Raw genomic sequence first — 144,179 nt, 5'->3', positions numbered from 1 at the left:
GACAACTTGACGCCTTAGTCCAGAAGGAGGAGCAGTACTGGAGACAGAGGAGCAGAGTGTCCTGGATGCGGTGCGGGGATAATAACACGAAGCTTTTTCACCGCAAGGCTTCTGCTAGGAGGAAGAGGAACGCTATCAGAGGATTGGAGGACGACCACGGGGATTGGCACAGTGGAGACACTGAGATAGAGAGGATCGTCTCCGGTTACTTCGGTGACATTTTCTCTTCAGCGAGGCCTTCTTCGCAGAGAATCGAGTTAGTTTCTGCGGGCGTACAGCCTAGGATCTCAGAGGCTTTGAACACCGAGTTGGAGCACCCTTTTGAGCCAGGGGAGGTGAAAAATGCGCTTTTCTCGATGGATGCGATCAAGGCCCCGGGAAGTGACGGCTTTCCCGCGATTTTTTACCAGAGATATTGGGACGTAGTAGGCAAATCGGTCTTGAAGACCTGCCTTGGGATCCTTAACGACGGGGACGAGGTGGCCACCATTAATGATACTGTGGTCACCCTTATCCCCAAAGTTGAGGACCAGAAACGGGTCAGCGATTTCAGACCAATTAGCCTGTGCAATGTGATCTATAAGATAGTGGCCAAGTGCTTGGTCAACCGTCTTAAGACTACTATGCACGACGCTATTTCTGAGTCCCAGAGCGCTTTCGTTGGTGGTAGACTGATCTTCGACAATGTCATGGTTGGTTTCGAGGCTCTCCACACGATGAAGCGGAAACGCTTCGGTAATGGTAAGTGTGCGTCTCTCAAGCTTGACATGGCGAAGGCTTTCGACAGAGTTGAGTGGGCCTACCTGGAGTCGATGATGCTGAGACTGGGATACAGCACGCGGTGGGTGCACCTTATCATGAGATGCGTTACCTCAGTCAGATTTGCTTTCAACATCAACGGCTCAATCCGAGGCAGTGTGACTCCTTTCAGAGGCCTCCGCCAGGGGGACCCTCTCTCTTCTTTCCTTTTCCTCTTATGCTCTGAGGGTCTCTCGAGCCTCTTTCGAGCGAGTGAGGAATCTGGAGCGATCTCATCAGGAGTCCGGTTCCGGGACCTTCATGTGTCACACCTTCTCTTTGCGGATGATAGCTTGGTTTTTTGCCGAGCGACACCTGACGAGTGCGAGAGGGTTACTGACATTTTACGGACTTATTCTGAGGCCTCGGGCCAGATGGTGAACTTTCTAAAGTCCGATGTCTGTTTCGGTACGGAGGTTAGCGATGAGGAGGGGGAGGTTCTGGCTCAGATCCTAGGTGTCAGGAAGACGGACTGCCATAAGCGATACCTGGGTCTTCCCGCTTTCACTGGTCGGAGGAAGGCGGAGCTTTTTGGATTTGTGAGAGACCGCGTTTGGGCTAAGATTAAGAGTTGGAATGGCCTCTCCCTCTCGCAGGCTGGCAGAGAAGTCCTCATTAAATCTGTCCTTCAGGCGATCCCCAGTTACGTGGCCTCGTGCCACAAGATCCCGCTGCGTTTGATCAGAGACATCCACTCGGCGATCGCCAGATTCTGGTGGGGGGGTGGAACGGCGACGAAGAAGATCCACTGGTGCAAGTGGGAGGACCTCACGCGACACAAGTCAGTGGGCGGGATGGGCTTCAGAGATCTGGAAAAGTCCAACCAGGCCCTTTTGGCTAAGAGTGTCTGGAGGCTTATCAGGAGACCGGATAGTCTGGTAGGACGAGTCTATAGACAGAGCTACTTCCCCGACGGTGATATTATGACGGCTCTCCCTGGCTCGTGTAGCTCTTCCATATGGCGCAGTCTTCTTTGGGGACGTGAGATCATTCAGTCCGGTTCGAGATGGCGGATCGGGGACGGGGAGTCTATGTTGGTCATGGGCGACAGTTGGGTTCCGAGGGACAGACCGGCCACCTGGATTGACCCCCCTTGGATTCCCTCCGATATGCGGGTAGCTGAGCTTATGAGACCCGACGGTAGCTGGGACGTTGATCTTATCACAGCGATGTTCGGTGAGGAGGATGCTGCGGCGATCCTGAGCATTCCGTGTGGGGGTGAGGATACTCCTGATGTGCGTCGCTGGCATTTCACTGAGAACGGAGAGTACTCCGTCAAGAGTGGCTACCGCGTCGCGATGGAGAGTGCCAGTACTCCGGTCGCCAGCTCTTCAGATCCGACGGTGATGGAGAAGTGGTGGACGAAGTTCTGGCAGCTGAGAGTTCCTCCTAAGGTGAAACTCTTCTGTTGGCGAGTCTGTTTAGGCCAAATCCCGGCCAGAGCAGTCCTAGCCAAGAAGATGATCACCTCTGATGATAGCTGCCCTGTCTGTCAGGAGGCGAGATAGACTGTTTTCCACGCGTTTTGGGGTTGCAGGTGGAGCAGGAGAGTCTGGAAAGAGGTGGGCTTCGGCCACATTCTTCCGCCTTTCAGAGACGGCGATGCTTTCGACGCTATCCTCAGAGCGACGGAGACCCTTGAGGTTCGTTTCCATGCGCTTTTCATTACCATTATTTGGGAACTTTGGAACCACAGGAACAATGTCTTGGCCGGGAGATCAGCTTGGAGCCAGCCACAGCTAGTCCAGTGGACGGTGAGCTTCCTCGAGGAGTACAGAGCGGCTACGGTTGGGGAGACTCCATCGAGCACTAGGATGACTACGACCCCCAGATGGACCCCCCCAGGGACGGGACCCTCTCGATTAACGTCGACGCGGCACTCGCTCGCGACCGTGGAGGCTTCGGTGTCGATTGTATAGTTCGAGACCACACCGGAGAGGTGATCGCCTCGCAGACGCTATTCCTGGCTAGGGGGTTCTCCCCCCAGCTTGCGGAAGCGTATGCTGTCCTCCAGGGCATAGAACTAGTTCGCATCGTCGGTGGCAGGAGAGCGGAGATCCAGTCTGACTGCTTGGGGGTGGTGAGGATGATCGATGAGGGCGTGACGCTTGTGACAGAGCTTGGGACGATCTTGCACCGCATCTTCAGAGAGGTGAGGGAGCTTGAGGTTTTTCGCATTATGCATATTTCTCGTCTTTGTAATGTTGCTGCGCATAATCTAGCGCGATATGCGGTTAACCATCACTCGTCCTCGACCTGGCTGGGTTTAGTCCCGCCTTGTTCGGAAGAGGCCATTCGGGCCGATGATCGCGAGTTGAGGTCCCGCACGGCCTCCTAGGGCCCTGTTTGTTCGAGTTTATTTTGTTTCTTTACCGTTGGTTTCGGTTTCATTCTTATCCTTGTAACCACGGTTTTCCTCCGCCATACGTGAGGGTTTTTATGATATTTCGTGGCACCGATCATGTTTCCTCAAAAAAAAAAAAAAAAAAAAAATTAAACGACTCCCAATGATAGAATTTTGTTTTTTTGTGTGTTTAAGTTAAGACGTGTCATATTTATTTATTTATTTTTAAAAGACTCCCTTTTCTTGATACATGGCTACTTTTGCTGTCGGCAAACTTTAGCTGAAGATTACATTCTCTCACACCACGTCTTAGAAAAGATAAATAATATTTATTAAATATTGCTCCATTTGATTTTAATTGTTGCATGGATTTCAATTTTTAATTGTTGCATGTAAAAGTGTATGGAAAATTTGACTTTCTATACGTTTTTTTGGTTATACTACCAAATTACAAAAGAGAAATTTTATGTCAACCTAAAAAGTCTAGAAATATTTTGATTAGACCTCGTATATTCAAAATATATCAAATTAGATTTTTGACTATTTTTTTTACAGTTTGAAATGATTCAAGAAAGTGTAAGACGGTTTAAGATGAAATTTAACAAAATATTGCGATGAAATTCAATTACTTTTTAAGATGGGTTTAGGATGCTTTAAGACAGTTTAAAATGGTTAAAAGTACAACACTAAAAGTACTATCCTTCATTACTATATTATTAAAATCAATAAAATAGTAAAATAAAGTTGATTTGGTAGTGAAATTGATAATCAACTAAAGCTAAAGTAATATAAAATTCTTTATTTTTTCCGTGTAACATAATAACACACCAAATTTGGCCAGATATGTACACACACTAAAATATAGTGTTGTATTTGCAGTGTGATTGTAGAAGATTTTGCACTATATTTGATGATATACCGTTTGGTAGGAGTTCGCTTGAATCAATTCCGTGTCAACATATGACTAAAATATAGTGCTCCATTAAAATCTTTAAGTTTAAACATACTTAATTAGTTACAAATCTCTCTTTGTCTTTCATGTTTAGGCATCGCCGCATATTTTACATTCTTCAACGACAATGTTGCTGAAGAGATATTCATTAAATTGTTCTAGAGGCGACGTTTTCGTCAAAGATAGTTAAATAATCAAAATAAATGACACAAATATTTGACTTATTTATTCGTAAATATCTGTGACAACACTGTCATCGAGATTCAATTAATTTAAAAAAATATTTCGGCTAAATTTTAAGCTGTTAATTTTTCTTTCTCTTACCATTTCGGAAAAATGAATCTCAGCCAAATAAGAGATACCCGTTCATATTTTAAAGGTAAAGCATGTCCATTTTTTGTAGTTGTTGCAACCGACTATACATATTAAGCAAGCAAAGAATGGAGTCTAAAAACTAGAAAGTGAAGTTACATGTCAACTGATCAATCTTTGACCAAGTTTTGAACACAGCTAGTAAAGCAAACCAAAATAATAAGAAATTAAAAAATTTTCAATTACATATATGGTGTTGGGTCATATTTTCTCCAGCCCACAAAAACAAATGGGCCTCATGGGCCATAAAAAAGACTATAAAACAAAAACAAAAACCCTAACTGAAGGAGAGGCAGACGGCCGCCACAAAAAAGAAAAGAGAGAAGAGGAAGAGATGGAGAGAGGGGCTTCTCTCCTCCACTCCCAGATCTTACGACGAGGACGGCTGAACCACCGCCGGACAACGTCGTCGAGCACCGCGAACCTCCGGTGAGCCCCACGAAGCCCTCGTGCCCACGAGCCACGGCGAAACCTCGGACCAGCGAGCACCGTGAAGCCTCGGATCGACAAGCCATGCGAAGTCTTGCGCCGGCGAACCACCATAAAGCCCCGTGCCGGTGAGCCGCCATGAAGACCAACGCCACCTCTCAGGCCCCATGACCACTCCTCAGGTCTCAAGACCAACCTTTAGGTCCCGTGACTCTTGGGTGCGTTTCATGACCATCCTCCAGGTCCCATGGCCAACCGTTGGATCCTGTGACTCCCGTCAAACAAGTCACAAGGCCAAGGGGGTTGAAGGGCGTGCTATCGCCGCGTCATTAGGTCCCATGACCCTCCATCAGGTCCCGTGACCCATGGGTACTTCTCAATAATATCTGGAAAATCATCCCCAGACGAGGTCGACCCCCTAGGCGAGCTCGACCTCCAAGCAATCTCGGCCTCCAGGCAGGCTTGGCCTCCAGACGAGCTCGACCCCCCAGGCGAGCTCGACCTCCAAGCGATCTCGGCCTCCAGGCAGGCTTGGCCTCTAGACGAGCTCGACCCCAGGCGAGCTCGACCCCCAAGGCGAGCTCGACCACCAAGCGATCTCGGCCTCCAGGCAGGCTTGGCCTCCAGGCGAGGTCGACCCCCCAGGCGAGCTCGACCACCATGTGAAACCCCAAAACCTCGCCACCAAAGAATTAGAATTTTGAATTAGTATTTATTTATTTTTCTGGTGTTATGTATGTGTATATATGTATGTATGTATATATATATATATATATGTATATATATAGGTGACGAAATGTTCAGCTAATATACTGCCTTATATCCTTTGATTATGTCAGTACTAAAATTGGTGTGTGTTGATTTAGGAAGTAAATATATAGATAGGATAGGAAGCTGGCAAACACGTATGTATATACATATATAAGGTAGCTATGAAAAAATAGCTATTGTAATTATACAGTATAATTATATATGTATATATTAAGTAAATGTACCAAATATAGCTATTAACTTTAATTTGAATTTTTCAATCTGTAGTAGTCTCGTGCAAGGCTTTTTTTTTGTTTTATTATACATTTGGAGTCAATCACAATCTTTTTCTTACTCAACAAAGAAAACAAATCTAACAACCCAATAATGCACCATTAATGAAATTAAAGTGCATTTTTTCCTCTTTTTGCCTGTTACGGAATGAAGTGTTGAAGCTAAAACAATTCTTACTTTTCAGCCTTTCTTTACCCACTTCCCTTTTCTCTTATGCTCTCTAAATCATTTTCTTTTTCCTCTCCATTTCTTATTCCTTAAGAAAATTTTTACACAAAAAAATATAATAGTTGAACCTTTTGTTCGCGGACCTCTAAGGAGCCCTCAAGGTATTTTCGATGTTTTCTTTTTGTTCATCTTTCTTATGGTGTTCATATTGTTGTTAGGTAAGATATATTTATGAAGAAAAAATATATATATAGTCTTAAACATGTTGTATTTGTCATATTTTAGGCAGTAAGAAAACGTGTGAATCATTATTAGCTACGCATATTATTTTAGTCTGATTTTTTTATACCGAAATAATCAAGATGTTTATAATATGTATATTAAATTTCATAATTTTTGGACAAACCGTTTTGTTTCTAAAATTCAATTATGATCAGCGCGCATAATTTTGTTTTCTGTTTCAAACAGCAAGGTTTTGATTCAAAATAAAATAGCTAACAAAGGAATGGTGATTTGATATTTTGATACCTGAATAGTATAGATGTCTTCGGTATGTATTTAAAATTTTATGATTTTTAGTTGAATGGTTTATTTTATAAAAAAACATTTACCATCGGTGCGCATATAGTTTTACATTGATTCAATCAGCAAGGTCTTGTTTTTTTTTTAAAATACCTAGAAGATGTATTTTTGAATGAAATTTTTATACAAGATACTTTTATATTTTTATAATATATGATAAAATTTTGATGAGTTTTTAATTAGCAGAACTATTTCTAAACTGAAATTTTGGACCAGTGCGCAGATAGGTTCCAGAAGTTTTTTTAAAGCGTCTTATGCTTTTAATTTAGTTCTGTTATTTGGGATCCGATTTTGGTAACACCTCTGAAGATGAAAACGTTCAGTTATTTATTCTCTAGCTTCTGTAAAATTTTCAGAATTTTTTTTCCAGAAAACGTTTTTCCCCGATACTTTAGGATTAAGGGTATTTTGGTCTTTTCATGTCCAATTTTCATTTCTGGAATTCTTTTTCCAGCAGCCTTGTATTTTTTTAAGAGTACCAGAGATAGTTAGTGATAAGCTTTATTTATTCTTTCTTTCGTTTAGGTCCCGAGCCAAATACGTTTTCCGATCGTTCGATAGTTTAAAGTCGCACGTTCCCAAAACAAGGTGAGAATAATCTCACTACAATACGGATTAGTTTAAAATTAATTTACGATGAGTGTGTGATCTGAATTGGTTAATATGTGTTATATGATTGATTGTGTGATATCTCTTATGTGCATGTATATGTTATTGAGTGATTTGTGATTATTATGTTGTGACTCGTTATGATGAGTTTATGTATGAGTTTAGTACAATTTTGGCATAACATGTCCTATTTATTAGCATGTGATTATTATGTTGTGACTCGTTATGATGAGTTCATAAAGGGAGTTTTCTCATATGATATGTTATTAGATGGTGCGAACTATGGGAGGTCGCAGCCCCGTAGTTCGTTTCCAAAGTGTACACTGAAATTGGTAAGACTACTCTAGGGACACCCCGAATAAAATATGATAAGACTTATGATACGAAAGACCATGACACTATTAGAATTTAAAACACTAATAACCGGATCATGCATTGCATTACTCATCTCTTTTTGTGAGTCATAGTTATTCTCGCTGAGCGTTAGCTCATATTATGTGTATTCGTCCGTATTGTAGGTAAGCAACAAATGAACAAGTGAGAAGGTGGATCAGCGGCGTTCGATGGCTAAGGGGTTGGGTTGTGGTTCCGCTCACTCATTTAAAAGACTTCCGCTACGAAATTTTCTAAATACTCGGTTTGAGATTTTTATGCTTAAGATACTTTCCAAGTTTAATTATTTTTGCAAAACTGAAGTTGAATTCTTATGGTTTTATTTCCGTTGAATATCCCAACCATCTACTTTAGTTTGGAATTCCGAATTAATTATTTCTCTTATATTCATCAAATATTTTTGTAAGATTTCAAATGTTGGTTATTGTCAAAGATTGTTTTATTTTAAAGTCCAAACTTTATAAATATATGAAACGATGTTTAAAAAAAAAAAATTATCCACTATTTTTTTTTCTAAGTAAAAGAATTAAGATAAGTATGACGGTCCGAAAAGTCGGGTCGTCACAGTTGGTATCAGAGCAATGAACCGACGACCACCCTCGCTATTCGATCGCACGGCTGCATCCCCTACTCCAGTAAGTTAGTTTGTTTTATTTTGTTCATTTCTTAGTCTTTTTTTTTTCTTTTCACTTAGATGCCTATGTCGAAGAATTTGAGGACAACCACCCGAGAGGTTCAAGCCGACCGTAAGGCCTTTGAGGCTTTCATGAACTCGAATCCCCCAACACTTTTCGGAGACGGAAGAGCAGATGATTGTGCACTTGCTTGGTGTACAAACATGGAGGAACGTGTCCACCTGTTGAAGATACGTGGTCCTCTGCAGCTCAGTATGGCAGCATGTCAACTTAAGGTGCCAGCACTCTCCTATTGGAAGGAGAAGCTCAGGAAACACCCAGATGCGGAGTGGAACATAATGAAGGAAGGTATCCTGCGCAACTTCACCCCAAAAGGATTTGAGGAAAAGATCACGAGACAGATCTATCGTCGAAACTCTGAGACATGGAGGATGATGCCCGAAGAAACGTTCGAGGATTACTACCACCGGTTTAATAACACTTTTAGCCGCCGACCAGAATCAATTACCGACGAAGAGCTGATTCAGCTATTTTGGGATAAGCTATCCGATTTCGAGAAAACTGAGGGGAAGGCTAAATTTTAGAAACCCCATTCGAAACCTTCTGGATCTACGCTTGAAGAATTCCTTTCAGACATGGAATTCCTCATATACCCCGCGGCATGGCTTAGAAGAAATTTTCCTTCTGGGAGTGACGAAGAAGATGAAGATGGAGACTCACTGGATGATTGGAGGATGGGATCACCCGGAGAAGAATCGGAGGAAGACCCTTCTGAAGATGATCCAGACGAGGATTAAATTCCTCTTGCTATTCTAGACTTATGGTTTATTTGTCTTTCCTTAAAGTTTGAGATACCTTTTATACTTTTGTTATGGTTTTGGTTTTGCTTTAGTTTGAGTGATATGCTCGAATTGGATTGCGTATTTTAGTTATATTTATTTTATGGGAAATGCACTCTTCTTTAAAGAGTTTTATAAAGTTTTATGTATGGAGTATGTATGTGTTTTTCTTTCTTTTCATAATCGATCCCTTCTAGTAGCCAAAAGTAAAACCCTAATCACGGCTATGTCTTCGAGTTTTTAGATGGAAAACGTCCCTGCTGCTCGTGGACGGGGTAGAGGAAGGGCACGAGGCCGAGGAAGAGGAAGGGGCAGAGTTGCCACTGAGGTTCCTAATCAAGATGCCCATCAGGCTGCCTATTTTCCCGAACAACAAGAAGCTGAACATCCTCAAGGCCCTGCCCCTGCTGCTCAGCCAGCTGGCCAACCTGATCTGGCAGTTCTAGTTACTACCTTACTACATCGCGTCGAAGCTCAAGAAGCTGAGATACACGATTTAAGGAACCAGCTTCATCAGGAAAATGAAGAGGTCGAAGAAGGGGAACAACCGCCACCGCCACCGCCACCCTATGTTCCCATGCATGCGGCAGCTCAAGCCATTCCTCAGGGTGTACCGCAAATGGGTCAAGTCAATGTTGCTGTTGACCTATTCGAGAGGTTCAGGAGGATGAGGGCTCCGGAATTCGAAGGATCGACCGATCCATTAGTAGCTGACGAATGGATATCGGAGATCAAGACGATCTTCAACTTCATGAACATAACCGAGCAGGAGAAGGTCATATGTGCCTCATTTGTCATGAAGAAAGATGCGCGTTACTGGTGGGAAACAGTGGCAACAAGGAGGGATGTGCGAACCATGACTTGGGATGACTTTTTGGAAGAGTTCACCAAGAAGTATTTCAACATGAGGGCAATGAATGTGCAACAGAAGGAGTTTGCGGAGCTGAAACAAGGCTCGATGACCGTGACTGAAGCGGTTAGTAAGTTCAACCAATTGGCGAGACTGTGCCCACACTTGGTTCCGACAGAGGCCGAAAGGGTCAAGACGTATGATGAGCATGTTTCGACCAGAGTTGGCTTTAGCCATTGATAGTGGAAGTTAGCCACCTACCACGGTTGCCGATTGTCTTGAACGTGCCATGCGAGCTGAGTATCACTTGATCCAAGTGAATGAGGAACGGGCCCAATTTTATAAGGCTCGGAAAGAAGATAGGGCTCAAAACAAGGGTCCCGACACCAATAAGAAGCCAAACCAACCAAGTAACCATCACCTCAACCGTAACAATCAAGGCTTCAGGGCGCAATCCCATGGAAATGGGAATGGGAAAAAAAGGACTCATCCCGGTAATGGAGGTAATGCCAATAACAAGGTCAAGGTAGAGGGGACAAATTTTCCAATATGCAAGACTTGTGGAAAGATGCATCCTGGAGAATGCCGGAGAGGGACCGTGACCTGCTACAAGTGTGGTCAGCCGGGTCACTTCCTCAAGGACTGCCCGAAGCCGAATTTTGTTCAGAGTGGACAGTACCAGCCTCAGAATCAGAACGGCCGACTCAACTACATGCCGACCGCACTAGAAGGGCCACCAATCTCTTTGGGTCGTTTGGAAGCACCTGCATCCACCCAAATGCCACCACCAGCTCAAGCTCGTATCTACGCCTACACCAACGCCGATGCCTTAGCCAGCTCTTCGAATGTAGTAGCAGGTCAGCTTCCTATAGCTCATCTTGATGCCTTAGTATTGTTTGACTCTGGTGCTACGCATTGCTTTATTTTGTTAGAACTGGCTAGGAGATTAGGCGACAGTGTAGTGAAAACTAAGAAGGTTTTCAGGACGGCATTACCGTCTGGCGATATGTTATTATCGGAATATTGTCTGAAAGAGGTTTCGATAATTATAAGTGGACAAGAGCTAAAGAGTGACTTCATTGTCTTAGAAATGAAAGACTTTGATGCCATCTTGGGTATGGACTTCTTGGTGGAGAATAATGCAGTGATCGATTGTCGGCGAAAAAGAGTAACCTTCAAACCGGTGACGGGGAAGAGGTTTACCTTTGTAGGAAGACCACTCAAGAAACCAAAGATGATGGTGTCAGCATTGCAAGCTAAGAGATTGATGAGTAAAGGGTGTCATGGATACCTAGCGTCTGTGGTGGACAAGACGAAGGAGGTCGAAACAAAACCACAAGATGTGCTAGTGGTGAGGGAATATGTTGACGTTTTTCCTGAAGATCTACCTGGTTTAGCGCCCGAACGCGAGATTTCTTTCGCAATCGAGTTGCTACCTGGAACAGGTCCAATTTCCAAAGCACCCTATCGTATGGCCCCTGCCGAGCTCAAAGAATTACAATCTCAACTTCAAGAATTGTTAGATAAGGGATTTATTCGCCCTAGTCATTCGCCTTGGGGAGCACCCGTTCTATTTGTCAAAAAGAAGGATGGGTCTTTTCGTATGTGTATTGACTACCGAGAGCTAAATAAAGTGACGGTCAAGAACAAGTATCCTCTTCCAAGGATTGATGACTTGTTTGACCAACTCAAGGGAGCGAAGGTATTCTCGAAGATAGACTTGCGATCCGGCTATCATCAATTACGGGTCAAGGATGATGATATCCCGAAGACAGCTTTTCGCACCCGCAGGGACTAACGTTCCAGCAGCATTCATGGACATGATGAATAGGATCTTTAGCGACGTCTTGGATAAGTTTGTTATCGTCTTCATCGATGACATACTGATTTACTCTAAGAGCGCCGAAGACCACGAGGGACACTTACGAGTTGCACTCCAGACACTGAGACAACATCAACTGTATGCCAAATTCTCGAAGTGTGAATTTTGGTTGGATAAAGTGCATTTTCTTGGACACGTGGTTTCTAAAGACGGAATCTCCGTCGATCCTTCCAAGATAGAATCCGTGAATGATTGGAAGCGACCTCGAAGTGTGACAGAGATAAGGAGTTTTCTCGGTCTAGCAGGTTACTATAGAAGATTTGTGGAAGGATTTTCTACATTAGCCGCTCCGCTCACCGCCCTCACAAAGAAAGATAAGAAGTATGAGTGGACCGAGAAGTGTGAACAGAGTTTTCGCGAGTTGAAGAGAAGACTCACCACCGCTCCAATCCTTATAGTCCCTGAAAGTGGAGAACCTTTGTCTATCTACAGCGATGCATCAAAGACAGGTCTCGGTGCTGTGTTAATGCAAAGCGGCAAAGTCGTGGCTTATGCGTCACGACAACTCAAAAACCACGAGAGGAATTATCCTACTCATGATTTGGAGTTAGCCGCAGTGGTGTTTGCCCTCAAGATTTGGAGACACTACTTGTATGGTGTTCGGTGTGAGATATTTACTGATCATAAGAGCTTAAAGTACATTTTCACTCAGAAAGAGTTGAACATGAGACAAAGAAGGTGGCTAGAATTGGTTAAGGATTACGATTGTGGTATCCATTACCATCCCGGAAAGGCGAACGTGGTAGCTGATGCGTTAAGTAGGAAAGATGAGGCTCGACTATCAATGATGCATGCATTATCTCCTCAACTTGTTGGCGAAATCAATAACATGGAAGTTGAAATTGTCACCTGGGGATTAGCCAACATGACCTTAAAATCGGATTTGTTCGAGAGAATCAAAGAAGCGCAAGGACGTGATCCTGAGATGTCAAGGCTGAAGGACAGTGCACTGGATGGTCAGGAGTCAAAATTTTCTCTTGCGGAGAATGATGTACTCTTTTTCAATGGAAGAATCTGTGTACCCAACGAAAATGAGTTACGAAGACAGATTTTGACCGAAGCACATGAGACTCCCTATTCAGTCCACCCAGGGTCCACGAAGATGTATCAAGGCCTTCGAGAACACTTCTGGTGGAATGGAATGAAGGGCGACGTTGCAAAGTTTGTCAGTAAATGCCTTACATGCCAGAAAGTGAAGGCCGAACATCAACGACCAGCTGGAGAATTACAACCAATCGAAGTTCCAAAATGGAAGTGGGAACAAATCACAATGGACTTTGTGGTTGGGTTACCTAAGATAAATGAGGGTTATGATGCTATATGGGTAGTGGTGGACCGTTTGACCAAATCTGCTAGATTCATACCGATGAAAGTCACGTACTCCGTGGAGAAGTTGGCTGAACTATACGTTAATAACGTAGTGAGATTGCATGGCGTTCCTTTATCCATCATCTCAGATCGTGACGGTCGTTTCACTTCTAACTTCTGGAGGTGTGTGCAAAAGTCTATGGGATCACAATTGAAGTTCAGTACTGCCTTTCACCCCCAAACGGATGGCCAATCCGAAAGGACTATTCAGACCTTAGAGGATATGCTACGAGCATGTGTCATGGATTTTGGTGGGAGTTGGAATAAAAGGCTACCACTTATTGAATTTTCATACAACAATAGCTACCAAGCTTCAATCGGCGTCGCCCCATATGAAGCTCTTTATGGTAGAAAGTGTCGATCTCCGATTCACTGGTTCGAATCCGGAGAAAATAGCCTCGAGAAGACAGATTTTATTCGTGACACCACTGAAGCCATCAAGAAGATACGAGATCGAATGGGAACTGCTCAAAGCCGACAGAAGAGCTACGCTGACAAAAGAAGACGACCACTGGAATTTCAAGTAGGAGACTTCGTATTCTTGAAGGTAGCACCTCTCAAGGGTGTGATGAGATTCGGCAAGAAGAGAAAATTGAGCCCGAGGTACATTGGTCCTTTTGAGATCACAGACAGAATCGGAAAAGTAGCCTACCACCTAGTTCTGAATCCCGAGTTAGCATCGGTGCACAATGTGTTTCACGTCTCAATGCTCAAAAAGTACCTGCCCGATCCAAATCATGAGCTAATACAAGAGCCTATCGAAGTACATGAAGACTTGACGTATGAAGAAAAGCCAGTAGAAATTCTTGATCATCAAGAAAAGATCCTAAGAAACAAGGTGATTCCGTTAGTCAAGGTACTTTGGCGGAATCGTAAAATCGAAGAAGCAACTTGGGAACGCGAGGATGATATGAGATCACGATATCCCGACCTTTTCCTACAAGTTTAGTGTTGACAAGTAAGAATTCTTATGTTCTGTCTCAACCTTTATTTTAATTTTCGGGACGAAAATTCCAATGAGTAGGGGAGACTGTGAAACCCCAAAACCTCGCCACCAAAGAATTAGAATTTTGAATTAGTATTTATTTATTTTTCTTGTGTTATGTATGTGTATATATATTTATGTATGTGGGTATATATATGTATGTATATATATATATATATATGTATGTATATATATAGGTGACGAAATGTTCAGCTAATATATTGCCTTATATCCTTTGATTATGTCAGTACTAAAATTGGTGTGTGTTGATTTAGGAAGTAAATATATAGATAGGATAGGAAGCTGGCAAACACGTATGTATATACATATATAAGGTAGCTATGAAAAAATAGCTATTGTAATTATACAGTATAATTATATATGTATATATTAAGTAAATGTACCAAATATAGCTATTAACTTTAACTTGAATTTTTCAATCTGTAGTAGTCTCGTGCAAGGCTTTTTTTTTGTTTTATTATACATTTGGAGTCAATCACAATCTTTTTCTTACTCAACAAAGAAAACAAATCTAACAACCCAATAATGCACCATTAATGAAATTAAAGTGCATTTTTTCCTCTTTTTGCCTGTTACGGAATGAAGTGTTGAAGCTAAAACAATTCTTACTTTTCAGCCTTTCTTTACCCACTTCCCTTTTCTCTTATGCTCTCTAAATCATTTTCTTTTTCCTCTCCATTTCTTATTCCTTAAGAAAATTTTTACACAAAAAAATATAATAGTTGAACCTTTTGTTCGCGGACCTCTAAGGAGTATTAGAGTTAAGCTTTTCATCACCCTCAAGGTATTTTCGATGTTTTCTTTTTGTTCATCTCTCTTATGGTGTTCATATTGTTGTTAGGTAAGATATATTTATGAAGAAAAAATATATATATAGTCTTAAACATGTTGTATTTGTCATATTTTAGGCAGTAAGAAAACGTGTGAATCATTATTAGCTACGCATATTATTTTAGTCTGATTTTTTTATACCGAAATAATCAAGATGTTTATAATATGTATATTAAATTTCATAATTTTTGGACAAACCGTTTTGTTTCTAAAATTCAATTATGATCAGCGCGCATAATTTTGTTTTCTGTTTCAAACAGCAAGGTTTTGATTCAAAATCAAATAGCTAACAAAGGAATGGTGATTTTATATTTTGATACCTGAATAGTATAGATGTCTTCGGTATGTATTTAAAATTTTATGATTTTTAGTTGAATGGTTTATTTTATAAAAAAACATTTACCATCGGTGCGCATATAGTTTTACATTGATTCAATCAGCAAGGTCTTGTTTTTTTTTAAAATACCTAGAAGATGTATTTTTGAATGAAATTTTTATACAAGATACTTTATATGTTTATAATATATGATAAAATTTTGATGAGTTTTTAATTTGCAGAACTATTTCTAAACTGAAATTTTGGACCAGTGCGCAGATAGGTTCCAGAAGTTTTTTTAAAGCGTCTTATGCTTTTAATTTAGTTCTGTTATTTGGGATCCGATTTTGGTAACACCTCTGAAGATGAAAACGTTCAGTTATTTATTCTCTAGCTTCTGTAAATTTTTCAGAATTTTTTTTCCATAAAACGTTTTTCCCCGATACTTTAGGATTAAGGGTATTTTGGTCTTTTCATGTCCAATTTTCATTTCTGGAATTCTTTTTCCAGCAGCCTTGTATTTTTTTTAAGATTACCAGAGATAGTTAGTGATAAGCTTTATTTATTCTTTCTTTCGTTTAGGTCCCGAGCCAAATACGTTTTCCGATCGTTCGATAGTTTAAAGTCGCACGTTCCCGAAACAAGGTGAGAATAATCTCACTACAATACGGATTAGTTTAAAATTAATTTACGATGAGTGTGTGATCTGAATTGGTTAATATGTGTTATATGATTGATTGTGTGATATCTCTTATGTGCATGTATATGTTATTGAGTGATTTGTGATTATTATGTTGTGACTCGTTATGATGAGTTTATGTATGAGTTTAGTACAATTTTGGCATAACATGTCCTATTTATTAGCATGTTTCATTTATGTTTATGTTATATGTCATCTTTGTATGTAACGCAAATAATCAAGTGATAAGATAAGTAAGAGAGTCGTACCGCCTCGAGCTACGGAGGTATTAAGAGAATTCTCTCGAGCCGACCTACGGGCTCATAAAGGGAGTTTTCTCATATGATATGTTATTAGATTGTGCGAACTATGGGAGGTCGCAGCCCCGTAGTTCGTTTCCAAAGTGTACACTGAAATTGGTACGACTACTCTAGGGGCACCCCGAATAAAATATGATAAGACTTATGATACGAAAGACCATGACACTATTAGAATTTAAAACACTAATAACCGGATCATGCATTGCATTACTCATCTCTTTTTGTGAGTCATAGTTATTCTCGCTGAGCGTTAGCTCATATTATGTGTATTCGTCCGTATTGTAGGTAAGCAACAAATGAACAAGTGAGAAGGTGGATCAGCGGCGTTCTAAATACTGTGGTTCCGCTCACTCATTTAAAAGACTTCCGCTACGAAATTTTCTAAATACTCGGTTTGAGATTTTTATGCTTAAGATACTTTCCAAGTTTAATTATTTTTGCAAAACTGAAGTTGAATTCTTATGGTTTTATTTCCGTTGAATATCCCAACCATCTACTTTAGTTTGGAATTCCGAATTAATTATTTCTCTTATATTCATCAAATATTTTTGTAAGATTTCAAATGTTGGTTATTGTCAAAGATTGTTTTATTTTAAAGTCCAAACTTTATAAATATATGAAACGATGTTTAAAAAAAAAAAATTATCCACTATTTTTTTTTCTAAGTAAAAGAATTAAGATAAGTATGACGGTCCGAAAAGTCGGGTCGTCACACACCAAGCGAGCTCGACCCCCCAGGCGAGCTCGACCTCCAGACGAGCTCGACCCCAGGCGAGCTCGACCTCCGAACGATCTCGGCCTCCAGGCGAGCTCGACCCCCATGCGAGCTCGATCTCAAAGACGAGCTCGACCCCCCAGGCGAGCTCGACCTCCAGATGAGCTCGACCCCCCAGGCGAGCTCGACCCCCCCAAGCGAGCTCGACCCCCCAGGCGAGCTCGACCACCAACCGATCTCGGCCTCCAGGCAGGCTTGGCCTCCAAGCGAGCTCGACCCCCAAGCGAGGTCGACCCCCTGGCGAGCTCGACCACCAAGCGAGCTCGACCCCCCAGGCGAGCTCGACCTCCAGACGAGCTCGACCCCAGGCGAGCTTGGCCTCCAGACGAGCTCGACCCCAGGCGAGCTCGACCTCCAAACGATCTCGGCCTCCAGGCGAGCTCGACCCCAGGCAGGCTTGGCCTCCAGACGAGCTCGACCCCCGCAGGCGAGCTCGACCTCCAGACGACCTCGACCCCAGGCGAGCTTGGCCTCCAGACGAGCTCGATCCCAGGCGAGCTTGGCCTCCAGACGAGCTCGACCCCAGGCGAGCTCGACCCCGGACGAGCTCGACCTCCAAACAATCTCGGCCTCCAGGCGAGCTCGACCCCCAGGCGAGCTCGACCTCCAGACGAGCTCGACCCCCCAGGCGAGCTCGACCTCCAAGCGATCTCGGCCTCTAGGCAGGCTTGGCCTCCAGATGAGCTCGACCCCAGGCGAGCTCGACCCCCCAGGCGAGCTCGACCACCAAGCGATCTCGGCCTCCAGGCAGGCTTGGCCTCCAGGTGAGCTCGACCCCAGGCGAGCTCGACCACCAAGCGAGCTCGACCCCCCAGGCGAGCTCGACCTCCAGACGAGCTCGACCCCAGGCGAGCTCGACCTCCAAACGATCTCGGCCTCCAGGCGAGCTCGACCCCAGGCGAGCTCGATCTCAAAGACGAGCTCGACCCCCCCAGGCGAGCTCGACCTCCAGACGAGCTCGACCCCAGGCGAGCTCGACCCCCAAGCGAGCTCGACCTCCAGGCGAGCTCGACCCCCCAATCGAGCTCGACCCCCCAGGCGAGCTCGACCACCAATCGATCTCGGCCTCCAGGCAGGCTTGGCCTCCAGGCGAGCTCGACCCCAGGCGAGGTCGACCCCCAGGCGAGCTCGACCACCAAGCGAGCTCGACCCCCCCAGGCGAGCTCGACCTCCAGACGCTCTCGACCCCAAGGCGAGCTTGGCCTCTAGACGAGCTCGACCCCAGGCGAGCTCGACCTCCAAACGATCTCGGCCTCCAGGCTAGCTCGACCTCCAGGCTAGCTCGACCTCCAGACAAGCTCGACCCCCCAGGCGAGCTCGACCTCCAGACAGGCTCGACCCCAGGCGAGCTCGGCCTCCAGACGAGCTCGACCCCAGGCGAGCTCGACCTCCAAGCGATCTCGGCCTCCAGGCAGGTTTGGCCTCCAGACGAGCTCGACCTCCCAGGCGAGCTCGACCTCCAGGCTAGCTCGACCCCCCCAAGCGAGCTCGACCCCCCAAGCGAGCTCGACCTCCAGACGAGCTCGACCCCAGGCGAGCCTGGCCTCCAGACGAGCTCGACCCCAGGCGAGCTCGACCTCCAAATGATCTCGGCCTCCAGGCGAGCTCGACCCCCAGGCGAGCTCGACCTCCAGACGAGCTCGACCCCCCAGGCGAGCTCGACCCCCCAGGCGAGCTCGGCCTCCAGACGAGCTCGACCCCAGGCGAGCTCGACCCCCCAGGCGAGCTCGACCCTCCAAGCGATCTCGGCCTCCAGGCAGGCTTGGCCTCCAGACGAGCTCGACCCCAGGCGAGCTCGACCCCCCCAAGCGAGCTCGACCCCCCAGGCGAGCTCGACCCTCCAAGCGATCTCGACCTCCAGCCAGGCTCAACCTCCAGGCGAGCTAAACCTCCGGGCAGGACCGACTTCCAGGCGAGCTCAACCCCCAGGCGAGCTGGACCTCCAAGAATCCACTCACATAGCGAACACACTCGCCCTGAACTACGTCATGACCTGATCCCGACTAAAGGGTACGTAGGCAGCCAACCTTTGGCGCGGTCACACCCCCCATTCACCCTACTCGCTCATTTTCCGGCACGGCGGAGGTACGGGTGTTGGGACAACTTCTCCGTTCGACCACCGCGCGGTCATAGGGTCCGGCCCTAGACCGAACCGCGGACCGGTTTTGGTGTTGATCCATTTTCAGGCATTAACATTTTGGCGCTAGAAGGAGGGGATCCCGAGAACAACCACGGGCTCTCCACCGGCAACTCTTTTCCTCCGCGGAAAACCTTCAATACGACGAAGATTGACTCCAAAGCTTTCTCTACGGAAGCTTTCCACCACGACCCCGACCGAGCGCCCGACTCGTCAGAGGGAATGAAAAGTCTCAAGGGGCCGATGGTTAGGCCGGAGGTCCTAAAGAGAGACTCTTCACGTAACTCCTCGAGATGAGTTCATTCCTCGAGTCGAGTTCGAGTCCACGAGTCGACCGATACTCCTCGTGCCGACTCTTCACGTAACTCCTCGAGATGAGCTCATTCCTCGAGTCGAGTCCGGGTCCACGAGTCGACCGATACTCCTCGTGTCGACCCTTCACGTAACTCCTCGTGCAGGCTCTACATGAGTCCTCGAGTTGAGTCCGAGTCCACGAGTCGACTGATACTCCTCGTGCCGACTCTTCACGCAACTCCTCGAGATGAGTTCATTCCTCGAGTCGAGTCGAGCTCGCCACCTCGTCACTTCGTTTCATCGAGCTCGCAGGTCTCAATGGGCCGATGGTTAGGCCGGAGGTCCCAAAGAGAGACTCTTCACGTAACTCCTCGAGATGAGTTCATTCCTCGAGTCGAGTTCGAGTCCGCGAGTCGACCGTAACTCCTCGTGCGGGCTCTACATGAGTCCTCGAGTTGAGTCCGAGTCCACGAGTCGACTGATACTCCTCGTGCCGACTCTTCACGCAACTCCTCGAGATGAGTTCATTCCTCGAGTCGAGTCGAGCTCGCCACCTCGTCACCTCGTCTAGTCGAGCTCGCCACCGTCTAGTCAAGCTCGTCACCAGCTCGGTCACTTCGTCTAGTCGAGCTCGTCACGTCGTCTGGTCGACCTCGTCACTTTGTTTCGTCGAGCTCGCAAGTCTCAATGGGCCGATGGTTAGGCCGGAGGTCCCAAAGAGAGACTCTTCACGTAACTCCTCGAGATGAGTTCATTCCTCGAGTCGAGTTCGAGTCCGCGAGTCGACCGTAACTCATCGTGCGGGCTCTACATGAGTCCTCGAGTTGAGTCCGAGTCCACGAGTCGACTGATACTCCTCGTGCCGACTCTTCACGCAACTCCTCGAGATGAGTTCATTCCTCGAGTCGAGTCGAGCTCGCCACCTCGTCACCTCATCTAGTCGAGCTCGCCACCGTCTAGTCGAGCTCGTCACCAGTTCGGTCACCTCGTCTAGTCGAGCTCGCCACCGTCTAGTCAAGCTCGTCACCAGCTCGTCACCTCGTCTAGTCGAGCTCGTCACTTCGTCTAGTCGAGCTCGTCACGTCGTCTGGTCGACCTCGTCACTACGACTAGTCGAGCTCGCCACTTCATCTAGTCGAGCTCGTCACCTCGTCTAGTCGAGCTCATCGCCTGCTAGTCGAGCTCATCGCCTGCTAGTCGAGCTCGTCATGTCGTCTAGTCAAGCTCGTCGCCAGCTAGTCGAGCTCGTCACGTCGTTTAGTCGAGCTCGTCACGTCGACTAGTCGACCTCTCTACATGTCTCCTCGAGTCGAGTCAACTCCTCGAGTCGAATACCAAGTCCACGAGTCGACTGATACTCCTCGTGCCGACTCTTCACGAAACTCCTCGTGCAAGCTCTACGTAAGTCCTCGAGTTGAGTCCCGAGTCCACGAGTCGACAAGCTACTCCTCGTGACGACTCCACATGTCTCCTCGTGCAGACTCAACATGAGTCCTCGAGTCGAGTCTCGAATGTGGCACCGCGCTCGCCGCCCAGCTCGTGAGCCGGCATGCAGCGAGTTACAAATGGGTTTCAAAGGCTTGCGCCCGCGGAAAACCCAATCACACAAATATGACACCAAGGCCCCCCGGGGCCCAAGTCGTGCAAACCGATCGCGTCTTCACAGGTAGGTCGGGAAAATAAGCCGTCCCTCGCGACGCAATAAAGTCGTCTCAACGACGCACAAAAGCCGTCCCTCGCGACGCAATAAAGCCGTCTCTACGACGCACCAAAGCCGTCCATCGCGACGCAATAAAGCATTACGAGGCCACGTCCCACGGGACTCAATCCTACGGGATCAAGCCTCACGAGGCCATGTCTCACGAGACACTGCCCCAAGGGGTTAGCCTTACGAGGCCACGTCCCACGGGACTCAATCCTACGGGATCAAGCCTCACGAGGCACTACTACAAATGTTGGATTACACAACGGAACACAGTACCGTTGTGGAATCTATATGCTTCCACAACGGTACAGTCGTACCGTTGTGGAATGTCCAAGATTCAACAATGGGACACCGTACCGTTGTGGAATATCCAGGATTCCACAACGGTACCACAGTACCGTTGTGGAATCTTTATGATTCCACAACGGTACTGTAGTACCGTTGTGGAATTCTGGACATTCCACAACGGTACAGTGACCCGTTGTTGGATCTCGCCGCGGCCAAGGCTCAAACTCGCCGCGGCCAAACTTTTCCACAACGGTACACTGTACCGTTGTGGGAAAGGTATGAAGTCAGACATCTCGCCGCGGCGAAACTTATGAGTCGCCGCGGCGAATCGATTCCACAACGGGACAATAACCCGTTGTGGAAATTTTTTACGACATTTCGCCGCGGCGAAGGCTGAAACTCGCCGCGGCGAAATGTCGTAAAAAATTTTAGGGCTTCACTATAAAAGCCTCATTTCGATTTCTTTTTTCATTTTTTACACTTTCTCTCGCCTCAGACCTTCATTTCGGCCGATTCTGTGCCATTTCTCCTCCCAAACCAACCTTGAAACTTCGCCGCCATTTCGCCGCCGCCAAATCTCGCCGCCCTCCTCGCCGAAGCAAAATCTCGCCGTGCTCTTCTTTCTTTCTCTCGGTGTCGCCTCCCTTGCTCTCTCTCCCACCAAATTCTTTTATCAAGGAATGTTTTTATCTCAATTTCATATCAAAATCCTAATTTTTATGAATACTTTGTGTGATTTATAAACTAATTTATGATTTTGGTTGATTTTGGTTGTAATTTATGATATTGGGGGTGTAGATTTGGCCGAAATTAGGGTTTTTTCTTTTAGGTTTTTTGTTCTAATTTATGATTTTGGGTATAATGTTATTTTAGATTTAAAATTAGTTGTATTTTGATATTGTAGTTAAATTGAGGTCGGATTTGAGTTTGAATTTGTGTTTGTGATGAGTTTTATGTTTTATTTATTTGAATATAATGTGTTTTTATATGTATTTAGTGTTGAATTGAGTTTAATTTTGTGTTGAAGATGATTTATTGTTTGAAAATGTTGTTGAATTTGAGTTTGAAATGATTTGTTCAATTAGGTGAAAATGGGCCGTTCAAAGACAACCGCCGGTCACAAAGAAGCCGCCCCTAGCTCTTCTAGGCCCCCCACAAAAAAAATAAGAGGTCTCGTCAAGCCGAACCCGAACCCGTAGTGGATTGTAATAGTCGGGTATTCACTAGCAAGGCCGCAGAAGAACGCTACGACATCCTCGTTCAACGAACTCCGATCTTTGAACGAGGGTTGAAGGTGAGCTCAACCACGCCTATAGGGTCTCAAATCAACAATACCATCGAAGGTTTCTCTTGGAGAAAATTTTGTGCCACACCCGAGCACAAAGCAAACGTTACGCTCATGTACGAATTCTACGCGAACTTACCAGATCACGAGGATGATGTGGTGACGGTTCGTGGTGTAGACGTTGATTGTAGTGTCGGAGCCATCAACGCATTGCTAGGAACCCCGGACATCGAATTCGAGAATGAGGGTTATCGACAATGGTTGAGAAATCCTAATCTCGATGAAATGTTGAGTTTGTTGACTACTCCAGGAGAGAATTGGGTCATGGACAAAGGAGTTAGAAAGCTTTTCCGTAAATCACTGACGAGGTTAGACTTTTCTTCTTTTTTGCGTGTATTATTTTATCTATTGTATGTTTTAAATCGAACGGTGTTTATTTTTTCTATTAATTGCATGTTTTAAATATAACGGTGTTTAATTTACAGGCTCGCAAAAACGTGGATTTATTTCATTTGCTCCCGTCTCTTTCCGATAAAGCACTTCACCCGTCTCGACGAGAAACATGTCCATCTTTTGTTTTGTATCATTCGTGGTAACACCATAAACGTCGGTCGATTCATCTACAATTGGATGAAGAGAATCGACTACAAGAATATCAAAAATGGGTTGCCGTATCCGTCAATCATCTACGGCTTGTGTCTGAATGCCGGTGTTGGAGGCGCAAAACACGACACAACCAAGAAGTGTGGGGCGCCTATTAATGACAAGACGATCGATAGATACATTGTCAAAGAGCCGGAAGAGGAGGAAGAGGATGAAGAAGATGAGGATGAACCGTCACTCAACGAGCCACTGTTGTGTTTACAACCACCTCCGGGGTATGATCCCGCCACCCAAGAGTACATTGCTCGGTGTAGCCACTATCTCGTTGGCGGGTATCAACACACCCAAGATTACATGTACCAACAAGGACAATATGGCGCCGCGGCTTTCGAAGGATTGAACGAGCTGATTGGTCGATGGGACATCAATCAGGAGAATCAATACCGGTTTCCTCCATATCCTCAATACACATACTATCAGGCGCAAGCACCGCAATGGCCACCGCATATGGCACCTCCTCAGTACCCGGGGCCACCACCACCACCACCACAACCACCTACGAATGACAACGACGACAACGAGTAAATTTTTTTATGTGTTTTTTGAAACCTTCTAAGTTTAATAATTGTTTTCATCTTTTTTTTATGTGTGTGAGACTTAAATATTTATGTCTTTATGTGTGTTTGATACTTGTTTCAGATTTTAATTTGTGTTTGAGACTCGTTATGGTATTGTATGAATTTATGTTTGAGACTTGTTATGGTATTGTTATGGTATTGAATGGATGATTTGAGTATTTAAAATTTATGTATTGATTGTGTTTGATATTACTTCAGATTAAAAAGTAATAACTATAGATTCTCCCCGATGAAGAAGACATTAGCCGCGGCCACATGTTGTTTTGGCTGCGGCGAGTCATCTTCGCCGCGGCGTGTTTATAAATGGCCGCGGCGAATTGGGTTCCTAAAAAAACATAGACTCTGGAACTTATTTCGCCGCGGCCAGGTGTTCTATTGGCCGCGGCGAGACATCTTGGCCGCGGCGTGTTTTGTACATGGCCGCGGCTAAGTGGGTTCCTAAAAAAACATAGACTCTGGAACTTATTTCGCCGCGGCCAGGTGTTCTATTGGCCGCGGCGAGACATCATCATGGTCGCGGCGTGTTTTATACATGGCCGCAGCGTGTTTTCATCATGGCCGCGGCGGAATATTAAGCCTTGACGTTTTATAGTCTTGGAAGCGGCCATATTAGTATTTATCAACAGGATATTAACAATAATTATATAAAGTATATATCATAAAATAAACTAAAATACATATTTTTTTTGTTTTCACACTAAAATATGATTGATATCCGAACGATGTAAATGAGAAACATCATCATCATCAAAATCTTCGATCTCTTCATCAACAAGTGGCAAGCCGGATGTGAATGGGGGGATATTAGACATGTTGTCGTCTTCATCTTCTTCAATATTTCTCGCTTTCATGTGAACCACTAATGACAAATCTGGATTGACGGGTTCTGGTACGTAAAACACTTGAGTTGCTTGTGAGGCCAAAATAAATGAATCATTCTCGTAACTTGTACATCGAAAGTCGACAATCGTAACTCCGTCTTTATCAACTTTAACATGATTGTTGTCTGCCCATTTGCACTTAAACAAAGCTATTCGTAGCCCACAATAATCAAGTTCCCAAATGTCTTCAATGTACCCATAATAGTTCATAAAAGCTTTTTTTGGATTTTTATCCTTTGCCGAAGAAACGTGTAATGCTTCAGCAAGTAATGTAACACCACTATTTTGAACGGGATGCTTGTTGTCTCTTTCTTTGGTGTAAAAAGTAAAACCATTAACAGACCAAGCAGTGTACCTTGTAACCATTGACGAAGGACCGCCAGATATTTTTCTCAACATTTCTGAATGTCCTGATTCTTGAAATAATCGTTTTCCAAGCCACTTCTGAAACAAACGATTGTGCTCTTCTTGTAACCAGTTTTCATTTTTAGCTCTTTTTGGATCATTTGCCCTCAATTCTTTCAAATGAATATCCATAAACGGCGTGACCTCGGAAACGTTATGCAAGACATGGAGACTGGCTTGCTCCCACTCTTTCCGGTTGACGATAGAATAAGTACCTATACATAACCACTCATATAAGTAGTGGTCCTCTCATGAATAAGTTAAATACACAAAAGAAAGTGTCAGAAAACATACCTGTAGATAAAGCTTTTGATTCATGACTTGTGTTCTTTGGCAACCCAATCGCGTCTGCATTAGTTAAATACTCCGAACAAAATTCAACGGACTCCTCAGCTATATAGTTTTCTACTATGCTCCCTTCCGGTCTATTGTAGTTCTTCACATAACTCTTCAACACTTTCATGTAACGTTCGATTGGATACATCCAACGTAAAAATACGGGCCCACATAATTTCACTTCACGTACCAAGTGAACAGTTAAGTGAATCATGATGTCAAAAAACGAAGGTGGGAAAAACTTCTCTAGCATGCATAGAGTTTTTACCAACTCCGATTGCATGGAATCCAACCGAGTAGGATCAATAACCTTCGAGCAAATCGAGTTGAAGAATACACATATCTTGGATATTGCAAATCTCACATCGGGTGACAAAATTCCACGCAAGGCGAGAGGTAACATTTGTTGTAGAAGCACATGACAATCGTGAGTCTTCATTCCAATAAGTCTCAAATCTTTCATAGATACAAATCTCGTATAGTTTGAAGAATGACCATCGGGAACTTTGATAGACGCAAACCATTTACACAACTTCTTCTTCTCCTTCCGATCTAGAGTATACTTAGCCGCTAGAAATTTTGTTTTTTGTCCGACCTCCTCATCGGCGTGCAAAATACTTCTTATATTCAGCTCCTTGAGATCCCTTCTAGATTTTATTCCGTCTTTCGATTTATGTGGATCATCAAGAAGAGTACCGATAACGGATTCGCAAACATTTTTCTCGATATGCATAACATCCAGACAATTCCGAACGTAGTGCGTCTTCCAATACGGAAGGTCATAAAATATCGATTTCTTCTTCCAAGGATTCTCTTGAAACGACTCTTTAGTACTAGCACGACGCTTTCTTTTTCCAAGGACTTCATTGACGTTTTTTACCATCTCGTAGACATCTTCACCAGACAAAATTCGAGGAGGGAGCCGTTCTTCTGTGTTGCCATCAAATGCTTGTTTTAACCTTCTAAATGGGTGGTCTCTTGGTAAAAATCTTCTATGCCCGAGAAAAACAGTCTTCTTACTATGCTTCAACCGAATGGAAGATGTGTCTTTCATACAAATAGGACAACCAATCGAGCATTTCACAGAATATCCTGACAAATTTCCATAGGCCGGAAAGTCGTTAATAGTCCACAATAACATTGCCCGTAAGTTGAAAGAATCTCGACGATAAGCGTCTTTAACCTCATAGCCCTTATCCCATAACATCTTCAAATCATCAACAAGCGGTGCCAAATAAACATCGATATCATTACCTGGTTGACTCGGTCCTGATATCAGAAGCGTTAACATCAAGAACTTTCTCTTCATACAGAGTTTTGGAGGGAGATTGTAGTTCACCAATATAACCGCCAAACACTGCATTTACTGCTCATCATGCTAAACGGGTTCATACCATCAGTTGCTAAACAAAGATGAAGATTTCGGGGATCAGCACTGAAATCCTTATACTCAAAATCAAAGGATTTCCATTGGGCAGCATCGGCAGGATGTCTGAGAACACCATCATTGACACGTTTTTCGGAGTGCCAAACCATGTTCTTCGCGTGTTTGGCACTATTAAACATTCGTCGGAAGCGTGGCATTGGAGGAATGTACCATAACGACTGTAATCATAAAAAAACAATAAGAAGCATACCATTATAGGCTATACATGTACACCTTCTTGATATATCTCAGTTAATCTATTCTCCCACATCCATTTTTTTCATCTTCAATGATAGAAAATCCTAGATTTTACAACAAATACCCATTCTAATTACCAAGTTATAAAAAACAAGTATATTCAAAGCAAGTAGGAGAATAACTTACAAGATTTGGACGTATAGTTGAGAGTGATAACCAAGAATGGCGCAGAACAGGTCGGAATTAGGTTTGGAGTGGGTTTCCGAATGAGGTTTTGAGATTAGAAAGTGAAAATGACGAGAAATTTTAATTTATAGATCCAGTGCGCGATGTTTCGCCGCGGCTAACACTATACCTAGCCGCGGCGAATAGATTCCACAACGGGACAATCGTCCCGTTGTGGAATACACTCGCCGCGGCGAAAGAAATACATTGCCGCGGCGAAATGAGTTCCAGTAAATCTGAGAACTGTTTCGCCGCGGCTATACTATACTTTGGCTGCGGCCAGGTATATCACGCCGCGGCGAACTGCATACGTGGCCGCGGCGAAATGAGTTCCAGTAAAACTGAGAACTGTTTCGCCGCGGCTATACTATACTTTGGCTGCGGCCAGGTATATCACGCCGCGGCGAACTGCATACGTGGCCGCGGCGAAATGAGTTCCAGGGGCTATGTAAATCTGTGAACTATTTCGCCGCGGCCACGTATGAAGATCGCCGCGGCCAGAATGTTTCGCCGCGGCTAAGTATCTACATGGCCGCGGCGAAATGAGTTCCAGGGGCTATGTAAATCTGTGAACTATTTCGCCGCGGCCACGTATGAAGATCGCCGCGGCCAGAATGTTTCGCCGCGGCCAATCAGATACGTGGCCGCGGCGAAATATTCCACAACGGGACGGTCATACCGTTGTGGAATGAACTCGCCGCGGCGACGTTGGACTTTGGCCGTGGCGAAATATCGCGGTCAGACCCTAAAACAGTTTTCCCACTCGATTTTTTTCAAAATTTTCAGAAATTTCATTTTTCTTCTTCTTCTCTCTTTCTCTCCGACCTACCCTATTCTTCTCTCTTTCTCTCCTACCCACACCCACTCCGTCGCCGTCGTCTCTCTCTCTCCTCTTCTTTCTCGGCCGCCGTCCCTCTCTCTCCTCTCTTCTTCCTCGGCCGCCGTCCCTCTCTCTCCTCTCTTCTTCCTCGGCCGCCGTCCCTCTCTCTCCTCTCTTCTTCCTCGGCCGCCGTCCCTCTCTCTCCTCTCTTCTTCCTCGGCCGCCGTCCTTCTCTCTCCTCTCTTCTTCCTCCGCCCCTCATCTCCTTCCCCGCGGCCTTTTTTTCTTCCTCCGCCCCTCATCTCCTTCTTCCCCGCTTCTTCTTCTTCTTCTTCACAAACCCCTCTCCACAAGCTCACCAAACTCACTCTCCACAAATTTCTAAGTCCACAAAACCTTGCCTCCGACCACAACCCTCCGACCACAAGTCCCGACAACGTCATTGACGTTTTATCTCTCCACCACGCCTCCGTGCTCGTCATCTTCACTCCGGGTAAGTGTTTTTTCTATGTAATTTGTATTTTTATGTTGAAATTAGGTTATGGGTAAGTGTTTTTTTTTATGTAATTTGTATTTTTATGTTGAAATTAGGTTAGAATTGTGTATTTGTGTTTAAGTTATATAGAAATTGAATATGGAATTTGATATTTATGTAGAAAATTAGTGTGGAATCGAATTTCGATTTGAGTTTATATTGAAATTGGTTTGAATTGAAATTGAATTTAAGTTTGAGTTTGTGTTGGAATTGGTTTGAATTGAGTTTATGTTGAATTTTGTTTTTTCATAGTTTATGTCTAATACTTCCACTAGTACCGTTAGCGGTAAATGGAGATCCACCAATATCGATGGTCCCGGGAAAAGAAGAAATACTCTTATGCCCAAGATTAATAAGGTTAAAACTCTTGGTAAAAAGATAAACGTCAAATTTAATGATAGAGATGAACCATTGGATAAGGAGGGTGATGAGTTATCGAGTTATTTTGGCGTGTTAGCTAGAGAACACGTTCCAATTTCGATGATCGATTGGAGACTAAAAGAGCATAAACAGCTAAAAGAAAGGATTTGGAACGAAATATGTGAAGCATTTACGGTCCCTATCGAACTTAAGAATAATTGTCTTATGAGAGTTGGAGAAGCGGCGAGGTTATTCCGTCACGAGCTATACAACGATCTAGTCAAAGACAACCTCAATGATCCAAGCGTCTTGAAGAGGCCGGAATACGTTTTAAAACGCTATGGAAATATCACCGAAGAAGATTGGATAAAATTTGTTGAGTATAGACGTTCCGATATGTTCAAAAAATCATCGGACAATGGGAAAGAAATAGCGAGGAAGAACGTGTACAAATCTAGAACCGGCCGCAATGGATATCGAAAACTTGATCAACAAAAGGTTAGATTTACATGTTTTATTTTGTTGTCCATGTTTCATAATATTTATTAATTAATTTGTGGTATTGCTTGATAATAGTACGAGGAAACGGGTGAATGGCCTACAAAAGAGGTATTATGGGTTGAGTCGAGAATGAAGGGAAAATCATCTCAAGAAGTTACGGATGAGTCTATGGAAAGTGTCTTGCAATCTAAGGAACATCCCGGTCGTGTTCGTGGGCAATCTAAATACTCGTCAAGTTGCAATTCCGTATCTCGTCGGTCAAACTCGAGTGACGAGGTAACTAAGTTACGTCGAGAAATGTGTGAGTTAAAATCTTTCATTATGAAAGCCTTAACTCAAAATGGTTTGAGTCTCAAAGATGCTAATGACGAGTTGCCTAGTGTCCTACGTCCCACAAATGAAGAGGAAAATATTGGTGTTGATGAAGAGATGCCTAAGGGTGATGATGTAGAGATGGCTAAGGGCGGTGATGAAGACATGGCTAAAGATGGTGATGAAGACAAGGCTAATGAAGTAACGTCTTTAGGTAATTTTTAATTTTTTAATACAAGTAAAAAAGTCAAATATTTTTATATATATTTTTTAATAACATTAGTGAATTTATTAGATAAACAATCTCAACATGAAGTTGCCGACAAACCCAATAGTGTTCGAGCAAGTTGCTCAATGAATCCAACCACGCCGGTGACACCGTGTTCGGATGAAAGCATAGAATGCATTCTCCTCCTTGATGATTTCATGAATGGAGGCACGATTCATGTAGCAAACGGGCGAGCGTACATGAATGCCGAACACGTTCATTTTTCATCTTTGGAGGATGTAAACGTCCGAGTGAGCATTGCGACGGCTTTGATTAAGAAAGCTTTTTTGCCGATTCCCACCGATGAAGCCAAGACTATTGAAGAAGCCGTAGGGGGCTTCGTTAAGTGGCCAAAGAGATTAATAGAAACTGAAATTGCAAAAGAGAGTCGCGGCCCGGTGGTCACACAAGTGTTGAAGGTAGGTGGTGGTAGTGAACCTAGCGCCGATGACGATAAGAAGATTTCATATACGTTGATTAATCCAAAGTTTCGATTGCTCGCCCAACATGCCAACCGAGTAATGTTACCGAAAGGGGATGCAATCAATGTCAAAGTTTGTGCAAGTATCGCCGTAGAGCGTATTCCGGTGATGTTTGACGATGTTAAAGAATTCCTTACATACGAGGAAATAGGCGCGTCATGCATAACGGTTTACATGGGGTAAATATTTCTTTTATATTCTTTTTCTTATATCAATATACAATATTTCATTTTATTAACTAATCCAATAATTGTTTTTCGTAGTTATCTACAATCCATATTAGACAAAAATAAGCGGAGTGAAGTAATGTGTTTTGTTGAAGCGGGTTTGAGTTGCTACCTCCAAACCAACAACGATGAGGCCCATTTATCCGAACGCGTCAAGCAAATCGGGAAAATAGTACGAAATTGCAAACCAAAACAACTAGTTTTGATGCCGTACAATTTAAATGAACATTGGATGCTTGTTGTCTTCGATCTTTGGAAAGATCAAGCGATGTTCTTCGATCCGTTGAAAAATAAAATCCCATTGGATTTAAGGATGTTGATAAAAAGGTAAATTAATTACATGTTATTTGAAATATTTCATTTCCACTAATGCTTCTTTTCTAATTTTTTTTTTTGGCGTATAAGGATTTTTTCGGATTTCAAGCTTCACAATCAAGAAGCCCGAAGTAACGGTCAATCAACCTTAATCACAAATGCTTCGGCTCCCAAACAAATCGGAAACACGGAATGCGGGTATTATGTTTTAAGTTATATGCGTGATATTGTTGGAGTTGGTATAGATAAATTACAAATGAAGAAGTCATATACATCGGATAACTTAGAGAGAGTTCAAGAAGAGTGGGTGTTTTACGTACAAACTTTTATAGAATGTGAATATTAGTTTGATTTTGGATATAGATATTTATTTTTGGATTTTTTGGATATATATTTGGTTTTGGATGTTATGTATATATTTTGGATGTTATGGATGTATTTGGATTTTTTGGATATATATTTGGTTTTGGATATATTTAATTTTCAGGTTTTTAATTGGAAAACAAAAAAATAGCTCTCAGGTACAATTTGGCCGCGACGTGTAATCATTACGCCGCGGCAAAGTTTCATGGGAATTCATCTCGCCGCAGCCAAAGGTATTCCTTGCCGCGGCGAGAATTTTTAAAAAAACATAATTCTTGTTCGCCGCGGCCATGTATGTCATTGGCCGCGGCGAACTATTCCACAACGGTATGTCTGTACCGTTGTGGAAGATCACGCCGCGGCGAGTACGTACCGTTGCCGCGACGAGAAACGGAAATCAACATAATTCTTGTTCGCCGCGGCCATGTATGTCATTGGCCGCGGCGAACTATTCCACAACGGTACGTCTGTACCGTTGTGGAAGATCACGCCGCGGCGAGTACGTAACGTTGCCGCGGCGCGTTTCGGAAATCAACATAATTCTTGTTCGCCGCGGCCATGTATGTCATTGGCCGCGGCGAACTATTGCACAACGGTACGGGGTACCGTTGTGGAAGATCACGCCGCGGCGAAGTCAATACGTGGCCGCGGCGAGTTTTAAAAAAAATTGATTCATTTTTCACAACGGGACCGTCCCGTTGTGGAAACGTGGAGGTTTCCACAACGGTACTGTACCGTTGTGGAATCCCTAAGATTCCACAACGGTACTCGTACCGTTGTGGAATCATTACACAGCGGAGGATTCCACAACGGTACAGAACCGTTGTGGAATCATTCCACAACGGTACTGTACCGTTGTGGAATCCACTGTTTGTAGTAGTGAGGCCATGTCTCACGAGACACTGCCCCACGGGGTTAGCCTTACGAGGCCACGTCCCACGGGACTCAATTCTACGGGATCAAGCCTCACGAGGCCATGTCTCACGAGACACTGCCCCACGGGGTTAGCCTTACGAGGCCACGTCCCACGGGACTCAATCCTACGGGATCAAGCCTCACGAGGCCATGTCTCACGAGACACTGCCCCACGGGGTTAGCCTTACGAGGCCACGTCCCACGGGACTCAATCCTACGGGATCAAGCCTCACGAGGCCATGTCTTACGAGACACTGCCCCACGGGGTTAGCCTTACGAGGCCACGCCCCACCGGACTCGATCCTACAGGATCAAGCCTTACGAGGCCACGTCTTACGAGACAGAGTTCCACAGGGTTACATTTTACATATCCACGGCCCACGAAGCACGCCGGTATGCGATACGTCTCCAAGTCACAAGATCAAAAGACATCGACAACAAAGCTCTCGAGGAACACAAGACAAGTTTCCTGCACGACAAATCGCACAAGAAACTGGGGGGTTAATGTTGGGTCAGATTTTCTCCAGCCCACAAAAACAAATGGGCCTCATGGGCCATAAAAAAGACTATAAAACAAAAACAAAAACCCTAGCTGAAGGAGAGGCAGACGGCCGCCACAAAAAAGAAAAGAGAGAAGAGGAAGAGATGGAGAGAGGGGCTTCTCTCCTCCACTCCCAGATCTTACGACGAGGACGGCTGAACCATCGCCGGACAACGTCGTCGCGCGGCGAACCTCCGGTGAGCCCCACGAAGCCCTCGTGCCCACGAGCCACGGCGAAACCTCGGGCAAGCGAGCACCGTGAAGCCTCGGATCGACAAGCCATGCGAAGTCTTGCGCCGGCGAACCACCATAAAGCCCCGTGCCGGTGAACCGCCATGAAGACCAATGCCACCTCTCAGGCCCCATGACCACTCCTCAGGTCCCAAGACCAACGTTTAGGTCCCGTGACTCTTGGGTGCGTTTCATGACCATCCTCCAGGTCCCATGGCCAACCGTTGGATCCTGTGACTCCCGTCAAACAAGTCACAAGGCCAAGGGGGTTGAAGGGCGTGCTATCGCCGCGTCATTGGGTCCCATGACCCTCCATCAGGTCCCGTGACCCATGGGTACTTCTCAATAATATCTGGAAAATCATCCCCAGACGAGCTCGACCCCAGGCGAGGTCGACCCCCCAGGCGAGTTTGACCTTCAAGTGATCTCGGCCTCCAGGCAGGCTTGGCCTCCAGACGAGCTCGACCCCAGGCGAGCTCGACCCCCCAGGCGAGCTCGACCTCCAAGCGATCTCGGCCTCCAGGCAGGCTTGGCCTCCAGACGAGCTCGACCCCAAGCGAGCTCGACCACCAAGCGATCTCGGCCTCCAGGCAGGCTTGGCCTCCAGACGAGCTCGACCCCAGGCGAGGTCGACCCCCCAGGCGAGCTCGACCACCAAGCAAGCTCGACCCCCCAGGCGAGCTCGACCTCCAGACGAGCTCGACCCCAGGCGAGCTTGGCCTCCAGACGAGCTCGACCCCAGGCGAGCTCGACCTCCAAACAATCTCGGCCTCCAGGCGAGCTCGACCCCCAGGCAGGCTTGGCCTCCAGACGAGCTCGACCCTCCCAGGCGAGCTCGACCCCCCCAAGCGAGCTCGACCCCCCCAAGCGAGCTCGACCCCCCATGCGAGCTCGACCTCCAGACGAGCTCGACCCCAGGCGAGCTTGGCCTCCAGACGAGCTCGACCCCAGGCGAGCTCGACCTCCAGACGAGCTCGACCCCCCAGGCGAGCTTGGCCTCAAGACGAGCTCGACCCCAGGCGAGCTTGACCTCCAAGCGATCTCGGCCTCCAGACGAGCTCGACCCCAGGCGAGCTCGACCTCCAAGCGATCTCGGCCTCCAGGCAGGTTTGGCCTCCAGACGAGCTCGACCCCAGGCGAGCTCGACCCCCCAGGCGAGCTCGACCCTCAAAGCGATCTCGGCCTCCAGGCAGGCTTGGCCTCCAGACGAGCTCGACCCCCCCAAGCGAGCTCGACCCCCCAGGCGAGCTCGACCCTCCAAGCGATCTCGACATCCAGCCAGGCTCGACCTCCAGGCGAGCTAGACCTCCGGGCAGGACCGACCTCCAGGCGAGCTCGACCCCCAAGCGAGCTCGACCTCCAAGAATCCACTCACATAGCGAACACACTCGCCCTGAACTACGTCATGACCTGATCCCGACTAAAGGGTACGTAGGCAGCCAACCTTTGGCGCGGTCACACCCCCCATTCACCCTACTCGTTCCTTTTCCGACACGGCGGAGGTACGGGTGTTGGGACAACTTCTCCGTTCGACCACCGCGCGGTCATAGGGTCCGGCCCTAGACCGAACCGCAGACTGGTTTTCGTGTTGATCCATTTTCAGGCATTAACATATGGCATAGCCAATGTTTTTTTGTCTTTACTTTCACTATCTTTTTTTAATACCATATATTCATACATTCCCTGCTTACGGCACAGTCTAATTAATTATCGTAACATTGCACTGGACATCTTCTAGACTTAAGTTTTTATTCAAGAATTAAACAGTAAGTCCTTATCAGTGTATATATTGCTTTGAAGCTAGCTATGGTAATGTAACCTCTCTAGATCGTCTGTCCCTTTTCGTGTATCCAATAAAAACAAGTCACATCACGGTTTCTTTTAATTATTATTCTAAAGTATAATAACAATAAAAAGGTGACAACGTGATAAATTTTGATTTGAGAGTCATGTAGCGAGACAGAAAAAAAAGATAGATGATTTGTATTCATTCTTACGCAAATGAAAATACGAAGTACTTTATTATCGTCTCCCAAAATTTGATTGATTTATTTAATTGTACATAACTTTCAACTATCTTATTATATGATATACAAGCAAATTGTCCGCGCGCTAAGGATTAGTTGAGAATATTAATAAATTAAGATATATCTAATACATTTTTGTCGAGGCTTTAACTTTTATATTATTATTTCTAAGAATTTTTAATAATATTATTTTATAACTTTTTATGTCATTATAATAATAAAATTTAAGGCTTTTTTTTATAACTCCCTTTTTATTTTATTATCAATATCAAATTTTATTTACATTATAATTTTGTAACTTTTAAACAGTATAAAAATTCTAAATTATAGATTTAGCTCAATTAAAAAAATATGGAATGTAATTAGACAAAATAAATTTGTTTTCCTATTGCATTTTCCAAAATATAATATTTTTAGACTTTAATTAAAATGTAAATTTTGTAAAATTTTAACATAATTCATATATTTTCAATGTTACTTGGCTATTTACATTACTGTTATATTTGATTCAAAATGAAAATTTTCAACATCAAACTTTAGCTACGTAGTATTTTGTTTTTTAATACACAGCCCCATTTTTTTAATACATTTTATTCAAACTAAAAAATTTCAACATCAAATTCTAGCTATGTTAGTATTTTTTTTTTTTTGTTAGTTTTTTGTTTTTTATACATAGCTACTTTTTTTTCAATTTTGATTTTTAATTTTAATACGAAATTTAACCCAAATTTTATTGTTGTAATAGGCCCATATCTTGAAGCCCATATCTTGTCAAACATCAGATAAGAAATGGTATTTTATCGCTTGTAAACAGCGATCCAAAAATACACTTCTCTTTTACACGGTTAACAATCTTTCTCTCCCCAAAGATATATTTGCTAGGATTTCGTTGAAATCGGGTTGCTCGATCTTTCTTTTCGATAGTTGTTCTGATTTCTTTTCGACGGTTATTCTGATTTGTTTGATCCCTTTCTCTTTTTCCTTATTTATTTACTCGCATAAATGAAATCCAGAAAAATGTACAGCAAGGCAAAGCGGAAAAGATGACTGACCCACACGTCGTCAAGGTTAGAAGCCCATCATCTTCTTAATCGAAAGACTCGAAACCCATTTTTTCCTGACTTTTATTTATTTATTTATGTACCGAATCAATGTAGCTTTCTAGTAGAGTTCTTTCTTATTCCAGGACTCTCCACACTCTTCTCTTGTTCTGTGTTATTATTACACTTCCCTAAGCTTTAGTGATTGTATCCACAACCAGATCGACACTTCTTCTGATCAAAAGCTCATAATCTTCCGGTCAGCCGATTCCCGATACCTTCTTCGGCCTATTTATTCAAGGTTTGATTAAATTTGAGCAGTTTATGTTGTTGTTGATGATAATACAATAGGAGAATGATTATTTGATTGATTTTTTATCATCATTATTACTGGACATGAGATTCAACGCTGCTAGTGCTATAGTGTGATTAGCTGAGCTTGTAAATAAGAGATTTTTAAAACAAAGTGTTTGATTGAATCATAGCTAATTTTTTTAATCAAATCAAATATACACAAAAGGTAGGTTACATAGAACTTTTCATATTCCAATATTTGAAGATTAGATATGGTTTTTTTTTTAAGAGAGAAGATTAAATATGGTTATTTATTATTTTGGTTCAAAAAAAATTCTGCTATTTATTATTTTTTCCTCTAAATAATGGACGATGGTCAACAAACTTGCTTTCAATTCGAGCATCGAGTTGGTTTTACAAGACACTAATCTTCTAACTGTGGAATCACACCCTTTCCATCTCCATGGATATAACTTTTTTGTGGTTGGAAGCGGAGTCGGTAACTTTAACTCCAGTAAAGACCCGGCTTAAGTTCAACTTAGTTGATCCTCCTGAAAGAAACACCGTTGGAGTTCCCACCGGTGGTTGGACCGCCATCAGATTTAGGGCTGACAACCCAGGTACTATTTATTTTTCATTGTCATTCATTAAACCACGATTAATCATGCAAACAAACAATTTTTTTCACTTATTGATTTCACATTCCAAATACAACTCTTATACATGCCAAATAATATTTTAAGAATAAAAAAGTCAATTATCTTTGAACTTTGCTGATTAGAATTAGATAACCTAAATTAATATATAAATTGTAAAGTATATTTTAATCTGTTTTGATGAATGATTAGCCAAAATTGACTTTAGCTAACAATAATAACAGTCGCAAAAATACTTTTCTCCTTTCACTCACTCACCTATGGAACCCTTTATTTATTTTTTTGTCAAAATGGGGAGGAGAAAAATATTTATATATCTGTGGCAATAATTGATGGTAATTATTTGCAGGAGTGTGGTTTATGCACTGTCATTGGTTGGGGTTTGAAAACAGCATTTGTAGTGGAAAATGGGAAAGGCAAAGATCAATCTGTTTTGCCTCCACCAAAAGATCTCCCACCTTGTTAAGGACATTAAATTTGGGTGAAAAAAAAAAATTAACAAATCTCCCAACCGAGCATTATATACATGTACAATTAATTCCTGCTTGTTTCATTTTGAATTCAATCCGAGATTTATACAAATTTGATTTTAAAGAAGAAAATGAAATTGTATTTTCATTCTTTGTAAAAGTGCCTAATAAACCCATGCATTTCGCGTGATGTTGTGGACCACTGTGTGAATGTAATGCGGTGGTTGAGTTTGTTGACAAGTTATATTAACATTGTTTCTTCCATAGGTCTTCCATGCAATATTCGTATACCTTTGTATTTGCTTCGTTCACGTTAGGTCTCATAAATGTTTGACTGCAAAGCAAAGTAAAATTTTAAAGGGATACGTAAATGAAAATGTAATGCAATGCACCAACCCCTATATTTATTGTTCTTCAACACGCAAGTCATCGCAATTATTGATTAATTATTTAGAAAATGAAAATTGATAAAATGAAAAATGATTCATGAGATGAGACTAATAACGATTAATTTTTTAAATGAATTATTATTTTAACTTAGTGTTTAGCATATGGTGGATGTTAACTCATAAAAATATTTTTTACAGAGATTTTTGTCCTCGGAACAGCAACTGATTTATTTATCCTATAGTGATCATTACAACAAATCATGGAATTAAGGTAGAATAAATGCGTTTGTATTTATTGATGATATCAAGGAATCAGCGACGACATAGCGAACCAAAAAAATCATATAAAAAATTGTAAAAAAAAAAATCATATTAAAAAGTTTGTTAATTCACAGTTCTTTGACATTATTTGATCGATCATGCGCGGCAATCAAATAATGTCAAAAATCTAAATAAATTATGTGATTATTTGGTGCTATATTTTATGAAATCTATGTCGGTATATAATTTTCAAAAAAATTTAGGAAGATTCATTTTATGTTTAAAAAATTTGGCAAAATCTTAAGCCGTGAATTTTTTCCCCTTTAATGTTATTATCGAATCTCGATCACTTTACCATCGATTATTTAGTATAGTGACTAGAACAAAATAGATCACTAAACATGATTATTTTGTTAACCCTTCTTTATTTTTATTTTTTTTGCTGCAGCTAAAACCAAGTGCTAATTTTCCTCGAAATATTGATCGTGCGAAAAATTCACTCGGTTCAAACACGCCATCATCGGAAGCTGGATTCTCGAGGAACGAGATTTGCCCTGAAGGAACAGTTCCGATATACCGAACAACAAAGGAGGAAAGAATTAGGGCAAGAAACATAACAAGACAATTGTTTCGCAAGATTGGTCAAAACCCTAATACTGTCGGTCCGAATGACCATGTAATCAATCGGCACTTATATATCCACCTACATAATTTCATATTTATTTTCTTTTTAATGTCCTCGTTAATGTTTTTTTTTCAGGAAGTAATGATCAAAATAAAGAAAGACGTAAAATTGAAGTATTTCGTAGCCCTTGGATCAACTTCGATATATAATCTCAGCCTTATACCACATCACATCAGGTACTTCGAATATTTGGGTTGAGGCTGGTCCTGTGGACCGGGTTAATTCTCTCATTGCTGGAACAATCGTAATATATAGATATCTATCTTCTCATTTTTTCTAATTAATTCGATTTTTTTTATCATTATATATTAATAATATGTTACATGTTTTAAAATATGATTATATGACATGCAGTTTTTTCTTTTAGGTTTCACCAACACTAAACGGTGATAGCAAACCTAGATTGTTTGGATTGGACGGTAATTCAGTATACTTTTTTTTTTTTTTTATTAATCCTAATGATCTACAATTTGTAATAAATTTATGTGAATTTATTTAGGCAGATAATAATAAAGAGAAATTGCCCTATTTGCCACTCTTTTGATAACTTTTTCCCACATTCCACTAAAACCTTAATTTGTCCCAAAATGCCACTAAGACAAGTGTAAAAAGTCAAGTTTGCCCTTCACTATCTATTTTCTTTACAAATTGGCATCTATGTTTACTCAGCCATTTTCTCCCGAAATGAAGACCGTTTAATACTCAGTCAAACCCATCTCTTCTCCCGTCCATCTCTTCAGTTTGTCTTCCTGATCTTCTCTCTCTCTCTCTCCCTCACTCTCCCGCATCTCGTCCAACCTGAGAAAACTCGTGAACACAGCTCAAAAAATTCGTCGGAGGAGCTCAGTTATCGTCGTAGGAGCATTCCGACCCAAAAAAGAGAAGTTGCAATCCACGAAATAAAACCCTAGGTTCGTTTTTTTTTTTTTTTTCATTTTTCGGGTATAAAAAAAGCTTTTCATCTTGAAATAATGAAGTTTTTGTTGTTTAAAAGCATGAGTTTGTTATGGGTATGTTATGTGATTTTTGAAAAGAGAAGTTGCAATCCACGAAATAAAACCCTAGGTTCGTTTTTTTTTTTTCATTTTTTCGGGTATAAAAAAAGCTTTTCATCTTGAAATAATGAAGTTTTTGTTGTTTAAAAGCATGAGTTTGTTATGGGTATGTTATGTGATTTTTGAAGATGACGTTCATTATTTGTTGACATATATGTCAACAATGTTGACTTTAGATGTCAACAATGTTGACATAAATGCCAACAATGTTGACATAAATGCTAGTAGACAAGTTTGTTAATCTATATGGTTAGCTCTTTTATTTCATTTTCTCTGACAAGTTCACCTCAATTTGAACTGACATGTGACTGTTATGTTAATGCATTGTGATTAATACTTGAATCAGATTTTGTTCATTTGCTTGCATTACATGATGGTGAGTTTTTGTTCTACATTGCATGTTTTTGTGACTGTGAATCAGAGTGTGGGGTTTTGCTTAATGTTGGTGTGAACTTGTGAGATGGAAAGCCGTTGGAAGTCTTGTTGACATTAGATTTCAACAATGGACGTCAACTGTTGACATCTGATGTCAACAACTAATGAACGTTGTTGACTCTAATATTGCCAAAAATATGCAGAAATGTCAGAAAAACGCTCCATTGAATCTCCGGTGACAAGCTATGACGACTTCGAGCCCCGAAAGAGAAAATGTTCTAAAAATGAGGTACATTTTGATGCCAAGCAAAGCTGATTTTTGGTTATTATTTTTTATGATTGTAGACATTCGTACCTATAATTGTAGACAGTTACTAAAATTGTAGTCAATTGATGTTAATAAGGCAAGCGGATCGGAACTCGGTGATGCACAACTCACGGAGTTTCAAATGAGCCAGGCTGAGTACATATGGTACTTGGATACTTTTTGTAGTGAAACTGAATCGGGTCCGATCATGTGTCTCGAAAGTGTTATGAAAGAAATCATCGGGGACGACTGGGAGACTCAGTTGAAGAAAAAAGGAGATTTTATGGAAGTTGTGCCCAATGGGACACGACTGTTTATGCTGAAAACCCAGAGAGAGGACTTCGTAATATTTATATTTTTGTATGGGTTTTTGTATGACTTGAATGCTTGAAACTGCTTAATATGTCTATTTACACTGTGTCTTATATATGTGTAATGTTGTGAATTGCATGTTATCATGGTTATCATGGTTTTTGCATGTTCCATCTCGCCGGTAATTTGAAGACTGCTTTTAAGGGGATTTCGAAGGATGTGAAGTGGAAATTATGGTCAACAATGAAGATAAATAGATAAGGAAATGATATGAGAATCAAGAAAAAAAAAAACAATAAATTGTTGACATCTATGTCAACAATGTAGACATCATATGTCAACATTGTAGACATATGTGTCTACAAAGTAGACATCAGATGTCAACATTGTAGACATATGTGTCTACAATATTGACACCCGATGTCAACATTGTAGACATATGTGTCTACAATGTTGACATTAGACATAGATGCCACCATGACAAGTGTAAAAAGTCAAGTTTGCCCTTTTCTCCCGAAATGAAGACCGATTAATAGGTGAGTCTCAGTCAATCTCTCTCCTTCGTCCATCTCTTCTCTCTTTCTTGTCCAGTACATCTAGGTCTCAGTCTCTCTCACTCTCCTCATTCGACCATCTCTTCTGTCTCTCTCTTCCAGTCCATCTCTTCTGACTGTCGTCCAGATCCTCTCTCTCTCTCTCTCCCCCATCTCGTCCAAGCTCTCTCGTCTAGATCTTCTCTCTCTCTCTCTACCCCACTCTCCCCCATTTCGTCCAAGCTGAGAAAACTCGTGAACACATCTCAAAAAAGTCGCCGGAGGAGCTCAATTATTGTCGGAGCAGCATTCCGAATGTCAGCCCAAAAAAAGAGAAGTTGCAATCCACGAAATAAAACCCTAGGTTTGTTTTTTTTTTTCATTTTCCGGGTATAAAAAAGCTTTTCGTCTTGAAATAATGAAGTTTTTGTTGTTTAAAAGCATGAGTTTGTTATGGGTATGTTATGTGATTTTTGAAGATGATGTTGACATATATGTCAACAATGTTGACATCAGATGTCAACAATGTTGACATCTATGTCAACATTGTTGACATATAAAGTCAACATTGTTGACATCTGATGTCAACAAATAATAACTCTGTTTACTTTTTTGTACGCAGTGATGGGGGATATTTATTTATTATTCAAGCACAGTGGTACTTGGGTTTAACCTGGTCGGTATCACGAGAAAGGATCTTTCGGAATCGTGGTGCCGTACAACGTCAACTTCGCTAGTTTGATGCAAATCATTTACACGAACTTGCCTAAATCACCATGCACTCATACTGTTGGTGTTGCATACTCGATGGCTGGTGCAGTGCAGCCTGTTGAGATAACCAACGATGACACGCTCAAAGGTTTCTTATATTTGCGGAGAAGACGAGAAGATGACATAGAGAATTTTCAATTGATATTGGAAGTAAACGAAAAACAATCGGGTCCCGATTCAGTAGGGATTGGATCCACTCCCAACAGCCGTGGTAGTGGTTGTGTTGGAAATCTACCTATAAGAGTTTCCGACATGCCATCTATAGCCGAGGAGGAGGGGTGTGGTTCGGTCCCAACTCCTAATCAAACTATGGGATTAGATGAGTTTATGTTATTTGACGATGCGCTCTCTACCACCACAAAACTATCCTCCACCACAAAACTCGCCTCCACCACCAGGAAACTTGCCTCCACCACCAGGAAACTCGTCTCCACCACGAAACTCGCCTCCACCACCAATGTCGTCTCCACTGCGAAACTCCCCTCCACCACGAAACTCGCCTCCACCACGAAACTCGCCTCCACCACGAAACTCGTCTCCACCACCACGAAACTCGCCTCCACCACCAATGTCGTCTCCACTGCGAAAGTCCCCTCCACCACGAAACTCGCCTCCACCACGAAACTCGTCTCCGCCACCAGGAAACTCGCCTGCACCAGTAAACTCGTCTCCACCACCAGGAAACTCGCCTGCACCAGTAAACTCGTCTCCACCACAAAACTCGCCTGCACCAATAAACTCGCCTCCACCACAAAACCCTAATCCGCCGGCACCACGATCTCCTCCACCACCACGCAACTCCAATCCTCCACTGTATTCGTCGCTGAATTCACATAGCGTCCCAAGTTCATCTACTAGGAGCGGTGCAGACGATGATACAATTGTTTTGGATGTCCATTCTCCTGTATATATTGAGCTTCACGCACTGTATGATAATAAAAAGGCTTTACAAAAACACTTGATGTTGTTCGCTGTAGTCAACAACTTCACATATAAGACAAAGAACTCCGACAAAAAATCTCTGCACATTGTTTGTTCGGGAGAGGGCTGTAATTGGTCTGTTCGAGCTGTGAGAAAGGAAAACACGTCCATATTTCAAATTAGAAGGTAAATTGTCTTTATGTTCCATACGTTCTCTGTCTGTTGACTTCTCTTCTTATTTCTAGTTGATTTCTACTGTTGACGTAGATGTCAACAAACAAAAAGCAGATTGTTGCAGATGTCATCATATGTCAACAATGTTGACGTCTCATGTCAACATTGTTGGAGACGTCAACATTGTTGAAATGAGACGTCAACATTGTTGACATGAGACGTCAACATTGTAGACATCATATGTCAACAGTAGAAATCATATGATGTCAACAATGTTGACGTCTGTGTTATAATTCTAAACTTTTTCCCCGGTGATACTCATGGAAGTTTCATGTTTCAGGTTTGACAAAGACCACAGCTGTGCCTTACACGTAAGGCAAGGACGTCACCCGCAAGCAACGAGTGAGCTAATTGGAGAGGTTGTAAAGCACAAGTGTATTGATCCAACGACGGGTATGTGCAGACCGAAATAGATAATGAGTTATATGCAAATGGACTACGGTGTTTCCATGACTTACAAAAAAGCTTGGCTGTCCAGAGAGAAGGCACTAAAGTCCCTCTACGGTAGTTCGGCAGATTCGTACGCGTTCTTACATAAGTTAAGGTACATGATCGAGACTAAGAATCCCGGTTCTTTTTTTGACCTAGTCACTGGTGAGGGCGGCGTATTTGTCAGTTTTTTCATGGCACTCGGCCCTTGGAGAAGTGGTTGGGAGTACCTTAGACCTGTGATTATCGTTGATGGTACCCATTTGAAGAACTATTATAAAGGAACGTTGTATACAGCATGTGGGATGGATGGAAACAAGCAAATATTTCTGTTAGCCTATTGTGTTGGTCCTTCAGAATCTAACGAGGCGTGGAGTTACTTCTTCGCCAAATTAAAGGACGCATATGGGGAACGGGAGAATCAAGTATTTGTATCTGACAGACGCGCTGGCATAATCAATGGCGTGAGGACGGTATTTCCGAATTGTTATCATGGTTTTTGCATGTTCCATCTATACGGCAATTTGAAGACTGCTTTTAAGGGGATTACGAAGGATGTGAAGTGGAAATTTTACGGTGCCGCAAAGGCATATACGATGAGTGAATGGGAAAGTTACATGGTCATGTTGGACGCTGAAAATCCGGAAATACGTCGATACTTGACAAATGATGTCGGGAACCATAGGTGGGCACGGTTTATGTTCACGGAGAAAAGGTACAGTATCATGACGAACAACAACGCGGAAGCATTGAATGCATTAAACGTAAAAGTGAGACAGTTTCCAGTTGCAAAGTTGATGGATTGGCTAAGAGAGAGGAGTATGAAATGGTTTTATGAACGTCGAGAAGCTGCGGAAAAAACACAAACGATTCTGACAAAAGAATACCACGGCAGAGCGGACAAGTACATTGGATATGCTGTTCGAATGACTGTAAGTGTTTAATAATCGTTGATATGTGTAATCTCATGTCAACATTGTTGACATCTAGAGGTCTACATTGTTGACATTAATGTCAACATTGTAGACATCAGATGTCTACATTGTTGACATCTATGTCAACGATATAGACATCTATGTCTACATTGTAGACATCAGACGTCAACATTGTTGACATATATACGTTGTTGACTTCATTGTTCATAACTATATCTAATCAACCTTTTTTGTATAATAGGTCAGCCATCTTCAGTCAACGAGTTTGAGGTAGTAGACAGAGAGGGGGTCGTATTTGCCGTTAATTTAGATGATAGAACTTGTTCCTGTCATCGATGGCAGGCGCATGATTTTATTTGTCCACACGCAATCGCGGCTTGCCGAGTTCGCAACCGTCCAGTTGAGAACTTTATTTCGAAGGTATATACGACAGAGTATTTGCGGGCAACCTACGCAGCTGTACATCATCCTCATGGCGACATTTCGAGTTGGGATATTCCCCCTGAGGTGGAGAATATCCGCGTTCTTGCGCCTCTGCACCAGGCACGTGCCGCCGGTAGGCCAAAAAAGCGAAGAATACCCTCTCAAGGAGAGGATGTTATTAGGCGCAAGTGTGCGCGTTGCGGGGAAATTGGTCACAATCGTCAAACTTGTAATAGTGCAACTCCTTTGACCTAACCTCCTTTGTCAACCTTTTTTTGTTGATTTCAAAGAATTGTCTACTTTGTTTGTGATTTCAGATATTATATTATCGTGTACTTTGTTTGTAATATCAGATATTATTGTGAGTTCATACTTGTTTGGTTTTGTGATTTCAGATGTCAACAATGTTGACATACATGACAACAATGTTGATATGTATGTAGGTCAACAATGTTGATACTCGGATGTCAACATTGTTGACATCTATGTCAACATTGTTGACATCTGAGTATCAAACATTGTTGACATATCTATGTACACAATATCATAATAAAGTACATATATAATGAAACTGAGATTAAGTTAAGGTTTTACATACCATAATCATTAAAGTACCATACTTTTTACAAAACACTAAGATTAAGTTAAAGTTTTACATACCATAATCATTAATGTACCATAATTTTAACAAAAACTGATACTAAATAAATAAGAGTTTATGAATCAATTTAGCTCATTCATCCTTGTCGTTGTTCGATTGGGCCTCTCTTGCAATTTTCACCGCCCCGTGTCGGTAGAGGTCGATGGTGTACTTTTGTCGGTACATGGCGATGTCATCTTATTTGATTGTCGACACATCAAACCCATGAGTCATAAACTCAATGGCCTTCACGATAAACATGCCACAATCGCCGCTGTTCCACAAAAATAAGGTATTAGACAATTAAATTTTTGTATTATTCGTAATATTAAACATGTAACTATGTACGTACCCATTTCCCTGTTGTGGCATGTTGGCAGCAGTTCCGACTTTGAACTTGGCTGAACTGGTGTCTTCAATACCCAATCTATCAAACGCATGAAGAAAACAAAGAGCTAATGGGATGAATTCAGCCAGTTTTTGCACGTGGGACGTCACCATTTGCCTATGGTATTTGTTTTCGGACATTGAATCGTATATTGTAATAGACCGCTCCCGAATGTTCACAAGTAGAAGGAGCCAGTGCGACCTATCAGCGTGACAAACAGGCACGTATACGACATCAACGTCCACCCACGGCGATGAGTGCTTCAAGGATTTGTTTGTGGCAGTTATGTAGTCCACGATACGGGACTGATTTGCCCAATCAAATTCATCCTTGTTCTCACACTTTACCCACGATTCATATCCATGGATACAATAGTTGTGAAAGAAGGCGTTCATTATTGTGAACGACTCTTTTAGTTGACCCAACCACCGCTTCTTCCTAAGGTAGAATGATATAACATCGACATGCGGCAATTACAATGAATAGACATGTAAGCATGATATAGATAGGATGACATCAGATAACAACGTTAGATGTCATAAGATGTCAACAATGTTGACATCAGATGTCTAGATAGTTGACATCATTGTTGACATCAGATGTCTAGATTGTTGACATCAGATGTCTACAATGTTGACATCAGATGTCTACATTGTTGACATACGATGTCTACATTGTTGACAAAATATGTCTACAATGTTGACATCAGATGTCTACAATGTTGACATCAGATGTCAACAATGTAGACATTTGATGTTAGGGATCAAAAAAATCATACAAATAAACTGATAGAGAAAGGATTTACCTGATCGGAGAGCCACTCTTCGGGCGTCCACATCGTGTAGAAAAAGGATTTTGATCGCACTTCAAGTTCCGTGAAATTCCACCGCCACGGCATTTTGTCTTCCTTTTTCGAGTACCAACGGCCTTCTTCGTCCTTACTGTTCCTCACTCCAATCTTCAGCCATGTCTCCATTATAAGAACGTCTGCAAGAGAAGTTGGATCTAAAGGAGGAGACAGCGGAATCTTTTGTACCCGATCGACACCTTTTACCAACTTCATAAATGGCCTTGGGACTTGAGTTGGAGTGTATTTTTCTGGAGGTCGAATGACTCTTGTCGGTCGCTTCGGTGAATCTTCTATGTTTATTGGCACCAGCTGCCAAGAGTCCCGATTTTCCTTGTCCCGAGCATCGTTGATCTCGACCTCCATCTCATGTACTGTTTTTCCCTCAGGATCCGAGCCAACCCATATTAGTTGACTGTCATCATACATCTCATCCTCGTACTGTTCAACATCCAACTGCAACATGCGGGCTTTAGACTGTGATTCAGTCAATTCTTCTTGACTGTCTTCTATTTGGCTGTCTTCGTGAACATGGCCTATAAAAAGGAGACCAGACATTACGTTAAACATATTTCAAAAAATACCATACATGTCAACAATTGTCAACATTGTTGACATCAGATGTCAACATTGTTGACATATCATGTCAACATTGTTGACATGTCATGTAAAGACCTATTAGAAGTCTATTACCTTCTTCGGCTTGTGTCTTCCCCTCCCCTTCCATCTGTTCTGAATCGTATATTGTAATAATATTACCTTCTTCGGCTTGTGTCTTTCCCTCCTTTTCCATCTATTATGAATCATCGTTGTTCTCTTCTCTTCATCTTGCTTCTCTTCATCTCCCTTTTCATCGTCTCCATTCTCGTCGTCATCTTTTTTCTCTTCATCTTTCTTTTCTGCTTCATCTTCTTCGTCTTCTTGCTCTTCTTCAACTTGCATGTCTTCTTGTGGCGGCACAGACTCTTCTTCAACTTCTCGAGGCAAAGCCTCAACTTGACTGTCTTCTTGTCGATCCACCGGCTCGACAATCTTGTGGGACAATTCCATAAACTTTTTATTCATACTTGTCTTGAATGATTTGAATTCATGTTTCATGTCAATCTTAAACAAGCTCCACTCTCCTTTCAAGTGGTTGACCGTGTCTTCGACACTCTTCAACCGAGCCTGTGAAAAATTAAAATGTGACAATTTGACAAGCCATATGTTATGTTATCTACATGTTAAAGATCAGTCCATATTACCTCGGAGTCGGTGCTTGGAACTGCAAAAGCAGTTTCGGATGGGAGGGATGTGTCACCTTCAGATTCAATCCGAGCCTGTAATATCAACAATAAATCTCAACAATTTATCAATAATGTCAACAATATATCTATTGTTTGTTGATATCGTCTGTATGTCAACAATGTTGACGTCTGAATGTCAACAATGTTGACATGAGATGTCAACAATGTTGACGTATTATTGAAAACATTGTTGACATCTCATGTCAACATTGTTGACATACAGATGTCAACATTGTTGACATTCAGACGTCAACATTGTTGACATGAGATGTCAACATCTCTTTCAACAAATCTCAACGAAGACAGAAAGTAATTACCTCTGCTTTGTCTTTCTGGTTTTTCTTCTTCTTCTTTTCATCTAACTTAAAAATAGTTTTGGATGGGCGGGACTTGTCTCCAGTAGATTTAATCCGAGCCTGTAATATCAGCAATAAATGTCTTTTTTATCAATAACTGTCAACAATATATCTATAAAGAAGAAAGAATTAAAATATTTACTTACATCTGCTTTGCCTTTTTGGTTTTTTTTTCTTCTTCTTCTTCTCATCTGACTTATAAAACTGATCCTCACCGATGGTGTTGAACGCTAACTCCTCCGATTGAAAATCGATGTTTTGGAAAGTGTTTTCCAACACATGAGTCGTCACCGATTTCCAGCGTCGCATCAGTGGAATAGTTGTTTCTGACACTTTGTCATACACCGCGAGTGACGTGAACACAGGCATCGTCTCGAATGCCCAAATCTGTAGCGGATACAGAAATGAGGGAAGGTTGATCTTCCCTTTTGAGTCGGACTTCCTGCCAACGTTCTTCACGTATTTGACGGCGCTTTCGTGAAAGAATTTCCAAACCACGTTACCCCACGGATATTTGTTAAACCGGTTTAAGTCCTCGACCAGCTTAACGTACGACAAATCAGGAATGTTGGTGTGGCTAGGTGCACCGAGGAGAACGTTGCACAGGAAGTGAAGGATTAAGAACTTTACCCGCCTCTCGGGATTGTCCCACCCTTTGCTCTCCTTCAGTTTAGAAGTCAACACTCCCCGTGACTTCAGCGTGCCATTCTGAAAAATGTCCGAGTACAAACCACCGTCAGCAACTTCATTGTACTCGAGAGCTTCAAAGTTGTCGACGACGCGGAGACCAGTGATTTCCGCGAAGTGCTTTATCGTGAAAGTACGTGGTTGTTTGGCAACCTCAATAAATAGTGCATCTTCGCACTCCTCCTCGCCATCATACCTACCAACCCTCATTAGCAAGTGGTTGATAATCTTCGAAGAGCGGTTGATTTTTGGTAGTTGCAGAAACTGGCCAAAGCAGCAGTTGCTAAACAATGACCTCTCTTCTTCGTTCATATCTGCAGCTTCCTCGAATTTCTCGAGGGATCCAAAGAAACTGAAATTATGGTCAACAATGTTCCCTTCGGGAACAAATCTCGACCAACCCTGAAAATAAAGATTTAACAGATCAAGAAATGATATGAGAATCAAACAATAAATTGTTGACATCTATGTCAACAATGTTGACATCAGATGTCAACATTGAAGACATCTGATGTCAACATTATAGATATCTGACGTCAACATTGTAGACATCTGATGTCAACAATGTAGACATCAGATGTCAACAATGTTGACATCAGATGTCTTCAATGTTGACATCTGATGTCAACATTGTTGACATCATTGTCCACTGTTCTTATAGATTTCAACAATGTTGACATATATGTCTACAATGTTGACATCGATGTCAACATTGTTGATATCTACTCAGAGACAAATACAACAACATTATGAGTATTCAGAGACAAATACAACAACAATACAGACCGATTCTCATGTTCAGAGACAAATATTCCAACACGTATTCAGAGACAAAATCACCAACAAATATTCAGAGATGAACCGATTCCCATGTTCAGAGACTAATATTCGGAAAAATCAAGAAAATTTCATCAACAACACTAACCTTTGAAATTCCCATTCTTGTACGGGGTTTTTTGGGAACCAGTTCTTCCTCTTCCGTGTCGGACGAACTCGCCATGATGTTCTTCCTCTTTGGGGGCTTCGTCGCCGCGATTTTCGTCCGGGGTTTGGGTTTGGGCGAAGTTGTTGTTTTCCGTTTCCGAGCCGGCATTGGACTTGCCGGCTCCTCCGGGACTTTAGTTACAATTCGAGGACTCCGACGCGGGGGTGTCGGACGCAGGGGTGATGGATTTGAGTCCGCCATTTTTCTTCTCGATGTTAGGGGTTCGGGTGAGAAGTGATGGGTTTGAGTGGGTTCAGAAAAGAGAGTTACTGTAGAGACGAAATGGGTGGCTTTGAGTCGACGGTTTCCCGGAGGTTACATGCAGTTACAGAGAGAGAGAGAGAGAGAGAGAGAGAGAGAAGTTCGACGGTTTTGACATGAGAGAGAGGGAAAATGAGAAAAGTTTGAGTTTGATATGAGAAATATGAGAACAATTCGGTCTTCATTTCGGGAGAAAATGGCTGAGTAAACATGATGCCAATTTGTAAAGAAAATAGATAGTGAAGGGCAAACTTGACTTTTTACACTTGTCTTGGTGGCATTTTGGGACAAATTAAGGTTTTAGTAGAATGTGGGAAAAAGTTATCAAAAGAGTGGCAAATAGGGCAATTTCTCAATAATAAAAGGACTGGGTGCTTCAACTTCGTGTGTAAGGGCTTCATCCAAGTTACCAAAAAATAGCTCCGAAAACCGCAGTTGAGCCAGTCTCCACAATCGGCAATCGGCGGAGAAACTTTTGAAATGAAATATAACATCTACTAAGTAATTAGTGTTATTATTAGTTTTCAGGCCATCTAACAAAATATCTATTTTTTCATAAAATAATTTTATACGTACAATGCATGGATTCTTCAAGAACAAGAACCATGCATGTCTTCACAAGTTTCTTGAAAATGTTATTAAAAAATAAAAATTCTTTAAAATGCAACTATAGTGATTTTTATTCTAATAATAAAAGGTCATTTTAAGTGTGGCTTGTTAGAATTCGAATGTCAAGACTTTTTTTTAATATAATAAATACGAGATTTTAGCTATTTTTAACAACAAAAAAGGTAGTTAGACAACTAAAATTACTTGATGATGTAGCTAAATAGGCAATTTAAAGTTATGAATTTACAAAATAGCCAAAGTTTGTCTTAATTTAGTGAAATAGCCAAAATGTGCAGTATGTTGGTTTAAAAAAAAAATTTGAACCCAAGATTAATTTTTTTGAAAGTGATAAATTGCTTATAATAATCTTCAAAAAATTTAATCTTGACTGTCAATTTTTTTTAAACGTAAATTTGGCTACTTTGCTGAAAAGTTGAAATATTGACTATGTTGCTAATCAATAAGTTTCAAATGACTATTTTGTACAATTTTTCCTTTTATTATTCTAGTTTATAGAACCCAATAACAAATATAACATACAAAAGACCAAAATTTAAGTTTTTTTTTTCTTTTCATGTTGTTCCATTATCATGCATTTCATTATCTCATATTCACCACAATAGCTCTTACAATAAAGGGAAATTGCCCTATCTACTACCAAATCACTAACTTTTTCCAATTTCCCACCAAAACCATAATTTGGCCAAAAATGCCACTAACTCAAATGTACAACTACCCTTTTACCCTCCACTTAAATTTTTCTTACAACCCACACCAACTCTCCCTCATATCCCATCTCACTCCTCATTTTCGCTCATTCCCGCTCATATCTCTCCTCTCTCTCTCTCTCTCTCTCTCTCTCTCTCTTTCTCTCTCTCTTCGCGTCAATCTTATCTCTCCTCCTTATTCTCTCGTTCCTGTCAATCTATCTCTTCCTCTCACTCTCTCTTCTCTCTTCTCTCTTCCCGATCTCTCTCTCTCTTTCTCTTTCTTTACCCCAAAGCCACCAGATCCAAGAAACCCAGGAGCCCGAGGTCCAGCTCTCTTTCTCGCACCAGCTCTCTAAAACCCGAGGACCCAAACGCCGATGAGATCTCTCTCTCTTTCTCTTTCTTTACCCCAAAGCCACCAGACCCAAGAAACCCAGGAGCCCGAGGTCCAGCTCTCTTTCTTGCACCAGCTCTCTAAAACCCGAGGACCCAAACGCCGACGAGACTCAAAACTCCAGATTTAGTCCAAGATCAGGTCGCGCACAAGGTTCGTTTCGCTTTTTAGGATATTGCTTGGGATATTTTTTCTATTTTTTGGGTATGTTAAGAATCTTCAGAGTTCATCAGTTGTTTAGGATATTGTTTGTGATATTGTTTGGATGAACTTTGTGGTTAAAATTTTAGGATATTGTTTGGGTAATTTAACTCTACAGAGTTCATCAGTTGTTGACATTAGATGTCAACAATGGACGTCAATTGTTGACATATAATGTCAACAACTTAGATGTCATCAGTTGTTGACATTAGATGTCAACAATGGACATCAATTGTTGACATCTAATGTCAATTTGTTGACATTAGATGTCAACAATGGACGTCAATTGTTGACATCTAATGTCAACAACTGATGAACTCTGTAGAGTTTAGATGTCAATTTGTTGACATTAGATGTCAACAATGGACGTCAACTGTTGACATCTGATGTCAACAACTAATGAATGTTGTTGACTCTAATATTGTCCAAATTATGCAGAAATGTCAGGAAAACACTCTATTGAATCTCCGGTGACAAGCTATGACGACTTCGAGCCCCGAAAGAGAAAATGTTCTAAAAATGAGGTACATTTTGATGCCAATCAAATTAGTTATTATTTTTTATGATTGTAGACATTCATACCTATAATTGTAGACAATTACTAAAAAGGGATTGTAGTCAATTGATGTTAATAAGGCAAGCGGATCGGAACTCGGTGATGCACAACTCGCGGAGTTTCAAATGAGCGAGGTTGAGTACATATGGTACTTGGATACATTTCGTAGTGAGACTGAATCGGGTCCGATCATGTGTCTCGAAAGTGTTATGAAAGAAATCCTCGGAGACGACTGGGAGACTCAGTTGAAGAAAAAAGGAGATTTTATGGAAGTCGTGCCCAAGGGGACACGAGTGATTATGCTGAAAATCCAGAGAGAGGAACTCCTCTACTATAGGAGGATGAGGATTAACAAGAAATGACTCTGCCGATGAATTCCCCACATCATTGGTCTAAACTTCGTGATATTTATGTATGGATTGTTGTATGACTTGAATGCCTGAAACTGCTTAATATGTCTATTTACACTATGTTTTATATATGAACAATCTAGTCATTGACAACAGATGTCTATTTACAACAGATGTTTGACATAAGAGTACATAATCTAGTACATGAACTACAAAAGATTGCTTAATCCCATCTTTTGTCGATACATGGCCATGAATGAGAGTTAAATTGGTCTAGGTCTTCTACCAACTTCACGTACGCCCAGTATGGGATGTTGGTATGCGGTGCGGAAGCGAGAAGAACGTTGATGAGAAAATGGAGAAGCAAGAGCTTCACCCGCTTTGTCGGATTTTGCCAACCCTTGCTATCTTTAAGCTGCGAGGTTAGGACGGCACGAGTCTTGTATGTCCCGTTGTTGAAGACGCTCGTGAACAATCCGTCTTCAACAACTTCGGTATAGTTGACAGCTTCGTAGTTGTCGACTATACGAAGACCCGTGATCTCTGCGAAATGGTGGATGGTAAAAGCCCGAGATTCACCCCCGAGCTCAATAAAAAGCGCATCCTGACTCGCTTGCCCTTCATACTGACCGACCCTCATCAACAAGTGGTTGATTATCTTTGACGACCTGTTGATCTTTGGAAGCTTCAGAAACTGGCCGAAGCAAGACTCTTGAAAAAGAGCCGTCTCCTCCGCTGTCATGTCAGCGGCTTCTTCAAATTTATCAAGTGAACCATAAAAACTGAAATTATGGTCCACTATTTCCGCTTCGGGGACAAACCTCTCCCATCCCTGAAAACCATTACAAAAAAGAATGAGAAAATCAAAACACAGCCTTCAAACACTAAGATGGTAGATGTCAACAACTGGATGTTTGTTGACATTGATGTCAACTATTGATGGCAATTGTTGACATCTATAGGTCAACAATTGATACCAGTTGTTGACATATAGATATCAACAATTGCCATCAACTGTTGACATCAAAGTCAACAAACATCCATTTGTTGACATTGATGTCAACTGTTGATGGCAATTGTCGACATCTATATTCAATATTCATACCATTTGTTGACGTATAGATGTCAACAATTGACATCAACAGTTGACATCAATGTCAATAATTAGTTCAAAAACAACAATATTCATTCAACATCAATATTCAATCAAACCATAACAAAACCGAGATAACCCAATGCAAACCGAGATAACCCAAAACCAGTTAACCAAAACTAAACCGAAATTAAATCAAGTCTATCCCCAAATCAATCAAGGTCCATCAATCAACAACAAATCAACCGAAAACCCCCAAACTAACCTGAATATTGGCGGACTTGGGGGGTTGCTCTTCTTCCTCGGCGTCAGACGTGACATGCATGGGCTTCCCCTTCCCACGCCGAGGTTTCTTCGCCGAACTCTTCACCGGTTTGGGTGAAGTTGTTGTTTTTCTTTTCCGGGACGGTTTGGGTGAAGACGGCGACTCCTCCGGCGCTTTCGTCTTTTTCCGGAGACTCCGTCTAACAACTTCATTTTTTTTTCCGGGGTTGTTTGGGTGATTGAAAGTCGTTATCGTCGTCCATTTCCGGGACTGTTTAGGGTTAGGATTTGGGGGTTGGGTGAGAGAGCGAAATCGCGACAGAGGGAGAACGCGAGGATGGTTAGACGCGATAGAGGAGAAGTGGGAATGACGACGGTTAGACGGGAAATGAGGAGAACTGGGCGGTTTTGGGAAGAGAAGAGGAGAGAGAGAATTTAAGGAGAAAACGAGGGAGAGATATGAGCGAGAATGGGAATGAGCGAAAAAAATGAGTGAGATGGGATATGAGGGAGAATTGGTGTAGGTTGTAAGAAAAATTTAAGTGAATGGTAAAAGGGTAGTTGTACATTTGATTTAGTGGCATTTTTGGCCAAATTATGGTTTTGGTGAGAAATTGGAAAAAGTTATTGTTTTGGTAGTAGTTGTGGCAATTTCCCTACAATAAATTCCCATGAATTAACACCACAAATCAGCATTTTTTTTTCTTCTCCTAGAAGTTAAGTACCAAAATACATAGGAATCAATTCAGGGTCTAAGGTAACCTTCAATGAGTTTTTATTTATTGCCCGAAAGGATTTTTTGGACTGATTTGCGTTCCGTTTCGACTATTAATTTTGTGGTTCGTGGCGCTGGAGCAAAACGTCATGATAGGATATTGGCCGAAGGAGATAGTGCCTGATTTGGCCCACGGAGCGGACAAAGTGTCGTGGGGCGCGATTTCTTCATGAAATGATGGATTTAGCCCTCCGACGGGGAGCGGGCGATTCCCGGACGGGTTCTATGACACCGCCGCTTATTTCAGAAACTTGCATTTTGCTTTGGATGGCCTTAAACAATTTGCGCCACTAAACAATGACCCCAATGTTCAAGAGCTTATTATGGGCACTTCTAAGTGTTTTAAATTGAAAAATGATAGGTTCACATCGTCTGACTATTGGGGCTATAGATTTCTTTACGGATGACCCGGTGGTTCTAATTGCGCTCATTAGCTTGTAAATGTATTTGGGTAATAATAATAATTATAACAATTTCCATTGATTTTCTTTTGTTTTGTTATAAAAAGCTTGAACCGATTTATTTTTTCCTGGGTGAATTTTCTAATCTTGATAATGTTTTTATTTTTTATTTTTGTTTTTTATAGTAGAATGCTTGCCTGTAGGGTCTTTGAATCTGACGAGTTTTGATGTTTGGGTAGATAACTTATTTTTTTAATTAGACCTTTTTAATGGAATTCTAAGTGGCATTTGATATTAGATTTGAATACGGTATTTCTGTTTTTTAACTTTAATTTGACCGGTTCTCTAATCATTCTTACCACGAGCGCAGCTAACTTATTCCAAACTTAATAGCACGCCTGAATTCAGTTTTTAAACAGGATAAGCTTAGATAAATATGTTATTGTAAGAAAGATGACGATAATTATAAGCGAGATTCACTAGTGTATATAATTAAGTTAGATAAATGGAATTTTATACTAAAAATATTGAAAAGATGACGATAATTATAAGGTCCCTTATGATAGATGTTTTTATTTGGACATAATTGCCTCATTCAGTTGTCGGGTTTAAAATTAGTTTACAAATTAATACTTATAAAATATAGGGTATTACTAGAAGAATAAAAAATGTAAAAAGACATAAAAGTCTACCATATTAAAAGGAACGCATTTAAGAAAAAATGGCATTAATTAACCTATAATAATTTTTTATGTCCTTTTTATATTTGTTAATGCATCATATTTTGTATATATTTTAGAGAAAATGATATTTATTGCGTCCCTATTTTGAGATCGGTAAACTTTTATGCCCTTTTTTATTTTAAAAATAACTTATATTTGCATAAAATTTTACATTAAAAAAAAGAGACACGAATTTTGTAATAAATGTGAAATGAGATACAAAAAAAAAAAAAAAAAAATCCAATTTTAAAGGATACTTATTGGAAACTTAGATCGTCATTTTTCACTCTCATGTCGTTTTATTTGTATTTACGTCGTTTTGGCACACGACTTGTTGGAGACTTATTGGAAACTTAGATCGTCAAGGTCACTACCTCTCTCTTTGTCTCTCTCTCTCTCTATATATATGTATTATTTGTATCTCTGCATTTTGGCTCTCTGGCTCACTATGTATCGCTCAGGGTTCTCTGGAGAACGAGCAGAGTCTGGTCGAGGCCGTGAAGCAAGTGGATGTCGTAATCTCCGCAGTACCGAGCAAGGAAGCTCTCTCTCAGAAGCTTCTGATCAAAGTCATCAACCAATCTGGTTCGATCAAGGTCAGTTTCGCTTTTCTCTTTCTCTTCTATCTCAGTCGTGATTAATTATGAGAATTTCAGTTCCACGGATTTTCCCTTATGTTAAAGGTGAATCGAATTGTGAATGATTGACAGATTTTGGGTCCTAGGTGAAGTGAACTCTGTTTGATTAGTCTTCATTGTTTTTGTAATTTGATAGAGGTTTATTCCGTCTGAATTCGGAGTTGATCCAGATCGGGCTCGAGTTTCCGATATTGATGGCGGTTTCTACTCGAGAAAAGCCAAGATTCGCCGCCTGATCGAATCCCTGGGAATTCCCTACACTTATATATGCTGCAACTACTTCATGAGGATGTTCCTTCCCTCGCTCGTCCAGCCCGGTCTGAGCTCTCCTCCGAGGGACTGTGTAACTATCTTTGGCGACGGAACCGCCAAAGGTGATAGCACGGAAAGCCTGTGGATTCAGTTGAATGACTGTTTTATGATTAACGGTGTTTTTTTTTCTTGGCAGGCGTGTTTGTGAGCGAGAGAGACGTGGCTGCATTCACGATAATGGCGGTGGACGACCCGCGAGCATTGAACAAGGTGGTGTATTTGAGGCCTCCGGGGAATGTGTATATTCGATGAACGAGCTGGTCGGGATTTGGGAGGGCAAGATTGGGAAGAAGCTTGAAAAGGTTTTCGTTTCGGAGCAAGAGCTTCTTCGGAGGATTCACGGTAATGAAAATTTGGAATTTTTTTTATTTTAATTTTCAGTGGGTGTTTCTATGACAATGTGAATCAATTTTGAGGGTTATATGCAGAGACCCAATATCCTCAGAAAATGGAGATGGTTTTTGTGTACTCGGCTTTCGTGAAAGGAGACCAAACCTACTTTGAAATCGAGGCCTTTGGCGGGGTAGATGGGACCAAGCTGTACCCAGATTGAGGCACACAACCATAAGTGAATTTTTAGACACGCTTGTGTGAGCAAGTTCTTAGCGGAACGATTTTTTGTGGTACAAAGTGGCCGAGTTGTAGAAAACAGACCGATAATGGTTAGTCAACTTTGTTGTATTTTTTTTTTTTTTTTTGTGAGGCGTTGGCTCTTTTCCTTCTATGCAGCATTGGAATTTTCTCTATTCCGTCTCCTGCCTCCGGGCGGCAGTGAGATATTAATAAGAAATTTAAGTTTCTTTATAAAAAAAAAAATGAATTCAACTGTGTTCTTGATGACATGATGTGGTGATTTAATTCAACAGTATCTTTTTTTTTATATCTTTTACTTATTTATTATCAATATTTCTTATGTATATTATATATAATACAAATAGATATATATATATATATATATATATAAAGCTTTGAATATACATATATATATATATGCATATAACTTATCATAATTTTTTATTTTTAAAATATATTAGGATTTGGAGACTTATATATATTTTGAGTTTTTTCAATTATATTATGTTATAAGATTTCTGTCGAGATATCAATCGGTTCGGTATAATCGGTAATCGGTATTGAAATTGTTATAGGATATCCATCGATATATCCATCGGTAGTCGATATATCAAAAAATCAAAACTCGATATATCAAAAAAATCAAAACCTCGGTATCGAACCGGTATCGATATATTAATCCTTGGGCCGAACAATTTATCCCTACAGTAAATAATAAAAGGCCCAAGGATATTAAGGTCTTATCGGCCGTCCCTGCAGGGTCAGCCTGTGACCGGACCATCGCATACGTCGTCCTCTTCTTCGTGGACAAGATCTATTCCGTGACTGGGAGCTTGTGGGACAACTGCCAAGTGGACCGCTTCGTCCTCGGTGTGACGTGTGCGAGCTTGAGTGGGACCCGCGAATCTGTGCATACTGTTGCAAGGAGTGTAAATTCATTGCCCATGTTCATTGGTTTTCCCGAGGTATGCTGTGTGTATGAATTTCCTTCCATAACTTTTTTCTTATTATTCTTTATGAATTATAAATGGATGTTTACATGTCCTGATGATGATGCTCTTGGTAAAAAATTGCTTTCCTTTTCTCATGTCTTGGTAATTTTGGCTCCAAAATGTTCATTTAATACGTGGCTCGTGAGATAGTCCAGAACTATAGATGTTTTTGTTAGGACTGGAAATATAATTTATATGTTGATTGTTACTTGGTTCATAAATAGAGGTTAGAATTAATCATTTACCTTTGTGCAAGGCTTAGCCTCTGAGAGAGTTTGGGGTCTCTCGAATTCCTTGATTATCTTGTATTTAGTACCATTCTATTGAATATATTATCTTCAAGGTTCTTATCAGCTTTTTTTTCTTCTTCTGGTGAAAGCGAAAAACACGTATAAAATGATCCACTATTTAAAGCACTTACAGAATTTTGTCTAAATGATGGTATTCATGTTGATTGATGATGATCTACATTCTCTTGCCACTAAACTATAAGCCTAAATCCAAAAGAAGGGACAAAATATTAAAAGTTAATTTATCATTCACAATGTGATTTCAGTGTCCTAAGAATAAAAATAAATGTGAATCAGAAGAACAATGTTTCGCTGACATGATTATAATTTTTTTTTTCCTTTCGGTATACTAGATTCAAAAGACACTGACAAGAGAGTTGAAAGACGTTGAACTCAAGGTCGTGGGAGAAAATCCACGGGATTCCAAGGACGAACCGGACACGAACGAAATAGGAGAAACCGAGGAAGACAAAATCATAACCAGACTATCCGAAAAGGAATAAGAAATCCTGCTTTCCAGCTGCAAACTTGACTACATTCACCTCGTTAGAGAAACAAAATACATTCTCTGGAGCTCGAGCTCCGATCGTCCGGATCTCGGAGACAAAGATATCGAGCACGTCTTGAAACTCTCCCGATTCACTCACCAAGCTCGAGCTCCCACAAACCGACCAAGCGCTTCATGTCAGGCGAGTCAAGGGTCTCTTTTGTGCCTCACGCTTTCGCTCCGGTCCTTATGAGCCCCTTCTCAGAAGGCTCGGGGATTTCAGCATCACTTCCGTAGACTCGTCGGAGGTATGGATTGGCTGCTCTTCCTGACTTTTTTTAGTTCCACTTAGCATGTTACACCCGTTTGGTAAATTAGTACATTTTTTTTTTATTGAGTTTCATGCTATTTATTTATTTAATTATATTTAAGTATAAATAAGTGTTCAGAGTGGGCAGGCTAATGAAAAGAGATGTCTAATCTATTATTTTAGACTTAATTTTCTATTAGCTGGATAGTGGAGTGTAATCTGAGGGATTTTTTCACTTCTTGAATTGTGAACAGAGTTTATTTTCTAGTAGGTTTTGGGGTCGGCATCGCGGATAGTTTTCATATTGATTGGCTAGGGTTTGGTGTATTGGGCTCGGAATTGTGTATGGTTTTCATATTGATTGGTGATTCTATGAATTCATTCTAGAGTTTTGGGGGTTTTTTTTTTTTTTTTTTTCGTATGATTAATAATCGGTAATAACAGTTACTACAATTATCAGTTATGGGTTTCTGATTTTTTCTTTCTAAATCTCTTATAGTTAATAATTAATATTTATTTTTTAATTGAGCTGTATTTCAGCGTGAATATAGGAAAGAGAGCATTCAAGAAGGACTTTTTTTTTGAGACGTTTCATTTTTTTTTTTGTTATGTAGTCTCATAAATTGAATATGTGTTTGATTATTCTTTGTATGATATATGTATGTATGATTTCAATTATTTACGGGTAAGCTTTCATTTCTTAATATATTCAATAAAAAAGCGAGTGTTATAAACTACTATAAATCATTATAAATGAGCGTAAAAAACAAGTTATTCTAAAAACCCATTTGTTAAACTACTATTAATCAATTTAAACAAACAAAAAAAACTATGATTAACTGTCATTAACAATTATCAACACTTACATGGAGATAGAAAATGAGAAAGTAAGAAAATTAATTCAATATTAATTAAGTAAACTTGGATTGAAGGCAATAAAAGTTTGCGAATTGATTTATTGACTAAACGCGAACGATCAGCTACACGGAAGTTATTTTGTTTCAAACTATCTACTTTGTTCATATTTTCTCCGTATGTTAATGCATTGTCAATCATGATCCTTAACGGGTTTTTTTTTTTTTTTTTTTTTAAGAACCAAAAGAAGTATCCCATCAAGTCACTATTCGCTGCGGATTAAGTCGTACAGCCTTGTATCAAAGATGGAGAAATATGTCAGCAATATCTTTGAAGCTTCTGGCTATAAATGGTAGGTTTTTATTTTCAAACTTGGAAGGACTTTGAAAAAAAAAATTAGGTTTTATCGTAGCCATTGTACATGTTATTAATTATTACTATTATTTTCTTCTTCAATTTGCCTGCTGGAATTTCTTATTTCATGGTTCGTGGATTACTTATCGGTCGCTATTTTTAACTAAAGTTGCATGCTCTCACCGGAAAACTTAGTTTTTGATTTCGATATATAACACTAATTAGCAAAAGAAAAAAGAAAGTCCTAAACAGAGTAACTCGGAAGTGAAGCAATCCAAAACCGAAATAAACATGTGATCTTCTCTCAAGTTTGTTCCCTTTTATAATAGGAGATTGTGGCTTCACCCGAAAGGAGACCTCGAGAACGGTGGTGCCGACCACGTTTCACTCTACTTGGAATCTGCTGAGGAGAAAAACCGCTCCGGGTTCGAGCTCGATATCTACGTGAGTTTCAAGTTCTTTTTGCTCAATGACTTGACAGACCAATACTTGACCGTACAAGGTACGAATTATTCAGGAGACATACATGAAAAAAATCTTTTAATTTCATACATATACATACATCTAGTGATTCCGTAATAATAATGTAATCTCGTTGCGGTGATGAAGATGCTGAACATCCCGTGAGCCGGTTCAACCGGCTTCAGACCAAATTGGGAATCGCAAAAGCGTTTCCGCTGGAGATTCTCGAGGATCCTTGTAAAGGCTACATTTCACATTTAGGCGGGTGCGTATTCAGGGTTGAAATCTTTGTTATCGAGTACAGCGGCAAAGTAGAGAGCGTTTCGATGCTCACGGGCAGAGAAATAACCAACCGAATCTTCACTTGGGTGATCACGGACTTCTCCAAGCTGGGGAACGAATCGCACGAGTCCGAAGTTTTCGCTTCGGACAAAACGAATAAGTGGTGCGTGATTTGTCCTGTTTTTCTCTGGTGTGTGCGTTTTTTTTTTTTTTTTTGGTTGGTATAATTATTAGTGTTGTTGTGCCGGGTTTCTGTAGGGTGTTTACGATTCTTCCGACAGTCGTTCCAGAAGGAAGTAGGAGAGTTATAAGATCAATGGTGTTGGAGTTATCTCCGGTGACATTTGGTGAAATTCGCGGGTCGGTTTACGCAGAGTATAAGCTGAGAGTGCTCGATCAAATCAATGGCAAACACTTTGAGCGCACAGGTATGTCCACCCCCTTTTTTTTTGTTGCAATTGTTACCAAATATGATATGCCTACTAAGAGCATGTCCAATGTAGTGTTAAACAAAATCGAGCTAAATGTATAATTTGATGCACAATACCAAACAATCCAATTGAGTGCTATAATTTGTGTCTAAAATTGTAAAACAAAAGAAATCCATTTTACTATTGATCCCAAGGATTTAGACTAGCGGGCAAGGAAAATTTCACACATATATCGTTTAAAGATGATAAGTCACTGAATACCTCAATTATTGAATATTCTATAAAAACCTCTTTTTTTTAGTTTTCAGATGATTTAATAGTTACATGAAATTAGACGGTAAAAACAACCAAGAAAAAGTTAAAGGAAACGGTAAACAATAAAAAAAAGTCAAATATTCTATATGTTGTACTAATTTTGTCTGTCTATATGTACACAGCCAATAAAAGATTGAAATACCAAGCGAATTATGAAGTGATTATAAATTAAAAATAAAAATAAATTTTTTTTTGTTCAGTTCAACAACACTGCTAATAGGTACAGTACTTCTCATAAAAAAAATTGACTTGCCTTGATTAAATCTAGAATTAAATGTCTGTGCTATGAAGCTTCGAGCTTGTGAGTTTCCGGCGTTTTCCTCAAGAAGTTGAGACTAAGTTGTGTTGTTCGCCACCCATAACAAAAGAGAGGAAAAACATTAAGCAAAATGTCACATTTATATAAAATAAAATAAAAACACCTTTAGCGCTATTTTGTTAAAATAAAAATCAGAGAGAGTATAAATATTATTTTGTTAAAAATCTGAAATTCTGAATACCATCTCTTTCAACTTCAAAATCTTCTTTTAGCGCCAATTTTTTTTTTTTTTCAACTCCAATCACAACACTAAATTTCACACTAAAAATACTATCCTTCATTACTATATTATTAAGATCAATAAAATAGTAAAATAAAGTTGGTTTGGTAGTGAAATTGATAATCAACTAAAACTAAAATAATTTTTTTTTTTTTTTTTTTTTTTTTTTTGGTCGTGTGATATAGTAACACACCAAATTTGGCCTGATACTATACACACACTAAAATATAGTATTGTATTTACAGTGTGATTGGAGAAGATTTTGCACTATACTTGATGATATACCGTGTGGTAGGAGTTGGTTTGAATCAATGTCATATCAACATAATGGCTAAAAAAATATATATATAAAACGTATGCTACATTAAAATCCTTAAGTGTAAACGGACTTAATTAGTTATAAATCTCTTTGTCTTTCATGTTTAGGTATCGCCACATATTTTACATTATTCAACGACAATGTTGCTGAAGAGATGTTCATTAAATTGTTCTAGCGGCATTGTCGTCAAAGATGGTTAAATAATCAAAATAAATGACACGAATATTTGGCTTATTTATTCGCAAAAACATCTGTGACAACACTGTCATCGAGATTCAATTAATTTAAAACAATGTTTCGGCTAAATTTTAAGCTGTTAATTTTTCTTCTCTAACCATTTCGGAAAAATGAATCTCAGCCAAATAGGAGATACCCGTTCATATTTTTAAGGTAAAGCATGTCCATTTTCTGTAGTTGTTGCAACCGACTATGCATATTGAGCAAGCAAAGAATGGAGTCTAAAAACTAGAAAGTGAAGTTACATGTCAAGATTAATCTTTGACCAAGTTTTGAATACAGAGCTAGTAAAGCAAAACAAAATAATAAGAAATTAAAAATTTCAATTACATATATGGCATAGCATAGCCAATGTTTTTTTGTCTTTACTTTCACTATCTTTTTTTAATACCATATATTCATACATTCCCTTCTTACGGTACAGTCTAACTAATTATCGTAACATTGCACTGTACATCTTCTAAACTTAAGTTTTTATTGAAGAATTAAACAGTAAGTCCTTATCAGTGTATATATTGCTTTGAAGCTCGCTATGGTAATGTAACCTCTCTAGAGAAAGAAAAAAAAAAACTTCACCTAATTCACCAACACATAGCCAGCCTTCTAAGTTCTAACAAACTATATACTTTAAACTGAGACATTTTAATTTGAATACATACACATACATGAAGCCCTATAAAACAAGTGTGAAACCCCACGCTTTTGTCTCATTCAGAAAAGAAACATAAAGCTCAAACACATTCTTCTTCAATAATTACTATCAGTTATAACTATCATCACTTCACTATATTGCTAATATGTCTCTGCTAAGAAAGATTTGGGTTGATTTTATTATAATTGCGCTCAGACACGCTTTGAAAACTAATATTTGGACATTAATTGTTTTATATATATATATATATATATATACAAATATATAATTACAACTTACAAGCCTACCAGTTTCTCTGCTCTTGCATTGAATGATCTTTTACCAATGAAACACAGTTACGCAGATGAGCATTAACTCTTCAAGTGCTTTGATTCGTGACACAATCAATTGGTCGCAAAAAAGCTATAAAACAAATAATAATACAAAATATGGACCCACTTTCGTGGATTATTTTGTATTGATTTTGGTAGTTTCTCATCTCATCTCTCACCATCCTTGGACCCCAAAGAATTCAATTTTGAACTTTAATTAATTCGTGGATTGTGACGATGGATGAAGAAATTGACGGAAAACAGAAGGATAACAAATAATAATACAAAATATGGACCCACTTTCGTGGATTATTTTGTATTGATTTTGGTAGTTTCTCATCTCATCTCTCACCATCCTTGGACCCCAATGAATTCAATTTTGAACTTTAATTAATTCGTGGATTGTGACGATGGATGAAGAAATTGACGGAAAACAGAAGGATAGTTTTTGCTTGGAAAAATTAAAAAGGTTGTTACTCTTGTTCTTGTTGGAATTTGGTGATGTTGTAGAGATTCTATACACACCTGTTTTCCATTTCCAATACCAATTTTTTTTTTTTTATGCGAGACAAATTTCCAATATTTGACCATCTGAAAAAAAAGTTCTAAGAAATGTTTGTTTGAAAGCACTGTTGGAATTTTTTTTATGAATTGCTTTTTTCCCTTTAATGCATCATCACATGCTTGTAAAATATATTTGAATTTGAAACTTCCATACTAAAAATAAAATAAAATAGACAAGTCTAAATATCAATTTCTGATAGCCCTCATCAACATATGAAAGAAAATGCTGATAGAGACACTTCAGGGAATAAACTATAGCCTTTAAAACATTGAGGGAGGCTATTCATATGCATTAAAGTGAGATGAAAATAAAATAAGAAAACAACCTTTTGATTGTTTTAGCTTTTAGTATGGGAAGAAAAGAGGATGTATTGAATTCTCTTCCAACAAACAAAGAACTTTAGCTTTCAAAAAATAAAAAATGAAAATAACGACACTATTAGATAAGATAAAAATATATTATAAAAAGTCATAAAAAAAGAAAGATAACGAAAAAATTGATAAATGTTGTGAAAAAACTCCCAAAAAAATTCCCTCACTTTTACTCATTACCACATATTTTTCTTGGTCAACACAAAATAGAATCCAAGTTTCAAATTTTAGCAATGAAAATGTTACAATGGTAGATAATTTGAGCTAAAGAGCCTTAGTCAACTCTATATACATCTGCTAAAAAGGTTCAAATCGAGAGATCGATGATCATTTATAACAATGAACGCATTGAATTCATAAGCTAACGAAAACCACTGAGTGATCAAACAAATACCAGAATGTGGTCGCGAACTTCTAAACTAATCGTCCAAGCCCCAAGGTGCGACAATTATTACAATAACAAATCGAACTAAAGTCGTGTAATCGACGGTTATAAACGTGTAACTGCTAAACATGGACAATCCGACCGAACAAAAATATCATCACCAAGAACCCTATTATTTTGTGACAAACGTTGTCACAAAATTGAGTGTTGGTTTGTGGTAATATTCCACCTATTATTTTGTGACAAACGTTGCCACAAAAGTGAGTGTTTGGTTTGTGCCAGCGGTGTTAAATATCAGCTCTTAATATACATATATATTAAAAAAAATGAACATTAAAAAAAGCTCACAGTCAATATGCATATAGGTCAGTATGCATATAATATGTTAGTGTATTGTATATTATATACGTAGTGTATTGTAGGTCAGGTCTCTCTCTCTCTCCCTCTTCTCACTTCGTCTCTCTCCTCTCCCCTCTCTCATCTTCTTCTTCCTCATTTTGCTTCCGCCATTTTTTTTTTCCAGAATATGAGTTTATAGTTTCAAGCCGAAAACGACATAACATGGACAAATCTCATGTCATTTTCAGAGAAAATCAAACGAAATAATATGGAAAAACGACTTTCATGAGTTCGTCGGCCGTTTTCCCGGCGAAAACGACACCGCCGGCGAAAATCGGGGAATTTCGGCGACATTTAAATCCATGTTTGCAAGTATATCTCTTGATAAAAAGGCATTATAAAAAGTTATATCCCTCAAAAACACTCTCACAGAAAGATAAAGACTTAAAAAACATCTTAATATACATTCTTCCAATTAGTCGTATAATGTTTGTGGCGACATTAACTGTAATCGTCCAAAGTTACAATAGCTGGTAAGATTATTGAAGAATGATATTGGCTTTCACCAAATAAGACACACTTGATTTCATCACATCGTTCCTATAAAAGGGTTTTTCCGGTCACCACCATTCCAAAAGGGCTTTTCGGTCACCACCGTCCTCCAATTCTAGGGTTTTGAATCTGCAGAAATTACATATAATCCATACATAGATATATATGTTATTTTGCTTATATTTTGTTTTTTGTTATATATAGCTAATAATGTAGGTTTAGGGTTTGCAATAAACTGGAAGTTATTTTTGCTTCTAATAAATAAAAAATGTACATAATGAGACTTCAAATTTCTTCTTCTTCTTTTTAATAATTATGACATCAGACATCAAAACACCCTTTTTCGATAAAACGTGTCGAAACACTTGCCACTAAATAGATTCCAGCTCTTAGAAACATTCCAATGTATGCACACTGATACAGATGATATTGAAAAGAACATCTCAAAAAAATACTAGTTCATAACAGAACTCATATGTTATTTGTATGGGTGAATTATTTCTTCAGATATATCTTAACAGTGGATAAATATACGGATTGCAATAATCTGCCAGGATAAAGTAAAATAAAAAGGTATTCAAAACATTAAATGGAAAGAGTGGATTTTCAAAACTAGCTTTCAGTAGGAAAATCACGCATCAGAAATACGAAATGAACTTGATCATTGATCACTCATAATCAAATGAGAATCTGTAAATTGTATGCCACGCTGAAATTAGAGGTCAGCCCTAGAAATATACATATACAAATGAAAACCCTAGAGATGTATGTAGATCGGAAAAATTTTAAAATCAATGCGTCTGTATTAAAAGCAAAAGATTAACTCTACTACCATAAAAATACCCCACGAACAATATAACACAGTAGATAAAATAAAAATAAAGAAAAATTAGATTAAAAAACACCAGGTTATACCAGAGGGACTTTAGGTGATAATGTTGTATATCAAAGTGACGACGACAGAAAGATAGAGAGCACGAATGAGTGAGATGCTATAGCTTCCATGCATTTCAAATCATCTGTGCTCTCTATCTTCTGTCCGCATCTATAAACATACACCACCATGTCTCCTCTAATTAACACAAACATAAATATAATATGTATGTATATATATATATATATATATATACATCAAGCGAGAGGGAGAGAGAGTAGCGGTAATATTTTTTTTAAATGCTTCTAGCGGTGATATTAACTTTTTGTGGTTGATACTTGATATAGGCAAATTTAGAGAGAGGGAGAGATAGGAAGGGAGAGAGGGAGAGAGATGAGAAGCGCAGTGATGTTATTAACTTCTGTGTTGTTGAGAGATATGAAAACTTGTTGTGGATGAAGTCTATATTTATAGGGAAACTTGTGGTTAGGCAATCATTATTTTAAATTGTCTTTTATTACTTGTTAATTCGTGAGAAACAATAAGCTTATATTAAAAAAAAAAAAAAAAAAAAAAAACTGTGAGCCTATGCACGCAAAACAATAAATATATGGAGAGCAAGTTGAGCAAACAAAAAGCTGATCATGCTCGAGTAGAAAACATAGACAACTAACACATTTACAGTTAAAAATATGTCCTATTGGGACTTTTGTCTTCATATACGAATCTGCTTTTAAATTTTGATATATATATATATATATATAATTTAAACTAATAATTTGAGTTCATGGCTGAAACAAAAAATAATTCGTGTTCTGCATCCCACTCTACTGGCAATCATGCATGGTGTCCTTTTTGTGCTTTGAAACTTGTTATTTAGGAAAGAGAGAAATTTTGTATTAAGAGTAAGACTAAAACACACAATTACACATAGGTTTGTCTGGACCTTTTTATTTTTTCCTTTCAAGAAAACTGGCTGATATTTGATATTTGGTTTGGTTTATAATAACACAAATACATATATAATACCATACATAAATTCCATAGACATTATATGTTTACACATGACAAGTATATACTTATAACCATATTTTTTAATCAAGTGAACAATTAAATGAGTTGAAATAATTAAGCATATGATAAAATAATTATTTTAATTTACGCTTATGAAATAAATTTAGACACATCTGCCTTTCCTGAAATTTTATTTCCTGCTCAATACACACACACACACACACACACACACACACATATATATATATATATATATATATATATATATATATATATATTGTTGTCGTATTATATATAATGTTTCATGCGTAAACATGGCTTTTTGAATAGAAAGTGGATATTTATTTTAGTTCACATTCATGTGTCTTGAAACTTCACAGTGGCACTTGCATGGTCAATTCTATTCGAACCATTATTTGTTTGGTTAGAGAGAAATGTCATTTAATGTTATGTCCAACAAAATAACTAATAAAACGAGGTGGGACATGAATGAAATGTAAAAAATTTCGGTTGGCAGAAGATAAAAAGCATTAGGGTAAGCAAAAAAAAAAAAAAAGCCTGCAAGAGATAAGTTTTTTTTTCAGAAAGAGATAAGGTTAATAATTAATGTTACAATGACAACACTCACGTTGCCAAGAGATGTACGAGAACACAAAAGATGTATGACAACACAAAAGAGAATCCCTCGTCACACATGTCATATCTCTAGCTTGTCTCATTGATTCACACACATAGGGGTTGAAAAAAAAAGAGAGTATATATATATTGTTGTCGTATTATATATAATGTTTCATGCGTAAACATGGCTTTTTGAATAGAAAATGGATATTTATTTTAGTTCACATTCATGTGTCTTGAAACTTCACAGTGGCACTTGCATGGTTAATTCTATTCGAACCATTAGTTGTTTGAATGAAATGTCATTTAATGTTATGTCCAACAAAATAACTAATAAAACGAGGTGGGACATGAATGAAATGTAAAAAAATTCAGTTGGCAGAAGATAAAAGCATTGGGGTAAGCAAAAAAAAAAAAAAAAAGGCTGCAAAAGATAAGTTTATTTTTTTCAGAAAGAGATAAGGTTAATAATTATGTGATAAGGTTATGTTATGACAACACTCACGTTGCCAAGAGATGTATGACAACACAAAAGAAAATTGCTTTCCTTTTCTCACGTCTTGGTAATTTTGGCTCCAAAATGTTCATTTAATACGTGGTTCGTGAGATAGTCCAGAACTATAGATGTTTTTGTTAGGACTGGAAATATAATTTATATGTTGATTGTCACTTAGTCTATAAATAGAGGTTAGAAATAATCATTTACCGCTAGCCTTCTGAGAGAGTTTGGGGTCTCTCGAATTCCTTGATTATCTTGTATTCAGTACCATTCTATTGAAATCTTCAAGGTTCATATCAGCTTTCTTTCTTCTGGTAAAATCGAAAAACACATATAAAATGATCCACTATTTAGAGCACTTACAGAATTTTGTCTAAATGATGGTATTCATGTTGATCGAAGATGATCTCCATTCTCGTGCCACTAAACTATAAGCCTAAATCCAAAAGAAGGGACAAAATATTAAAAGTTAATTTATCGTTCACAATGTGATTTCAGTGTTCAACAATAATTAAAGCTTATGAAAAGAGTTGTTTAATCTATTATTTTAGACTATTAATTTTCTATTAGCTGGATAGTGGAGTCTAATCGGAGGGATTGGTTCACTTCTTGAATTGTGAACAGACTTTATTTTCTAGTAGGTTTTGGTGTATTGGGCTCGGAATTGTGTATGGTTTTTCATATTGATTGATGATTCTATGAATTCATTCTTGAGTTTTGGGTTTTTTTTTATTATTTTTTTTTTATCACGTATGATTAATAATTGGTAATAACAGTTACTACAATTATCAATTATGGGTTTCTGATTTTTTCTTTCTAAATCTCGTATAGTTAATAATTAATATTTATTTTTTAATTGAGCTGTATTTCAGCCTGAATCCAGGAAAGAGAGCATTCAAGGACTTTTACGTTTCAATTTTTTGTTATGTAGTATCATAAATTGCACGTGTTTGATTATTCTTTGTATAATACATGCATGTATGATTTCAATTATTTATGGGTAAGCTTTCATTTCTGAATATTAATTAGCAAAATAATATTTATTATTATTATTTTCACCATTGGATAAGATATGGTGACTGAACAACAAAATTTATGTCAAAGGAAAAAAAAAATTCTTCTTTTTTTGCTATGATGTTGTGAACTTTGTGAGCTATGTTTTGTGCTAGAAGAAAAAGAAAGGCACAAAATGCTTGGTCTTTTCAATGAACTTTGGTAGAGAATCGGATACCATTACTAGAAACTAGCTATAATCTTATCAAGTTCATTGTATTATAAGATGTGTGAATCCGAAATTTACAAGTTTTTATTTTTATTTTTTTATTTGCATATTCCTTGAAATTCTATTATGCTTCTTAAGATACAAAATCGTAATTAGTTGCAACAAAACGAAAAGTTGAATAACTTTTTACTTCTTAATTTTATAAAAAAAAAAAAGGATACCACGATTGACCGCATACGCAAGAATTGCATTAGAAGGAAACTGACACCTCATAGACTATCCTCTGTTACCCGTTTGGAATTCAATATATGAGAGAATGAGAAAACACGAGTGATCATATAAATGGAAGTGAAATTAAGAGGAAAAATAAAAATTATATCTTGTTTTTGATGTTATGGAAAATAAAGGGTAAATATGAGAATAAAGTGAGAAAATAGAAATTTATACGGCCCGCATTTAAAATTTAGACGCTTTATTTTCCACCCTATTTTTCATGAAAAATAGAATATATTTGTGGAAATTGTTTGTGATAGTGTTTTTTTTAAAACTAATATGGTCCAAATATTTATCACAAAAATAATCTTTTTCAAGTTTTTAATTGTCATTTTTTTTATGTTTATAGATTTTTTTTTAATCCAAAAATTGTTACTGTTTTGGGTTATATTTAATTTTATTTACTGTTTACTATTTTATTTAAAAGAAAGATGACATTTACAGTTTGAAAACCTCTAAACTTTGAAAGGATTCAAAACACCAACTATATTTGGAACGTTGCACTTTTAAAATACCATCCATGTAATTTTTCCAATGAAATCCCAATGTTAGTTAAACATTTTCCATCATAATTTCCTTTCTTTTATATATTCTCTCCATTTAAACAACACAAGAAAAATTGGGTATGCGTAAAACATGAAAAATCTAATTAAGAAAAAAAGACAACCAATTTAATTTTTATTGAATTATTTAGATTGGAGAAGATTCGATGGAAACCAGAGTAAAGAGAAACATATATTTAAAATTGAGATAATATCGAAATTATGATCATTTTGATAGTATCAAAACCCATTACTTGTGTTTTAATTTGGAACTATTACTGCCTTTTGTACATTCACCTTTTTAACTTTATTATTTTCCTTTTTCATTTCTTTTATAAATTACATCTCTTTTAATACTTCGCTTTCATATTCTTTGAAGATTTATTGACGTACAAAAATTTATTGACAAAGATATCAATAGATCTTCAAAGAAATAATTTTGTTTTCCAGATTCCAAAAAACTTTTAAAAAATTATATTAATTTACTTCACATATCACTTCATTTCGCATACATTATATATTAATGAAAAGATCTAAACTCTAAACTAGGAAAAAAATGAAAAGGAAGAACAAAATCTAACACGAAGAACAAAATAAATATCAAGAACGAAAATGAACCATACGTCGCTTCTATGCAGTCCGACGCCGTTAGCATTTAACAACCCATATAATCAGCCACGCAAGAGAGAGAGAGAGAGAGAGAGAGAGAGAGAGAGAGAGAGAGAGAGAGAGAGAGAGAGAGAGAGAGTTAAATGTGTTAGTTTATTTTTTTTAAACATAATGTGTTTGTTAAAATATTAAATGTAATTAAATTAAATGATTAAGAAATAAATAAAAAAAAATTAAATGACTAGTCATTTAGAAATATTTTGATACCAAACATTTCTCTCTCCTATAGATAAGTAATACTTTTTTTTATTAAAATGTAATTAATGAATTTTGGTACAAAATTATTAAAGTGATCATAATTCTAATATTATTCCTTTAAAATGAGGATGTGTGTTTCTTTATTCTCACTCTCTTTGTTAATACTTTTGTGACGGGTTTTAATTTTTAGGCAAAACTTTTTATAGTTGAAGAAGTTGCTAACTTGCTATGAAAATTGTTCGTCATCGCCCACCGGGGATTCCTGAAAATAGTTAACAGTTTGCTAGCAAAAAAAAAAAAAAAGAGAGAGAGAGAGAAAGAAAATAGTTAACAGTTAAATTAAGGTAGTATTAAGATTAAAAGAAAAACATTTTCCTCTGGCTTTTATATATACACATAGTGTGGTTAGATTCCTATATTCAACGCACAACTGTTAAATTAGACCGACCATATGTTAATTAGTTGTTTATTTATGATTTACGTCTTTTTCAAGGGCATATCACATCGTCATCGCAATACACAGCCATAATAATAGAAGTCACGTGACGAGGAATTAAGTGAGAAGAAGTAGATAGATAGAGTAAGAAGAGCTTTGTTGAACTTTTTGGGAACCACTGTGCTCTCTTCTTCTTCTTTTTCATCGCAAACTATTCTCATGCGCGTGACTTTTTGCTTGTGGTCTTAAAAAACAGCAGATAAGCCGGTGAACCCAATTTATATATGACGAACGACAATCTCATTTATGCAAAAATCAATAATTGCGATAGTTGAAATCAATGAACCATACATATATAAATCCGCTTTAATATATCACACGTTATTACGTATCAAGGTGACGAGGCAGAGGAAGGGAGTGTCAGAGAAGAGAGAGATTAATGTACCACCAGGTTTTGAGGAGAGCAGAGGTGAATGGACGTGTGAGCTTTCACAAACCCTAGCTAGCTTATGTAGCCTATAGGGTTAAAGCATTATAGCTAGCTAAAGCATTATAATAATAAAATAATATTAAAAACCCCCTCATAGAAAAGCTGAAAGCCCACCCTTTAGCGTTGAGTGTGTGTGTGCTCTTTATTTTATTTTGGAGAGTGTTACTGTTATAGCAAACAATTAAAGCAGAAGTGCAACTCTCTCTCTCTCCCTTTCCCATATATATCATATGCCATTCAACCAAATCTTCCGCTCCTCTTAACTCGGTGAAAAAGAAAAAAGAAATCAATAATCTCTCTCTCTCTCTGATGGCTAACAAACCCCCGGAGGAATAGCTTCTCCGGAGCCTCTGAAATACCAGGTAATAATATAATAATAAACGTAATATATACGTCGCTTAATATATTCATATCGATCGTAGATCGTCACCCATATATACAGTGATGAGAGACTGGTTTTGTTTTACAGACATGGGTTTTGAGAGTCTCAATCCACTGCGAAGGTTGCAAGAAGAAAGTGAAGAAAATCCTTCAAAACATTGAAGGTCTTTTTTTTTTGTTTACATGACTTCACGTACGTTAATGACTACTGTATATATATTTTTTATATATATATATATATAAGTATTGTATATTTGCAGGGGTTTATACAACTACGATCGACTCTCAGCAGAGGTGACATAGTAGTGATGGTAAAGGAGGTGACAGAAGAGAGTAAGCACACAGAGTGTTTTCAAGCATAATAGTCTATGCTCGAAGCTTTGCGTGCTCACTCTCTATCTGTCACCCTTCCTCAGAAGCATCACTTCCGTAGACTCATCGGAGGTATGCATTGGCTGCTCTTAGGTTTGGTAAATTAGTACATTAGTTATTGAGTTACATGCTATTTATTTATTTAATTATGTTTTAGTATAAATAAGTGTTCGGAGTGGGTAGGCTTATGAAAAGAGTTGTTTAATCTATTATTTTAGACTATTAATTTTCTATTAGCTGGATAGTGGAGTCTAATCGGAGGGATTGGTTCACTTCTTGAATTGTGAACAGAGTTTATTTTCTAGTAGGTTTTGGTGTATTGGGCTCGGAATTGTGTATGGTTTTTCATATTGATTGATGATTCTATGAATTCAATCTCTCTATCTCTCTCTCACCCCTTCTTTGCCCACCCTGGATATACCTCCCATCCAAAACATATATGAATGCATAATACAAAAAAAATTTAAAATTAGAATCAGAAGTGGCTTAACATTTCATTATTCAAAACAATGCATAAACGCAAGCTTTTTTCTTCTTAAACTGTTACAGAGATATAATGAAACTTGAAGAAAGCAAACAAGAATGGGTCAAACCGCCTTTAAAAAGCCTTTAAAAATAGATTTGTTACTATCCACATACTCTCTCTCTCGGTTCTATTATTATAGGTACTATCATAACATTAAGTCCAACATCAGATATTTCTCATAACAATACAGAAATATTTTCAGACATGTTTTCTTTGTAGAATCTCGCAATCAAAACCAACTCATTAAAAGAGTTGTTGTTATATACTTCTTGAACTTTCATTTATCTATGCATAGATTAATTATAAAAAAAAATTAAGAACAAGCTAATGAATCCTGAGCAAGCCACGTCGCTTTGGGCAGCTGTATTTTCTTTCCTCTCTTATATGCTTGACATTTGTCTATATTTAGTGCAGCTGTCTTTTGCTCATAAACAACGCATTACGAAATTATTCCTTACTAGTAACGTGGCAAATGTTATTATGAATACATGTCTGTTACTTCTCAGCAGCTGCTAAACACAAGCAAGGTGGTACAATCACGATCTCTCCAATTCTTAACTTAGTCATTAGTCATTGCATGTTATGCTTTTTCAGCCAGATGTCTCCCTCTACGATAACATGTTTTATTTAACGGCGTTCACTATATGTAATAACAGTTACTACAATTATCAATTATGTGTTTCTGATTTTTTCTTTCTAAATCTCGTATAGTTAATAATTAATATTTATTTTTTAATTGAGCTGTATTTCAGCCTGAATCCAGGAAAGAGAGCATTCAAGGACTTTTACGTTTCAATTTTTTGTTATGTAGTATCATAAATTGCACGTGTTTGATTATTCTTTGTATAATACATGCATGTATGATTTCAATTATTTATGGGTAAGCTTTCATTTCTGAATATTTTAAATAAAAAAAGTGTGTTATATAAACTACTATAGCGTAAAAAAAAACAAGTAATTCTAAAACCCATTTGTTAAACTACCATTAATCAATTTAAACAAACAAAAAACAAAACTATGATAACTGTCATTAACACTTATCAACAATTATATGGAGAAAGAAAATTAATTAAATGTTAATTAAGTTAAAAAAAACTTCCATGTAAATAATTTATTATTTTATTTATTTTTTAATTTAAAACCGGTCAAAAGGTATTTTTGACCCTTTCGATTAGTTCATAAGTTGAGTAACGAATTTTCAATTATCAATCGAACGTTGGCTGTTAAAATAAAATTTCAACGATTGAAGAAGGCTATTTAACTGTAGTGCTCAATAAAATTATACAATACAGATTGCAACTATGTTGGTAGTCCTAATTCATGATTTCATCATCATAATTTGAGTTTTTACCTACGTGCGTCAAAATTGGCCAAGCGCAAACGCACCTGCAAAATGAACGCTCTTATTAATTTTATCATCGAAATTAACATTTTTGAAGTAGTATTTGTGTCTTTCGCTCATTCAATTATTTTGTATACTCTTATCATTGTTATCACTTTAATTTTTTTTATACAGTACCATGTAATTGTATACTAAAATATGTAGACTGAAATTGTATAATTGTGTAATATATATACTAAAGAGTGTATATTGAATGTATTAACATCCTAAATATTTCAAAAAAAAAAAGAAAAACATTATAATGTTTTGAAAGAAGCCTATAAGCGTTAGTATTGTAATTTTCCAACTTTTATTCATTCTTGTTGAAAATGGGCCTTAGTTCTAGAAGGTATTTTGGGCCTACTGCGAGTAACCTTATGCGGCCCATTGTGTTCGAGGAACTTTCCGTTATTTTCCCTTTTTTTTAATCGGACTCTCCGCGATGAGTCTATAAACATCGATTCTATAGCTTGCGAATAAAGATAGATAGAGAGAGAGAGAGAGAGAGAGAGAGAGAGAGAGAGAGAGAAAGAGAGAGGAGGAGGAGAGAGAGACATAATGGATCTCAGTTCAGGAAACAACGCAGGTATTGGTTTCTAATTTCGTATTTGATTTCCATGTTCTTCGTATGTAATTCGTGATGTTTGCTTACGAACAATCTTTGTGATGTTTGCGAATTGATTTACTGACTAAACGCGAACGATCAGCTACACGGAAGTTATTTTGTTTCGAACTATCTACTTTGTTCATATTTTCTCCGTATGTTAATGCATTGTCAATCACGATCCTTGACGGTTTTTTTTTTTTTTTTTTTTTTTTGCAGCAATTTTAAGAACCAAAAGAAGTATCCCATCAAGTCACTATTCGCTGCGGATTAAGTCGTACAGCCTTGTATCAAAGATGGAGAAATATGTGAGCAACATCTTTGAAGCTTCTGGCTATAAATGGTAGGTTTTTATTTTCAAACTTGGATGCACTTTGAAAAAAAAAATTAGGTTTTATCGTAGCCATTGTACATGTTATTAATTAGCAAAAGAAAAAAGAAAGTCCTAAACAGAGTAACTTGGAAGTCAAGCAATAAAAAACTGAAATTAATATGTGATCTTCTCTCAAGTTGGTTCCTTTTTATAATAGGAGATTGTGGCTTCACCCGAAAGGAGACCTCGAGAACGGTGGTGCCGACCACGTTTAACTCTACTTGGAATCTGCCGAAGAGAAAATCCGCTCCGGGTTCAAGATCGATATCTACGTGAGTTTCAAGTTCTTTTTGCTGAATTACTTGACAGACCAATACTTGACCGTACAAGGCACGAATTATTCAGGAGACATACATGAAAAAAAAATGTAATTTCATACATATACATACATCTAGTGATTCCGTAATAATAATGTAATCTCGTTGTGGTGATGAAGATGCTGACCATCCCGTGAGCCGGTTCAACCGGCTTCAGACCAAATCGGGAATCGCAAAAGCGTTTCCGCTGGAGATTCTCGAGGATCCTTGTAAAGGCTACATTTCACATTTAGGCGGTTGCGTATTCGGGGTTGAAATCTTTGTTATCGAGTACAGAGGCAAAGTAGAGAGCGTTTCGATGCTCACGGGCAGAGAAATAACCAACCGAATCTTCACTTGGATGATCAAGGGCTTCTCCGAGCTGGGGAACGAATCGCACGAGTCCGAAGTTTTCGCTTCGGACAAAACGAATAAGTGGTGCGTGATTTGTCTTGTTTTTCCCGGTTTTTATTTTTTTTTATGTATAATTATTAGTGTTGTTGTGCCGGGTTTCTGTAGGGTGTTTACGATTCTTCCGACAGTCGTTCCGGAAGGAAGTATGAGAGTTATAAGATCAATGGTGTTGGAGTTATCTCCGGTGACATTTGGTGAAATTCACGGGTCGGTTCGAGGCAATTGGTGCTTAGAGAGTGAGGTGTGAGACTGTGGAGGACTATGGTTGATGGATGAGGAAGTTATAGGGGGTTTAGTATTTATCTCTTTATTTGTGTTGTGTTTGTTAGTAGTAGTAGTTTTGCTAGTCAACTAAGTCTCTTTTTCCGCGGAGTATAAGCTGAGAGTGCTCGATCAAATCAATGGAAAACACTTTGAGCGCACAGGTATGTCCACCTTTTTAGCTGCAATTGTTACCGAATGTGCCTACTAAGGGCATGTCCAATGTAGTGTTAAAAAAATCGAGCTAAATGTATAATTTGATGCACAATACCAAACAATCCAATTGAGTGCTATAATTTGTGTCTAAAATTGTAAAGCAAAAGAAATCCATTTTACTATTTGATCCCAAGGATTTAGACTAGCGGGCTTAGTTGGGTAAAATCAGATACCCAGGAAACAGTAAACAATAAAAAAAAAAGAAGTAAAATATAACAGAAAAAACTTTAAAAATATCCTTGGAGTAATAATGAGACGCGAGATATCCTCGAAGAAAAAAAAATTTAACCAGGCAGTCAAGTACTTTCCATAAAAAAATTTAGCATTTTTTATATTTGGTGTTTTTTTTTTTAATATTTGGTGTTAGACCATTGCTAATCTCACCACTCTAATTATGTCGCAGAGGTCCTAATATTTTATAAAGAAGTAGCATTTACAGTAGAATTCTACATCGGAGCATACACATAACTACATATTGTAAAATATTGGGTGTTTAGCAATGTCAAGCGTTTAAGTTGGCTATTTAGCATTACATATTCTAATGGATCCTTTTTTATATGCTGCAGAGAGCTCATGTTTTGAACCCCCGAACGAAAGTCCGTGCAGCCACTTCACTGAGCTTATGACGTTGGAGGATCTTCACGACGAGTCAAATGGATTTATCGTGAACGATACCCTGATTTTCCAAGCGGAATTCCTTGCTGTCTCTAAAACCAAGATGTTTGGCCAAAAAAGAGAGAAAACTGGAGGCGACAAACGAGAGCGAGTGAATGCCAGCTCTTAAAAAAAAAAAAAAAATTATGTTCATGGGGTTTTTGTATATGGTGTCCATAATGTTCAAATGTCAACTTTCCATAACTGGGGCTTGATTTTTCATTATCTTACAGGGGAGTAGCAAGTGACCGTTTTTATCTTGAAGCGGAGTCTCAATCAAAAGAAGCAGATTGCGAAGTTTTGTTGATACTTAATTTTATTTAAATCAATTTTTTTGATTCTATGATTCTTTTTTTTTTTTTTCCTAGGAAGATGTTATGCTTCTGAGGGGACTTGGGTTATATAGTTTATAAGAAGTATTTGCATGTGCTAAGTTAAAGTTATCAAATCATGAGTTTTTATAAGGCATGTGATATGATGTAAAAGAATTCTCAACTTTAGTATGGAAGAGGGTATTATTTTGCACAATTGAAAAGTGAGGGTATTAGTTTGCACAATTGAAAAGTGAGGGTATTATTTTGCAGAAAAAATGAAATGGGAGGGGATTAATATGTAGATTACTCAAATTAATTTAATTACAAGAGTACCATATGTTATCTACGTCCTTGAGAAAATCTCACAGATGCAAGTTTGAAGATTTAATGGACAAGTTTTCTTGTTTAGTTCATAGATTTATCCGTTTTTTCATCAATTTATAAACAATTTTATCGGCACTCTAACAAAGTAATCAAATTGAAATGCTGCAATTTCAATTGGGTCAACGTTTTGAAAGTTTTAGTTAAATAATCATGTTATTAACTGCTAGCCTTTTACCCAAATACCATTCTTTTGTTTAATTTCATAAATAATAATAATAAAAAAAAACCGAGATAATTAAAATCCCACAATTTATGTTACTACTTGCCTAATACACGAATATCAATTAATTCTCGTTTTTAAAATAATCGCTACTCTTCAATAGAAAGAAAAAAAAAACCTCGAAAACCATGTAAGTCTAGCAAACTATTAACATTAATTAACACAAATTTGCTATGATGAACCATACAAGATTCATCAAACCGACCCGAGTTAGAGTTATTCTTACATTGGCTCTTACCCAAGGCTGGCGTATCTCACAGTTGGATGTCGTTTACGCATTCCTAAATGGTGAAATCACTGAAGAGGTTTACATGGCTCATCTTCAAAAGTTTAAAAAATCTGGTTCGTTGCACCAAATTTATAAGGTGGAAAAGGCTCTCTACAGTCTTAAGCAGACTCCAAGAGTCTGGTTTGATAGGCTTCAAAAGGCATTGCAGTCTTTTGGCTTCACTAGTGCCAAGTCAGACTAGTCTTTGTTCAGCAACTCAATGATTCCTTTACCTTAAAGGATCTCCGCGAGCTTGACTGCTTCCTTGGGATTCAAGCCACTCACACCAACAATGGCGTTTTGCTCACTCAAAGTAAGTACATCGGTGATCTTCTCCAAAAAGCCAATATGTCCACAACAATGTATGCAATATGTTATCATAACTCGCCCTGAACTCTCTTACCATATTAAATAGAGCCTTTTCACTTCATTTAATGCACCCGTGAAGAGCATTGGAATGTAAAATTTGTGAATCCTGAGATATCTCAAAGGCACACAAAAATTTGGTCTGCAGTGATTTGATGCCGACTAGGCGTCTGACCCTGATGATCGCAGGTCAACGTCAAAGTCATCACAATCTCATCACATGGCGATCCAAGAAACAGCAAACCATGTTGCGATCAAGGGTAGAGGTTTGACAGAACTTCGAGTCCCAATGTCCAAGCCTCCTATAGTATGGTGCGACAACCTTATTAGCACTATGATGCTAGCGAAGCACATTGAACGGAAACTCTTTTTTGTCAGAGACAAGGTGGTCGCGAAGGAAATCCAAGTCCGGCACAATCCTATAAGACCAATGGAATAAAGCTACGTGGCAGATTAGTTAGAAGAGTTAGATAGAACTGCTGGGCAACGTTTAGAACGGTATAACTACTCTATACTATGTAATTGCAATCATTCAATCAATGAGAAAATATGTTTTCTTTCTCAACACTATTCTCTCTCTTCAAGATCCTATGTATTATGGTTTGAGGATCATCTTTCTCATAAACGATCAGAATGTGTTCGTCTCGGTATGATCAAACTTCAAACATATTTTATCATAATTTTTTTGGGGGTTATGTAACTATGTAGTTATCCTAATTTGTTTTTATTGTTCTTAATATATCCACTCATTTCCTCCTCCCTACGGCTATACACTTTATCTTATCCTACTATACTAAAACGGAACCCCATATTAATCTCTTATTTAAATTTTTCCACTTTAAATCACCTAACTAAGATTATTATATCTCTAATTTTAATATAACTTCATGTGTATTCGACACCTGTGCAATACATGCAAAAAAGTAAAAAAAAATAATAATAAAAAACTAACAAAAAAACTAAAGTTATTGAGATCAACACCTATTTTTTGTTTGTTTGTATAATTTGACTATAAATTGCACATGAAAAAACCAAACGTTATTGAAATCAATGTGCCACTTATTTTTCTATTCACAGTTTGAATATATACTAACGTCATTATTAGTCTAAGGCTTATGAGTAATATAATTACTACATCCCTATTGTTATTTTGTTGTCTCATTTTTTTTCCTTTGCACATATTTCTTTTTATGACACGTCGCATTGCATGCATTTGGAGATTACCCTTGCCGACTTAAAAAAATCATTCATGTACTACACGTCTCTTTAGTTTCACTTATATATACTTCGGTTTGTGCAAATATTTTTGTAGCAACTAGCATCAAAAAATTTATCAGGTAACAATGTCCCGTAAATTATTTCGTAGACGTTTAATTATCTCACATATTCCTCTCCCTCTTTTTATTGAAGGAACATATCCGGAGAAACTCAATTACTTCTATAATCTTTGCACTTTGCACTGTGTTCTTTCTAATAATAAGATTCATCAGGTCCAATGTTGTTTCATGTACTTTCTGTCTACACGTTGATGTTGCGACACATATTAATTTTGCTAATATATTTTCTCTTATCATATTGCAGGTGGCCTAACAAACAATACAAATCACGTAAGTTATTTTATATGCATTTCTATAATATTTCTGTCTTTTTTTTTTTTTTTAAACTTCAACATTTTAATGGGTACAAAATTCCTACAACTGATTTTCTTGTAAAATTCAGCGAATAGATTTTGTGTTTTTATACATATTTTATTTTGTTACAACTTAGAAAATTTTACACGTGCTTTCTTGAATTAAATGGTATAATAATAAACACAGCAACTGACATAAAATATGGGCCATTTACTAAGTGGACGATTGTATTATTTATTTTTAAAAAATAATACCTACTCAATAACGTATTTGGTAACCATTACTTCATACAAAATATTTATTAAACAAGTTTCTAATTCGGTAAGAGACCAAGTTCAACAGAAAAGACGAGAGATGCCGTTAGTTACAGAAAATTCAATGCGTGGGACGGATTTATTGGTATCTATCCAATTACCTCGTCGAACACACACAAAACAAACAAACAAAAACATGGCTCTGCTATTCGAGACTCATGAGAGAGCACTTCTTAAATGAAAAAGAAAAAAGCAACTCGGTGGTTGCGCGAGTGTGTGACGAATGTCTCATCATTCCTATCTTGTTAAGATGTCAAGTAAAAAAGAAAAATAAGCAAGAACCTACATGAATGTCTGTCTATATTCATTTTGAGCTTAAAAACATCACCATTAAATGTATCTTGTTAGTTTGACGGGGTAAATAGAAATCTAGCAAGAACCTAGCCCAATTTCTGTCTATATTCCCTTTGAACCTCAATTAAAATATATCACAATAATTATATATATATATATATATATATATATATATATATATATATATTCTACAATCCTAGACATTTAGATAGAGAAGAAAACAATCCCTACACTACCGGTGCTACAAAGCCTATAAATAACGGTCAAGAAGAGAAACATTTCATATAATTCCTCACCGTTTCCCCTTTTGTAGCTTGATCACCAACCCCTAGATTATTATCCACGTAATCGATCATGGCCGTCGAAAAGAGCAAGATCCTGATCATCGGAGGGACAGGACACATCGGCAAGTTCATAGTGGAGGCCGGCGTGAAGTCTCCGGGCACGAGACGTTTGTTCTCGTGCGCGACTCCACGTTGACCAACCCACAAAAATCTGAAACCGTTGACAAGTTCAAGTCGTTGGGCGTGAAATTAGTCCACGGCGACTTGTATGACCACGGCAGTTTGGTCAACGCAGTCAAACAAGTCGATGTGGTCATATCCACCGTTGGTCATCTTCAATTGTCGGATCAGGACAAAATCATCGCGGCCATCAAGGAAAGTGGCAACATCAAGGTGCATATAGTTTTTTGTTTTTTAATTTGAAATTTAATTTTGATGTGATTATTATCCGGGAACATTATTATTGCTATGGGGATAATGTTACCTGATTCCACGTGTAACATTTATAAAATCAAATAAAAGTGACAAATATTTGATCTCATTTAAAATTTGGTGGGAAGTTATAAACGTTGATTTACGCACACGCTAGGTTAAAGGGAATTTTTTTTTTTTTTTTTTTTTTTTTTTGTATTTTAGAGATTCTTTCCTTCGGAGTTTGGGAACGACGTGGATCGAGTTCATGCGATCGAGCCGGCAAAAACAGCCTTCGAAACAAAGGCAAAGATTCGGCGGGCGATAGAAGCCGAGAAAATCCCATTCACGTACGTAGCATCCAACTTCTTCGCCGGATATTTCCTTCCCACCCTAGCTCAGCCCGGAGCCTCGGGTCCCCCGAGGGACAAAGTCGTCATTTTTGGCGACGGAAACCCCAAAGGTGGTAACTTTTTTCCCCCTTTTAAAGAAAAATAACCTTAATGCAGACATAATAACTCTATGAGACGTAAACAATTTTGCACAGCAATATTCAATTATGAAGAGGACATTGGAACATACACAATCAGAGCAGTGGACGATCCGAGAGCCTTGAACAAAGTACTCTACATTAGGCCACGGAACAATATCTACTCATTCAACGACCTTGTTTCACTTTGGGAGAAAAAGATCGGCAAAACACTTGAGAAAGAGTACATTTCGGAGGACCAACTTATCAACAAAATTTTAGGTATTTTTTGTACTGTAATCATTTTGGTCTCTTCATATATGTAAATCAATTTTTTTTTTTTTTTTTTCCATTTTCTTTCAGTCTCCAATCCCACTGAAAGTAATATTATCGATCCACCACTCGGTTTTCGTGAAAGGCGATCACACAAACTTTGAGATCGAGTCATCGTTTGGAGTCGAGGCGTCGGAACTGTACCCTGATGTGAAGTACACTACGGTGGACGAGTATCTCGATCGCTTTGTCTGAGCTTCTTTTCTACATATCAATGTTATCTGTTATGTAATAAGATTGTCAAAGTGTGTGCCAAGTTTATCATAATATTATCTGTCCTGCTTTTTATGAATTCCCCACTTTTTTTTTCCTACATATTAATCATATGGAAATGTGCGTGTGAGTAGGACTAATCTCATGGCAATTGTGAAATGCAAATTTTTTTAGCTTAATTAAAAAGCTAAAATTTTTGTGTTCGAGTTACGTTAGTTTTTTTTTTAATAAAGTAGTAGTGAATGATTTGTTTATGTGGTAACTTTAGGGTATTTTTTTTAAAAATTTAATATACTCTTTAGATTACAAAATATGGATATAATATATATAAGTTATATATTATAAATAAGTTATGTATACATACTTTATATATATATATATACATTATAATAAATTAAAGTATACATATTACTTTATTTTACATAATATAAATTAGTTAACGTTTATATATATATATATATATATATATATATATATATATATATATAAAAGTACCTTATATATTATATATGTGCTAAGTTACTTACGTGATATCAGTTTAGTTTTTTTTAGTATACGTTATATATATATATATATATATATATATATATATATATATATATATATATATATATAAAGTTATTTATAATGCGTGCATTATATTTTGTTTTTTTTAAAAATTATAATAATAATTAATATATTAATATTAGAAGTAGGATTAGGTTTAGGCTTTTAGGGTTTATTTAAACCCTATTTAAACATCCCCTCCTCTTCTTTTAACGCTTCTTCTCTGCTCTCTCTCCCTCATCCCTCTCTTGGTTTGAAAAATTCGTAGCTCCAATTAGGTATGCTTTCTTTTCTCTCTGGTTCGGATTCCCTGAAAACGGTTTCTTAAAACGCTTGTGCTGGTTTCAAAAAAATTGTTTTTGCGTTGATTCTTTTTGGAAAAGTTAGTTTTAAGTGTCTTCTATCTAAAGCTGCAATCGAAAAATAATTTTATAAAATAAAGAATATTTTTCGATTATTTTCAAATCAGCGCACAGACCTGAGACCTATTCCCGATTTTCAGACTTTAAACGCTTACTTTGGATTCAACAAATTTGGTTTTGCGTTGATTCTTTTTGGAAACTTTAGTTTTAAATGTCTTCTATCTAAACCTTTAATCGAAAAATATTTTTATAAAATACTGAATATTTTCTGATTATTTTCAAAACGGTGCGCAGACAGTTTTTGACAAAAACTTTAAAGTTAGATCTTAGCACTTCTTTTATTTTTAATAAATAGTTAAAATATTATTTTTGGCCGTGATGCCTTTACAAAAAGTGCTCAAAATTATATTTTATACGTACTTGATTTTTTACAAAAGTTTTTCCAGAGTTTCAGTTTTCTCCGAAACCCTAATAGCCAAGGGTATTTTAGTAATTTCACGTCGGATCTCGTTTCTGAAAATTTTCAGAAACTAAGTCATGTATTAAATCCTTTTCTTACCTGATAAGTAATAGTCAACCTTTTCCGTTTAGGTTCCGAGTCATTAAGAGCATCCTTTTCCTTCGACGGTCTTCGATCGTAATTCCGATATCCAGGTGAGAATAATCTCACTGCAACACGGATTAGTTAAAATATATATATATATATAATACGTATTATGTGATATGAAGTATTTATGTATTGTGTGAATTTTTGTGTGTGCGTGTTTGTTCGGAATGTGCTTGTTATGATATGATATGACGATATGTGAGTTTATGTTATTATCTTATGCTGTGTGTTAGAATATCTATAACACGTCCTATGTTTCTAGCTATGTTATCATGTATGTTTTTATCTTATGTCGCTCATGCTTTTAACGTAATAAACACGATTAATAAGTTAAGTAAGCAAGAGAGTCGTACCGCCTCGAATTACGGAGGTACCTAGAGGAATTTCTCGAGCCGAACTACGGGCTCACATAGAGAGTTCCTCATATGTTTATATATGTGACGGGGCGTACTATGGGAGGTCGCAGCCCCATGGTTCGTTACCAAAGTGTACACTGAAATCGGTACGGCTACTCTAGGGGACCCCCAAACTAAAATACGATAGACTTTTAATAGGGTATCTCATGTCACGGTTAAAATTTAAAGTACTAATAACCGGTTCATGCATTTTTGTTTTATTGCTTATGTTTTGTGAGTTATAGTTATTCTCGCTGAGCGTTAGCTCACTCTATGTATTTACGTCAGTGTTGTAGGTAAACAACATATGAACAAGTGAGGAGGGTGGATCAGCGGCGGCGATATCGAGGGGGTTGGGTTATGGTTGCCGTTTTCGAAAATAAAAAGACTTCCGCTTTACTTTCAGTTTTGCAATAATCCAAACCCAAGGTTTTATTGTTCATAGTTTAAGTTATGTTTTTCAATTTCATTAAAGGTTACGACTTTATTTATGGTATTTATTTTACGATGGTATTTTGTTGGTTTTAAATTTCCATTATGCAACTTCGACTTTTTGGTTGTTTTCGTTCATCAAGTTTAAATGAAAATTTATTTTTAAGTTACGAGTTTTCAAACTTTATATTTTAAGTTATGTTTAAAAAAAATATACCTCAAATTTTCTTAAGTTTTAAAAAGTAAGATAAGTAAGACGGTCCGAAAAGTCGGGTCGTCAAGCAATTGAAACAATTGCGTCTTATTCAAAATTACCTTTCTGTGTGAGTGATTTGTCGGAGAGCATAAAATCAAACACAAAAGTCCCACAGGGAATCATATATGAATTGAAACCTATAATCCATTGGCAGCTAGGCCCACAGTTGATATTATGCATACATGTGAAGAAAATAACTATTATATGAACGGATAATACTACATAGTGAACGCTCGTGAGTATTCAACAACTAAATAAAACATGTTATCAACTATGCATGAGAGAGAGAGAGAGAGAGAGAGAGAAATGAATGAGAAAAGTGAGAGAGAAAAGAAAAGGGTTAAAAACGTAAATACACAAAATTGATAATCTTATTTTTGGTTTATAATAGACTTTTTAGATTTTGGTACAAAATTTTATTTAGTTGTTGAATGCATTCGAGGTATATTCTACGTTTTTTTTTTTGTAATTTGAAAAAAAAAAACGTTCGTCGCTTTGAGAATTCGTTTGAATATTTATTGACATCTTTGTCAATAAAATTTTTTGATGTAAATAAATCTACAATGATTTCTAGAATTTTTCTTTGAAGATTTATTGAAATTTTTGCCAATAAATTTTCAGACAAATGTATAAATAAATCACAAGATATGTTGACAAACATATATAAATAAATCACATGACGTCTTATTTATTGATAAACATATCTATAAATCACGATATTTATTGACAAACATGTCAATAAATTATTGAATTTATTGACCAACGTATCAATAAATCATTAGATCTATTGACGCACAATAACGAAGCTCTCAAGCCATATTGAACAAACTGCAAAATATATACCGATGTATCACATAAAAAATAAAAAATAAAAAAAAAGCTTTATTTACATCTTTCGATCCATTTACTAAGATCACCTGGTCACGTACGTCTCTTTTTCTTTTATTTTCCATTTCAGTATTATCCTACCTAGCAAAGGGTTTTATATACGGAACCCATATCCTGCAGGAAAAATGTCGGATCTATGATTTTATAACATATAAACAATTAATGATGATCTTATTTTCCGGTCTATCTACTAAATTTTTAATTAGTAAAAAAATGTGTACATTTAATTAACTATATTAATATAAAATAGAATTTTAATAATTGTGTCTTGTATTGATTATCATTCAAAAATTCAGTCAAAATATTGATTATCAGATATAATTTTAACATTAATAAAGAATATACTTTAATAATAAACAGATTTATGACAGTATGAAAAGGCAGGTAATGAAAACGTCATTTAACCTAAATTTCAAAGATACAAAAATATTTCTCATAAACTAAGTGGCCTTAATTCATTGTAGCAAAAACCAGATTTGACTTTTTTTTTGTTATTAATTATTTGCGAGAGAGAGAGAGAGAGAGAGAGAGAGAGAGAGAGAGTTTAGTGGATTGGTTTTTTATTTTTATTTATGTATCAGCGTGGAATGGAAGTGGCATATTAAAAGAAAACGTGGATGAAAATTGTGAGGAAGAGAGAGAGAGAGAGCATGGAAGAGGAGAGAATAGAGAGGTTGGTGGAAAGAGAGAAGAAGATGGGAGATGGTTTTTTAGGGCTAATGAGTGAAATGGTGGAAGAAGTGAAAGTTTTGAGCTGTATTAGTGGGCCAATGGTGGTCGTGAATTTGTCTCAGTACTTCTTGCAAGTGATTTCGATAATGATGGTCGGTCATCTAGGGAAACTCTATCTCTCATCCACCGCCATTGCCATTTCCTTCTGCGCCGTCACTGGCTTTAGTCTCCTTGTAAGTCTACAGATCAAACCATCTTCTCTAATTATAATATCTTATTTGTTTGATATAGTAGAAACTAGAAAGAAATTAAAAAGAAGAAATATACTAGTAGGTTTGAGATACCGTTAATGTTACTGTGCCGAGACTCAGATTTTATGAGTATTTATATCCCTTATCGTAAGGGTTTATTGTGATTTTCCGTGAAAGAAACCGATAGATTTCAAAATAAAAAAATGATACCTCACATCAAGTCACTATTCCAAATCCATGATGTTGATGTTCTGAATCTAGAAAAAACCAACCAAACAAAAAATTCTCAATTTGAAGCCTAGTCCTCAATAGTCACGGCAAAAGAGTAGAGCGGTACTAGTGAAGTCAGGAAGAATAAATAAGAAAATACCAAATTACAATAAAATAAGGTATTAAAGTTAAATTACAACAAAAAAAACATTAAAATAAGGCTTTTTGGGCTTTTTGGCCTTTTGATTTAATATATTCAAATACCAAAGAAAAAAAAAAGCACATAATTAATTATTTTTTTATAAGTTGGGATGACGGGCCACCCCATGACTCATGTGGGTCCGCCCTTGCTAATATACATATATAACGGAAAAACGGTATCAAATAGTTCAATTTTAATTACAAAAATTTACCGATATAGGCCACATATAGATAAGCGTTTGAGTTTTAATCAGCGTTTTATAAATTTTCCGTAAATAGTAAAAAAAATTGTAAATGTTTCGTAGATAGCCATATTTACTATAAAAATTACTCTGCGTTTTTGGTTATTTTGATAGCGTAAATAGATTTACGTGATTGTTTACAAAAAATTAACGAAACGTTGGTTATTTCAAAAAATTTAACGTTTCATATGGCTAGATAACCACTAGACCCTTTTAATTATAGGTTAATTATTATGTGCTATAGCGAAGTATATATGCCATCAGTTTTAAAATCCTATAATCAATTTGAACAGAGACAATTAGTTATGAATAACCAATTTTAAAACTTATTAACTGATTTTTTAATTGTTATTCTAATTTGGAACAAAGTTATATGAAAAGAACTTTGTTTGAACTGACACCGGTTATGAAACCGGATAATCGATATTTGGATAACCAGTTTCAGACCTTGATAACTGCTTTTTAAAATCGGTTTTCAAACTAGATATCGATTATTAAAATTAGGTTAACCAAAAATTTGTATAACTTTGATTTGGACCAATTCGATCTAGTTATTGGTCCAAAAATTTGAAAACCGAAAAATTTAATTTTGATTTCTAAAACGGGCCTAAACTAAATTGAACCAAACCGGTTTCAGCCCTAAAAAAAATCCTTCATTTAAGTGAAACAAATGAAAAGAAAAAAAAAGTAAATTTTTGAAGATTATTTGACTTGGCAAGTATGGAATGGCTGGCGCGTTGGAGACTCTCTCCGGCCAAGCCTATGGTGCTAAGCAATACAAAAAGGTCGGAGCCCAAACAAACAGAGCGATCGTAGCCCTTGCGTTTACGTGCCTCCCTCTCTCTTTCCTTTGGATTTCTATGGGAAAAATATTGATTTGGATGGGACAAGATCCGTCAATATCCAAAGAAGCCGGGAGATTCGCTCTCTTTCTTGTCCCCGCGCTCTTTGCCTACGCAGCCGTTCAGCCCCTCGCGCGATACTTCCAATCGCAGAGCCTTATCGCTCCTTTGTTGGCGAGCGAGCTCGCCTCTATCTTGTGCCACATGGCGCTCTGTTGGACCCTCGTGTTTCAGTTCGGGCTAGGGCATCTTGGAGCGGCTGTGTCCATCGGTGTCTCTTATTGGCTGAACGTGACTTTGTTGTCTCTTTACATGCTATTCTCGCCCTCGTGCGAGCCCATGCGGGCTCCACTTTCTTTCGAGGTTTTCTGTGGTTTCGGAGAGTTCTTGCGCTTCGCTGTTTTTTCTGCGGTGATGGCATGGTAACATACATTTTACCTTTTAAGTTAAATTAGCTCGTATAAGTTTACTATGTATTTATTTGAGTCTATTAGGTATATAGTCATATTTACAGTTTCGCATTGATATATAGTCAACGTTTCGTTAATCTTAGATAAGTGGCAATGTCCATGTATATACATGTGTAAATTGACGTAAATATCTCACTATTTTATTTCGGTGAAAGGGTAAATCAGGAATGTCACGTCATTTTTATGGCTATTTATTTAAAATTTACGAAACGTTGACTGTATAGCAATCTCATATGTTTTAATTGGCTAATTTCCGAATTTTTTGTATTTCTTTTCTTTTCTGATTTATATTTTGCAAGCCTCGAGTGGTGGTCATTTGAGCTTCTCATATTACTCTCCGGCTTTCTTCCTAATCCCGAGCTTGAGTTTTCAGTCATGTCAATATGGTATGCCATCGATCTATATATCTCGCTCTATATCTATATATTTATACACTACGTACTACTATTTTGGGTTTGGACAATCGTTACAAACACATGCATAAATAATTCTTTTTCCCAAGGCTATTTCAATTTTGCATGTTAAAGACCTATATATTATATGTATGCATTTTAGGATGGAATACTTTGAGCATTAATGTAATTATTATGTTTGCATGCTTATATGGTTTGTATACGTTTCTCTGAGAGTATGTACGTACGCCGTTGAAATTCTGATTGTATTATCCTAATATTTATTCTCCGTACACTTTTATTGGTCATTTTGGGACTCACGAGTTTAATATCCTGTCAATAACTTGTAAATTATTATTACAAAAGATATCTCAACATTTATTTCTTTATGAATAATTGATATCTCTTTGTCGGCCGTAGCGTTTTGGGTCACTTTTTTAGCAATGACGAGGAAGTCGTGAAATACGTGCTTTCTTGAATTAAATGGTATAATAATAAACACAGCAACTGACATAAAATATGGGCCATTTACTAAGTGGACGATTGTATTATTTATTTTTAAAAAATAATACCTACTCAATAACGTATTTGGTAACCATTACTTCATACAAAATATTTATTAAACAAGTTTCTAATTCGGTAAGAGACCAAGTTCAACAGAAAAGACGAGAGATGCCGTTAGTTACAGAAAATTCAATGCGTGGGACGGATTTATTGGTATCTATCCAATTACCTCGTCGAACACACACAAAACAAACAAACAAAAACATGGCTCTGCTATTCGAGACTCATGAGAGAGCACTTCTTAAATGAAAAAGAAAAAAGCAACTCGGTGGTTGCGCGAGTGTGTGACGAATGTCTCATCATTCCTATCTTGTTAAGATGTCAAGTAAAAAAGAAAAATAAGCAAGAACCTACATGAATGTCTGTCTATATTCATTTTGAGCTTAAAAACATCACCATTAAATGTATCTTGTTAGTTTGACGGGGTAAATAGAAATCTAGCAAGAACCTAGCCCAATTTCTGTCTATATTCCCTTTGAACCTCAATTAAAATATATCACAATAATTATATATATATATATATATATATATATATATATATATATATATATATATATATATATATATTCTACAATCCTAGACATTTAGATAGAGAAGAAAACAATCCCTACACTACCGGTGCTACAAAGCCTATAAATAACGGTCAAGAAGAGAAACATTTCATATAATTCCTCACCGTTTCCCCTTTTGTAGCTTGATCACCAACCCCTAGATTATTATCCACGTAATCGATCATGGCCGTCGAAAAGAGCAAGATCCTGATCATCGGAGGGACAGGACACATCGGCAAGTTCATAGTGGAGGCCGGCGTGAAGTCTCCGGGCACGAGACGTTTGTTCTCGTGCGCGACTCCACGTTGACCAACCCACAAAAATCTGAAACCGTTGACAAGTTCAAGTCGTTGGGCGTGAAATTAGTCCACGGCGACTTGTATGACCACGGCAGTTTGGTCAACGCAGTCAAACAAGTCGATGTGGTCATATCCACCGTTGGTCATCTTCAATTGTCGGATCAGGACAAAATCATCGCGGCCATCAAGGAAAGTGGCAACATCAAGGTGCATATAGTTTTTTGTTTTTTAATTTGAAATTTAATTTTGATGTGATTATTATCCGGGAACATTATTATTGCTATGGGGATAATGTTACCTGATTCCACGTGTAACATTTATAAAATCAAATAAAAGTGACAAATATTTGATCTCATTTAAAATTTGGTGGGAAGTTATAAACGTTGATTTACGCACACGCTAGGTTAAAGGGAATTTTTTTTTTTTTTTTTTTTTTTTTTTGTATTTTAGAGATTCTTTCCTTCGGAGTTTGGGAACGACGTGGATCGAGTTCATGCGATCGAGCCGGCAAAAACAGCCTTCGAAACAAAGGCAAAGATTCGGCGGGCGATAGAAGCCGAGAAAATCCCATTCACGTACGTAGCATCCAACTTCTTCGCCGGATATTTCCTTCCCACCCTAGCTCAGCCCGGAGCCTCGGGTCCCCCGAGGGACAAAGTCATCATTTTTGGCGACGGAAACCCCAAAGGTGGTAACTTTTTTCCCCGTTTTAAAGAAAAATAACCTTAATGCAAACATAATAACTCTATGAGACGTAAACAATTTTGCACAGCAATATTCAATTATGAAGAGGACATTGGAACATACACAATCAGAGCAGTGGACGATCCGAGAGCCTTGAACAAAGTACTCTACATTAGGCCACGGAACAATATCTACTCATTCAACGACCTTGTTTCACTTTGGGAGAAAAAGATCGGCAAAACACTTGAGAAAGAGTACATTTCGGAGGACCAACTTATCAACAAAATTTTAGGTATTTTTTGTACTGTAATCATTTTGGTCTCTTCATATATGTAAATCAATTTTTTTTTTTTTTTTTTTCCATTTTCTTTCAGTCTCCAATCCCACTGAAAGTAATATTATCGATCCACCACTCGGTTTTCGTGAAAGGCGATCACACAAACTTTGAGATCGAGTCATCGTTTGGAGTCGAGGCGTCGGAACTGTACCCTGATGTGAAGTACACTACGGTGGACGAGTATCTCGATCGCTTTGTCTGAGCTTCTTTTCTACATATCAATGTTATCTGTTATGTAATAAGATTGTCAAAGTGTGTGCCAAGTTTATCATAATATTATCTGTCCTGCTTTTTATGAATTCCCCACTTTTTTTTTCCTACATATTAATCATATGGAAATGTGCGTGTGAGTAGGACTAATCTCATGGCAATTGTGAAATGCAAATTTTTTTAGCTTAATTAAAAAGCTAAAATTTTTGTGTTCGAGTTACGTTAGTTTTTTTTTTTAATAAAGTAGTAGTGAATGATTTGTTTATGTGGTAACTTTAGGGTATTTTTTTTAAAAATTTAATATACTCTTTAGATTACAAAATATGGATATAATATATATAAGTTATATATTATAAATAAGTTATGTATACATACTTTTTATATATATATACATTATAATAAATTAAAGTATACATATTACTTTATTTTACATAATATAAATTAGTTAACGTTTATATATATATATATATATATATATATATATATATATATATAAAAGTACCTTATATATTATATATGTGCTAAGTTACTTACGTGATATCAGTTTAGTTTTTTTTAGTATACGTTATATATATATATATATATATATATATATATATATATATATAAAGTTATTTATAATGCGTGCATTATATTTTGTTTTTTTTAAAAATTATAATAATAATTAATATATTAATATTAGAAGTAGGATTAGGTTTAGGCTTTTAGGGTTTATTTAAACCCTATTTAAACATCCCCTCCTCTTCTTTTAACGCTTCTTCTCTGCTCTCTCTCCCTCATCCCTCTCTTGGTTTGAAAAATTCGTAGCTCCAATTAGGTATGCTTTCTTTTCTCTCTGGTTCGGATTCCCTGAAAACGGTTTCTTAAAACGCTTGTGCTGGTTTCAAAAAAATTGTTTTTGCGTTGATTCTTTTTGGAAAAGTTAGTTTTAAGTGTCTTCTATCTAAAGCTGCAATCGAAAAATAATTTTATAAAATAAAGAATATTTTTCGATTATTTTCAAATCAGCGCACAGACCTGAGACCTATTCCCGATTTTCAGACTTTAAACGCTTACTTTGGATTCAACAAATTTGGTTTTGCGTTGATTCTTTTTGGAAACTTTAGTTTTAAATGTCTTCTATCTAAACCTTTAATCGAAAAATATTTTTATAAAATACTGAATATTTTCTGATTATTTTCAAAACGGTGCGCAGACAGTTTTTGACAAAAACTTTAAAGTTAGATCTTAGCACTTCTTTTATTTTTAATAAATAGTTAAAATATTATTTTTGGCCGTGATGCCTTTACAAAAAGTGCTCAAAATTATATTTTATACGTACTTGATTTTTTACAAAAGTTTTTCCAGAGTTTCAGTTTTCTCCGAAACCCTAATAGCCAAGGGTATTTTAGTAATTTCACGTCGGATCTCGTTTCTGAAAATTTTCAGAAACTAAGTCATGTATTAAATCCTTTTCTTACCTGATAAGTAATAGTCAACCTTTTCCGTTTAGGTTCCGAGTCATTAAGAGCATCCTTTTCCTTCGACGGTCTTCGATCGTAATTCCGATATCCAGGTGAGAATAATCTCACTGCAACACGGATTAGTTAAAATATATATATATATATAATACGTATTATGTGATATGAAGTATTTATGTATTGTGTGAATTTTTGTGTGTGCGTGTTTGTTCGGAATGTGCTTGTTATGATATGATATGACGATATGTGAGTTTATGTTATTATCTTATGCTGTGTGTTAGAATATCTATAACACGTCCTATGTTTCTAGCTATGTTATCATGTATGTTTTTATCTTATGTCGCTCATGCTTTTAACGTAATAAACACGATTAATAAGTTAAGTAAGCAAGAGAGTCGTACCGCCTCGAATTACGGAGGTACCTAGAGGAATTTCTCGAGCCGAACTACGGGCTCACATAGAGAGTTCCTCATATGTTTATATATGTGACGGGGCGTACTATGGGAGGTCGCAGCCCCATGGTTCGTTACCAAAGTGTACACTGAAATCGGTACGGCTACTCTAGGGGACCCCCGAACTAAAATACGATAGACTTTTAATAGGGTATCTCATGTCACGGTTAAAATTTAAAGTACTAATAACCGGTTCATGCATTTTTGTTTTATTGCTTATGTTTTGTGAGTTATAGTTATTCTCGCTGAGCGTTAGCTCACTCTATGTATTTACGTCAGTGTTGTAGGTAAACAACATATGAACAAGTGAGGAGGGTGGATCAGCGGCGGCGATAGCGAGAGGGTTGGGTTATGGTTGCCGTTTTCGAAAATAAAAAGACTTCCGCTTTACTTTCAGTTTTGCAATAATCCAAACCCAAGGTTTTATTGTTCATAGTTTAAGTTATGTTTTTCAATTTCATTAAAGGTTACGACTTTATTTATGGTATTTATTTTACGATGGTATTTTGTTGGTTTTAAATTTCCATTATGCAACTTCGACTTTTTGGTTGTTTTCGTTCATCAAGTTTAAATGAAAATTTATTTTTAAGTTACGAGTTTTCAAACTTTATATTTTAAGTTATGTTTAAAAAAAATATACCTCAAATTTTCTTAAGTTTTAAAAAGTAAGATAAGTAAGACGGTCCGAAAAGTCGGGTCGTCAAGCAATTGAAACAATTGCGTCTTATTCAAAATTACCTTTCTGTGTGAGTGATTTGTCGGAGAGCATAAAATCAAACACAAAAGTCCCACAGGGAATCATATATGAATTGAAACCTATAATCCATTGGCAGCTAGGCCCACAGTTGATATTATGCATACATGTGAAGAAAATAACTATTATATGAACGGATAATACTACATAGTGAACGCTCGTGAGTATTCAACAACTAAATAAAACATGTTATCAACTATGCATGAGAGAGAGAGAGAGAGAGAGAGAGAGAAATGAATGAGAAAAGTGAGAGAGAAAAGAAAAGGGTTAAAAACGTAAATACACAAAATTGATAATCTTATTTTTGGTTTATAATAGACTTTTTAGATTTTGGTACAAAATTTTATTTAGTTGTTGAATGCATTCGAGGTATATTCTACGTTTTTTTTTTTGTAATTTGAAAAAAAAAAACGTTCGTCGCTTTGAGAATTCGTTTGAATATTTATTGACATCTTTGTCAATAAAATTTTTTGATGTAAATAAATCTACAATGATTTCTAGAATTTTTCTTTGAAGATTTATTGAAATTTTTGCCAATAAATTTTCAGACAAATGTATAAATAAATCACAAGATATGTTGACAAACATATATAAATAAATCACATGACGTCTTATTTATTGATAAACATATCTATAAATCACGATATTTATTGACAAACATGTCAATAAATTATTGAATTTATTGACCAACGTATCAATAAATCATTAGATCTATTGACGCACAATAACGAAGCTCTCAAGCCATATTGAACAAACTGCAAAATATATACCGATGTATCACATAAAAAATAAAAAATAAAAAAAAAGCTTTATTTACATCTTTCGATCCATTTACTAAGATCACCTGGTCACGTACGTCTCTTTTTCTTTTATTTTCCATTTCAGTATTATCCTACCTAGCAAAGGGTTTTATATACGGAACCCATATCCTGCAGGAAAAATGTCGGATCTATGATTTTATAACATATAAACAATTAATGATGATCTTATTTTCCGGTCTATCTACTAAATTTTTAATTAGTAAAAAAATGTGTACATTTAATTAACTATATTAATATAAAATAGAATTTTAATAATTGTGTCTTGTATTGATTATCATTCAAAAATTCAGTCAAAATATTGATTATCAGATATAATTTTAACATTAATAAAGAATATACTTTAATAATAAACAGATTTATGACAGTATGAAAAGGCAGGTAATGAAAACGTCATTTAACCTAAATTTCAAAGATACAAAAATATTTCTCATAAACTAAGTGGCCTTAATTCATTGTAGCAAAAACCAGATTTGACTTTTTTTTTGTTATTAATTATTTGCGAGAGAGAGAGAGAGAGAGAGAGAGAGAGAGAGAGAGTTTAGTGGATTGGTTTTTTATTTTTATTTATGTATCAGCGTGGAATGGAAGTGGCATATTAAAAGAAAACGTGGATGAAAATTGTGAGGAAGAGAGAGAGAGAGAGCATGGAAGAGGAGAGAATAGAGAGGTTGGTGGAAAGAGAGAAGAAGATGGGAGATGGTTTTTTAGGGCTAATGAGTGAAATGGTGGAAGAAGTGAAAGTTTTGAGCTGTATTAGTGGGCCAATGGTGGTCGTGAATTTGTCTCAGTACTTCTTGCAAGTGATTTCGATAATGATGGTCGGTCATCTAGGGAAACTCTATCTCTCATCCACCGCCATTGCCATTTCCTTCTGCGCCGTCACTGGCTTTAGTCTCCTTGTAAGTCTACAGATCAAACCATCTTCTCTAATTATAATATCTTATTTGTTTGATATAGTAGAAACTAGAAAGAAATTAAAAAGAAGAAATATACTAGTAGGTTTGAGATACCGTTAATGTTACTGTGCCGAGACTCAGATTTTATGAGTATTTATATCCCTTATCGTAAGGGTTTATTGTGATTTTCCGTGAAAGAAACCGATAGATTTCAAAATAAAAAAATGATACCTCACATCAAGTCACTATTCCAAATCCATGATGTTGATGTTCTGAATCTAGAAAAAACCAACCAAACAAAAAATTCTCAATTTGAAGCCTAGTCCTCAATAGTCACGGCAAAAGAGTAGAGCGGTACTAGTGAAGTCAGGAAGAATAAATAAGAAAATACCAAATTACAATAAAATAAGGTATTAAAGTTAAATTACAACAAAAAAAACATTAAAATAAGGCTTTTTGGGCTTTTTGGCCTTTTGATTTAATATATTCAAATACCAAAGAAAAAAAAAAGCACATAATTAATTATTTTTTTATAAGTTGGGATGACGGGCCACCCCATGACTCATGTGGGTCCGCCCTTGCTAATATACATATATAACGGAAAAACGGTATCAAATAGTTCAATTTTAATTACAAAAATTTACCGATATAGGCCACATATAGATAAGCGTTTGAGTTTTAATCAGCGTTTTATAAATTTTCCGTAAATAGTAAAAAAAATTGTAAATGTTTCGTAGATAGCCATATTTACTATAAAAATTACTCTGCGTTTTTGGTTATTTTGATAGCGTAAATAGATTTACGTGATTGTTTACAAAAAATTAACGAAACGTTGGTTATTTCAAAAAATTTAACGTTTCATATGGCTAGATAACCACTAGACCCTTTTAATTATAGGTTAATTATTATGTGCTATAGCGAAGTATATATGCCATCAGTTTTAAAATCCTATAATCAATTTGAACAGAGACAATTAGTTATGAATAACCAATTTTAAAACTTATTAACTGATTTTTTAATTGTTATTCTAATTTGGAACAAAGTTATATGAAAAGAACTTTGTTTGAACTGACACCGGTTATGAAACCGGATAATCGATATTTGGATAACCAGTTTCAGACCTTGATAACTGCTTTTTAAAATCGGTTTTCAAACTAGATATCGATTATTAAAATTAGGTTAACCAAAAATTTGTATAACTTTGATTTGGACCAATTCGATCTAGTTATTGGTCCAAAAATTTGAAAACCGAAAAATTTAATTTTGATTTCTAAAACGGGCCTAAACTAAATTGAACCAAACCGGTTTCAGCCCTAAAAAAAATCCTTCATTTAAGTGAAACAAATGAAAAGAAAAAAAAAGTAAATTTTTGAAGATTATTTGACTTGGCAAGTATGGAATGGCTGGCGCGTTGGAGACTCTCTCCGGCCAAGCCTATGGTGCTAAGCAATACAAAAAGGTCGGAGCCCAAACAAACAGAGCGATCGTAGCCCTTGCGTTTACGTGCCTCCCTCTCTCTTTCCTTTGGATTTCTATGGGAAAAATATTGATTTGGATGGGACAAGATCCGTCAATATCCAAAGAAGCCGGGAGATTCGCTCTCTTTCTTGTCCCCGCGCTCTTTGCCTACGCAGCCGTTCAGCCCCTCGCGCGATACTTCCAATCGCAGAGCCTTATCGCTCCTTTGTTGGCGAGCGAGCTCGCCTCTATCTTGTGCCACATGGCGCTCTGTTGGACCCTCGTGTTTCAGTTCGGGCTAGGGCATCTTGGAGCGGCTGTGTCCATCGGTGTCTCTTATTGGCTGAACGTGACTTTGTTGTCTCTTTACATGCTATTCTCGCCCTCGTGCGAGCCCATGCGGGCTCCACTTTCTTTCGAGGTTTTCTGTGGTTTCGGAGAGTTCTTGCGCTTCGCTGTTTTTTCTGCGGTGATGGCATGGTAACATACATTTTACCTTTTAAGTTAAATTAGCTCGTATAAGTTTACTATGTATTTATTTGAGTCTATTAGGTATATAGTCATATTTACAGTTTCGCATTGATATATAGTCAACGTTTCGTTAATCTTAGATAAGTGGCAATGTCCATGTATATACATGTGTAAATTGACGTAAATATCTCACTATTTTATTTCGGTGAAAGGGTAAATCAGGAATGTCACGTCATTTTTATGGCTATTTATTTAAAATTTACGAAACGTTGACTGTATAGCAATCTCATATGTTTTAATTGGCTAATTTCCGAATTTTTTGTATTTCTTTTCTTTTCTGATTTATATTTTGCAAGCCTCGAGTGGTGGTCATTTGAGCTTCTCATATTACTCTCCGGCTTTCTTCCTAATCCCGAGCTTGAGTTTTCAGTCATGTCAATATGGTATGCCATCGATCTATATATCTCGCTCTATATCTATATATTTATACACTACGTACTACTATTTTGGGTTTGGACAATCGTTACAAACACATGCATAAATAATTCTTTTTCCCAAGGCTATTTCAATTTTGCATGTTAAAGACCTATATATTATATGTATGCATTTTAGGATGGAATACTTTGAGCATTAATGTAATTATTATGTTTGCATGCTTATATGGTTTGTATACGTTTCTCTGAGAGTATGTACGTACGCCGTTGAAATTCTGATTGTATTATCCTAATATTTATTCTCCGTACACTTTTATTGGTCATTTTGGGACTCACGAGTTTAATATCCTGTCAATAACTTGTAAATTATTATTACAAAAGATATCTCAACATTTATTTCTTTATGAATAATTGATATCTCTTTGTCGGCCGTAGCGTTTTGGGTCACTTTTTTAGCAATGACGAGGAAGTCGTGAAATACGTGCTTTCTTGAATTAAATGGTATAATAATAAACACAGCAACTGACATAAAATATGGGCCATTTACTAAGTGGACGATTGTATTATTTATTTTTAAAAAATAATACCTACTCAATAACGTATTTGGTAACCATTACTTCATACAAAATATTTATTAAACAAGTTTCTAATTCGGTAAGAGACCAAGTTCAACAGAAAAGACGAGAGATGCCGTTAGTTACAGAAAATTCAATGCGTGGGACGGATTTATTGGTATCTATCCAATTACCTCGTCGAACACACACAAAACAAACAAACAAAAACATGGCTCTGCTATTCGAGACTCATGAGAGAGCACTTCTTAAATGAAAAAGAAAAAAGCAACTCGGTGGTTGCGCGAGTGTGTGACGAATGTCTCATCATTCCTATCTTGTTAAGATGTCAAGTAAAAAAGAAAAATAAGCAAGAACCTACATGAATGTCTGTCTATATTCATTTTGAGCTTAAAAACATCACCATTAAATGTATCTTGTTAGTTTGACGGGGTAAATAGAAATCTAGCAAGAACCTAGCCCAATTTCTGTCTATATTCCCTTTGAACCTCAATTAAAATATATCACAATAATTATATATATATATATATATATATATATATATATATTCTACAATCCTAGACATTTAGATAGAGAAGAAAACAATCCCTACACTACCGGTGCTACAAAGCCTATAAATAACGGTCAAGAAGAGAAACATTTCATATAATTCCTCACCGTTTCCCCTTTTGTAGCTTGATCACCAACCCCTAGATTATTATCCACGTAATCGATCATGGCCGTCGAAAAGAGCAAGATCCTGATCATCGGAGGGACAGGACACATCGGCAAGTTCATAGTGGAGGCCGGCGTGAAGTCTCCGGGCACGAGACGTTTGTTCTCGTGCGCGACTCCACGTTGACCAACCCACAAAAATCTGAAACCGTTGACAAGTTCAAGTCGTTGGGCGTGAAATTAGTCCACGGCGACTTGTATGACCACGGCAGTTTGGTCAACGCAGTCAAACAAGTCGATGTGGTCATATCCACCGTTGGTCATCTTCAATTGTCGGATCAGGACAAAATCATCGCGGCCATCAAGGAAAGTGGCAACATCAAGGTGCATATAGTTTTTTGTTTTTTAATTTGAAATTTAATTTTGATGTGATTATTATCCGGGAACATTATTATTGCTATGGGGATAATGTTACCTGATTCCACGTGTAACATTTATAAAATCAAATAAAAGTGACAAATATTTGATCTCATTTAAAATTTGGTGGGAAGTTATAAACGTTGATTTACGCACACGCTAGGTTAAAGGGAATTTTTTTTTTTTTTTTTTTTTTTTTTTGTATTTTAGAGATTCTTTCCTTCGGAGTTTGGGAACGACGTGGATCGAGTTCATGCGATCGAGCCGGCAAAAACAGCCTTCGAAACAAAGGCAAAGATTCGGCGGGCGATAGAAGCCGAGAAAATCCCATTCACGTACGTAGCATCCAACTTCTTCGCCGGATATTTCCTTCCCACCCTAGCTCAGCCCGGAGCCTCGGGTCCCCCGAGGGACAAAGTCATCATTTTTGGCGACGGAAACCCCAAAGGTGGTAACTTTTTTCCCCCTTTTAAAGAAAAATAACCTTAATGCAAACATAATAACTCTATGAGACGTAAACAATTTTGCACAGCAATATTCAATTATGAAGAGGACATTGGAACATACACAATCAGAGCAGTGGACGATCCGAGAGCCTTGAACAAAGTACTCTACATTAGGCCACGGAACAATATCTACTCATTCAACGACCTTGTTTCACTTTGGGAGAAAAAGATCGGCAAAACACTTGAGAAAGAGTACATTTCGGAGGACCAACTTATCAACAAAATTTTAGGTATTTTTTGTACTGTAATCATTTTGGTCTCTTCATATATGTAAATCAATTTTTTTTTTTTTTTTTTTCCATTTTCTTTCAGTCTCCAATCCCACTGAAAGTAATATTATCGATCCACCACTCGGTTTTCGTGAAAGGCGATCACACAAACTTTGAGATCGAGTCATCGTTTGGAGTCGAGGCGTCGGAACTGTACCCTGATGTGAAGTACACTACGGTGGACGAGTATCTCGATCGCTTTGTCTGAGCTTCTTTTCTACATATCAATGTTATCTGTTATGTAATAAGATTGTCAAAGTGTGTGCCAAGTTTATCATAATATTATCTGTCCTGCTTTTTATGAATTCCCCACTTTTTTTTTCCTACATATTAATCATATGGAAATGTGCGTGTGAGTAGGACTAATCTCATGGCAATTGTGAAATGCAAATTTTTTTAGCTTAATTAAAAAGCTAAAATTTTTGTGTTCGAGTTACGTTAGTTTTTTTTTTTAATAAAGTAGTAGTGAATGATTTGTTTATGTGGTAACTTTAGGGTATTTTTTTTAAAAATTTAATATACTCTTTAGATTACAAAATATGGATATAATATATATAAGTTATATATTATAAATAAGTTATGTATACATACTTTTTATATATATATACATTATAATAAATTAAAGTATACATATTACTTTATTTTACATAATATAAATTAGTTAACGTTTATATATATATATATATATATATATATATATAAAAGTACCTTATATATTATATATGTGCTAAGTTACTTACGTGATATCAGTTTAGTTTTTTTTAGTATACGTTATATATATATATATATATATATATATATATATATATATATAAAGTTATTTATAATGCGTGCATTATATTTTGTTTTTTTTAAAAATTATAATAATAATTAATATATTAATATTAGAAGTAGGATTAGGTTTAGGCTTTTAGGGTTTATTTAAACCCTATTTAAACATCCCCTCCTCTTCTTTTAACGCTTCTTCTCTGCTCTCTCTCCCTCATCCCTCTCTTGGTTTGAAAAATTCGTAGCTCCAATTAGGTATGCTTTCTTTTCTCTCTGGTTCGGATTCCCTGAAAACGGTTTCTTAAAACGCTTGTGCTGGTTTCAAAAAAATTGTTTTTGCGTTGATTCTTTTTGGAAAAGTTAGTTTTAAGTGTCTTCTATCTAAAGCTGCAATCGAAAAATAATTTTATAAAATAAAGAATATTTTTCGATTATTTTCAAATCAGCGCACAGACCTGAGACCTATTCCCGATTTTCAGACTTTAAACGCTTACTTTGGATTCAACAAATTTGGTTTTGCGTTGATTCTTTTTGGAAACTTTAGTTTTAAATGTCTTCTATCTAAACCTTTAATCGAAAAATATTTTTATAAAATACTGAATATTTTCTGATTATTTTCAAAACGGTGCGCAGACAGTTTTTGACAAAAACTTTAAAGTTAGATCTTAGCACTTCTTTTATTTTTAATAAATAGTTAAAATATTATTTTTGGCCGTGATGCCTTTACAAAAAGTGCTCAAAATTATATTTTATACGTACTTGATTTTTTACAAAAGTTTTTCCAGAGTTTCAGTTTTCTCCGAAACCCTAATAGCCAAGGGTATTTTAGTAATTTCACGTCGGATCTCGTTTCTGAAAATTTTCAGAAACTAAGTCATGTATTAAATCCTTTTCTTACCTGATAAGTAATAGTCAACCTTTTCCGTTTAGGTTCCGAGTCATTAAGAGCATCCTTTTCCTTCGACGGTCTTCGATCGTAATTCCGATATCCAGGTGAGAATAATCTCACTGCAACACGGATTAGTTAAAATATATATATATATATAATACGTATTATGTGATATGAAGTATTTATGTATTGTGTGAATTTTTGTGTGTGCGTGTTTGTTCGGAATGTGCTTGTTATGATATGATATGACGATATGTGAGTTTATGTTATTATCTTATGCTGTGTGTTAGAATATCTATAACACGTCCTATGTTTCTAGCTATGTTATCATGTATGTTTTTATCTTATGTCGCTCATGCTTTTAACGTAATAAACACGATTAATAAGTTAAGTAAGCAAGAGAGTCGTACCGCCTCGAATTACGGAGGTACCTAGAGGAATTTCTCGAGCCGAACTACGGGCTCACATAGAGAGTTCCTCATATGTTTATATATGTGACGGGGCGTACTATGGGAGGTCGCAGCCCCATGGTTCGTTACCAAAGTGTACACTGAAATCGGTACGGCTACTCTAGGGGACCCCCGAACTAAAATACGATAGACTTTTAATAGGGTATCTCATGTCACGGTTAAAATTTAAAGTACTAATAACCGGTTCATGCATTTTTGTTTTATTGCTTATGTTTTGTGAGTTATAGTTATTCTCGCTGAGCGTTAGCTCACTCTATGTATTTACGTCAGTGTTGTAGGTAAACAACATATGAACAAGTGAGGAGGGTGGATCAGCGGCGGCGATAGCGAGAGGGTTGGGTTATGGTTGCCGTTTTCGAAAATAAAAAGACTTCCGCTTTACTTTCAGTTTTGCAATAATCCAAACCCAAGGTTTTATTGTTCATAGTTTAAGTTATGTTTTTCAATTTCATTAAAGGTTACGACTTTATTTATGGTATTTATTTTACGATGGTATTTTGTTGGTTTTAAATTTCCATTATGCAACTTCGACTTTTTGGTTGTTTTCGTTCATCAAGTTTAAATGAAAATTTATTTTTAAGTTACGAGTTTTCAAACTTTATATTTTAAGTTATGTTTAAAAAAAATATACCTCAAATTTTCTTAAGTTTTAAAAAGTAAGATAAGTAAGACGGTCCGAAAAGTCGGGTCGTCAAGCAATTGAAACAATTGCGTCTTATTCAAAATTACCTTTCTGTGTGAGTGATTTGTCGGAGAGCATAAAATCAAACACAAAAGTCCCACAGGGAATCATATATGAATTGAAACCTATAATCCATTGGCAGCTAGGCCCACAGTTGATATTATGCATACATGTGAAGAAAATAACTATTATATGAACGGATAATACTACATAGTGAACGCTCGTGAGTATTCAACAACTAAATAAAACATGTTATCAACTATGCATGAGAGAGAGAGAGAGAGAGAGAGAGAGAAATGAATGAGAAAAGTGAGAGAGAAAAGAAAAGGGTTAAAAACGTAAATACACAAAATTGATAATCTTATTTTTGGTTTATAATAGACTTTTTAGATTTTGGTACAAAATTTTATTTAGTTGTTGAATGCATTCGAGGTATATTCTACGTTTTTTTTTTTGTAATTTGAAAAAAAAAAACGTTCGTCGCTTTGAGAATTCGTTTGAATATTTATTGACATCTTTGTCAATAAAATTTTTTGATGTAAATAAATCTACAATGATTTCTAGAATTTTTCTTTGAAGATTTATTGAAATTTTTGCCAATAAATTTTCAGACAAATGTATAAATAAATCACAAGATATGTTGACAAACATATATAAATAAATCACATGACGTCTTATTTATTGATAAACATATCTATAAATCACGATATTTATTGACAAACATGTCAATAAATTATTGAATTTATTGACCAACGTATCAATAAATCATTAGATCTATTGACGCACAATAACGAAGCTCTCAAGCCATATTGAACAAACTGCAAAATATATACCGATGTATCACATAAAAAATAAAAAATAAAAAAAAAGCTTTATTTACATCTTTCGATCCATTTACTAAGATCACCTGGTCACGTACGTCTCTTTTTCTTTTATTTTCCATTTCAGTATTATCCTACCTAGCAAAGGGTTTTATATACGGAACCCATATCCTGCAGGAAAAATGTCGGATCTATGATTTTATAACATATAAACAATTAATGATGATCTTATTTTCCGGTCTATCTACTAAATTTTTAATTAGTAAAAAAATGTGTACATTTAATTAACTATATTAATATAAAATAGAATTTTAATAATTGTGTCTTGTATTGATTATCATTCAAAAATTCAGTCAAAATATTGATTATCAGATATAATTTTAACATTAATAAAGAATATACTTTAATAATAAACAGATTTATGACAGTATGAAAAGGCAGGTAATGAAAACGTCATTTAACCTAAATTTCAAAGATACAAAAATATTTCTCATAAACTAAGTGGCCTTAATTCATTGTAGCAAAAACCAGATTTGACTTTTTTTTTGTTATTAATTATTTGCGAGAGAGAGAGAGAGAGAGAGAGAGAGAGAGAGAGTTTAGTGGATTGGTTTTTTATTTTTATTTATGTATCAGCGTGGAATGGAAGTGGCATATTAAAAGAAAACGTGGATGAAAATTGTGAGGAAGAGAGAGAGAGAGAGCATGGAAGAGGAGAGAATAGAGAGGTTGGTGGAAAGAGAGAAGAAGATGGGAGATGGTTTTTTAGGGCTAATGAGTGAAATGGTGGAAGAAGTGAAAGTTTTGAGCTGTATTAGTGGGCCAATGGTGGTCGTGAATTTGTCTCAGTACTTCTTGCAAGTGATTTCGATAATGATGGTCGGTCATCTAGGGAAACTCTATCTCTCATCCACCGCCATTGCCATTTCCTTCTGCGCCGTCACTGGCTTTAGTCTCCTTGTAAGTCTACAGATCAAACCATCTTCTCTAATTATAATATCTTATTTGTTTGATATAGTAGAAACTAGAAAGAAATTAAAAAGAAGAAATATACTAGTAGGTTTGAGATACCGTTAATGTTACTGTGCCGAGACTCAGATTTTATGAGTATTTATATCCCTTATCGTAAGGGTTTATTGTGATTTTCCGTGAAAGAAACCGATAGATTTCAAAATAAAAAAATGATACCTCACATCAAGTCACTATTCCAAATCCATGATGTTGATGTTCTGAATCTAGAAAAAACCAACCAAACAAAAAATTCTCAATTTGAAGCCTAGTCCTCAATAGTCACGGCAAAAGAGTAGAGCGGTACTAGTGAAGTCAGGAAGAATAAATAAGAAAATACCAAATTACAATAAAATAAGGTATTAAAGTTAAATTACAACAAAAAAAACATTAAAATAAGGCTTTTTGGGCTTTTTGGCCTTTTGATTTAATATATTCAAATACCAAAGAAAAAAAAAAGCACATAATTAATTATTTTTTTATAAGTTGGGATGACGGGCCACCCCATGACTCATGTGGGTCCGCCCTTGCTAATATACATATATAACGGAAAAACGGTATCAAATAGTTCAATTTTAATTACAAAAATTTACCGATATAGGCCACATATAGATAAGCGTTTGAGTTTTAATCAGCGTTTTATAAATTTTCCGTAAATAGTAAAAAAAATTGTAAATGTTTCGTAGATAGCCATATTTACTATAAAAATTACTCTGCGTTTTTGGTTATTTTGATAGCGTAAATAGATTTACGTGATTGTTTACAAAAAATTAACGAAACGTTGGTTATTTCAAAAAATTTAACGTTTCATATGGCTAGATAACCACTAGACCCTTTTAATTATAGGTTAATTATTATGTGCTATAGCGAAGTATATATGCCATCAGTTTTAAAATCCTATAATCAATTTGAACAGAGACAATTAGTTATGAATAACCAATTTTAAAACTTATTAACTGATTTTTTAATTGTTATTCTAATTTGGAACAAAGTTATATGAAAAGAACTTTGTTTGAACTGACACCGGTTATGAAACCGGATAATCGATATTTGGATAACCAGTTTCAGACCTTGATAACTGCTTTTTAAAATCGGTTTTCAAACTAGATATCGATTATTAAAATTAGGTTAACCAAAAATTTGTATAACTTTGATTTGGACCAATTCGATCTAGTTATTGGTCCAAAAATTTGAAAACCGAAAAATTTAATTTTGATTTCTAAAACGGGCCTAAACTAAATTGAACCAAACCGGTTTCAGCCCTAAAAAAAATCCTTCATTTAAGTGAAACAAATGAAAAGAAAAAAAAAGTAAATTTTTGAAGATTATTTGACTTGGCAAGTATGGAATGGCTGGCGCGTTGGAGACTCTCTCCGGCCAAGCCTATGGTGCTAAGCAATACAAAAAGGTCGGAGCCCAAACAAACAGAGCGATCGTAGCCCTTGCGTTTACGTGCCTCCCTCTCTCTTTCCTTTGGATTTCTATGGGAAAAATATTGATTTGGATGGGACAAGATCCGTCAATATCCAAAGAAGCCGGGAGATTCGCTCTCTTTCTTGTCCCCGCGCTCTTTGCCTACGCAGCCGTTCAGCCCCTCGCGCGATACTTCCAATCGCAGAGCCTTATCGCTCCTTTGTTGGCGAGCGAGCTCGCCTCTATCTTGTGCCACATGGCGCTCTGTTGGACCCTCGTGTTTCAGTTCGGGCTAGGGCATCTTGGAGCGGCTGTGTCCATCGGTGTCTCTTATTGGCTGAACGTGACTTTGTTGTCTCTTTACATGCTATTCTCGCCCTCGTGCGAGCCCATGCGGGCTCCACTTTCTTTCGAGGTTTTCTGTGGTTTCGGAGAGTTCTTGCGCTTCGCTGTTTTTTCTGCGGTGATGGCATGGTAACATACATTTTACCTTTTAAGTTAAATTAGCTCGTATAAGTTTACTATGTATTTATTTGAGTCTATTAGGTATATAGTCATATTTACAGTTTCGCATTGATATATAGTCAACGTTTCGTTAATCTTAGATAAGTGGCAATGTCCATGTATATACATGTGTAAATTGACGTAAATATCTCACTATTTTATTTCGGTGAAAGGGTAAATCAGGAATGTCACGTCATTTTTATGGCTATTTATTTAAAATTTACGAAACGTTGACTGTATAGCAATCTCATATGTTTTAATTGGCTAATTTCCGAATTTTTTGTATTTCTTTTCTTTTCTGATTTATATTTTGCAAGCCTCGAGTGGTGGTCATTTGAGCTTCTCATATTACTCTCCGGCTTTCTTCCTAATCCCGAGCTTGAGTTTTCAGTCATGTCAATATGGTATGCCATCGATCTATATATCTCGCTCTATATCTATATATTTATACACTACGTACTACTATTTTGGGTTTGGACAATCGTTACAAACACATGCATAAATAATTCTTTTTCCCAAGGCTATTTCAATTTTGCATGTTAAAGACCTATATATTATATGTATGCATTTTAGGATGGAATACTTTGAGCATTAATGTAATTATTATGTTTGCATGCTTATATGGTTTGTATACGTTTCTCTGAGAGTATGTACGTACGCCGTTGAAATTCTGATTGTATTATCCTAATATTTATTCTCCGTACACTTTTATTGGTCATTTTGGGACTCACGAGTTTAATATCCTGTCAATAACTTGTAAATTATTATTACAAAAGATATCTCAACATTTATTTCTTTATGAATAATTGATATCTCTTTGTCGGCCGTAGCGTTTTGGGTCACTTTTTTAGCAATGACGAGGAAGTCGTGAAATACGTGCTTTCTTGAATTAAATGGTATAATAATAAACACAGCAACTGACATAAAATATGGGCCATTTACTAAGTGGACGATTGTATTATTTATTTTTAAAAAATAATACCTACTCAATAACGTATTTGGTAACCATTACTTCATACAAAATATTTATTAAACAAGTTTCTAATTCGGTAAGAGACCAAGTTCAACAGAAAAGACGAGAGATGCCGTTAGTTACAGAAAATTCAATGCGTGGGACGGATTTATTGGTATCTATCCAATTACCTCGTCGAACACACACAAAACAAACAAACAAAAACATGGCTCTGCTATTCGAGACTCATGAGAGAGCACTTCTTAAATGAAAAAGAAAAAAGCAACTCGGTGGTTGCGCGAGTGTGTGACGAATGTCTCATCATTCCTATCTTGTTAAGATGTCAAGTAAAAAAGAAAAATAAGCAAGAACCTACATGAATGTCTGTCTATATTCATTTTGAGCTTAAAAACATCACCATTAAATGTATCTTGTTAGTTTGACGGGGTAAATAGAAATCTAGCAAGAACCTAGCCCAATTTCTGTCTATATTCCCTTTGAACCTCAATTAAAATATATCACAATAATTATATATATATATATATATATATATATATATTCTACAATCCTAGACATTTAGATAGAGAAGAAAACAATCCCTACACTACCGGTGCTACAAAGCCTATAAATAACGGTCAAGAAGAGAAACATTTCATATAATTCCTCACCGTTTCCCCTTTTGTAGCTTGATCACCAACCCCTAGATTATTATCCACGTAATCGATCATGGCCGTCGAAAAGAGCAAGATCCTGATCATCGGAGGGACAGGACACATCGGCAAGTTCATAGTGGAGGCCGGCGTGAAGTCTCCGGGCACGAGACGTTTGTTCTCGTGCGCGACTCCACGTTGACCAACCCACAAAAATCTGAAACCGTTGACAAGTTCAAGTCGTTGGGCGTGAAATTAGTCCACGGCGACTTGTATGACCACGGCAGTTTGGTCAACGCAGTCAAACAAGTCGATGTGGTCATATCCACCGTTGGTCATCTTCAATTGTCGGATCAGGACAAAATCATCGCGGCCATCAAGGAAAGTGGCAACATCAAGGTGCATATAGTTTTTTGTTTTTTAATTTGAAATTTAATTTTGATGTGATTATTATCCGGGAACATTATTATTGCTATGGGGATAATGTTACCTGATTCCACGTGTAACATTTATAAAATCAAATAAAAGTGACAAATATTTGATCTCATTTAAAATTTGGTGGGAAGTTATAAACGTTGATTTACGCACACGCTAGGTTAAAGGGAATTTTTTTTTTTTTTTTTTTTTTTTTGTATTTTAGAGATTCTTTCCTTCGGAGTTTGGGAACGACGTGGATCGAGTTCATGCGATCGAGCCGGCAAAAACAGCCTTCGAAACAAAGGCAAAGATTCGGCGGGCGATAGAAGCCGAGAAAATCCCATTCACGTACGTAGCATCCAACTTCTTCGCCGGATATTTCCTTCCCACCCTAGCTCAGCCCGGAGCCTCGGGTCCCCCGAGGGACAAAGTCATCATTTTTGGCGACGGAAACCCCAAAGGTGGTAACTTTTTTCCCCCTTTTAAAGAAAAATAACCTTAATGCAAACATAATAACTCTATGAGACGTAAACAATTTTGCACAGCAATATTCAATTATGAAGAGGACATTGGAACATACACAATCAGAGCAGTGGACGATCCGAGAGCCTTGAACAAAGTACTCTACATTAGGCCACGGAACAATATCTACTCATTCAACGACCTTGTTTCACTTTGGGAGAAAAAGATCGGCAAAACACTTGAGAAAGAGTACATTTCGGAGGACCAACTTATCAACAAAATTTTAGGTATTTTTTGTACTGTAATCATTTTGGTCTCTTCATATATGTAAATCAATTTTTTTTTTTTTTTTTTCCATTTTCTTTCAGTCTCCAATCCCACTGAAAGTAATATTATCGATCCACCACTCGGTTTTCGTGAAAGGCGATCACACAAACTTTGAGATCGAGTCATCGTTTGGAGTCGAGGCGTCGGAACTGTACCCTGATGTGAAGTACACTACGGTGGACGAGTATCTCGATCGCTTTGTCTGAGCTTCTTTTCTACATATCAATGTTATCTGTTATGTAATAAGATTGTCAAAGTGTGTGCCAAGTTTATCATAATATTATCTGTCCTGCTTTTTATGAATTCCCCACTTTTTTTTTCCTACATATTAATCATATGGAAATGTGCGTGTGAGTAGGACTAATCTCATGGCAATTGTGAAATGCAAATTTTTTTAGCTTAATTAAAAAGCTAAAATTTTTGTGTTCGAGTTACGTTAGTTTTTTTTTTTTAATAAAGTAGTAGTGAATGATTTGTTTATGTGGTAACTTTAGGGTATTTTTTTTAAAAATTTAATATACTCTTTAGATTACAAAATATGGATATAATATATATAAGTTATATATTATAAATAAGTTATGTATACATACTTTTTATATATATATACATTATAATAAATTAAAGTATACATATTACTTTATTTTACATAATATAAATTAGTTAACGTTTATATATATATATATATATATATATATATATATATATATATATATATAAAAGTACCTTATATATTATATATGTGCTAAGTTACTTACGTGATATCAGTTTAGTTTTTTTTAGTATACGTTATATATATATATATATATATATATATATATATATATATATATATATATAAAGTTATTTATAATGCGTGCATTATATTTTGTTTTTTTTAAAAATTATAATAATAATTAATATATTAATATTAGAAGTAGGATTAGGTTTAGGCTTTTAGGGTTTATTTAAACCCTATTTAAACATCCCCTCCTCTTCTTTTAACGCTTCTTCTCTGCTCTCTCTCCCTCATCCCTCTCTTGGTTTGAAAAATTCGTAGCTCCAATTAGGTATGCTTTCTTTTCTCTCTGGTTCGGATTCCCTGAAAACGGTTTCTTAAAACGCTTGTGCTGGTTTCAAAAAAATTGTTTTTGCGTTGATTCTTTTTGGAAAAGTTAGTTTTAAGTGTCTTCTATCTAAAGCTGCAATCGAAAAATAATTTTATAAAATAAAGAATATTTTTCGATTATTTTCAAATCAGCGCACAGACCTGAGACCTATTCCCGATTTTCAGACTTTAAACGCTTACTTTGGATTCAACAAATTTGGTTTTGCGTTGATTCTTTTTGGAAACTTTAGTTTTAAATGTCTTCTATCTAAACCTTTAATCGAAAAATATTTTTATAAAATACTGAATATTTTCTGATTATTTTCAAAACGGTGCGCAGACAGTTTTTGACAAAAACTTTAAAGTTAGATCTTAGCACTTCTTTTATTTTTAATAAATAGTTAAAATATTATTTTTGGCCGTGATGCCTTTACAAAAAGTGCTCAAAATTATATTTTATACGTACTTGATTTTTTACAAAAGTTTTTCCAGAGTTTCAGTTTTCTCCGAAACCCTAATAGCCAAGGGTATTTTAGTAATTTCACGTCGGATCTCGTTTCTGAAAATTTTCAGAAACTAAGTCATGTATTAAATCCTTTTCTTACCTGATAAGTAATAGTCAACCTTTTCCGTTTAGGTTCCGAGTCATTAAGAGCATCCTTTTCCTTCGACGGTCTTCGATCGTAATTCCGATATCCAGGTGAGAATAATCTCACTGCAACACGGATTAGTTAAAATATATATATATATATAATACGTATTATGTGATATGAAGTATTTATGTATTGTGTGAATTTTTGTGTGTGCGTGTTTGTTCGGAATGTGCTTGTTATGATATGATATGACGATATGTGAGTTTATGTTATTATCTTATGCTGTGTGTTAGAATATCTATAACACGTCCTATGTTTCTAGCTATGTTATCATGTATGTTTTTATCTTATGTCGCTCATGCTTTTAACGTAATAAACACGATTAATAAGTTAAGTAAGCAAGAGAGTCGTACCGCCTCGAATTACGGAGGTACCTAGAGGAATTTCTCGAGCCGAACTACGGGCTCACATAGAGAGTTCCTCATATGTTTATATATGTGACGGGGCGTACTATGGGAGGTCGCAGCCCCATGGTTCGTTACCAAAGTGTACACTGAAATCGGTACGGCTACTCTAGGGGACCCCCGAACTAAAATACGATAGACTTTTAATAGGGTATCTCATGTCACGGTTAAAATTTAAAGTACTAATAACCGGTTCATGCATTTTTGTTTTATTGCTTATGTTTTGTGAGTTATAGTTATTCTCGCTGAGCGTTAGCTCACTCTATGTATTTACGTCAGTGTTGTAGGTAAACAACATATGAACAAGTGAGGAGGGTGGATCAGCGGCGGCGATAGCGAGAGGGTTGGGTTATGGTTGCCGTTTTCGAAAATAAAAAGACTTCCGCTTTACTTTCAGTTTTGCAATAATCCAAACCCAAGGTTTTATTGTTCATAGTTTAAGTTATGTTTTTCAATTTCATTAAAGGTTACGACTTTATTTATGGTATTTATTTTACGATGGTATTTTGTTGGTTTTAAATTTCCATTATGCAACTTCGACTTTTTGGTTGTTTTCGTTCATCAAGTTTAAATGAAAATTTATTTTTAAGTTACGAGTTTTCAAACTTTATATTTTAAGTTATGTTTAAAAAAAATATACCTCAAATTTTCTTAAGTTTTAAAAAGTAAGATAAGTAAGACGGTCCGAAAAGTCGGGTCGTCAAGCAATTGAAACAATTGCGTCTTATTCAAAATTACCTTTCTGTGTGAGTGATTTGTCGGAGAGCATAAAATCAAACACAAAAGTCCCACAGGGAATCATATATGAATTGAAACCTATAATCCATTGGCAGCTAGGCCCACAGTTGATATTATGCATACATGTGAAGAAAATAACTATTATATGAACGGATAATACTACATAGTGAACGCTCGTGAGTATTCAACAACTAAATAAAACATGTTATCAACTATGCATGAGAGAGAGAGAGAGAGAGAGAGAGAGAGAGAGAGAGAAATGAATGAGAAAAGTGAGAGAGAAAAGAAAAGGGTTAAAAACGTAAATACACAAAATTGATAATCTTATTTTTGGTTTATAATAGACTTTTTAGATTTTGGTACAAAATTTTATTTAGTTGTTGAATGCATTCGAGGTATATTCTACGTTTTTTTTTTTGTAATTTGAAAAAAAAATCCGTTCGTCGCTTTGAGAATTCGTTTGAATATTTATTGACATCTTTGTCAATAAAATTTTTTGATGTAAATAAATCTACAATGATTTCTAGAATTTTTCTTTGAAGATTTATTGAAATTTTTGCCAATAAATTTTCAGACAAATGTATAAATAAATCACCAGATATGTTGACAAACATATATAAATAAATCACATGACGTCTTATTTATTGATAAACATATCTATAAATCACGATATTTATTGACAAACATGTCAATAAATTATTGAATTTATTGACCAACGTATCAATAAATCATTAGATCTATTGACGCACAATAACGAAGCTCTCAAGCCATATTGAACAAACTGCAAAATATATACCGATGTATCACATAAAAAATAAAAAATAAAAAAAAAGCTTTATTTACATCTTTCGATCCATTTACTAAGATCACCTGGTCACGTACGTCTCTTTTTCTTTTATTTTCCATTTCAGTATTATCCTACCTAGCAAAGGGTTTTATATACGGAACCCATATCCTGCAGGAAAAATGTCGGATCTATGATTTTATAACATATAAACAATTAATGATGATCTTATTTTCCGGTCTATCTACTAAATTTTTAATTAGTAAAAAAATGTGTACATTTAATTAACTATATTAATATAAAATAGAATTTTAATAATTGTGTCTTGTATTGATTATCATTCAAAAATTCAGTCAAAATATTGATTATCAGATATAATTTTAACATTAATAAAGAATATACTTTAATAATAAACAGATTTATGACAGTATGAAAAGGCAGGTAATGAAAACGTCATTTAACCTAAATTTCAAAGATACAAAAATATTTCTCATAAACTAAGTGGCCTTAATTCATTGTAGCAAAAACCAGATTTGACTTTTTTTTTGTTATTAATTATTTGCGAGAGAGAGAGAGAGAGAGAGAGAGAGAGAGAGAGAGAGAGAGTTTAGTGGATTGGTTTTTTATTTTTATTTATGTATCAGCGTGGAATGGAAGTGGCATATTAAAAGAAAACGTGGATGAAAATTGTGAGGAAGAGAGAGAGAGAACATGGAAGAGGAGAGAATAGAGAGGTTGGTGGAAAGAGAGAAGAAGATGGGAGATGGTTTTTTAGGGCTAATGAGTGAAATGGTGGAAGAAGTGAAAGTTTTGAGCTGTATTAGTGGGCCAATGGTGGTCGTGAATTTGTCTCAGTACTTCTTGCAAGTGATTTCGATAATGATGGTCGGTCATCTAGGGAAACTCTATCTCTCATCCACCGCCATTGCCATTTCCTTCTGCGCCTTCACTGGCTTTAGTCTCCTTGTAAGTCTACAGATCAAACCATCTTCTCTAATTATAATATCTTATTTGTTTGATATAGTAGAAACTAGAAAGAAATTAAAAAGAAGAAATATACTAGTAGGTTTGAGATACCGTTAATGTTACTGTGCCGAGACTCAGATTTTATGAGTATTTATATCCCTTATCGTAAGGGTTTATTGTGATTTTCCGTGAAAGAAACCGATAGATTTCAAAATAAAAAAATGATACCTCACATCAAGTCACTATTCCAAATCCATGATGTTGATGTTCTGAATCTAGAAAAAACCAACCAAACAAAAAATTCTCAATTTGAAGCCTAGTCCTCAATAGTCACGGCAAAAGAGTAGAGCGGTACTAGTGAAGTCAGGAAGAATAAATAAGAAAATACCAAATTACAATAAAATAAGGTATTAAAGTTAAATTACAACAAAAAAAACATTAAAATAAGGCTTTTTGGGCTTTTTGGCCTTTTGATTTAATATATTCAAATACCAAAGAAAAAAAAAAGCACATAATTAATTATTTTTTTATAAGTTGGGATGACGGGCCACCCCATGACTCATGTGGGTCCGCCCTTGCTAATATACATATATAACGGAAAAACGGTATCAAATAGTTCAATTTTAATTACAAAAATTTACCGATATAGGCCACATATAGATAAGCGTTTGAGTTTTAATCAGCGTTTTATAAATTTTCCGTAAATAGTAAAAAAAATTGTAAATGTTTCGTAGATAGCCATATTTACTATAAAAATTACTCTGCGTTTTTGGTTATTTTGATAGCGTAAATAGATTTACGTGATTGTTTACAAAAAATTAACGAAACGTTGGTTATTTCAAAAAATTTAACGTTTCATATGGCTAGATAACCACTAGACCCTTTTAATTATAGGTTAATTATTATGTGCTATAGCGAAGTATATATGCCATCAGTTTTAAAATCCTATAATCAATTTGAACAGAGACAATTAGTTATGAATAACCAATTTTAAAACTTATTAACTGATTTTTTAATTGTTATTCTAATTTGGAACAAAGTTATATGAAAAGAACTTTGTTTGAACTGACACCGGTTATGAAACCGGATAATCGATATTTGGATAACCAGTTTCAGACCTTGATAACTGCTTTTTAAAATCGGTTTTCAAACTAGATATCGATTATTAAAATTAGGTTAACCAAAAATTTGTATAACTTTGATTTGGACCAATTCGATCTAGTTATTGGTCCAAAAATTTGAAAACCGAAAAATTTAATTTTGATTTCTAAAACGGGCCTAAACTAAATTGAACCAAACCGGTTTCAGCCCTAAAAAAAATCCTTCATTTAAGTGAAACAAATGAAAAGAAAAAAAAAGTAAATTTTTGAAGATTATTTGACTTGGCAAGTATGGAATGGCTGGCGCGTTGGAGACTCTCTCCGGCCAAGCCTATGGTGCTAAGCAATACAAAAAGGTCGGAGCCCAAACAAACAGAGCGATCGTAGCCCTTGCGTTTACGTGCCTCCCTCTCTCTTTCCTTTGGATTTCTATGGGAAAAATATTGATTTGGATGGGACAAGATCCGTCAATATCCAAAGAAGCCGGGAGATTCGCTCTCTTTCTTGTCCCCGCGCTCTTTGCCTACGCAGCCGTTCAGCCCCTCGCGCGATACTTCCAATCGCAGAGCCTTATCGCTCCTTTGTTGGCGAGCGAGCTCGCCTCTATCTTGTGCCACATGGCGCTCTGTTGGACCCTCGTGTTTCAGTTCGGGCTAGGGCATCTTGGAGCGGCTGTGTCCATCGGTGTCTCTTATTGGCTGAACGTGACTTTGTTGTCTCTTTACATGCTATTCTCGCCCTCGTGCGAGCCCATGCGGGCTCCACTTTCTTTCGAGGTTTTCTGTGGTTTCGGAGAGTTCTTGCGCTTCGCTGTTTTTTCTGCGGTGATGGCATGGTAACATACATTTTACCTTTTAAGTTAAATTAGCTCGTATAAGTTTACTATGTATTTATTTGAGTCTATTAGGTATATAGTCATATTTACAGTTTCGCATTGATATATAGTCAACGTTTCGTTAATCTTAGATAAGTGGCAATGTCCATGTATATACATGTGTAAATTGACGTAAATATCTCACTATTTTATTTCGGTGAAAGGGTAAATCAGGAATGTCACGTCATTTTTATGGCTATTTATTTAAAATTTACGAAACGTTGACTGTATAGCAATCTCATATGTTTTAATTGGCTAATTTCCGAATTTTTTGTATTTCTTTTCTTTTCTGATTTATATTTTGCAAGCCTCGAGTGGTGGTCATTTGAGCTTCTCATATTACTCTCCGGCTTTCTTCCTAATCCCGAGCTTGAGTTTTCAGTCATGTCAATATGGTATGCCATCGATCTATATATCTCGCTCTATATCTATATATTTATACACTACGTACTACTATTTTGGGTTTGGACAATCGTTACAAACACATGCATAAATAATTCTTTTTCCCAAGGCTATTTCAATTTTGCATGTTAAAGACCTATATATTATATGTATGCATTTTAGGATGGAATACTTTGAGCATTAATGTAATTATTATGTTTGCATGCTTATATGGTTTGTATACGTTTCTCTGAGAGTATGTACGTACGCCGTTGAAATTCTGATTGTATTATCCTAATATTTATTCTCCGTACACTTTTATTGGTCATTTTGGGACTCACGAGTTTAATATCCTGTCAATAACTTGTAAATTATTATTACAAAAGATATCTCAACATTTATTTCTTTATGAATAATTGATATCTCTTTGTCGGCCGTAGCGTTTTGGGTCACTTTTTTAGCAATGACGAGGAAGTCGTGAAATACGTGCTTTCTTGAATTAAATGGTATAATAATAAACACAGCAACTGACATAAAATATGGGCCATTTACTAAGTGGACGATTGTATTATTTATTTTTAAAAAATAATACCTACTCAATAACGTATTTGGTAACCATTACTTCATACAAAATATTTATTAAACAAGTTTCTAATTCGGTAAGAGACCAAGTTCAACAGAAAAGACGAGAGATGCCGTTAGTTACAGAAAATTCAATGCGTGGGACGGATTTATTGGTATCTATCCAATTACCTCGTCGAACACACACAAAACAAACAAACAAAAACATGGCTCTGCTATTCGAGACTCATGAGAGAGCACTTCTTAAATGAAAAAGAAAAAAGCAACTCGGTGGTTGCGCGAGTGTGTGACGAATGTCTCATCATTCCTATCTTGTTAAGATGTCAAGTAAAAAAGAAAAATAAGCAAGAACCTACATGAATGTCTGTCTATATTCATTTTGAGCTTAAAAACATCACCATTAAATGTATCTTGTTAGTTTGACGGGGTAAATAGAAATCTAGCAAGAACCTAGCCCAATTTCTGTCTATATTCCCTTTGAACCTCAATTAAAATATATCACAATAATTATATATATATATATATATATATATATATATATATATATATATATTCTACAATCCTAGACATTTAGATAGAGAAGAAAACAATCCCTACACTACCGGTGCTACAAAGCCTATAAATAACGGTCAAGAAGAGAAACATTTCATATAATTCCTCACCGTTTCCCCTTTTGTAGCTTGATCACCAACCCCTAGATTATTATCCACGTAATCGATCATGGCCGTCGAAAAGAGCAAGATCCTGATCATCGGAGGGACAGGACACATCGGCAAGTTCATAGTGGAGGCCGGCGTGAAGTCTCCGGGCACGAGACGTTTGTTCTCGTGCGCGACTCCACGTTGACCAACCCACAAAAATCTGAAACCGTTGACAAGTTCAAGTCGTTGGGCGTGAAATTAGTCCACGGCGACTTGTATGACCACGGCAGTTTGGTCAACGCAGTCAAACAAGTCGATGTGGTCATATCCACCGTTGGTCATCTTCAATTGTCGGATCAGGACAAAATCATCGCGGCCATCAAGGAAAGTGGCAACATCAAGGTGCATATAGTTTTTTGTTTTTTAATTTGAAATTTAATTTTGATGTGATTATTATCCGGGAACATTATTATTGCTATGGGGATAATGTTACCTGATTCCACGTGTAACATTTATAAAATCAAATAAAAGTGACAAATATTTGATCTCATTTAAAATTTGGTGGGAAGTTATAAACGTTGATTTACGCACACGCTAGGTTAAAGGGAATTTTTTTTTTTTTTTTTTTTTTTTGTATTTTAGAGATTCTTTCCTTCGGAGTTTGGGAACGACGTGGATCGAGTTCATGCGATCGAGCCGGCAAAAACAGCCTTCGAAACAAAGGCAAAGATTCGGCGGGCGATAGAAGCCGAGAAAATCCCATTCACGTACGTAGCATCCAACTTCTTCGCCGGATATTTCCTTCCCACCCTAGCTCAGCCCGGAGCCTCGGGTCCCCCGAGGGACAAAGTCGTCATTTTTGGCGACGGAAACCCCAAAGGTGGTAACTTTTTTCCCCCTTTTAAAGAAAAATAACCTTAATGCAGACATAATAACTCTATGAGACGTAAACAATTTTGCACAGCAATATTCAATTATGAAGAGGACATTGGAACATACACAATCAGAGCAGTGGACGATCCGAGAGCCTTGAACAAAGTACTCTACATTAGGCCACGGAACAATATCTACTCATTCAACGACCTTGTTTCACTTTGGGAGAAAAAGATCGGCAAAACACTTGAGAAAGAGTACATTTCGGAGGACCAACTTATCAACAAAATTTTAGGTATTTTTTGTACTGTAATCATTTTGGTCTCTTCATATATGTAAATCAATTTTTTTTTTTTTTTTCCATTTTCTTTCAGTCTCCAATCCCACTGAAAGTAATATTATCGATCCACCACTCGGTTTTCGTGAAAGGCGATCACACAAACTTTGAGATCGAGTCATCGTTTGGAGTCGAGGCGTCGGAACTGTACCCTGATGTGAAGTACACTACGGTGGACGAGTATCTCGATCGCTTTGTCTGAGCTTCTTTTCTACATATCAATGTTATCTGTTATGTAATAAGATTGTCAAAGTGTGTGCCAAGTTTATCATAATATTATCTGTCCTGCTTTTTATGAATTCCCCACTTTTTTTTTCCTACATATTAATCATATGGAAATGTGCGTGTGAGTAGGACTAATCTCATGGCAATTGTGAAATGCAAATTTTTTTAGCTTAATTAAAAAGCTAAAATTTTTGTGTTCGAGTTACGTTAGTTTTTTTTTTTAATAAAGTAGTAGTGAATGATTTGTTTATGTGGTAACTTTAGGGTATTTTTTTTAAAAATTTAATATACTCTTTAGATTACAAAATATGGATATAATATATATAAGTTATATATTATAAATAAGTTATGTATACATACTTTATATATATATATATATACATTATAATAAATTAAAGTATACATATTACTTTATTTTACATAATATAAATTAGTTAACGTTTATATATATATATATATATATATATATATATATATATATATATAAAAGTACCTTATATATTATATATGTGCTAAGTTACTTACGTGATATCAGTTTAGTTTTTTTTAGTATACGTTATATATATATATATATATATATATATATTTATATAAAGTTATTTATAATGCGTGCATGTGATGTGCGCAAGCATATATTATGTTTTTTAAAAAAATTATAATAATAATTAATATATTAATATTAGAAGTAGGATTAGGTTTAGGCTTTTAGGGTTTATTTAAACCCTATTTAAACATCCCCTCCTCTTCTTTTAACGCTTCTTCTCTGCTCTCTCTCCCTCACCCCTCTCTTGGTTTGAAAAATTCGTAGCTCCAATTAGGTATGCTTTCTTTTCTCTCTGGTTCGGATTCCCTGAAAACGGTTTCTTAAAACGCTTGTGCTGGTTTCAAAAAAATTGTTTTTGCATTGATTCTTTTTGAAAAAGTTAGTTTTAAGTGTCTTCTATCTAAAGCTGCAATCGAAAAATAATTTTATAAAATAAAGAATAGTTTTCGATTATTTTCAAATCAGCGCACAGACATGAGACCTATTCCCGATTTTCAGACTTTAAACGCTTACTTTGGATTCAACAAATTTGGTTTTGCGTTGATTCTTTTTGGAAACTTTAGTTTTAAATATCTTCTATCTAAACCTTTAATCGAAAAATAGTTTTATAAAATACTGAATATTTTCTGATTATTTTCAAAACGGTGCGCAGACAGTTTTTGACAAAAACTTTAAAGTTAGATCTTAGCACTTCTTTTATTTTTAATAAATAGTTAAAATATTATTTTTGGCCGTGATGCCTTTACAAAAAGTGCTCAAAATTATATTTTATACGTACTTGATTTTTTACAAAAGTTTTTCCAGAGTTTCAGTTTTCTCCGAAACCCTAATAGCCAAGGGTATTTTAGTAATTTCACGTCGGATCTCGTTTCTGAAAATTTTCAGAAACTAAGTCATGTATTAAATCCTTTTCTTACCTGATAAGTAATAGTCAACCTTTTCCGTTTAGGTTCCGAGTCATTAAGAGCATCCTTTTCCTTCGACGGTCTTCGATCGTAATTCCGATATCCAGGTGAGAATAATCTCACTGCAACACGGATTAATTAAAAAATATATATATATAATACGTATTATGTGATATGAAGTATTTATGTATTGTGTGAATTTTTGTGTGTGCGTGTTTGTTCGGAATGTGCTTGTTATGATATGATATGACGATATGTGAGTTTATGTTATTATCTTATGCTGTGTGTTAGAATATCTATAACACGTCCTATGTTTCTAGCTATGTTATCATGTATGTTTTTATCTTATGTCGCTCATGCTTTTAACGTAATAAACAAGATTAATAAGTTAAGTAAGCAAGAGAGTCGTACCGCCTCGAATTACGGAGGTACCTAGAGGAATTTCTCGAGCCGAACTACGGGCTCACATAGAGAGTTCCTCATATGTTTATATATGTGACGGGGCGTACTATGGGAGGTCGCAGCCCCATGGTTCGTTACCAAAGTGTACACTGAAATCGGTACGGCTACTCTAGGGGACCCCCGAACTAAAATACGATAGACTTTTAATAGGGTATCTCATGTCACGGTTAAAATTTAAAGTACTAATAACCGGTCCATGCATTTTTGTTTTATTGCTTATGTTTTGTGAGTTATAGTTATTCTCGCTGAGCGTTAGCTCACTCTATGTATTTACGTCAGTGTTGTAGGTAAACAACATATGAACAAGTGAGGAGGATGGATCAGCGACGGCGATAGCGAGAGGGTTGGGTTATGGTTGCCGTTTTCGAAAATAAAAAGACTTCCGCTTTACTTTCAGTTTTGCAATAATCCAAACCCAAGGTTTTATTGTTCATAGTTTAAGTTATGTTTTTCAATTTCATTAAAGGTTACGACTTTATTTATGGTATTTATTTTACGATGGTATTTTGTTGGTTTTAAATTTCCATTATGCAACTTCGACTTTTTGATTGTTTTCGTTCATCAAGTTTAAATGAAAATTTATTTTTAAGTTACGAGTTTTCAAACTTTATATTTTAAGTTATGTTTAAAAAAAAAATTTACCTCAAATTTTCTTAAGTTTTAAAAAGTAAGATAAGTAAGACTGTCCGAAAAGTCGGGTCGTCAAGCAATTGACACAATTGCGTCTTATTCAAAATTACCTTTCTGTGTGAGTGATTTGTCGGAGAGCATAAAATTAAACACAAAAGTCCCACAGGGAATCATATATGAATTGAAACCTATAATCCATTGGCAGCTAGGCCCACAGTTGATATTATGCATACATGTGAAGAAAATAACTATTATATGAACGGATAATACTACATAGTGAACGCTCGTGAGTATTCAACAACTAAATAAAACATGTTATCAACTATGCATGAGAGAGAGAGAGAGAGAGAGAGAGAGAGAGAGAGAGAGAAATGAATGAGAAAAGTGAGAGAGAAAAGAAAAGGGTTAAAAACGTAAATACACAAAATTGATAATCTTATTTTTGGTTTATAATAGACTTTTTAGATTTTGGTACAAAATTTTATTTAGTTGTTGAATGCATTCGAGGTATATTCTACGTTTTTTTTTTTGTAATTTGAAAAAAAAATCCGTTCGTCGCTTTGAGAATTCGTTTGAATATTTATTGACATCTTTGTCAATAAAATTTTTTGATGTAAATAAATCTACAATGATTTCTAGAATTTTTCTTTGAAGATTTATTGAAATTTTTGCCAATAAATTTTCAGACAAATGTATAAATAAATCACAAGATATGTTGACAAACATATATAAATAAATCACATGACGTCTTATTTATTGATAAACATATCTATAAATCACGATATTTATTGACAAACATGTCAATAAATTATTGAATTTATTGACCAACGTATCAATAAATCATTAGATCTATTGACGCACAATAACGAAGCTCTCAAGCCATATTGAACAAACTGCAAAATATATACCGATGTATCACATAAAAAATAAAAAATAAAAAAAAAGCTTTATTTACATCTTTCGATCCATTTACTAAGATCACCTGGTCACGTACGTCTCTTTTTCTTTTATTTTCCATTTCAGTATTATCCTACCTAGCAAAGGGTTTTATATACGGAACCCATATCCTGCAGGAAAAATGTCGGATCTATGATTTTATAACATATAAACAATTAATGATGATCTTATTTTCCGGTCTATCTACTAAATTTTTAATTAGTAAAAAAATGTGTACATTTAATTAACTATATTAATATAAAATAGAATTTTAATAATTGTGTCTTGCATTGATTATCATTCAAAAATTCAGTCAAAATATTGATTATCAGATATAATTTTAACATTAATAAAGAATATACTTTAATAATAAACAGATTTATGACAGTATGAAAAGGCAGGTAATGAAAACGTCATTTAACCTAAATTTCAAAGATACAAAAATATTTCTCATAAACTAAGTGGCCTTAATTCATTGTAGCAAAAACCAGATTTGACTTTTTTTTTGTTATTAATTATTTGCGAGAGAGAGAGAGAGAGAGAGAGAGAGAGAGAGAGAGAGAGAGAGTTTAGTGGATTGGTTTTTTATTTTTATTTATGTATCAGCGTGGAATGGAAGTGGCATATTAAAAGAAAACGTGGATGAAAATTGTGAGGAAGAGAGAGAGAGAGAGCATGGAAGAGGAGAGAATAGAGAGGTTGGTGGAAAGAGAGAAGAAGATGGGAGATGGTTTTTTAGGGCTAATGAGTGAAATGGTGGAAGAAGTGAAAGTTTTGAGCTGTATTAGTGGGCCAATGGTGGTCGTGAATTTGTCTCAGTACTTCTTGCAAGTGATTTCGATAATGATGGTCGGTCATCTAGGGAAACTCTATCTCTCATCCACCGCCATTGCCATTTCCTTCTGCGCCGTCACTGGCTTTAGTCTCCTTGTAAGTCTACAGATCAAACCATCTTCTCTAATTATAATATCTTATTTGTTTGATATAGTAGAAACTAGAAAGAAATTAAAAAGAAGAAATATACTAGTAGGTTTGAGATACCGTTAATGTTACTGTGCCGAGACTCAGATTTTATGAGTATTTATATCCCTTATCGTAAGGGTTTATTGTGATTTTCCGTGAAAGAAACCGATAGATTTCAAAATAAAAAAATGATACCTCACATCAAGTCACTATTCCAAATCCATGATGTTGATGTTCTGAATCTAGAAAAAACCAACCAAACAAAAAATTCTCAATTTGAAGCCTAGTCCTCAATAGTCACGGCAAAAGAGTAGAGCGGTACTAGTGAAGTCAGGAAGAATAAATAAGAAAATACCAAATTACAATAAAATAAGGTATTAAAGTTAAATTACAACAAAAAAAACATTAAAATAAGGCTTTTTGGGCTTTTTGGCCTTTTGATTTAATATATTCAAATACCAAAGAAAAAAAAAAGCACATAATTAATTATTTTTTTATAAGTTGGGATGACGGGCCACCCCATGACTCATGTGGGTCCGCCCTTGCTAATATACATATATAACGGAAAAACGGTATCAAATAGTTCAATTTTAATTACAAAAATTTACCGATATAGGCCACATATAGATAAGCGTTTGAGTTTTAATCAGCGTTTTATAAATTTTCCGTAAATAGTAAAAAAAATTGTAAATGTTTCGTAGATAGCCATATTTACTATAAAAATTACTCTGCGTTTTTTGTTATTTTGATAGCGTAAATAGATTTACGTGATTGTTTACAAAAAATTAACGAAACGTTGGCTATTTCAAAAAATTTAACGTTTCATATGGCTAGATAACCACTAGACCCTTTTAATTATAGTTTAATTATTATGTGCTATAGCGAAGTATATATGCCATCAGTTTTAAAATCCTATAATCAATTTGAACAGAGACAATTAGTTATGAATAACCAATTTTAAAACTTATTAACTGATTTTTTTAATTGTTATTCTAATTTGGAACAAAGTTATATGAAAAGAACTTTGTTTGAACTGACACCGGTTATGAAACCGGATAATCGATATTTGGATAACCAGTTTCAGACCTTGATAACTGCTTTTTAAAATCGGTTTTCAAACTAGATATCGATTATTAAAATTAGGTTAACCAAAAATTTGTATAACTTTGATTTGGACCAATTCGATCTAGTTATTGGTCCAAAAATTTGAAAACCGAAAAATTTAATTTTGATTTCTAAAACGGGCCTAAACTAAATTGAACCAAACCGGTTTCAGCCCTAAAAAAAATCCTTCATTTAAGTGAAACAAATGAAAAGAAAAAAAAAAAGTAAATTTTTGAAGATTATTTGACTTGGCAAGTATGGAATGGCTGGCGCGTTGGAGACTCTCTCCGGCCAAGCCTATGGTGCTAAGCAATACAAAAAGGTCGGAGTCCAAACAAATAGAGCGATCGTAGCCCTTGCGTTTACGTGCCTCCCTCTCTCTTTCCTTTGGATTTCTATGGGAAAAATATTGATTTGGATGGGACAAGATCCGTCAATATCCAAAGAAGCCGGGAGATTCGCTCTCTTTCTTGTCCCCGCGCTCTTTGCCTACGCAGCCGTTCAGCCCCTCGCGCGATACTTCCAATCGCAGAGCCTTATCGCTCCTTTGTTGGCGAGCTCGCTCGCCTCTATCTTGTGCCACATGGCGCTCTGTTGGACCCTCGTGTTTCAGTTCGGGCTAGGGCATCTTGGAGCGGCTGTGTCCATCGGTGTCTCTTATTGGCTGAACGTGACTTTGTTGTCTCTTTACATGCTATTCTCGCCCTCGTGCGAGCCCATGCGGGCTCCACTTTCTTTCGAGGTTTTCTGTGGTTTCGGAGAGTTCTTGCGCTTCGCTGTTTTTTCTGCGGTGATGGCATGGTAACATACATTTTACCTTTTAAGTTAAATTAGCTCGTATAAGTTTACTATGTATTTATTTGAGTCTATTAGGTATATAGTCATATTTACAGTTTCGCATTGATATATAGTCAACGTTTCGTTAATCTTAGATAAGTGGCAATATCCATGTATATACATGTGTAAATTGACGTAAATATCTCACTATTTTATTTCGGTGAAAGGGTAAATCAGGAATGTCACGTCATTTTTATGGCTATTTATTTAAAATTTATGAAACGTTGACTGTATAGCAATCTCATATGTTTTAATTGGCTAATTTCCGAATTTTTTGTATTTCTTTTCTTTTCTGATTTATATTTTGCAAGCCTCGAGTGGTGGTCATTTGAGCTTCTCATATTACTCTCCGGCTTTCTTCCTAATCCCGAGCTTGAGTTTTCAGTCATGTCAATATGGTATGCCATCGATCTATATATCTCGCTCTATATCTATATATTTATACACTACGTACTACTATTTTGGGTTTGGACAATCGTTACAAACACATGCATAAATAATTCTTTTTCCCAAGGCTATTTCAATTTTGCATGTTAAAGACCTATATATTATATGTATGCATTTTAGGATGGAATACTTTGAGCATTAATGTAATTATTATGTTTGCATGCTTATATGGTTTGTATACGTTTCTCTGAGAGTATGTACGTACGCCGTTGAAATTCTGATTGTATTTTCCTAATATTTATTCTCCGTACACTTTTATTGGTCATTTTGGGACTCACGAGTTTAATATCCTGTCAATAACTTGTAAATTATTATTACAAAAGATATCTCAACATTTATTTCTTTATGAATAATTGATATCTCTTTGTCGGCCGTAGCGTTTTGGGTCACTTTTTTAGCAATGACGAGGAAGTCGTGAAATACGTGACCTCAATGGCCGCTCTAATTTGCATTGGGGTCGTATTCGATAGTTTACAATGTGTCCTCTCGGGGATCGCCAGAGGATGTGGATGGCAAGATTTGGGAGCCTTTGTCAACCTTGGAGCCTACTATTTCGCCGGAATTCCCATTTCGGTCACACTCGGATTTTGGTTCGACTTCAGAGGAACAGGACTTTGGGTTGGGATTGTGCTTGGTTAATTTCTGCAATCACTTCTTCTTTCTCTAGTCATAATTTTCACAAATTGGGAAAATAAGGTTAGTCTTTCGCGGCGTTTAAGATATAATCTATATTTCTTAAATGATTTATATCGAATAGACCAGTTGATATTGTTAGTTATTGGCATACTAGTAATAAGCTATTTAAATATAAGAATACGTCGTAATTGGAACATTCAGGGCTTTGGGTTGAACATGGTATTTTAACATTCCATTCCCATGTTTTATTATTAATAGCTGTGGACTTTGATACGTGTAAGATAATGTAATGTTGCAGGCGACGATGGCTAGGAGGAGAATATTTCAAGGAAGATCTTTAGATGAAGATAACAGAGTGACGATGGTTCATCAACGTTCAAGCTTCTAAAGAGGTTAGTAAATTTATTATGCTCATATTCGTTTTATTTACATGTACTTGCACTTTGTCTAGGTTAGTAAAAACTGTTTTATTTGAAAAAGAAAATTTTTAAAATTCCTCCAAAAAAAGCATTAAACTTTTTCTTAAACCCTAGATCGTTTCCAATAGAAAGCCCATTCCAATACACACTAATCGCGTCCAAAAGAAAAGGAACGTGGGATAGCATGTCAGAGGTTCGATTATGGTACTCCTTTGCAGTCTCCCCATCTCTCATCTTCCATGACCTCAAAACATGACGATAACGCCTTCTTTCCATTTTCGCAAGCCAACCCTTATATTGGTGAAATTTCGTATAACCCCATCCTTCATGTACTCCCATCCAGCTCCAGGGTGATCCCTTAGCTTTCCTTGCCAATACTCCAATACCTTCCAGCGGACCTTTAGTTGTGCAAAGGATACTTGCAATCTCTCTGGAACTTGCAACACCTTAAAACGGATGTCTATGTTATTGCACCACTCTCGTGTGTCGACGATATCTGTCGTCGCGCTGCTAAGAACTGGAGGATTTGTCTCTAAGAATTTGATCATGAGGTCACCATCAGCAATGCGGCTCTGGCTTTCCGCGTTCACGAGTTTTGTTACTTCAACGTCCATCTAACAAAGAAGAAAGAGAAAAGCTAAACATACAACATAATAAAACAAAATTAACTTACTTGAGTAGGGGGAAGCCGTGCGATCGATAGCGAAGGGGGGGTCGTAGGTTCGTTGCTCTGATACCAACTGTGACGACCCGACTTTTCGGACCGTCATACTAAGCTTAATTCTTTAAAAAAAATTATCCATTTTTTTTCTAAGTACGAGAATTAAGCTTAGTATGACGGTCCGAAAAGTCGAGACGTCACAAATATAAAGTGTTACAAAATGAGGGTGTATATTCCTCCGCCATATGTGAGGGTTTTTAATGAATTGCCCGTGGTATCGCCCACGTTTCCTAAAAAAAAAGAACTGTTACAAAGTGATTAGACGCGACAATTATCACGATTATTCTTTCATTTATCACAGCTAAAATAGTCGTGGCCGTTACCTAGTTTGTTGTGGTGAAAATGGAAAGAAAATAATGGTGATAATTAATATCTCATAAAACAAGAAACAACTCCCCTAAATAACATAATCATAAAAATAATTTCCATTTTGAATAGAATTTTTCTTATTCTTCGCCTTTTGAATCGAAAACGAGAATAAACCCAAAAAATCCCGTAAAAAGGCTGAAGTGTCAACATATTAACAATTATTAACTTCAGTAAGTGATTTATAAGAAAAAACAAGAAAATCAAATGTTTATGCAAAAAACTATAAAAAAAAATGAGTAACTAGTATTACGGATTATTAACTAAACGCAATTCACAAGAAAAAAAAAACCATAAAAACCCTTATATCTATTTAATAGTTACTACCAATTATTGAAGGAAAAGAAAATCCAGAATTTATAGAACCTAAAAAGAAAGTCTATTTATCTCCTTTACCATAGTAGACTGAAGAAACAATTATTGAGGAATAAAGTTATAACTTAGGGGAATTGACACAAATAATACCATTGCAATGTCCCTTACCAAATATAGCCCAAAATGAAAAATTTGACAAAAGTAGTACTTATGGTAGGTGAGAGAAATTAATTTTTCCCCAATTACCCTCAACCCTACCATTTCCTCATTTACGTTTTTTTCTTCTTAAAACCAAGTTTGGCCGATTATTTTTTCTTTTCTTCTCCCTCGTTTGGGTCTGAGCTGGAGAAGTTGACGAAGCTTTCTTGAGTTCTTCATTACTTGGGTCGCCGGAATCTTGCTCGTCGACGGTAAGTTTCCTACCCCCAACTCTATTCCGCAACTTCTCACGCTAAAAAAGATGAGACCCATTTTTTTTTCCTTCTTCTTCCTCACGCCCATTTGAAACTCAACGTTTTTCTTCTTCTTCCTCGCCGGAATCTACACACGTTGTCGCCATAATCTCTTCTTCTTCCTCTGAAACCCATAGTGGTTGTTCGATATTAAAGATCCAAGCTCATCTTCGTTCAAATCAAAGATCCAAAATTATTCAAATAAATTTTGGTAAGTTCTTCCTATCTTTAACATACAATAACATGTTTAATTGTTTTGATTCATGTTGAAATAGGTTCCATTGTGTTTGAGTGTGATTTGTTTGTCAAAATGGTGTTTTTTTGTTGAATTCCCGATTTTTCCAGGGTGTCACGAAGTGAATTAGTTCGTGACACTAGTGTCACGAAGTGGATCCAGTTCGTGACACTTCCCGATTTTTCCAGGGTGTCACGAAGTGAATCCAGTTCGTGACACTTCCCAATTTTTCCAGGGTGTCACAAACTGGATTCACTTCCTGACACTAGTGTCACGAACTGGAAATAAAAAAGTTACCATGTTGTTGATGTTTTTTATTCTATTCTTTCAGAATTAAATAACAGTTGATACAATCACGATGGAGTCGAGTGATTGCAGTTCGTTAACACGTCGGAAGCCGCGCGTTTCAGGAAATATAGGAGATGGTACCGAGCGTCGACGACTTCCTCCTTCATATTCTTGTGGTCTAAATGGAGTTGAACGAACTTCCTAGACTGCTGATAACCCTGGAAGACGATTCTATGGATGCCCCGAGTATAAAGATTGAATATGTTTCCTACAAATCCTAGATCCAAAACTTCTTCAAACATATTTTTTGTAAGTTCTTCATATTTTTAACATATAATAACATGTTTAATTGTTTTGATTCATGTTGAAATAGGTTCCATTGTGTTTGGGTGTGATTTGTTTGTCAAAAATGGCGTTTTTTGTTGTTTCCCGATTTTTCCAGGGCGTCACGAAGTGGATTCACTTCGTGACACTAGTGTCACGAACTGGATGTTTTTCGATGTTAATAATCGTTTTTAATACTCATATCTAATATGACCGAACGTATACAGCTATGGCAGAAATATGTTTATATGCTAAGCATAGCGGGAAGTGGATAAAACCGGGCATATATCAAGAGGGTGGTACTATTACGCTTTGACTTCCTACCAATTTGAATTACCCAAGTTTGATGTAAACAGCAAACATTGTATTCTCGATTGAGCGTGACCCATGTAACATATTCAATCAACGTCAAAGATAAAACTGTTGTCAATGGTGCCCACAAGAAGAGTTGTAATCTTTATTTTGTACATTTGATGTAATAAAGTCTCATGAAGACTCTTGCTTGTAATTTCCTATTCATTCATTAATAATAAAGTTGAAACATTCATTCATTCTTTCTTTGTTTGAAGCTTTATGATAAAACCTTAGTATTTTAGTCCATAAACAAACTTAACAACTTACGAAGAGACAAATGTAGATTTGCATGAACAAACTCTTCGTAGTTTGCTTAAAACGATATATTCGCAATCTTAGGGTCAAAGGACTATTGACCTCAGTACGATTGTTAGAAGAATCTATGATGTCTGGTTATGAGGCATTGAGAGTTGGAGACTCTATAGTTCTTCTAGGTATCTTCCCAAGGTACTGAATTGACCAGTGCACTTCTAGAGACAAGATAAGAACAAACCATTTAACCTCTTATGTCTCGAAGTCACTATATATGAATTGCATCATGCTTACCTTAATCCTGAAATGAGACATGCCATTTCACACCTTAGTATTCTCATTTGAGAAAGTCAGAGTTCGGACTCACTATGTGATTCCGAACAGGGCCTATTGGTGAAGTACTAAGTTGTGAGTATGTCATGAGTAACTTTGTGAAGTTCTCATAGATATGGAATTCATGTACAAGATTGCTGAAATGCAATGTATGTCACCTCATGCTTTGTTCCTTGGAGTGTGAATAAATGAACTGGCCAGTGTCCAAATTGAGTCCTGACTCTTTTGGATGAAACAAGGTGACTTGTTAGCTCCTCATCAATACATTGTTTCTAACTTATTCACAAGCGACAAAGGAGTTGAGGAAATAACAGCTAGAAGGGTAAAATGGTAATTTAGTAAATCTCGACTAGCTGATGACATTCATGAAGGGTAAACATAGATAATATTCAGTGGATCCGCTCATTATAATTAGGTCGAATTCTTGAGTAGAAAACAAATTCATTTGAACCGAGAGATTTTCAGTGTCAACTCTTTAGTGGAGTTAGTTGGCATTAAGCTAAACTTGGAAAAGGTTTGTGAACTTTTGAGTCCAAGTGTTTAGCTCAAGCTTTGTTCATTTGGGTCCATGAGGTCACTGTCACGAATCACATCGATAGGAATAGTTAAACTAGAAGCTAAGTCAAAACAAGAACGAAAATTGTCAAAAGGGTAATTTTGTCTTTTGAGACATATGATGAAATGAATGTCAATAAATTTTTTGACAAGTTCATTTGATGACTTAATGTCACTCGGCCATAACTTGATTATTGGGCCTCGTGAATTAATTTCATTTCATAAGAATTTTATTGAAAATTCTTAATGGGCTTTTCTCATGTTGTCATGAACAAATGAAGAAGCTTCTAGAAGCTCCTTCTAGATGAGGATAGGCGCCCAAGTACCCAAGGAAAAGAGAGATTATTTTGTGCATGAATGTATCAAGATACTTGCCAAAAGAAAAAGAGGAAACAAATTTCCTCTAAGGGAAATGAGGTAGGCGCCCAAGATGAGAAAGAAGTAAGGCAAGGAACCAAAAAGGAAACAAATCCAAGGCTTAATGAAGCCACCTTGGCCGAGCATCTCAAGAGAAAAAAAAAGGGGAAATTGGCTCATGAATATGTGATATTCTATAGAAGAGGAAACTACCTTATTGAAGGTAAGACCTCTCCTATAAATAGGAGCCTCATTCCTCACTTTTCATTCATCCCAAGTTTTAGAGATTGAGAGCTTCTCTCTCTAGCTTGGCCGCCCCTCCTCTCTCTCTCTCTAGTTTATTTTCAATTTTTCTTGTTTTGGCACCTAGGTCCTCACTCGACCTAGTGTTTAGCTCTGCGACTTCAAGACTTGTTCTTGAGTCGTAGTGTTTAAAAGTGCCCACTCACTGATTCCTTTTATTTCGAGTGATTTAGTGATAGAAACTATCGTGGTTGCTCGAGGTGCCGAGGAAAGAAAGAGAGACGTGCTGCGAGGGGAGACGAGCGTTGCAAACTTTCCAAAAGCTTCTTCAAGGTTCAAGCTTCAAGAAAGGTTAGTAAACTCTTAGCTCATATTGATTTTTAATTACATGCACTTGCTTCTTTGTCTAGGTTAGTAAAAACTGTTTTACTTGTAAATAAATTTTTTAAAATTCCGCCGCTTCCCGAAGCGTTTAATCTTTTTCTTAAACCCTATATCAATTCCAACAGAAACTGACGGGGTCATACCGTCAACCATAGACGACAACGAAAGTTTGCAATGTTATTTGTACTTGAGGAAGAGCGAACCGAACCGGTCATTGGTTTGGTTTGTAATTCGACATGTTTTATCCTTGAATGTCTAGAACTTCCTTAGTATGTATTACATTTTGAATGTTTTGAACTTTATTGGTATTGGGTTTATTGTTAAGAATGGTTTATAAAATAACCTCATGTGTCACGAAGTGATCTCAGTCCGTGACACATCTGTCACGAAATGTGGTCACTTTGTGACACATAAATTGATTGCGAAACAATACATAAAATTCTAAACTAATTAATTGATTTCAAGACAATACATAAAGTTCTAAACACATACGTACAATCAGACACACATATATACAGTTATAAACACATACGTACAATCATAAGCCAGCCTTGCGGGCCTCCGACATACCCGATATTTCTCTCACAAAGGGGAGCTCCGCTGCCCCCTCGTTTGCTGGAAAGTCGGCGAAACGACCGAAGCGAAGGGGCACCTCACCAAAGGCGTCCGAGGTGACCCACACCCACGCCCGGCGGCTAGGCGGGTCACTATCCTCGACCAGCCTCACGTTGCCCCGAGCGCGGGCCATATGAAATCCCGGCTGCCCCGGCGCCGGGAAGACGGCGACCAGATTTCGGAAGTCGTCCACGGTCATGGCACGCTGCGTCTGGTAGTGCCACTTGTGTATACAGTCATAATCACATCATTTTAAGTAGCCTCAACGTTGACATTTCCCATTGTCTTGTTGTGGCATTTGATCGTAGTGTACGACCTTGAATATTTATTCATAGTAGAACACCGGCGACTTGCAGAACATATGGTAAAATGGTGGTCAAGTTTCCGACTTCCGTGTCCACAAGCATTTGGTGTCTACCGGTGGAACTCATGGAGTCATATAAATTTGAGAAATTTGTGACAAAATTAGTCCACTTCATGACAGATGTGTCACGGACTCAGTTCACTTCGTGACAGATGTGTCACGGAGTGAATTCACTCTGTGATACATCTGTCACGAAATGAATTCACTTCGTGACAGATTTGTATTTCCAAAACAAGCTTTACAACACTAACCATACAATTGCATACCATGATCATCAAATTACCAAAAATACAATCATTTTCAAAACATGATCCCGATGTTCGCCGCCCTGGAGATGGCGACTACATTTAATATTAAGAAATTTAGCGATATAAGCCACAAAAACATAAGAATTTGCACTTTAGCCAACGTTTTGTAAATTTTTCGTAAATAGCCAAAAATCTGGTGTAACCAACGTTATTTACACATAATTACTAGAAATTTACTCTGTGTTTTGGTCATTTTGATAACGTAAATAGATTTATGTGGCTATTTACCAAAAATTAACGAAACGTTGACTATTTAGAAATTTATAACGTTTCATATGGCTAGATAGCCACTGAACCCTTTAATATTTGTATCATCATTTTTTTGGCATCATCCTCTGTATATCTACAACCCATGCAAATCTAGGACTTCAATAAACTAGAAAAAGGAAATAATAAAAAATAAAACCCAAAAGTTCAAAACCACTGTTTAAGAGCTTACTCCATGACTATGTAAACATTCTCACTGTCTTCAAAGGCGTCGTAAAATATAACGAGATTCCTATTTTGCGCACTCAAAGCTCTCAATATCTTCACTTCTCTTCTTACGTCTTCGATCGCAATGGAAGACGTCGTCTGCCGCCAAAATTTTCTCACAATGAATGAACGAACTAACGAACAAGAGTTTCACAATCGATTAAATAATAAGTTGCACAAAAATTACCCAAAAAAAAATTTCAAACTTTTCCATCGTATACGGATAAATCTTTCCACAAAACAATCAAGAACAATTCAATAACAGAAATACAACTTTTCTATAGTCGGATCTAGTAGCGATTCCAACTCATAACTCATCTATTTCCATGGGAGACCTTATCACCAAATTTCTCGCAATGAACAAGAGCTTCGCAATTGACTATCCAACTTTGAAAAAATAAATAATTCATTTTTACAGAAATCTGCCAAACAACAGTTTTAAACTTATCCATTTTAATCAAGATGAATTCAGTAACGAGAAATACAAATCGTCGCATAAAAAATTCCAATTAGTGTAAGAAAGTGAAGTGAGAGAGTTGATTACCTTAGCCTTGGGGATGACTTTGACCGCCGACGCCGCCGTCGCTCCCCTCCGCCATCGCGCCCGCGCTCGGCTTCACCGCGCCGTGCCGCCGAGCCAACACTGTGAAATCCCAAAAAAAAAAAAAAATCATCATTAAAGATTTAATTTTGGTGATGTGATTTTTTTTTCTTTTTAGTTATATCTTTACGTGCTAGTATGCATTATTTATTCAGTATGGTATAATCCATTTTATTATTTAAGATATTGTTTCCAAAATATAGTAAAAACGTCTTAAATATATATGTATACACGTTGAAGAGTTTTCTAGGGAATGTATAAATTATACATACATATAAGCATCTACATACATATATATATATATATATATATATATATATATATATATTGTACTCTCGGAATGTTTTGAAAAAAAAAGAAATAAATATATGATATTGTTTTGAGTTAAGACAAAAGCTCTTTATATGTGTTGACTCAAATACACATAAAGAAAGAGATCTGTAATCAAATCTCAATAAAAATAGTGGTAATGTGAATTATACAAATTTATAGCAATATGACGTTAGTGTATACGGATTTATATATAAGTATATGTGTGTCCGGATATATTCATCAAGTATATATACGTAGCAACGTTTACTTTTAAAAGAATTAAAGTGGGGAGTTAATGGCATTAACTTTTAGCTTTTGTGAAAGGTTAATAATTATTAATTTGGAAATGCTACTCTCATATTGGACGTGCATAATATCATTTTCTCTCAGTTCCATACCTCTCCCAAACTCCATTTTCCTTCTTCTCTGCGCAAAACAAAAGAAGCTTAGACCATAGCCTCTTTAAAAAAAAAATTCCTATCAAACGTTGGGATCTATAAAACATTATGAAGCTTTTCTTTCAACTCTTTCGCAGGTATTTTTCTTTCTCTATGTAGCGTGTCTTTTCATCAGTTTTTTTTATTACTTTAATTATTCTTCGTATGAGCAATAATCATTAATTTATTTTTCTGATTTGCAAGACTTTATAGGAAATTGAAATCGTATGATTTTCAATTAGCTACGAAAGTATTTTTGATCTGATATTTTTTATTCCCGAATATTAACATGTTTTTGAAACGTGTATAAAAATTCAAGATTTTTAGATAAATAACTTTTATTTTAAAAATAATTTACGATCAGCATCTAGACAAAAGATCTTGTTTAAATCAGCGTAGCTATGTAATTTTTTTTAAAATAGCTACAGAAAGGATTTTGGATTGAAATTTTTATACAACGTATATTTATGTGTCTTGTTTGTAGGATAAAAGTTTGATGAATTTTTAGACCAAAATGTTTATGCGTATGAGTGTTATTCCGATACATGTGCAAATCTGTCCCAATTTTCAATAAAACTAGTATTTCCTCTTTATGTCTTTTTATTTGTTTTTGATGATTTAAGATCGATTTTGGTCATGTCACTTGAGAAGAAAACGTTCACGATATTTTTTTTTCTAGGTTATGTAATTTTCGCAGATTTTATCTCAGCGATTTTATTTTCCCGAGATTTCATGGCTATGGGCTTTTTTTTTTGTAATTTTACTTAGCGATGAGTTCTGAATTTTTTTCCGTAAACCTTTTCCCGTCCATAATAGTATTTTTAGTGGGTATTAAGTGATATCCTAATTATTAATCTTTCCTATTAGGTTTTGAACCGAGTAGAGCATTTAAGTGGTTCATGATCAAAGATCGTAATTTCAAACCCCAGGTGAGAACAATCTCACTACAGCACATATTAGTTTTAAATAAAATTATGATGAGTTTTGTGATCCATGACGTGGTTGTTTGATAGTATTATGTGGTTTTGTTAATAGTTATAAGCCACGTGGTACATGTTATGATATGCTTAAGTACGATGATATGATTTATGAGTTGTTATATATTATGCGATGATTACATGTCTACGTTTATGAATTTTAGCTTATGATATGTTATGTTATGATAAATGATGATGATGGAGTAATAATGACATGTTTTTAAATTTATATGACATTATGTATGTTGATGTTTGCACATGTCTTTATGTTAAGTAAATTTATGTATGATGTATGAGAAGCTAGTTAACGTTTTCTTGTTGACCTATGTTTTGTTTCATATGCATTGGTAAGCTATGTCATGTTATTTTTTTTTAAGTTAAAATCATGTCACGTCTGATGTTATGTATGATGATTATCTATATTACATGTCATATTTGCATGTCACCTAAATAATAAAGTGAAAAGATAAGTAAGAGAGTCGTACCGCCTCGAGTTACGGAGGTCTACAATGAGAATTTCCCGAGCCGACTTACGGGCCCAAATGGGGAAATTTCTCATATGTTATAAGTTCATAAGATGGAGCAAAGTATGGGACCTTGCAACCCCATATCTTTGTTTCCAAAGTGTACACTGAAATTGGTACGACTACTCTAGGGGAGCCCCGAATAAAATATGATAAGATTTATGTTAAGAAAGACCATTTCACCATTAGAATGAAAATATTAATAACCGGTTCATGCATTGCATCACTCATCTTGTTTTGTGAGTTTTATATTGTTCTCGCTGAGCGATAGCTCATTTCCACGAAAATTTTACGTATGTGCTGTAGGTAAACAACTTACTGCTAAGTGATGAGTATGGACCAGCGGCATCGATAGCAAAAGGGTTGGGTTATGGTTGCAACTACGTAAGAAAGACTTCCGCTAAGCATAAGATAAATTAGATTTCATATAATATCTAAAATAAAGTTTTAATATAGATTAAGTAGTATGTTATAGTTTTGTATCATTTTATCCCTAGCTTGATTAACAAATTTATTATAATTTATTTTCTATTAAGTTGGTATTAAAATACTAGTTTTCAAGTAAAGGTTAAAATATTTTCAAGTCAAAGATTTACCATGATCAAAGCTTAAAGTTTAGTTTTTATTAATTTATTTGTTATACTTTTGACCAAGTTATTTTGATAAGGACTAGTGTGATTTTATTGCTTTGTGGTATTTGAGAATATATGTATTCGAAAAAAAAAAAATTATAATCCGCGAATTTCCATATTACGATTTTGTAAGAGTATTATATGATAGAAAAAAAAATCTCATATTTTTTTATACATAATTTTGGATAAGTAAAAGAAGTAAGTAAAGTAAGACGGTCCGAAAAGTCGGATCGTCACAAACACCGCCTTCAGATGCTTCACCCACTACTACAAATGTTAGATTCCACAACGGATATTCCACAACGAAACGTTGTCCCGTTGTGGAATCATGACGTTTCCACAACGGGACAAGAGTCCCGTTGTGGAATCTTGATGTTTCCACAACGGGACAACTGTCTCGTTGTGGAATCTTGATGACTCCACAACGGGACAGTTGTCCTGTTGTGGAATTAAAAAAAATTAAGGTTTAAACAACGGGATGGTGACCCGTTCTTGAATCTCCCCGCGGCCAAGGCATAAACTCGCCGCGACCAAACTCTTCTACAACGGTACAGTGTACCGTTGTGGGAGAACTGTAAAACCAAACATTTCGCCGCGGCGAGCTTAAGCCTTGGCCGCGGCGAAATGTTTCCACAACGGTACAATAACCCGTTGTGGAAACATTTGGCCGCGGCCACGTATATATTTGGCCGCAGCGAAATGTCGCAGACTGGAACTTAAAAACTTCCCTCTCGATTTTTTTTTCAAAAATTTCAGAAATTTCATTCTCTTCTTTTTCTTCTCTCTCTCTCTCTCTCTCTCTCTCTCTCTCTCCCCGACCCAACCCCACTCTCTCTCCAACCCACGCCCACTCGCCGCCCCTCCTTCCTCTGCCGCCGTCGCCGCCCTCTCTCTCTCTTCTCTCTTCTCTCTTCTTCCTCCGCCCTTCTCTTCTTCTCACCTTTTTTTTCCCCGCCCTTCTTCTTCCCCGCAACCCTCTCCTTCTTCTCCGCCCTTCTTCTTCTTCCCCGGCCTCCTTTTTCTTCTCCGCCCATTTCTTCTCCCCCGTCCTCCATTTTCTTCTCCGTCCCCTTCTTCTTCTCCGCCTCTCCTTCTTCCAAACCCACCAAACCCACTCTTCACAAACCCACCAAACATTCCGACCCACCCCCACACAAACCCACAAACCTTGCCTCCGACCACAACCCACATCTCCGACAACTTCATTGACTCACCACGCCCCATGCTCGTCGTCTTCACTCCAAGTAAGTATTTTTTTTTATTTAATTTGTATTTTTATGTTGAAATTAGGTTAGAATGGTTTATTTGTGTCTAAATTATATAGATATTGAATATTGAATTTGATATTTATGTAGAAAATGAGTTTGGAATTGAATTTTGGTTTGAGTTTATGTTGGATTTGAGTTAGAATATTTGATTACCTTGAGTTTGAGTTGGAATTGAGTTAGAATATTAGATTGAATTTCGGTTTTAGTTTGTGTTAGAATTGTTTTGAATTGAAATTGAATTTCGGTTTAAGTTTATGCCGGAATTAGTTTGAATTGAAATTGAATTTCGGTTTGAGTTTGTATTGGAATTGGTTTGAATTGAGATTATGTTTAATTTTGTTTTTTCATAGATTATGTCTACTACAACCAAGAAAGATGATAAAAAGGTAAATTAATTACATGTTATTTGAAGTATTTCATTTACACGAATATTTGTTTTCTAATGTTTTTTTGTTGTTGTAGTAGACAATAACAAAAACCTTGCCTCCGACCACAACCCACATCTCCGACAACTTCATTGACTCACCACGCCCCATGCTCATCGTCTTCACTCCGGGTAAGTCTTTTTTTTTTTAATTTAATTTGTATTTTTATGTTGAAATTAGGTTAGAATTGTTTATTTGTGTCTAAATTACATTGAAATTGAATATTGAATTTGATATTTATGTAGAAAATGAGTGTGGAATTGAATTTTGGTTTGAGTTTATGTTGGATTCCAATTAGAATATTAGATTGAATTTCGGTTTGAGTTTGTGTTGGAATTGTTTTGAATTGAAATTGAATTTCGGTTTAAGTTTATGTCGGAAATAGTTTGAATTGAAATTGAATTTCGGTTTGAGTTTGTGTTGGAATTGTTTTGAATTGAAATTGAATTTCGGTTTAAGTTTATGTCGGAATTAGTTTGAATTGAAATTGAATTTCGGTTTGAGTTTGTATTGGAATTGGTTTGAATTGAGATTATATTTAATTTTGTTTTTTCATAGATTATGTCTACTACAACCAAGGAAGTTGATAAAAAGGTAAATTCATTACATGTTGTTTGAAGTATTTCATTTACGCGAATATTTGTTTTCTAATGTTTTTTGTTGTTGTGCGTTAAGGATTTTTTTCGGATTTCAAGCTTGACAACCACGGAGCCCGAAGTAACGTCAACCAAACTTTACGTACAATTGAAGAAGTCATATACACCGGATAACTTAGAAAACGTTCAAGAGGAGTGGGTATTTTACGTACAAACTTTTATAGAATGAGAATATTAGTTTGATTTTGGATGATATATATATTTGTAATGGATATGTTTTGGATGTTATGGATATTTGGTTTTGGATATATAATTTCATTTCAGGTTTTTTAATTAGAAAACTGTAAAAATAACTCTCAGGAACAATTTCGCCGCGGCAACGTGTATATTTCGCCGCGGCGAAACTTTACACAACGGTACGATTGTACCGTTGTGGAAAGATTCGCCGCGGTGAACTATACACGTTGCCGCGGCGAAGTGTTAAAATCTGTTAA

General features: G+C 36.8%; 6 protein-coding genes, 4 long non-coding RNA genes and 7 pseudogenes across 12 annotated transcripts; all 17 read left to right on the top strand.

The window, feature by feature from the left end:
- The first annotated feature begins 36,286 nt into the window (after positions 1–36,286).
- LOC149387387 (uncharacterized) lies at positions 36,287–38,225 on the top strand. Its single transcript, XR_016300455.1, has 3 exons — positions 36,287–36,577; positions 36,697–37,464; positions 37,850–38,225. It is a non-coding gene; the product is annotated as an uncharacterized LOC149387387 (long non-coding RNA).
- Positions 38,226–44,229: 6,004 nt separating this feature from the next.
- Positions 44,230–45,451, top strand: LOC149387386 (uncharacterized). The gene is made up of 2 exons (XM_089622132.1): positions 44,230–45,174; positions 45,419–45,451. Exons 1-2 carry the CDS (start codon positions 44,230–44,232, stop codon positions 45,449–45,451), a joined length of 978 nt encoding a protein of 325 aa, XP_089478258.1.
- A 9,835-nt stretch (positions 45,452–55,286) lies between these two features.
- On the top strand, positions 55,287–78,466 carry LOC149387383 (putative pinoresinol-lariciresinol reductase 3; annotated as a pseudogene). The gene is made up of 10 exons (XR_016300626.1): positions 55,287–55,425; positions 56,589–56,638; positions 57,587–57,721; positions 57,900–58,137; positions 58,212–58,417; positions 58,504–58,737; positions 59,408–59,613; positions 60,284–60,725; positions 78,015–78,138; positions 78,326–78,466. The product of XR_016300626.1 is annotated as a putative pinoresinol-lariciresinol reductase 3 (transcript).
- LOC149387385 (uncharacterized) lies at positions 61,888–64,459 on the top strand. The gene is made up of 5 exons (XM_089622131.1): positions 61,888–61,934; positions 62,266–62,438; positions 62,546–62,843; positions 62,939–63,108; positions 64,392–64,459. The coding sequence occupies exons 1-5, from the start codon at positions 61,888–61,890 to the stop codon at positions 64,457–64,459; spliced, it is 756 nt and encodes a 251-aa protein (XP_089478257.1).
- On the top strand, positions 74,764–75,204 carry LOC149387384 (uncharacterized). Its single transcript, XR_016300598.1, has 3 exons — positions 74,764–74,893; positions 75,001–75,076; positions 75,173–75,204. It is a non-coding gene; the product is annotated as an uncharacterized LOC149387384 (long non-coding RNA).
- A 4,417-nt stretch (positions 78,467–82,883) lies between the features above and the next one.
- Positions 82,884–85,573, top strand: LOC149387382 (phenylcoumaran benzylic ether reductase Betv6-like; annotated as a pseudogene). The gene is made up of 6 exons (XR_016300661.1): positions 82,884–82,898; positions 82,972–83,168; positions 84,114–84,477; positions 84,721–84,958; positions 85,043–85,260; positions 85,328–85,573. The product of XR_016300661.1 is annotated as a phenylcoumaran benzylic ether reductase Betv6-like (transcript).
- Positions 85,574–89,646: 4,073 nt separating this feature from the next.
- On the top strand, positions 89,647–92,461 carry LOC149387381 (protein DETOXIFICATION 14-like). Its single transcript, XM_089622130.1, has 4 exons — positions 89,647–89,901; positions 91,292–91,836; positions 92,184–92,270; positions 92,440–92,461. The coding sequence occupies exons 1-4, from the start codon at positions 89,647–89,649 to the stop codon at positions 92,459–92,461; spliced, it is 909 nt and encodes a 302-aa protein (XP_089478256.1).
- Positions 92,462–93,405: 944 nt separating this feature from the next.
- LOC149387380 (phenylcoumaran benzylic ether reductase Betv6-like) lies at positions 93,406–95,012 on the top strand (annotated as a pseudogene).
- A 4,040-nt stretch (positions 95,013–99,052) lies between these two features.
- On the top strand, positions 99,053–101,867 carry LOC149387379 (protein DETOXIFICATION 14-like). Its single transcript, XM_089622129.1, has 4 exons — positions 99,053–99,307; positions 100,698–101,242; positions 101,590–101,676; positions 101,846–101,867. The coding sequence occupies exons 1-4, from the start codon at positions 99,053–99,055 to the stop codon at positions 101,865–101,867; spliced, it is 909 nt and encodes a 302-aa protein (XP_089478255.1).
- A 922-nt stretch (positions 101,868–102,789) lies between these two features.
- Positions 102,790–104,392, top strand: LOC149387378 (phenylcoumaran benzylic ether reductase Betv6-like; annotated as a pseudogene).
- A 4,028-nt stretch (positions 104,393–108,420) lies between these two features.
- LOC149387377 (protein DETOXIFICATION 14-like) lies at positions 108,421–111,235 on the top strand. The gene is made up of 4 exons (XM_089622128.1): positions 108,421–108,675; positions 110,066–110,610; positions 110,958–111,044; positions 111,214–111,235. Exons 1-4 carry the CDS (start codon positions 108,421–108,423, stop codon positions 111,233–111,235), a joined length of 909 nt encoding a protein of 302 aa, XP_089478254.1.
- A 918-nt stretch (positions 111,236–112,153) lies between these two features.
- LOC149387376 (phenylcoumaran benzylic ether reductase Betv6-like) lies at positions 112,154–113,735 on the top strand (annotated as a pseudogene).
- A 4,087-nt stretch (positions 113,736–117,822) lies between these two features.
- Positions 117,823–120,637, top strand: LOC149387375 (protein DETOXIFICATION 14-like). The gene is made up of 4 exons (XM_089622127.1): positions 117,823–118,077; positions 119,468–120,012; positions 120,360–120,446; positions 120,616–120,637. Exons 1-4 carry the CDS (start codon positions 117,823–117,825, stop codon positions 120,635–120,637), a joined length of 909 nt encoding a protein of 302 aa, XP_089478253.1.
- A 932-nt stretch (positions 120,638–121,569) lies between these two features.
- LOC149387374 (phenylcoumaran benzylic ether reductase Betv6-like) lies at positions 121,570–123,166 on the top strand (annotated as a pseudogene).
- Positions 123,167–127,242: 4,076 nt separating this feature from the next.
- Positions 127,243–130,942, top strand: LOC149387373 (protein DETOXIFICATION 14-like; annotated as a pseudogene).
- An 8,248-nt stretch (positions 130,943–139,190) lies between these two features.
- Positions 139,191–141,228, top strand: LOC149387372 (uncharacterized). Its single transcript, XR_016301066.1, has 3 exons — positions 139,191–139,361; positions 140,131–140,192; positions 141,071–141,228. It is a non-coding gene; the product is annotated as an uncharacterized LOC149387372 (long non-coding RNA).
- A 1,255-nt stretch (positions 141,229–142,483) lies between these two features.
- LOC149387371 (uncharacterized) lies at positions 142,484–143,165 on the top strand. Its single transcript, XR_016300567.1, has 3 exons — positions 142,484–142,640; positions 143,015–143,050; positions 143,127–143,165. It is a non-coding gene; the product is annotated as an uncharacterized LOC149387371 (long non-coding RNA).
- Positions 143,166–144,179: the final 1,014 nt, after the last annotated feature.

This window comes from Urtica dioica, chromosome 8, assembly GCF_054948205.1.
Source record: "Urtica dioica subsp. dioica isolate 48M chromosome 8, U.dioica_male_clone48M_v1_H2, whole genome shotgun sequence".
Classification (NCBI taxonomy): domain Eukaryota; kingdom Viridiplantae; phylum Streptophyta; class Magnoliopsida; order Rosales; family Urticaceae; genus Urtica; species Urtica dioica.
Note: the sequence above shows the minus strand (reverse complement) of the source record. Positions and strands in the feature narration are given on the sequence as shown.

Excerpts from the sequence above, each read along its gene's own strand:
- LOC149387386 (XM_089622132.1), top strand. The coding sequence starts at position 44,230 with ATGAGTTATATGCAAATGGACTACGGTGTTTCCATGACTTACAAAAAA. Across the intron at positions 45,175-45,418 it reads GATATGCTGTTCGAATGACT|GTCAGCCATCTTCAGTCAAC; the intron begins GTAAGTGTTTAA and ends TTTGTATAATAG.
- LOC149387385 (XM_089622131.1), top strand. The coding sequence starts at position 61,888 with ATGGAGAAATATGTCAGCAATATCTTTGAAGCTTCTGGCTATAAATG. Across the intron at positions 62,844-62,938 it reads TCGGACAAAACGAATAAGTG|GGTGTTTACGATTCTTCCGA; the intron begins GTGCGTGATTTG and ends GGGTTTCTGTAG. Across the intron at positions 63,109-64,391 it reads CAAACACTTTGAGCGCACAG|GTATCGCCACATATTTTACA; the intron begins GTATGTCCACCC and ends TTTCATGTTTAG.
- LOC149387381 (XM_089622130.1), top strand. The coding sequence starts at position 89,647 with ATGGAAGAGGAGAGAATAGAGAGGTTGGTGGAAAGAGAGAAGAAGATG. Across the intron at positions 89,902-91,291 it reads TCACTGGCTTTAGTCTCCTT|TATGGAATGGCTGGCGCGTT; the intron begins GTAAGTCTACAG and ends TGACTTGGCAAG. Across the intron at positions 91,837-92,183 it reads TTTTCTGCGGTGATGGCATG|CCTCGAGTGGTGGTCATTTG; the intron begins GTAACATACATT and ends ATATTTTGCAAG.
- LOC149387379 (XM_089622129.1), top strand. The coding sequence starts at position 99,053 with ATGGAAGAGGAGAGAATAGAGAGGTTGGTGGAAAGAGAGAAGAAGATG. Across the intron at positions 99,308-100,697 it reads TCACTGGCTTTAGTCTCCTT|TATGGAATGGCTGGCGCGTT; the intron begins GTAAGTCTACAG and ends TGACTTGGCAAG. Across the intron at positions 101,243-101,589 it reads TTTTCTGCGGTGATGGCATG|CCTCGAGTGGTGGTCATTTG; the intron begins GTAACATACATT and ends ATATTTTGCAAG.
- LOC149387377 (XM_089622128.1), top strand. The coding sequence starts at position 108,421 with ATGGAAGAGGAGAGAATAGAGAGGTTGGTGGAAAGAGAGAAGAAGATG. Across the intron at positions 108,676-110,065 it reads TCACTGGCTTTAGTCTCCTT|TATGGAATGGCTGGCGCGTT; the intron begins GTAAGTCTACAG and ends TGACTTGGCAAG. Across the intron at positions 111,045-111,213 it reads TTTTCAGTCATGTCAATATG|GATGGAATACTTTGAGCATT; the intron begins GTATGCCATCGA and ends TATGCATTTTAG.
- LOC149387375 (XM_089622127.1), top strand. The coding sequence starts at position 117,823 with ATGGAAGAGGAGAGAATAGAGAGGTTGGTGGAAAGAGAGAAGAAGATG. Across the intron at positions 118,078-119,467 it reads TCACTGGCTTTAGTCTCCTT|TATGGAATGGCTGGCGCGTT; the intron begins GTAAGTCTACAG and ends TGACTTGGCAAG. Across the intron at positions 120,447-120,615 it reads TTTTCAGTCATGTCAATATG|GATGGAATACTTTGAGCATT; the intron begins GTATGCCATCGA and ends TATGCATTTTAG.